Raw genomic sequence first — 121,896 nt, 5'->3', positions numbered from 1 at the left:
CTGTGTCCCCGATGTCCTCGCCGCTATTAAACAACTTAGCTTGGACGTCCTCGGGGGCTTGGAGAGGCCCCACTTTCTCCGTCTGAGCTCTCCGGATCCCTGCCCGGCGCCGGAGAGGAATGTCCCCGACCGTCCTGTCCAGGCAGGGCCAGGATGCTGTGTCTCGCTGAGGAGCCCTGAGTCCAGCCCTTTGCGACCCCACCCGGCGCCTCTTCCCGACCCCGCTACCCTGGCCCTCCTCCAGCGGACACCGGCCCTCCCCACCGCTACCGAGGCGCGCACCAGTGACTCCTGAATGGGGCGCAAAAAGAGGAACGAGCGCAGGCTAGCTCGACCCAGCCGGGCGGGAGCCCCACCCTTCCCGTGCCAGCCTCGGGGCACCCGGTGTCTAGGCCCGGGAGGTCCCGCGGGGTTGCGAGGGCAGCCAGGGGTCTCCCAGAGAAGGTGGCGAGGAGACGCAGGGTCGTGCGGTCAACCACAGCCCCAAGCCGAGGAACAGGAGAGGGGGAAGGGTCGCGCACGTGGCCGGGGGGCGGGGCTGGCCGCTTCCGCACCCCCACCCGGCCACGTGGGGAGCTGAGCCCTTCCCCATCACGAGCGGGGACGCGCCCGGGGCCGGGTGGGGGGAAGCGTCCGGGGAAGGCGCGGGATCTCGCCGGCCGCGCGCCCCGGCGTGGGGTGGGCGCGCCCGTGAGGAGGCGGGGCGCGCGCCGAGAAGGGAGGGGTGCGCCGGCAGGGGGCGGGACCGCTCCGGGGAGGGGGGTGGGGCGTGCCGGGATGGGGCGGGGCGCGCCCCATGGGGAGGGCCGTACGGGGGAGGGGGCGGAGCTCCCTGGCTTGGGGAGGGGGCGCTCCGGGAAGGCGACGGGGCCCGCGCCGCAGAGAGAGGGGCGCGCCGGGAGGGAGCGGGCTGCCCCGCCTGGCGCCCCGCGTGGGGCAGGCGCGCTCCGGGCGGCAGGGGGGCGCGCTCCGAGGCACGAGTGGGCGCGCCGGGGGGCGGCTCCTCCGGCCCGGGCCCCGCCCCAGGCGGCCGCGCGCGGCTCACAGGGAGGTGGAAGGCGCGCCGGGCGGGGGGCGTGGCCGCGCGCCCCGAGGGGGCGTCCTCCGGGCGGGGCGGGCCGCGGCCGCCCCCGCGGGCTCCGGTGCGTCAGGGCGCGTCAGGCGGGGCGGGGCGGCTGAGCGCGGGCGGCGGCGGCGGCGGCGCGCGCCGGCCTCCTCCTCCTCCTCCTCCTCCGCCTCCCGCACTCGAGCAGCCGCCGCCGGCCGGACGGGCGCCGCTCCCGCCGCCTCTGCTCCGCCCGCTCGGCCCGCGCCGCGCGCCCTTGCCCGGCATGTCGGCGGCCGTGGCGTGCGTGGATTACTTCGCCGCCGACGTGCTCATGGCCATCTCCTCCGGCGCCGTGGTGCACCGCGGGCGGCCGGGCCCCGAGGGCGCGGGCCCCGCCGCCGGCCTGGATGTGCGCGCGCCGCGCCGCGAGGCCACCCCGCCTGGGCCCCCGGGGCCGCCGCCGCCGCCCCCCGCCGCCCCCAGCCCGGGCCCGGGCGCCGCCGCCGCCGCGCCCCACCTGCTGGCCGCCAGCATCCTGGCCGACCTGCGCGGCGGGCCCGGCGCCGCCCCGGGGGGCGCCTCGCCCGCCTCCTCCTCCTCGGCCGCCTCGTCCCCGTCCTCCGGCCGCGCCCCCGGCGCCGCGCCCGCCGCCGCCGCCAAGAGCCATCGCTGTCCCTTCCCGGGTTGCGCCAAGGCGTACTACAAGTCCTCGCACCTCAAGTCGCACCTGCGGACGCACACAGGTGAGCTCGGCCCCCGTGGGGGCGGGCTCCCGCGCCCCCTCCCCCGCCGGGACCCCGAAACTGCGTGGCGCGTGGGGGGCGGGGAGGGGGGCGCGCCCGGGCCGCCGCCGCGCCGGCCGGGAGGGCGGGGCCTCGGTGGGTGGGGCGCGCGCAGGGGGCGTGGCGGCCACGCGGTCGGGCGGCGAGCGGATGGCGGGCGCCGCGGGTCCGCGGGCGGGATCCGGGCTCCCGGGCGGTCCCTCTCCCCGGTCTCGTTTCTCTTTTATTTTCCTTTGCTTTCGGATCTGGGTGGGGGGGGCGCCGTGGTGGGAGCGCGGAGCTGTGAGGTTCGCGTTTCTTCTCTGTCCCTGCCTCAGTTTCTTATTTATGGAGAGGGAGGAGGAGCCGCATCGCCGCTTCCCGGGTGGCCGGGAGGGTTCGCCCCAGAGGGCGGCTGAGCGCCTGGCGCGGGGCCAGGGTGGGGGGTGCCCGGCCAGTTTTTTCCTTTCCTTCTGTGTTTTAATAAGGCAGAGGGCGGGGCTGGGACGGTGGGTCGGGAGGAGGGGAATTGGAGAGGGCGACCCCTGTGCTGAGGGAGTCAGACCCTCACCGCGCTTCCCAGCGTGTTGGGTCCCCCACCTGCTGCGGGAGCCGGGAAGGAGCGCTGGGCCAGCGGGGGAGAGTTCGGCGCCACTGTCACTTCTCGCAGCCCAGGGCGGGGGTGGGGGGGCTGGCTAGGGGAGCCGGGCGGCAGGGGGGCGCTGGCCGCCCTTTCACTCTGAGATAGCCTTCTTGTCTTTCTGTGAGCTTTCCTACCCGTGGCTTCCCATTCTCGACCCTGAGACTCTTCTCCAAGCTGTGGGTTTGGGCTGGGGGCGGGGGAAGGTGGCGTGCCTGGGTTTGAGTGTTCCCCTCGGGGAAGGGCAGGGGAGCAGGTGGGCCCCCCGGGGCGGGGGAGGCTGGGAGGGCGCGCATCGATTTGGTGTTTTGGCTCTGCCACGCCACTTCCTAGCGCACGATCCGCTTGCTCCAGGTCCCCGTTTTTTCGGCTGTATATGGGGTGCTCAAACTCTGTTTCCCTTTGAGAGTCGCCATGCGATGCGGGTCGCGTTGGACAACAGGCTGTTTCAGCGCGGGCTCAGGCGACGTGCTCCCGTGGTGGGGGGCGTAGGAAAGGGGGCTTGGCTCAAGTGATGTGTCGTGTTGGAGACAGGGAGTGGGCAGCCCCAGGCTCACGAGGGGCCTCGAATGCCAGACGCCTGCCCGCAGCTGCACCTCTCTGCAGTTGTTCCACCTCTGGCTTGTTTTCCGGGCCTGCAGGCTCTGCCCACCAGCACACACAGCCATGGCAGGACTTGGGGTGGGGGTCTGTGTTTCCTGCCAGGAGCCACTGTCCTCTGAGTGGTCGCTGGATGTTATTTCCTCTTCAAGGCAATGGGGTTCAGGTATTTCTGTGGGAGGCACGTCTGGGGGTCTGTGAAAATGGAGAGATGCCTTTACGGCAGGGTCAGAGGGGGGTGCCTCTCTGGGCGGTGGGCGGGGGTCTAAGAGAGCCCAGGCACGTTGGGGTGAGCCTGCTCATCTGAACAGCGCCAGGCTGATGTGGGACCCCATCTTTCTCACTCATTGTTCTGCCCCCCTCTACTTGTCTCATCTCCAGCTTCAGGTGCCTGCTGGACGACGTGGCTCCTGAGAGCCTTTGGGACCCCCCAGCACACTGGTTAGGTTTGATTTCTCCCAAACCCTGTCTGATCTCCCAGGTCGGGTGAAGGGGATGGCCAGGCCACCCCCCACCGTGGCTTCCCAGAGACACCTCCCCAGGGTGTCCTGGGGTCCTTCAGAGCCTCCATAGGCCCCCGGGCAGTGGTGGCCGCCCCCCTCAGCGTGGGGGGTAGGAAGGACTCCTCGCCGCGGCCAGGACGTCAGTGTCGCCATCTGTGTTTTTCATGAGAAACTGAGGCCCGTGAGGCCGAGTCGGGGTGTCCCGGTGGTGGCTGCAGATGTTGGGGAGGGCAGGGTGCCATCCTCGCCGGATCCTGCCCCCGCGTGGGAGCTGTGGCTGTGGATGTCCTGTTCTGAAGCTCCTTCTATGATAGTGATGGAGGAACCACAAGGGGCACAGCTCCTGGACCGTGTGGCTCTTGCTGACAGTGGAAGTCCCTGGCCCAGGCACCCTTGGTTCTGTTCCCCGAGGGTCTCGGACCCCTGGGTGTTTAAAGATTGCTTGTCCGGTGTCTCTGCGACCCCCAAGACTAAGAAGCCCTGTTGGGGTCTGTCTAAAGGCCTTTGGTCTTTTTGGCCCCTAGGGGCAGTGGCTGCTGTTATGCCTGTCTTGGGGGTGGGGAAGCCATGCCTGTCCCGGGCCTCGCAAGGCCAGCTTGGTGTTGCCCATCGCCGGGGGCAGGTCTGGGGACAGATCTGAGGAGGAGCAGTAATTAGACTCAGCTGTCTGTTGAGCTGTCTCCCGAGGGCCATCGGGAGAGAGCCTTGCTGGAGGACCGTTCTCTCTGCAAAGGAAATGACACCAGTCCTGCCTTAGCCCCGTTTTACAGACGAGCAAACTGAGGCACCGAGCAGGCACCGGGCTGGAGCCGGGTGTGGTCCCCACATCACATCCCTGCTCCATTTGTCGCAGGGGCTGGGGGAGGTCAGGAGAGGCCGTGGGGTCTTCTCACAGGGCCACCGAGTCCCCGGGGAAGCAGGAGGGCCGTCCCGTCTCCCGGGTGTCTGGCCTGCAGCCCCTGGCCCAGCGCAGCGCTCTCTTGCGTGGGGCGAGGAAGGACTTTGGAAGCTGAGGGCTGCGGGAGATGTTGACGCGGTTGCCGTGGATACGGAGAATGAGGGAGCAGGGAGATGGGGCGGGGGCGGGAGCAGAGGCTGGCTGTGTACTCCCTGCTCTCCCAACCTCCTCCACCTCCGGAGGGCTCCCCGGGGCCCAGAGGGGCCCCCCTCCCGTCCCCCCCAACCCGTGCAGAGCATGCAGTGAGCCATGCACCTTCTGGGGGGCTCAGGTCTCCTCCACCCAAGAAAGAGTTCAGATCTGGAAGTGGAGCTTCCAGGCCAGCGTCTGGCCCTCTGGGCACTGTGGACACTGGGCCGGGTCATTCTTTTCTGGGGGACCGTCCTGGGCGCTGTGGGGGGTTGAGCAGCATCCCCGGCCCCCACCCACTTGATGCCAGGAGCTTCCCTTAGTTGTGATGACAACAAATGTCCCCAGGCATTGCCCAGTATCCCCTGGCGGGGGGGGGGGGGTTGCAGGATCACCCCCAGTTGAAAACCTTTGTTTTACTCTCAAACCCCGTCTTCTTAAGTCTGAGGAATATCAGCTGAGCATCTGCTGGGTGTAAGGTGCTGGGGGGACCACCCAGTCCCTGTTTCCTGGGAGCCTGGGGGGCGGTGACAGCAGCAGTGAAGGAGGAAGAGCCCTCTCAGCGGGTACCCTGAGGCAGGGAGGGCTGCACGCCAGGAGAGAGGACGGCACCCTGGCTGCAGGGGCGCTGGGGCGTGGGTTTTGAGGACCAGGCGGTGGTGTGAGGTGAGGAGCGGGCAGAGCAGGTGAAGGGTTTATTAATCCCAAGGGAAGGCTGGGGGGTGGCAGGCCTGGCTTTGCTGAGGAAAATCCTGCAGAGGAAAATCTGTTTATGGAGAAAGGATTAGGACCGGGGAGAGGAGGACGGGCTGGCGCGTGGGAGGGAGAGAGGTGGGCCGGAATGAATTGGGTGGGGGGCAGAAGGCCCAGGGTGTGGGGGGCAGGAGGCGGCTAGGGTGACCCCCAGTGTTCTGACAGAGCAGCCCCAGGGATCGTATTGGTAGTGGTGGTGTTCCTTGCTGAAGAGGGCCCCTGGAGGAGAGGCAGATGGGGGAAACTGAGGCCCAGAGGGGAAGTTGCTACCAAGCCCCCACCCCCAGGAATGTATGAGTGATCAGCAGACCCCAGCCCCCACTCCTAGGCAGAGCTGGGAGCTCCGTTAGGGTCAGGTGGGGCTTGAGAGACTGGTGGCTTATCTGGGGGGGGCCAGTGCCAGGCCCGAGGGGGTGGGGGTGGCCTGGGAGCCTCCAGCCGGTCCCCAGAGACTGCGTCCCCACCTAGTTCCCTCCAGCAGGCAGGGTGCGGAGAACAGCTGGAACTGGCTGCAGGTGCGTGTGCCCCAGCTGGGGGGGTGGGGGAGGGCCCCCCAACATTGCAGGGGGCGATAACCCGCCTCCTCCAGGCTCCCTGATAAAGGTGGCCCAGATGGCCCGGGAGCTGGCAAATGATACCAGCTCGAGGAGCCGGCCTCCCGGAGGGAGGGAGGGAGGGCGGGTGGCCGGGCTGGCTGGGCTAGTGCTGTTTCCAGAACAGCAGTGTGCAGAACACACGTGCTCAGGGGGCCTGTGGAGCTGTGCCCCCCTCACCCCCAGGCATCAAGAGCCCCCAAGCCGAGGATGCCAGCCTGGCTGGGAAAGTGAGCCCGGGGCAAGCCTGGGTCCTCGGGGAGGAAGGAGGGACAGCTGGTTGTAGATGGCCAGACTTTTAAATAAAAGGACGTAGTGACAGCTCCTGCTGGGGTGGGGGGACACGAGACGATGAGGAGGCAACAGTTAGCTGCTGTTGGAGCCGGAAGTCTGAGCTTGGTTTTCCGGCCCGTAGGCGCTTTCCACAGATGTGTGAGGCATCCACGGCACACCAGGTCTGTGTCCTGGGCTTTTCAGTCGGGCCGGTGGTGGGGGTCACGTGTCACACCCAGGAGATGCTGAGAACAGATATAGAACAGCTGAGAAAGGGGACATTGGGGTGTAAGGAGAGACTGTTGTGAGGGGTGACACTGAGCAGAGAAGGGACAGAACAGTCAAAGGAGAGGTTGCAGGCTTGGGAAATGGTGTGTGAGGAGCCATGGGCAGGTGGGAGGTGAAGGGCCACAGTGAAGCCCTTGGCATTGACTCAGTGGAGGGCCGGCTCTGGGAAAGAGCAGAGAGGCACACAGGCTGTGTGGCCCAGGCACCAGCTGATGGGCTACTGCACCAGTCCAGGCATGAGCTGGGGGCTTGAGTCAGGAGGAGCCAGGATGGAGTCTGGAGATATTTTCAAGGGGGCTCGGACTGGATTTGCTGCCAGGTACCATGTGGGGAGGTGAGGGATTGAGCTGGCCAGGGAGATGCCTGCCTAAGCTTTTGGTGGCGCCAGCAGAATAGTTGAAAGGGGAATCCTACAGAGGAGGAGTGGGGCCGGGGAGGGCAGTAAGCCTTGGGTTTGGGGGGCGTCCAGGGCCCAGGAGGTATTTGAGACCACAGAGCAGATGATCCTCCCACAGGCTGGTCTTTTTAAAGCCATGACGGTGGCCAGCCTCGGGGGGACTCTCTGCTCTCCAGGCCCTACCATCAATTTTCCATTCCTTTTGCTGCCTCTCCAAAACTGTCCTGTGGGTTCTTTGTGGCCTGCTCAGAGGCCATCTCCTCGGGGAAGCTCCCTGCCGCTCCCCCTGATCTCCTGCAGCCCCAGCCTTCCCCATCTCTCCTGGGCTGCTCCCTTACCTGGGCCTCTCCCCCAGGCAATCTGCCTGGTAGGTGGCCATTTGTTCAAGGGCCAGCTGCTGGCCACACCTCCCTCTCCACCCCTAGGGATGACTTCAGGAGGTCACGGCAGAGCTTAGCTGTCAGACCCAGGGCCCTTGAAGCCCCTGGCCCAGCCCAGGGCGGTGGGGCATTGTCCCCTGAACGCCAGGAGGCTGACCCGGACCTGGCACATGGTACGACCTCCACACTCGCCTCTGCTCCCTTTTTCTGAGTCTGCGTGGCAGCCTGTTGTCCCTAACTCACCTGTCCCAGCCCAAGTTAGAGGGTCAAGTCCACCGCGGCCCCGCCCACCGCGTCCTCCTCCAGCACCAGGCCCAGCCTGGTAGCCTGGAGCAGCGGGGTGTGCGCGCGCCTGGGCCCCTCCCGGCGCTGAGCCCCGAATGTTACCGGGCTTCCCGGCCAGGGGACTAAGAGACGGTGGCAGGGCCTGGCATTCTGCAGGCATTTGCCCAGCGTTATGGGGGCGGGAAGCCTCGCAGCGTGGTACCAGCCACCCACCCACGTGTGCACGTGCGCTCCCCAGCAACCGGGGTGGGGCGGGACCGCAGGCGTCCAGACCCGCGAGGCGACCCCCGCCCAGGCGGGAGCGAGACCACGTGAGCGGGGCCGGCTGGGGCTGCGGATGTCCCCGCCGCCGCCAAGCTACGTGCGGCAGCTGTGTCCCCGGCGGCTGCCTGCGTCCTGCCCCGGCGGCGCGCTGGCACCGCTCTTGGAACCTGCTGGTTGCAAAGTGGAACCGCGGGGCCGAGTGGAGGGTGAGAGGCTGGGGGCCAGCCCCGCCGCCCTCAATGGGGAAGTGAGGAGACTGCGGGGTGCAGCGGCAGCGGGGTGGCCCCCCTTCCTTTCGGCTTCCTCCCCACCCACCCCCGTCTGCGCCCTGCAAGATGGCGACAGGACTGCATGCCCCTCGGAGGGGCGTCCCTCCCCCAGGCCCGGGGTCTGGTCTAAAGCCGGCAGCCCCGCCCCCATAAGCAGACTCCCCATAACACCCCTAGACCGCTGCCCTCGGGAGCTGTCAGATCCGAGTGGTCGCAGTCGGGGTGGAGATGGGGGTGGGGGTCCCTTCCGGCGCTGTTTTGAGGCCCCAGTCCTTGCTGGGGCTCCCCTCTGAGCTGCTGCCATCGCTGCCTTCTCGAATGTTCCGGGGGAGGGATGGGGTGTGGAGGGGGCAGCCCCAGGGATTTCGGGTTGCCTGTGGTCTTGGGGACAGCTGCTCTTCCCCCAGCAGCACAGTAGTGGCCTGTGACCCCCTGGGGAGGTGGCACCAACCCACCTGGATTCACAGCCTCCTGGGGCCTGCCCTCCCCCAGCTGCATGACTGGCAGGAATCCCCCAAGAAACCTTGGAGGGGTCTGCTGGGCTCTGAGCCCCGCTTCTGTCGTGCTGGGGGGGGGGGGGCCGGGAGGAAGGCGTAGGGGAGGGGAAGTTTTAGTCCAGCCCCCCTGAAGTCCCCTGGTGTCCCCCCACCCCAGGAAGCCGTGAGCATTCGGAGCAGAGAGGTCACTGGGGCACCCTGGGAATCCAGGCCTTGCTCCCCCCACGGCTGCGAGTCTGTCCCATGGCTCCTCTCGCTGGGTCCCCGGTCACCTCTACACTCCCCACCCCGCCATGGGTCCTGCCTTGGGGGCGCTTCTCGACCCCTGGCCGAGAACGCCTTTCTGTCTCGCTCCATTATCCCCCATTGGTGGGCATGTCCCGTGGGTCGCCACAGTGCCTGGCAAGGGCTCCCCCCTACGCCCCGTGTGTAACCCATGGGGTGACCCCGCTGTGGCTCCCTCCACCCTGTCTGGCCGGCTCCCGTCCTACTCGGGGCTCCATCCAGTGCCACGAGGGGCGTTGCACAGGCGCGTGGGCGCCTCGGCCCCCGTGTCCATATTCTATCCACAGCCCCACAGCCCCTTCAAGACCCCTGGGCAGCGGGCGAGACAACGCCCGAAGATTCCAGGGTCCCAGGTACCCCGCGCGGCGTCCGGAAGGGTGCCGGCTCCGGGATGCGCACGGCCCCTTGGCCTGGGGCGTGGCGGGGGTCCAGGGTGGACCGAGTCTAAGGGTGGGGCCCTTGGCGGCCCGGGCCGGCTGGGGAGACGCCGACAACACACGCTGGGGGCGCGCGGCCCGGCTAGATGGGGTGGGGGGGGTGGTCGGGCGGCACCGATTGGGGCGCAGAGACCCAGACAGCCTGTGGCTGGCGACAGGCGGGCCGCGATGGCGGCCGCCGGGTGGGGGGCAGGATGGGCGAGGCCCGGCCTGGGCGGTGGGAGGGGTCTGCGGAGGAAGTTGCAGGGTGGCGGCCCGCCCCTCCCCAGCGCCACCCGTGCAGGGCGGGGCTAGTCCAGCGGCTCCGGCCTCCGGGCCCCGCCCCTTCCCGGAGCCGCTGCGCTCCTCACCCCGCCCCACCCTCTGAGCGCTAGCGCACCGCCACCGGCCTGCTGAGCTGCAGGTGGCTGGGGGTGGGGGGGGGGAGGCCCTTCACGTGTCCGTCTGCCCGCAAAAGGGCCACTAGGGTCAGCGGAGGGGTCCGGCACGGGAGTCGGCCCAGATGGAGCCCCCCCACTGTGCAGCCCGGGTGGTCATTCCCTAAAGGAGGGGGTTAACTGGGGCCACCAACCCCTGGGAGGCTCCGGAATGCCCCACAGGAGGGGTGGGAAGGAGCTGCGCAGGGGTGGGGACAGCATGGCCCGCTGGCGTAAGGAGCTCTAAAAACCCGGCGTGCACGTGTGTGTGGCAAATACACTAGGAGACCTGGTCACCGAGGTGGGGCCGTGGGGGCGGGGTGGGGCTGGTAGGACTCAGCGTGTGTAGGGTCTATTAGTAACTGACGGAAGTGCTCAAGTCGTGTTATTACTGCAAGATCCTAGCTAATAGGAGACGAGAATATTTATTAAGGGTTCGTGAAGTGAGCCGGGGGTCGCATTCTTGGCACATTTTCACGTTTTCTATTCACACCCAGAATTCAGCCTCTAGAGCGAGGTGGAGCATGAGACAAACGACCTTTGGGATCTGATGGGACTTCTCTCTCTTTCTGTCTCCCCACCCCCACCCCTCCCCACTGACCGCTGTCCGTCTGTCCTCTGCCTCCTCCATCCAGGTGAGCGCCCCTTCGCCTGCGACTGGCCGGGCTGCGACAAGAAGTTCGCGCGCTCCGACGAGCTGGCCCGCCACCACCGGACGCACACGGGCGAGAAGCGCTTCCCCTGCCCGCTCTGCTCCAAGCGCTTCACCCGCAGCGACCACCTGACCAAGCACGCGCGCCGCCACCCCGGCTTCCGCCCGGAACTGCTCCGGCGCCCGGGCGCCCGCAGCTCCTCGCCCAGCGACTCTCTGCCCTGCAGCCCCGCACCCAGCCCGGCGCCCAGCCCGGCCCCCTCCGGCCTGTAGGGCCCGGCCCGCCCGCCCTGAGCGCGCCCTCGCAGGGCCGGGCATGGAACACCAGCATCACGCCTGCTGTCTAGGGCCCGGGGCGGGGCTCGCACCCACGGGTCAGCCCAGCCCCTTCCAGCGTTCCCCTGAGGGCCCCGAAGATGCCCCTGCCCCGCCTCGAGAAACCAAGGAGGGGGAGCTGAGACTGCACGGGGTCACCCGGGCCTCAGAGGGGTGGCTGGAGCCCGCGTCTGTAAATAGCCAGGATCTTTGATTTTCTTTCCATCTGTTAAACGGAGACCCCAGGCGGGTGGCTGGCGGGCGCTCCCCCCCCTTCCCCACCTCCCTGCTTTGGCGGGGATGGGGGATGGGTCTTGGGAGGGGGGCAGAAAAGGCGCCCCCTTAACCAGCGCTCAGACTCAGCCCCCAGGCCCCTCGCTCCAGGTTGGGATGAAGTGTGCTAATAGCCATAGATGAACCAGGGGTTGTCGCGGCCCCTGCCTGTCCCCACCCCCCCAACCCCACCTGGGGCCCCTCACCCCACCGAAAGCCATTGGAAACGTTCAGGGAACGGGGTGCGGCCCTGCCGCCCCCTCTCGGGTACGCAATCTCAGGTGTCCACAGGTTCTGCCCCACTGCCCACTGTGGCGGGGGGGGGGGGGGGGGGGGGCCGCCCAGCGCCGCAGCGGCAGGGGCAGGGCGTGGTGAGGTGGTAGGGTTTCCATAGGGGTCCGCATTTTGCTTGAGATTTTGGGGGGAGGGAGGGGAACTGGGGTTCTTCCAAAGAGCATTTGACTCACTTTTGGGGAGAGGCGCATATCATGAGATGGGAACACAACGCCGGCTTATTTATTTTTTTCTGTCCATGCTGGCCTGGGGGGCCGCGGGGCCCCCTCTGGGTGGGTGTGTGAGTGCGTGAGTGAGAAAGACTGCAGGGGAAGCTGGCGCCACGCCCAGCTCCCTGCTCCTGCCGGGGTAGGGTCCCCGACTTTGGCCTTCCACAGAATCATGTGACAATCAGTCCCTCTTGTTTGGGACCACGACAGCCATTGGGAGAAGTGTGCCCCCTCCCAGCCCTGCAGGTGGGGGCTGGGCGCCCTGGCCCCTCCCCTTGTGCCGCGAGGCCCCTGGACCCGCGGTTGAGGTCCCGCCCACGGGGACTCGAGGCAGGCGGTCTGACCCCCGGACCCCCTGGGATAGCTCGTTTTTTTTGGACCGGGTAGAATATTTTTTCAGGCGCCGATCGCTTTCTTGATCCGGGCCCCCGTGGGTGGTCCGTCGTCCTCAGGGGGGTTGTGGGGGGGGGAGGGTCTCCATGAACTGAACTTAGGGTGGGGAGGGGTCAACGCCACATCGTCTCCTAGTGTCTTCCCACTGTGGCTTCGGTTGGATTCATTTTGGACTGAGGACTCCCATCCTGGAACGGGAAGGGACCCCCTGCTCCCTCCCCTGAGACCCCGACAGGGACACCCCCCCCCCCCACCGTTGGCTGCAGGAGATTCGTCTCTCCTCCGTCTGTTCCCGAAGCATTCCTGTCTCCCCAGTGGGGACTGCGGGGCTTGGATGGCGGTGACGTGGACCCGGCCCCCGGCCTGGCAGGATCCAGGGATGGGGGTCCGGGGTCCCGGGGAGGGGGGCGGGGTGGGCGGGGTCTTCCGGCTCGCCTCCCCCCCCCCCACCGCATGTCCTTGCGGGGCAGGTCCATCAGTCCGCAAACGCTCCCTTTCGGCAGCATTGGTCAGATGCCTTAGTCCGTGGGGTGGGGGGCAGGCCGGGGCCCCGTTTTCCTTTGTGTCTGCCTGGACGTCCCCTTAGTTGCCCCAGCCCTGGCCGGCGCCTGTCCCCAGGGGTAGGCCAGTGGGTCCGAGGGCCCAGGAAGCCAAGAACTCGTCCCCGGTCCCTCTCCAGTGTCCAGGGGCTTGGAGAGCCCCGCGCCCCGCCTCCCGCAAGGGGCCGGTGGTCATTGGGACCTGGTTTCAGCCATTTAGCTGTGGCCCCTCGACGGGGTGTGGGGGGAGGAGGGGAGGGCCCCAAGGGACTTATGCTTTCGGGTGGCGCCCCTCCCCCTGCCCTGCCTGGCCTCATCCTCGTATTTAATTAATTAAAACAAGCCCTTTTTTAAACCCGACTCCAGTGCCCGCGTGGTTTTTCCCATCGCCGGCCCCCAGCCGGGGCGCCCTGTGAGCTCGTCTGTCCCAACTTGCAAATGTGGACCCCAGGTCCCCAGCCTTCTCCTGGGGAAACTGAGGCAGTGGGCTAGTGAATCCGGGGACCTTGTGGGGGTCTTGGAACGGCCCCACTGGTTGGGATGCAAAATCACACTCACGCCCCCAGCCCTAAGGCCGGAGAAAGGCGCTGCCGGCAGCGTGTCACCCATGCCTCGTGCAGCTGCGCCCCCCGCCCGCCTTCCCGCCTCGTCACCCGGCAACCGAGGCGCGGTGACACGGCTCTCCGGGGGCGTCCGCCGCCCGCCCCCTTCCGGCGCCGAGGGGGGCAGGGGTGTCTGCTCGAGGCGGCTCGCGGGCGCGATAGGGCTCCTCCCTGGAGGGTCGCCTGGACCCCCGGCCGTTCCCCACCCCGCCATCCGTGCCCCCCCCCCCCCCCCCCGGCTCCTGTGCCCGGTGGTCTGGCCGCTTCTGTGCGGTCCGCCTATTCTGTGCCTGTTCCCACCTGGGAGGGCTCACCTGGTGCGTGGGAGCGCAGGAGTCCCTTGGTGAGGGGGCTTAGCGTCCCCAGGAGCATTGAGAAGCTGGTGAGAGCTTTGAACCCCTCATAGGAAAAATGCACCCCAGATTCCAGCGCTTTCCAGAGCCCCGAAGGCCGGTGGGGCTGCGGTCCAGGGGAGCGCAGACCCTCCCGGGGGCTTCCCCGCTTCTCGCCCCAAGGAAGGTGAGGTGAGGTCCCGCCATCTGGTGGCCGCCCCTGGTGCTGCACCGCCCGCGCTGGCTCCCGCTGACCTCTCCCCAGGGTCCTGGCCTTGCGGCCGCCGAGGTCGCCCCCGACTTGGGGACGCGGCCTTCGCCCTTGCTCGAGGACCCCCTCCCTGTTGCATCCCTGTCGCTCCTGCTTCACCTTGTCTGCTGGGTTCTGCCCCGCAAGCGCGCAGACGTCGCTCCCCGGACCCCTGTCCACTCCAGGTCGGCCAGCTTCTCTGCCCCTTCGTGGCAGGGCTCCTGGAATGTGGGGTCCATGCGTGCAGCCCTGCCCCTCAGTCCCTTGGACACACTCCCACAGCTCGAGGATGTCCCCTCCTGCCTGCTGGATGCAACCTTGGCATGCAGACCCCTGACCCTCCCGGATTCTTCTCCCTCCTCCCAGGCTCAGGTCCTCATCTCTGTGCTCCTGGCACACTCGCATCACCGTGTGCCGATGACACCTTCAAATCCATCGCCAGCCGGACCTCACCCTCAACTCCACACTTGGGATGTTCCCACACCTGCCTGGTCCCCTCCTTGCCCTCCCCTCCTCCCTCTCTCCCCCTTGCTCACTCTGCTCCAGCCTCCTTGCTGTTCCTCTAACACCACAGGCCTGGTCCTGCCCCAGGCCCCTTGCATGGGCTGTGCCCTCCGCCTGGCATGCCCTTCCACTTCATACCTACTTGGTTCCCTCTGCACCTTCTTCAGAACTGCTCGAATTCCACCTTTCCCTAGGACTAGGTGGACCACCCTTTTCCCAGCCCCCTACCCTGTTCTGCTTTTCCCCCCACAGCACTTTCTGGCTTGCATCGTCGTACTGTCTCATTTACTTATTTGCTGTGGTTTGTCTGTCTCCCCATCTAGAGCTCCCCTCCACCAGGGTGGGGATCTTGCCTTCTTCACCGATGTTTCTAGCACCGTAGGAGGCATTTGGTAAATATTTGTCGAATGAATGACTGAGGCCAGCGAGCATGGATGGAGCGCTCAAGGAGTGCGAGCCCGGAGGTGACCTCACTAGCATCGTCAAGACCACGCTCAGGAGCCTATTCTCCTGTTGGTGGTGAGGAGGCACTGGGAGACCCCTGAGCGAGGGGTCTCAAGCCCAAATTCCCGGTCACAGTGGGGGGAGGGGTCCTTGGCGATTGCCAGCCGGTGGACCCAGGGTGGCCAGCTCTTCCCAGAGAGGCTGGGAGTTGCAAACAGACTGACATCATTTTAAACACTAGGACTGAAACGGAGCGGGAGCTCACACACACACACACACACACACACACACGCATGTTCACAGCAGCACCATTCACAGTAGACAAAAGGCGGAAACAACCCAAATGGCCGTCATCTGATGAGTAGATAAATCCGATAAGGTTCAGCATGGCATCTCGGACAAGGCCTGGTATACAGTAGGCGATCAATACTTGGTGAACAGATAAGAGAATGAGAAGAGGACACCTCCTGGGGACCTGAGGTTTCGGTTGCTGACAAGAGCCCAGGTGGGAGAAATGAAGCACTTATTGAGAGCCAACTGTATACCAGGGCGGAGCTGAGTTTTAGAGCGTGAACGGGGTCACCGAGGCGGGTTCCTGGGTACAAGAAGCGCCCGCGGGACTCGCCTAGTCCAGCAGAGGGCGCTTTAGAGCGACATGCTAATAAGACGCAAATTAAACGCAAATGAGCCGTGACCGGGCCTTGAGGGTTGTTTTGGTCAGGCGCGCCGTGGACAGCCCAGGCGCCGCAGGGGCCTGGGGCTCAAGATGGCCGTGCTGCCGCCGCGGACGGCTGGGCGGCGGCGCCAGCGCGGCTCCCGGAGGCCGCAGCAAGGGCAGCCCGCTCCCTCCATCCCTCCTCCCGCGGCCACCTGTCCTGGCCCATGGGTCCGCAACCCGCTTCGGTCCCGCGGGAGTAGGCGTTTCTGATCAGGCGTGCTGCGGGCAGCCGCTCCCGGGGTCCCTTGCGGCGACGTCCCGGGGGCCTCCGGGGGCCTCGGAGCAAGATGGCGGCGGTGGGGTCCGTGAGGCGCGGGCGGCGGCGACCGCGGCGCCAGTGAGGGCCCGGGGGCCCGGGCGGCTCCGGGCCGGGGCCCCGCCGCGGGACGGACCATGCTACGCTCCACCGGCTTCTTCCGGGCCATCGACTGCCCTTATTGGGCCGGGGCGCCCGGGGGACCCTGCCGGCGGCCTTACTGTCACTTCCGGCACCGAGGGGCCCGGGGCCCGGGCGCGCCCGGTGGCGGCGGCGGAGCGGCGCCCCCCGCAGCAGGTAATGTCCGCCTGCCCGCCCTGGGCTCGGCTCTCCGGCCCGGGGCTGGACTGCACCGCCAGGACTTTCCCGATCCCCCGTTCCCGGCCCAGCCCCCTCCCTGCACCCTCGCGGGCGACGTCCCCGCAGCCGGGGCCCGGGTCCCCCCAACCCCGGACCCGGTGCCAGTCGCGGGGCCTCTGTGAGCCTCCGTTTCCGCGAGTGTGGAATGTAAACAACGGGAGGACATGTCCTCCCAGAGCTGTCGCGAGGGTGGAGGGTGAACGCAGGCCGAGCGCCAACGCTGGCGGCCAGGCTCGGGCCTCCCGCCCCGGCCCTCACTGGCGCCCCAGCGTCCGGGGGGACCCTTCCCGCCGCGCCCCGACCCCGAGTGTTGTGGCCGCCCGTGTTCATTTCCTCGCCGCTTCCCCGGGCCGCGCCTCTGGTCGTGGCCACCCCTGTCTCCAATGGCAGAGTCAAGAGACTCTTATTTCGGAGCCCCCCCTCTGTGTGTCAGACGCGACTGGAGGGGGAGTAAGTCAAACCCACTTGACCGGGACGGGAGGGGGCTAGGCTTCCAGCTTTGGGTTGGGCAGAGAACGCTAGTGGACTGCACGTCCATCGGAGCGGGGATGGCCAGCGTCATGGCAGGGTTTCCTGCGAGCTGCGGGGGATGAGGCAGGGCTTCTTGTCGGAGGTGTGGCATTTAAGCTGAGACTGAAGACTTGGGGGTGAAGGCGCGTTCACTGTCTGGCTCCACACCTGTGTGGGCCATTGGGCATGCAGAGCCGTTGAGGGGGGCAGACAGATGTGCCCACGGGTCCTTACTGTCGGGTCGGACCTGACCCCCAGCTCTGGGGGGGGCCGGGGAGTTGGCAGGGAAGGGCGGGCCTGCGGGATCCTCCTCGGAGGTGGTGGCACCCGCCTTGTGTGATTTGTTTTTCTTCTCTTGAAGTGAAGTTTCTTGACTCCAGTGGTTTACTCATCTGCATCGTACGTGGTGTTCTGCAAAGAGCCCCCTGACTTCTGGGGTCTTCGTCGTTGGCACAAACAGGGCAGGACCACACTCGTCGCCCTGACCTTCTGACTTGTCTTCGAGTCCATGTGTCGCCTCCTAGCTTTCCTACTTCTGGAGCATTGATCTCTCTTCTCTCCTTTCATGTCCAGTCTTTTCATTTCTTTCTACATCACAAATGGCCAGTTAGTTTTCAAACGGTCATTTCTGGGACCTTATTTGGGGATATAGTGCCGCGTGCCCTGCTTTCCCTGCCCCTCTCCCCAGGCCATCTGCATGTGCCTTTTGCACCATGTCTGGTGGTGGGAAGGTCTCTGGTTACCTTGGGGTAGCACGCTGCCTACCCTTGCAGAGAGGCAGAGGCACATCCCAGCTCAGCCTCTTTCTTGCTGTGGGGCCTCTCTGACCCTCTGTTTCCTCCTTTGTGGCATGTTCCTGGGGCCGCCCCCTGTGGAGGCCTGGGGAGAGTGTGCCCAGACCTCTTCCTCCCTTTCAGCTCCCCCTGCTCCAGATTCTGACAAGCCTGGTTTCCTGTTGGGTTGGAAGAGGCTGCAGCCATCTAGGCTTTGGCCGGGTCCATTTCTGCCCAGATGTGCACGGGCCAAGCCACGGTGCCGTGTCTGCCTGGGCTCATTTTTAAGCAGCTGGCAGGGGTGCTAAGGTTCTGGCTGGGAGCAACCTGCAGGTGGGACTTGGGGGTTTCTGTGTGGCCCAGCCCCTCCAACCTTGGGCTGCTGGCCTCTGAGCCTTCCAGCAGAGTCTGAAGCCTGGAGGAACTAGGCAGGGGTCCTGAGCCGTCCAGCTCCTTGTGAGGGCTCCAGGATGCCCGCTCCAAACTTGGCCATGGAGTGCCCAGTTATGGCCGCACACATGTGGGCAGGCTCCCTATCTGTGACCCTCAAACAGTGGCGGGGCTGATTGTCCCAGTTTTACAGATGAGGAAACTGAGACCGGTAGATGGGAAGCCACTCGCTGTGTATGCATGGCTGGTAAGTGGGGACGCGGGGTCGACTCAGGCCTTCAGGCCCCGCCCAGCTCAGCCCCTCCTGCCGGTTCCTAGTGCCCTGCACTTGTGGGGCACACGCGCCTGGGCGCAGTTGCTCTGTTGGGCTCAGTGCTCTGTCCTGGGGCTGCAGGTGACAGCGAGACCTGGGAGAGAGAGAATTATAGGACCTGAGCACTGAAACCTGAGGGCAGGCCAGAGGGGAGGCCTGGCTTATGGTGGATGGAAGCACTGGCCACAGCTGTGTGGCAGTGGCAGTGGTGGCAGCAGCTCCCTGGGTGTCCTTCCCCTGCCGGGCCTCACATGAGGCCCTCGGCTGCCCTGTGGGGTCTGGAGCCCCGAGAGGCAGGCTTGCTTCTCCAGGGAAGCTGCTCAGAGCCGCAGCAGCCGGCGAGGGAGGACGGAGTGGAGAAACGAGCGCTGCCCGCAGAGTGAGGGCTTTAGCTCCTCTGTGAGCTGACGTGGCGCAGGAGGGACAGGCGTCCCGATGTGTCCCTGCCCAGAGCAGGCCTGTGGGTGTGCGGCCCCTCAGCTGCTTCCCCAGGGGCTGGTGCCAGTGGATTTCATGTGGGGGGGCTTCCCACCGCCCTGTGACGGTTCCTTCAGACGGAACAAGGATACGCTTCCCTCAGCCCTGCGCCTTCCCAGATAAGCGACTGCCTTGTTTCCCTCCTTCCAGGGAGGGCGTTGGCGGCAGGGGAGGCCCCAGCAGACAGTGCTGCTGCCCTTGGTGTCCCTGGGCCTGGCAGGGCACTTGAGGCCCGGGGACTGTTTTCCTTAGTTGCTGGTCAGGGTGGCCTTCAGTCGGGCCAGCGGGGCCTCCCACTTTGTCGGGGTAGGAGCTTCTGAAGCTGCTTGGAGGAATAGTGGAAACTGCAGACAGCGGGGCCATCCTGGGCCTTGGGGGGGGTGGGTTGACCAGCATCCCTGGCCCCCACCCACTTGATGCCAGGAGCACCCTCAGTATGACAGCCACAGATGTCCCCAGACATCACCTGGTTTCCCCTGGGAGTAGGATCACCCCGGGTGAGACCCTTGGTCCTAGGCCGATGCTTGCTGGGGCCACTTTGTTTTCAAGCATCACCCGCTGCCCCTCCCAGAGAGCTGTGCATCAGGTGCGGCTCCGCCTCCTGGGGCCGGGTGCCAGGCTCGGGGGACTGAAGCTTGAGGAGCCTTCACGCCACCAGTGGGTGGGTGGGTGGTTCTCTTGTTCTCTTGTCGGTGACGTTTCTGTGAAGATGGGAGGAGGGGAGGTGCGGCAGATTTCCACAGCAGTCCTCTCTTTGTAGATGTCCTCAGCACGGACTTCCCCTCTTACGCACCACGGACCGCGGCTCCCGGTGTGAAAAGAACTGGCTCTCTCTTTGTGGTTCCGTCCCACATGCCCAGAAGCAGCCCTTCTCTCCGGGGGCAGTGTCCCAGCTGGTGGAAGCCCGCACACGTTGCCACTCTCCATTCAAAGCACTTTTTTCCAGGACTCAGGGTAGTGTTTATCTTAAAACATTGGAGAATACCAAAAAGTCAAAAGAAAAATGTTTTGTGAGTTGCCCCGAGTCCTGCCAGTGTGCCGTGCCTCCGCCCAGGCTTCGTGACAAAAGGCTTTGTGTCTTTTTCCTGTGGTTGTGGTCCTGCTGCGCCGATTAAGTTGGATTCTAGTTTCTGAGGCTCCACAGTCCCCAGTGAGGCGCAAGGCTGTCCCCAGCCCTGTGGTTCCCACCTCTGGTGGCCCGGCCCCTCTGGACGGCCTGGGGAGCTTTAAAAACCTGCCTTCTCGCCCGATCCAGGTCCGCGCCACTTAAATAAGGATGTGTTTGCATATAAAACTGTTTTGATACTTGAGGATTCTGTGCTTAGTGTCCATCAGTAGAGCAGTGGGTCTCCATGGGGGCGATCCTGACTCCCAGGGGACACTGGGCCATGTCTGGGGACATCTGTGGTTGTCACGACTGGGAGAGCTCCTGGCATCGAGTAGGTGGGGGCGGGGGATGCTGCTGCACACCCCACAGTGCCCGGGACGGCCGCTTCTCTCTACACGCACAGATTTATCCAGCCCCAAATGTCAGTGGTCCGAGCGAGACTGAGGAAGCTGGTCAGTGTCCCAGCACTGGGCCTGTGTGTGTCCTTGGGACGGGATGGGAAAGTGGGCCAAGCTGACAGGGGACAGACAGAAGCCCAGAAGAGCACCAGCTCCCCACAGCTCCTCAGGGCCCGGGGACAGAGGCCAGGGAGCCCCAGCTCCTGGATTGGGTCAGCCGGGGCAGTGGAGCCGTCTGGGAGGAGCTCGGGAGGCCTGTGCGGGGTGTTTGAGTGTGCCCCCCTCCCCCGAGTCCTCCAGGGGCTCCAGAGAGGAGGTGGGGGCGCCAGGGCTGGTCAGCCCCTGCAGGGGGGTGGAGCCGAAGCGGAGGCCTTTATGCAAAGAGGCGGCCCAGGAGGGGCCAGCCTGGTCTCCAGCTGGTCATTGTTGCCACCTCGGCCTCAGTTGCCTCTTCTGCAAAATGGGGTGATGGTGTGGGCCTCTTGTGTGTCACGTGGTTGCACTGCAGAAATTCTTTCTCCTGCCCTGCTGTCCTCTACCCGCCCCCGGCCCCTCAGAGGCCCCTTTACAACTGGGCTTCTAGGGGTGAGCAGAGTGGTGGGCGCACAGGCGTTCGGGCTGTTACTCTGTACCCCCCCGTGCAGGTCAGTGGACTGGTCAGTGGGATCTTTTTTTTTTTTGAGGAAGATTAGCCCTGAGCTAACTAGTACCAATCCTCCTCTTTTTGCTGAGGAAGACTGGCCCTGAGCTAACATCCATGCTCATCTTTGTCCACTTTATACGTGGGACGCTTATCACAGCATGGGTTTGCCAAGCGGTGACATGTCTGCACCCAGGATCCGAACTGGAACTGGCGAACCCTGGACCGCCGAAGCGGAATGTGCGCACTTAACCGCTGCGCCACCCGGCCGCGGGTGGGTGGGATCTGACTCGCAGCATAGAGCGGGACGCTGAGAAGGGGTGGAGGAGCAGAGGAGCTGCCGGTCACGGGAGCTGCTCAGGGCCGATGCAGGGCCAGGCAGCAGTGGGGCCTCCTGGCCGCCCGTCCTCCTTCGTGCTGGCTGGGTCTCCGGACATTCCTGCGGGGGCAGCCTGCGCCCTTTGAGGAAGCAGGCACATGTGCTAGTGATTTCAGGGCAATAAGTGTGGCGGCTTCCTCTGGGCACTGAGCTTTCTGGAAGGGTGGGGTGGAGCGCCGGTCCACAGTGGGCTGCATGGGTGGCAGGCAGGCCTGGAAGCGAGGCGTTTCTTTGGGGAGCCGCCCTCCCGCTTGCTGCTTCGTTTGCTGGAAGAGAACGGGGTGGGGGGCTGATGGGGCCACAGTCTGGGTCTGGGGCTTGGCCATTCATAAGCTGTGGCCCTGGCCGGGACACACAGGTGCCCTGGGCCTCAGGGTCGTCTGTAAACTTGGGAGCCAGCCCCGGGGCCCCGCATGGCCTCGTCTGGGACTGTCTGGCTCCAGCGCGTGTCTATGGACCGCACAGGGCCCTGGAAGCAAGAAGGGCTGCCCAGCAGCCAGAGCTGGGCTGGGTCCAGGAGAGAGAGCCATTGGCACCTGTGTCTGCAGGGGAGCTGGGCGAGGATCCCCGAGCAAGTGGGTACGTCTTGGCTTTGGAGGATGAGCAGCAGTGTGCCTGGTGCTAGAGGCGGATGGGGCACAATCCAGGACTCTGGGCAGGGAGACCGTGCAGTGAAAGGCCTGGAATGTTCTCATGTTCTGTGGTTCAGAGGGGCGTGGGAGCAGGAAGGAGAGGCTGCCCCCCAGCATCACTCCCACCCCTAGTGGGCCTGGCAAGGGTCCTTGTTGTCACACTGACTTGTAACTTGTCCTTCTCTAGCACAGGCCCAGGGAGTGCCACCGTGGTCTGGCTGGTCCACCCCAAAGACGGGGAGCCAGTTACCTTTCCATGTGGCTGCCAGGAGCTGTCTGTCCTGCAGGGGTGCCTCTTCTGATCACCACAGAGGCCCATGTCCACGGGAGTGGATGTGCTCGAGGCATCGAGGGGCCGTGGCTCTTGGGCGGTATTTCATTTATTCCTTCACTCACTCGTTCCACACACCTTTGCAGACATTCCAGCTCGGTCAAGGCCAGGGGAAGAGAAGAGCCAGTGGGTCAGCGTGCTGAGCTGCTGGACTGCAGGGGACAGGGGGAGGCAGGGCCTGGAAGGTGATGGGGAGGGCGTGTCCAAGGGGCACTGGGACTGCATTCACTCCAGGTCCCTCCTGGTGATGCTTGTCCCTGTGTGTCCAAGAGGCCAGGTCCATCCCTGCCCAGCAGACGGTCACGCGTCACAGTCGCATGTCTGGAAAGACCTGTCTCTGGCAGAGTGGCCCAGGGGACCGTCAAGGACTAGCATCATGGGCACTGTTTCAGGAGACGGGAACAGAGTCCCCGTGCACCGGGTTCCAGCACTGTGCCACCCAAACACCTCAGGCCCCTGGTTCCACCAGGAGGATGTGGGAGGGCTGCCTGGAGGAGTTGCTGAGACAGAGGCCTCGTGGCCCTCTCTCCTGCTCTGGGCGGGAAGCCAGCGTGGACATGAACGTGGAAGGGGACTGGCCCACCTGGAAGGCCAGCCCTCCGTCACCCCCTCCTCAGTGCCTGTGTGCAGGGTCAACTAATAAAAGCTACTGATGCTCACGTGTGACCTGGCGTGCAGGCTCTTTCTTAGGGGACGCGGCTGGCCCCCCCTTGCCTTGGTCCCACATCCAGAATGCTGTGAGAGACACAGCATTCATCTCCCCTGGCTGGGGCCTGCACCCCTACCTGGCTTCACTCGGAGCACCGGAAGATGCTGGGGGCCTCCCAGGAACCTCTGCTGTGGAGGAAGGTGGCCCCAGAACCACCCACTGGAAGACGGGTTTGGGGAATCGGAAGTGCCCCGGGGCCAGAAAGAGTGAGAGAACTCTCTTTTGAAGATGTCCTTATCCAGACCCGGACAGTGACTTGTGTGCCGCGGACAGTCTGCGCGGATGGAGGAGGGCAGAGGAGAGGCCGGCCCCGCAGCCCCAGGCTCCCTTGTCCGTGCCCTGTTCCCAGTGGCCGCAGTGGGCCCTGTGACCGTGGCTTCCCCGTCCTCACTCTGTGCCGCCCTGCAGTTTTGAAGTGTGATGGAGCTCCCAGCAGTCGTGATCCTGGCTGCTTGGCACCAGGCGGGGGGTGTTTCCAGGACAGTGTTGCCCTGTCCTCCTGGGATCGGGATTCGGAGGGAGGGCGTGCAGCCGGGCAGCCTTGTGGCGGAGGATGCCCAGGGTGGCGCCCAGGGGTACGGAGGGGCCGAGTTGGGTGGTGGTCCAGGTCTGCCGGGGGCCCTCCGGCTTTTCTTTCCCAGAGCCAGCTGTGTGGCGCCTCCTGCCCCCAGCCCTGGCCTGGCGCTGCTTCCCTGCTGGGGGCTTTGGAGCTGAGATGAAGCTCGAAATCCAGGGTCGCGGGAGGGGCTGGGGGGGCTCCTCTGGCCTCATCCTCCTGCCCTGGAAGTGCAGGCCCCCAGACACTGCTCCTCCAGGCACAGCCCAGCCTCAGCCGGGGACATGTCTCTGACGTCCCTTCACATGTACCCTCGAGTACCCACCCCCAGGAGCCACCTCGGTTCTCTCCCCAGGTGTTTGGGGTAACCCAGGCAGCCGCGGGGCTCTCCCCCCTGGTCCAGAATGAGTGAATGGCCGGGTGCCTTCACCCCTGGGCTTCAGGCTCCTGGCCTGTCCACTGGGGGTGGCCAGACATCCAGGAGTGGGGCTTGAGGGTGTCCTGCTTGGGGGGTGGAGGGGAGGCCCCCAGGAGCAGTGACTCTGGGCCTGGAGGAAAGGAGTGAAGGCTGGCCCCCCTGAGGACCTCAGGGGCTACTCTGCCCCCACTGGGGGGAGGCCGGCCTTCAGGGGCACTGTCTGCGAAATCCCAAGGTCGGGGGTGCTCCGACCCTGTGAGCCCGGCTGGCCTCCCGCCCTGCGTTCTGGCCGAGCCGTGACGGCCACTGGCGGCGTCTTCCAGCACCGTGGCCTCGGTTCCCTCCTCCGCCTTCTAGGCCTCTGCCCCGTAGGCAGCTCGGGGCAGGGGGTCCAGTCGTTCCACGTGACTAGACCCGGTGTCCTGCTTATCTCTGGTGCAGCAAGGACTCTCTCCCCCATTCGTGCCCACCGCCCCTGCTCAGGGTCGCAGGCTGTGACCGCCACCTGGGTTGGAGGAGTGAGTCCCCACCGGTGTCTTATCAGGGGGGCGAGACCCCCGTGCAGTCGGGTGCTTGTCATCTTTGGGCCTTGGGCCGAGGAGGAGGAGGAGAAGCAGATGGGTGACGGCCAGTCCTGCGGAGTCAGTGCCAGGTCTCCCTGTGGGTGGGGAGCACCCAGGTTTGGGGTCGGACAGACCTCTCAACAGCCACACGGGGCTTAGGAAGCTGCTAGCCCTGGCCGGGACCCGGTCTTGCCGTTGGTGAGGTGGGCTCACACGGGCAGGGCGAGTGTGAAGACCAGATCGGGGAGGCCTGGCGCGCCTCCTGGCATTCATCGTGGGGCCGGGGAGAGGGAGTCAGGCACAGCAGGGTCGCGCACCTCCCCCTCGCAGCTGTCTTGTCTTGTCGTTGTGTTCGCTTGTCGTTAATTCCCGTGCAGCTGGGGCGTGTGCAGCGGGTATGTGAGCAGTTCTGGGGCTTAGGGGGCGCGGCGGACCCAGGCCAGGGCGTTTCTGGGCAGAGGGAAGGTTCGGAGAGATTGGAGCTGGCCGCCAAGGACTCGGAAAGGACCACTGCCCCGTCTTGTTTGTCTCGCCTTCCATGGGCCCCCACGGGTTCTCAAATTCAGCGTCCCCAGCCCTGGAGCTGGGGCTTTGGCCTCCCCTTGTGGAGGCAGGGAGGCAGGCCTGCTGCTCTCTGCCTTGCTGCACGCCTGCGCCAGAAGCTGGCGGTTGGAGAGGGTGTCAGGATGGGGTCCCCAGAGAGCTGCCCGTGTTACCGGCGCTGGCTCTCTCCTGCAGCCGGAGCAGATCCTGGTGGGTGTCTGGCTGCTGCCTGCACTGAACCCAGCATGGCCGGGCCCAGGTGGGCCGTGGGGCGGGGAAGGGTCTTCCCAAGGGGAACCCCTCAAGTGACCGCCAGGCAGGCCCTTTGCCTTGTGGGTGTCCCTGGAGCCGGGCAGCAGCTGGCACCGTCCTTGCCCCGTGGCGGGGCAGAGGGGAAGTTAGCCCCTGGAAGTGTAGCCCCACAGCCGGGCCTTGGGGGGCTTTTCTAGTCATCCCTTTGCCCAAAAACAGCCCAATTAACCTTGTTTACCAAATGCATGCATGTGTACCTGGTACGCACCCCTGAAGGAGCACCCATTCGGCTCCCTCCACGTTCGCTCCCAGGAATTGGAGGACTCCGCCTCGAGGGTCCCCTGCCTGTCCACATGCTGACGCGCCCCCATGGGTGGGTGGGCAGGGCTCCTGAGGCACTAGGCAGCTGACACACAGGTTCTAGAGTGGCTTCACCAGTTGCGACAGGCCCCCAGGGACCTGGCCCCCCGCAGCAGGTGGAGCAGGAGCCAGGTGTCTCGAACGACGACCTTCTGCATTTGTCCCCTGACCCCCAGAAGCCTGAGGGAACCTCAGCGGGGGCTCCGGGACCCACCCGCTTCAGGGGCCAAGTGCCTGGCGTCTGTGTGCTCTTAGCTTCTAAAACAGTCCAGAGTCCCCCAGGCTGGTGACCTAGCCACATGTCACCATAGCACTGTGGGGAGACTGAGGTCCCCGAGGGGCAGGCTCCTGACTTTGACCTTTTCGAGCCCGCGTAGGGTGGTTTCTTTTGCTCTATGGTGCAGGGGGCCAGCCACCGCCTGGGGCTGAACATACCCCGTGTTGACAGGGCTCCTGGATGCTCAGTTGTGGGGGCTCTGTGCTCGGCTGGACACCCACCTTAGAGTCCGAGCGGCTCAGCTCCCCAAGTGCACCCACGCTTCCCACCTGACGGGGCGCCGGGTTCCTGGGCTGCCTGGGGCCGGAGGGGTGGGGCCAGTGTAACTGCCCTTAGAAAACAGCTGCCAGTGCGGGGCTCCAAGTTAGGAAACAGGACCACCTCTGACCTAGACACCTGGTCGGTCCCCAGAGCCTTTGCGGCCTGCTCGCTCCGTCCCTCCCTTGGGTCTGGGTCCCAGGGTTTCAGGCGGAGGGGGGAAGGGGAAGGCTTCGGCTGCCCTCTGCCCAGAGGTGGGTCTGCTACAGCCGTCTTTGGGCCTGTTGTGGGTCTGGGTGGGCTGGGAGCCCGGCCCTCCATCCTGCTGCTGGGGTCTCTAGCCTTCCCTCTGGGTGGTCCCTTCGCCTTGTACCTCCCCAGGGGTGGCCATGCGTCCTGATCCTGAGCTGTGAGATGGGGACCCTGAAATGCTTGCTCCCCAGCACTGCCTTGGCACTGGCCTGGTGCTGTGCAGACGCCCCACGGGGAGAGCCCCCAGCACCCCATCCCGCCGCCCCCCATCTATGCCCACAGCCCTGGTGTGTCCTCGGTGCTCCAAGCCGTAGACACACACCTCCCTTCTCTTTTCTAATGTAATCTGAAGTAGAGCCCGCAGTGTGAGCTGGCCGGTGCCCACAGTGAGCCTGGCCCTCGGCCCCGGCACCCAGGCCGGCCCGTCGGGAGGCAGTGGCCACTCTCACTACATGATGCTGCATGCGTTTCTTTGGCTGCGGGAGCCCGTTGCCACACCCGGGTGCCTTCCCACAGCGCAGATGTTCTCTGAGAGTTCTGGGCTCAGAGGTCCCCAGCGGGCCCCCTGGGCTGGACCCAGGCCCGGGCAAGGCCGTCCTCCTGGAGGCTCCAGGGCGAATGGGCTGTTCTGCTGCCGCCCGCCAGGCATCCAGTCTTGCGTGTCACTTCAGCGGTGGTACCCAACCACGCCTGACGGGCTTTCTGGGGACGGGCTCTTTGTACTCCAGGGTATCGGAACCTGCTGTGTTGGAAGGTGGTGTAGAATGCTTTTTTCGGACCTTGGGCTTTATTTGCTCACGTTTTATTTAGAATTTCTGCACCTCTGTCCGTAAGTGAGTCTCCTGTGAGTTTTTGGCCGACGTTGGTGGCCTTGGGGTCATTGGGGTTGCGCTGGTCTCGCAGAATATGCCCTAGAACCAGCTAAGTGGCACAGGAGTGACTTGTCCCCCGCCGCCCTCGGGACATTAAAGGACGCCCGCTTTGCCCTCCACACACTTCGTGTTTTCCAACCGGTGACATTCTTTGACCATACGACGCCTTTTCCCTTTGCATGCCCACGGACTCATACCACGGTTGGGGTTCTCTCGTTTTCTCTTCAAAGTGTTGTGTGGGTGTCCGTCGTCCACCCAGGGCCCCTTTGACGCACTGGACACATCAGTGGTTTCTGTCCTGTCGCTGGCACGCGCATGGCTAGGTGGACTCCCCTGTGGGTGAGAAAGCGTGTGAGACGGAGCCCAAGGCGCCCTCGCCGCAGAGCTCTGCACGCCCCCAGCCACACCCCGTCCATCGTCTCTGTGCCCTGCCTGGGGGTCAGGCCCTCTGTGGGCATCCTCCCTGCTCCCTGGCTGGAGGAAGGAGCTCGGGGTGGCTTCCGTGTGGGCCAGGTCCAGTGGGGAGCCCACTGCCACCTCACCCCAGCTCCTGGGATCCCATGGTCCTGTCTGTAGGCTCTACCCGTGCCGGTTGTCGTGCACATTCCACGAGCTGCCCCAGCAAGTCCCCAGACCGAGTGGCCTTCTCTGGGGCCCGGTGTCAGCGCCCCTCACCCCGCCATCAGCCTCTGTGGGGTGAGGCCTGCATGGAGGGGTGCTCTGGGAACCTTGACTTGCTGCAGAGCCTTGGTGGGAGTCTGCTGGAGGCCTGGCCCCCAGCAGGTTCTGGAAGGCTGGTTGTCTGCTCTTCCTCACCAGCCCCGGGGGTCGCACCCAGGCTGAGGCAATGCGGTCGCCTTAGCAGGCCTGCTCACTGCCATCTCCCCTTCTGCCTGTTTCAGGACTTGGCTATGACCCGTACAACCCCGAGCTGCCCAAGCCCCCAGTGCAGAGGGAGAATGGTGCCCTGGGCAGAGAGGACACGCCCCGCTCGGACATCCTGGAGCTGGAGCTGGTCAACCAAGCCATCGAGGCCGTGCGCTCCGAGGTGGAGCTGGAGCAGCGGCGGTACCAGGAGCTCCTGGAGACGGCCCGCGAGCACGGCTCTGCTGAGGCCCCTGCCCTGGCGCCCCGGGGCCCCGCTGCCTGCACCGCCGCCAGCCTGGACGAGGACGCCTTCTCGCTGTCCTTTGACTACAACCCCAGCGGCCGCAGCCTGCTAAGCCCCGATGCCACCTACCAGCCCACCCCTCTGGCTGCACCTGCCGAGCCGGGCAGCAAGTACTCGCTGGCTTCTCTGGACCGGGCTCAGGGCCACAGTGGAGGGGGCGGTGGCGCCTTGGAGTACGTCCCCAAGGCTGTGAGCCAGCCTCGGCGGTACAGCCGCCCCGTCCCCAGTGGCAAGTACGTGGTGGATGACTCCAAGCCGTCCACAGACCTGGAGTACGACCCGCTGTCTAACTTCTCCGCCCGCCTGCTCGGCAGGGCCGGCTCCAAGGACGACAGGGCCCCCAAGCGGCCCAGGGGTGCCCGCGCCCGCGAGCCCTACACGCCCGCACCCAAGAAGCCCTGTGACCCCTTTGGCGGCTGTGACGCCAGGTTCTCGGACTCCGACGATGACGCCGCCGTTGTTCCGAGTGACAGGCCCGCCACCTGCAGCCCCCCAAGAGCCCGAGTGGGCACCGAGAGCAAGGTCCCCGGAAAGCCGGGCTCCAGGGACGGCCAGGAGCCTGAGGAGGGTGGCCCACGGGAGACCAAGGAGATGGCCGTGCAGTATGATGTGGGGGACCTCGGGCAGCCCCCCAAGGGCCCAGGCGAGCCGCCCCCAGCCAAGCCGCCCCTGGCCAAGCCCAGCTCCCCGGCCCAGGCCTCCCAGGACCACAGTAGCCCCAAGGAGGAAAAACCCAAGAAGAAGAAGCGGGGGGCGCCGCCGGCCCCCAGCCACAGGGACGGCGTGCAGAAGACAGACCGGGGGAAGGAGGGAGAGCGCGCAAAGCCGTCAGAGAAGCCCTGTGCGGACAGGAGGGGCCCGCAGGCCGGCAGCCCCCGGCACAGGGCGCAGCGGCCCCAGGGGACCAAGAAGAAGCCATCTCCGGCCACCCCAGTGGCCAACTCAGGGAAAGACCGGCCACGGCCCAGCCCCACCGACAGGACGGGCCGGCTGAGCCCAGCGGGGAAGCTGGTGGAGCGGAAGGCCCGCTCGCTGGACGAGGGCACCTCCCGGGACGCCCCCAAGCTGCCGAGGCGGGCCCTGAGCCATGCTGACCTCTTCGGGGACGAGAGCGAGGACGAGGACCCGGGACCCGCGGGGCCTGGACTCCGGCCCCCCGCCCTCCCCAGCCTCAGCTCCACCTCGGACTCGGACTCGGACTCCAGCCTGGGCCTCTTGGCTGCTGGGGGGCCGCCCAAGCGCCTCAAGGCCTCCCCGCCCGCCTCGCCGGGCCCGTCCTCCTCGTCCTCGTCCTCCTCGTCCTCCTCCTCCTCAGGGGCGGGCTCAGACGTGGACTACGCAGCCCTGGAGAAGGAGGTCGACTTCGACTGTGACCCCATGGAGGAGTGCCTGCGCATCTTCCACGAGTCCACCAGCGTCAAGACAGAGGACAAGGGCCGGCTGGCCCGGCAGGTGAGGGTCTGGGCCCCGCCCCCGAGGCTCCCTGGGCCTGGAGACGGCGCTGGCCGGCGATGGAGGTGCTCGCTCAGTGTCAGCCTCTTGACTCGTCCAAAATTCAGGGACCCTCGTTGGCCACCTGCTGCCTCCCTACGCCCTGTCCAGAGAGGACCCTGATTTCTGGCCCACGGTGGGGTTCCTGTGGCAGCGATCCGGGTGCCCTCCAGCATAGGGGTACTGGGACCCCGCCATCCCGCTCCCTCTCTCCTCTCCTCCCCCGTCTCCTCACGTCCCTCCTCCATGCTCCCAAACCGTCGCCAGCCTGGACCTGTCTGGGTCTCCTCGTCTAGTGTCCCCACATGGGCCACCAGAGGGAGCTCGCCTTAAGCAAAGCTGGATATGCGAGGACAGCGCGGAAACCTGCACCTTCTCCTCGGGCACAGGCGGCTTGCAGGGGCAGGGTCACAGGGTCGCACCCTGGGCTCCTGGGTCCCGGAGCACGCGCCCATCGCAGCCCCTCCATTCCCACCTTTCTGAGCCCCTGGCCCCTTCGAGGTAGGGGAGCAGGAGGTGGGGGTCCCAGCATGGCGAACGCAGGGATGGGGCACGTCCGCAGAACCCACCCTCAGTGAGGCCTGGGAGGTGGGCTCAGGACTCTCAGCCTTGGGGGACCTCAGCTTGGGGGGCTGAGTCTGTTTCCTCAGCTGTGAGGGGCCAGGGGGACCCCGTGGCAGCCCCTCCCTCAAGCGAGCCTTACTGCCTTTGCTCATGCCCTCTCGGACCTGGGAGTCCCAGCCTCCCTGTGCCCAGACCAGGGGGTGGCAAGGCTGAGGGAAGCCTTGCTCAGGGATGGGCATGTGTTTCAGCCCCCCAAAGAAGAGAAGATTGAGGACAAGGGCCATTCGGGTCTGACCACTCTGTTCCCTGGGCAGAAGCGGAGAATTTCTCATCTTTCCAAGCAAGGCAAGGAGGTAAGGGTGCACTTGGGGTCCTGGGCGGAGGCTGGCAAGAGGCAGAGGGACCCCCGTCTGCAGAGATGCGGCCCCTGTGTCCCTTCGCTGACGAATTCCTTTGGTAGGTATGTTCCCGGCACTCTGGGTCCTGGCGGAGAAGTGGCCGCGGCCCACGTGGAGTCCTCACGTTGTGCTCAGTGCCGGGGAGGGAGAGGAGGGATGGCCCGGGGACAGAGCCCTCCAGCAGGGTCACACGGCCCCATGCCAGTCCCAGCTCCACGTGCACTGTGTGATCTTGGGCAAATGGCCCGACTTCTGTGAGCCCAGGTTTCCTCCCCTGTGGCCTGGAGACAGGAACAGTTGTGGGTCACTGTGGGGGCAGTCAGAGAGCTAGCACAGGGAGGCTGGGCTCCAGTTGATCCAATCACCAGACCCCTCCCAGAGGAGGGTTCTGGAAGCTGGAGTCCAGAGAAGATTGGATCAAGTGGGATGGGTTGGTGGGCCAATCTAATCAGACCCAGGGATTCCCTCCCACCCTGTGTCTATATCAGGGCTGAGAGCACGGCCTGGGTGCTCAGAAGCCAGGCCTGGGAGAGCAGGGCCCCGCAGGCTCCCTGGGACAGTGAGGCAGCATGAGTTTGAGGGCGTACACGCTGAGCTGGTTCCCAGTGCCGAGCCCATTCCCGCTGGGGCACCCGCAAGCTCAGAAGAAGGCGTGGGGGGCAGCCTGCACAGCCCCACCCCCAACCCTGGAGGCCCTGCTGCCCCGCCCGCCGCCCCACCAGCAGCCTGTAGCCCTTGGTAGCCTGCTCTGGGTGCCCCCGACATACAGCCAAGTCCTGAAATTCGTCATTGTCCAGGCAGAGCCTGTGAGGAGAGGCCCGGCACCGCCCGCCCGGCCCCTGACCGCCCAGGAGGTGTGTTACCGGCGGGCCCAGCAGGCGCAGAGGGCATCAGCCAGCTGGCTCCAGGCTGCCCAGCGGCCAGCCGAGAAGCTGTCCTCCGCCCACATCTCGGCCCCAGGGGAGAGGAAGAGGATCGCCCACATCCCCAACCCCCGCCTGGCTGCAGGTGAGTCCCGGGGCATGGGGCCAGGCCCCCTTACTCTGCCAGTCATGGCTTGGAGGGGGCCCGGCTGGGTCTCGGGGTGCTTGTCTGTAAGCTGGGGCTGAGTCTCCCCGACTGTCAGCCGGGGGCTGGCGTGGGCCTGGTGTGGTGCCCAGCGGCCCTCCGCCTCTCCTGCCTTTGGCGTCTTCTTCCCTTCCCCCCGGGTGTCCCAGACCCGGAGCCTCCTCTGTGCTGGCCGCCTGCCTGCCTCAGAGGCCCTGGCCAGAGGTCTCGCTGGGCTCTCCTGCCCCATCCCTGCCGGCCTGGGCTTGGTGTGCCTGCCTCCCCCAGGCTGCTGGGTGCTGGAGGCCGGCGGCCTGTCGGGGGCTGCTCCGTGTGTGGGCACTGGGCTGGAGGCATTGGGGATGGGGTCAGGGACAGGAGCTGGCCTTGGAACGGGCTGGGGTGCCAGGGCCCACCCAGGCGTGCGAGGTGTTCAGGGGGCAGCTGATCTGGGGAGGGGCCTGGGCTGTTCTGTCTCCTCGTCCGCCCCCAGGGGTGCTTGGCCCCACTTGTTCTTGTCTGGAAGTCCCGTGGGCAGGGCACTCAGTGGCTGAGTCTCTGCACTGGTGTGTCTGGGGCTGTGGATGTGTGACAGGCCAGGGCCACCAGCATCTCTGCGAGCACGTGTCCCTTGCACATCCGCTTCCCTGGGCTGGGGAGACCCTGCCGTCCGGCCAGCTCCCAGGGGCCGGGGCGTCCTTGCTGCCGTCCTTGAGCAGTCAGCTGTCTGGGCCCCAGGGCCTGGAGGTGGGGGTGCCTCACACAGTGGTCTTGCAAGCACAGGCATCCTCAGCCCTCCCCTGGTTTCGCTGGTACCGAGAAGCTTCTTTGGGCCAAGCTCTCCAGTTCTGGGCCCTCTGTCCCCAGGCACCTGGTGAGCACCTGCCAGGAGAGGCCGTGCGGTGGGTTTCAGCAGCGGTTCCGCCTCAGGGGGTCGCGCTCGCACCTGCTGCGCTCGGGGCGTCCTGGTCATCCGCCATGGCCTGGGACTGTGCCGGCCACAGCCCTCGCTGCACAAGCTCGGCCAAGCGGCCTGCGGGAGTCTGGCATTCTGAGATCGGCGGCTGGCACTCCTGAGCCGCAGGGTTGCCCCTCGATCCTGGCGCTGGTTTCCCTTTCAAGTCTGCGTCAGCCTAAACCTGTTCCTCTGCCCCTGGAAAGGGCACGTTCCGCCCAGCCAGCGCCTCCCGTTCCTCTTGCGAGGCCGGGGGGCCCACCCTGGTGGAGGACAGGCTGCAGCTGGCCTGCAGGCACCATGGTCCCCACCCTCCCAGGCGCCAGGGACCTGGACCCTCCACTCTTGCCTCGCTCGGTCTCCTCATCTGCTTCTGTTCCTTCGTCAGGGCCAGGCCCAGGGTCAGAGCTGGACAGAAGACCCCCTGCCCACACACATGGGTCACCTTCCCTGGCCTGCTGCCCCGCCTGGAGCCCTGGGAGGCAGCTGGCAGGTGGGCGCCCTCCTCCCGGTGGGACGGGCTGGTTTGTGATGTCATCAAAGGGGGAGGCAGAACACAGAGGTGGCAGTGGGCAGGCGGCTGGTCACAATGCCAGGGCCGGGGCCTCCCCTGCCCTCCTGTCCTCAGCCCAGGAGCCAGGCCTTTCCTCGCTCAGACGTCAGTGCCTCGGAGTCGGGGGCTGGAACATGCGGCAGAGGCTCCCCACGCCCCCCGCCACTCACCGGACCCCCCCGCGGCGGCGTTGCCTGAGCCGGTCTTCGGAGCCCCGTTTTGTGTCCCCGCCCCTCGATGGACTTGCCCGAGAGCAAATAGAGCCTAATGTCATTCCACAGCCCGAGTCCCCGACCCCGGCCCTTCCCCCTGTGCTCCAAGATGCACGTCCTGCTGACGCTGAATGATCGTGGCTGCTTGGTCCTCTGCAGCTCGGTGATGGGCGTGCTCTCCTCCTGCACTCATGTCCCCTGTGCCCCACCAGCCCCCACAGGTGCCAAGAGGACCCTCGAGGCCAGCAGCAGCCAGCCCCCCAATGGCCCCGAGCCGAGCAGCCAGCCCCTGAAGACGCGCACGTTGTCGGGCATGGCGTCCAAGACCACCACCACCGTCACCCCCAAGCGCGTGGCGCACAGCCCCTCCTTACAGGTAACTGCCTGCCCACCCCGAGGGAGCCAGGTACCCCCAGCTCGCCGACATGCCTGGCGGCACAGGCTTGCTTTTCCCTCTTCCCACTTCCTCTACTGTTTTTCCTTTAGTTAATACACTCTCAGAGCAGCTTTAGTTTATAGAAACACTGAGTAGAGAGCAGAGTTCCATGTGCCCCCCGTGCTCTCAGTTTCCCTTCTTTGTCAACACTGATGTGGTCGCCTTTTTGCACCAACAAGCCAGTGGCGACCCCTCATAGTGACTAAATTTAGCCCAGAGTTTGCAGCAGGGTCCACCCTGTGCGTGGTGCCTTCCGTGGGCTCTGAGGAATAATCAGAGGACCAGGCGGGGCGGCCACCCTCTGCGGTTCTGTGTCCCCTCTAGAGCTTAAAGAAGCCCATTATCCCCAAAGAGTTCGGGGGCAAAGTCCCCACCGTCATCCGCCAGCGGTACCTCAACCTGTTCATTGAGGAGTGTCTCAAGTTCTGCTCTTCAAACCAGGAAGCCATAGAGAAGGTGCGCGAGTCCAGGAGCTGGCAGCCGGCTGGCGGGGCGGGGGCCGGGCTGGCGCTCGGGCGGTCTCCCGGGGTGTCTCCCTGGTCCGTTGCCCCCCAGGCTGCTGTGTGGGCCCCGAGCCAGGGCTACAGGGCTGAGTGGCGTGTCTGTCCCCAGGCGCTGAACGAGGAGAAGGCGGCCTATGACCGTAGCCCCAGCAAGAACATCTACCTGAGTGTGGCCGTGAACACCCTCAAGAAGCTGCGGGGCCTGGTTCCCAGCGCCGTGCCTGGGCTCAACAGTGAGTCGGGCGGGGCCGGGCTTGCCTGGGGAGGGTTCGGGCGCGCCTGCAGCCAGGACCGGCCCTGGGCTGCGCGAGCCGGGCGGCCGCAACCCTCACGGTGGCCTTTTTGCAGCTCTGAGCGCGTGAGTCTCAGACAAAAGGCGGGGCACGTGTGGCCCGGCTGTCAGCTGCGCGCTCACAACAGCCTCGCCTCGCTGTTAGCTGCCTCCTCAGCCAGCGGGGGTCTCGAGAGCCGGGCACCTGCTAATGAGGCGGCCTCTTCAAAGCGCAAGGCTGGCTGGGGCCTGCTCTGTGCATTAAGCCCAGCGAGCGAGCGGGCCCAGGACGCCTCGCCAAGGCTCTTGAAGGGCGCATTAGGCGGCGCTGGCCGGCTCTCCCCATTCTCCTGCTCTCGCCTCGGCCCCCCGGGCTCCTCTGCCCGCCCTCGCAGAGCCCGAGGAGGCCATTAGTTAAATTCTTCCCTTTCGTCTCCGAGGGGGCAAACGCCGGCCGGGCCAAGATCTGGGGCTTCCAGGCAGCTGAAAGCCTCCTGGTCCCAAGAGTTAAGGTGGGGGCGAGGGGGCTGCCCAAGGTCGTACGAGGTCAGGCCTTTAGTCTACCCTCCCTGCCCTGCCCCCTTCCAGAAACCAGCAGCCGGAGGGTTGTGTCTCACGAGGTGGTGCTGGGGGGCAAGTTGGCTGCCAAGACCAGCTTCTCGCTTAGCCGCCTGAGCAGCCCCCGGGTGGAGGATCTGAAAGGTGAGCCTGGCTCCTCGGGGGTCCAGCCCACCCCTGCTCCTTCCCCCGCTGCTCCCCAGAGAGGAGGAGAGGCCCCCCCAGCAGCATCGGCCGTGGCTGCCCCCTGCCCGAGGCCTGTCCCCAGCTGCTGTGGGCTGACCGCCTCTCCCGGCTGTCCCCAGGGGCCGCCCTGTATGGCCGCCTCAAGGAGTACCTGCTCACCGAAGACCAGCTCAAGGAGAACGGCTTCCCCTTCCCGCACCCCGAGCGCCCAGGGGGCGCCGTCATCTTCACGGCCGAGGAGAAGAAGCCCAAGGACTGTGAGTTGCTTCCCCCCGGGGAAGGCCATCTGGATAGAGGGAACAGCATGGGTGAGCGGGTGCAGACGCAGAGAGGTGTGGGGCCCGGGACCGGCCTGACCCCCCCCTCTTCCTCCCCGCCGCCTGTCCGTCCACACAGCCTCCTGTAGAATCTGCTGCCGCTGTGGCGCCGAGTACCTCGTGGCTGCCTCGGGCCGCTGCGTGCGCGACGAGGAGTGCTACTACCACTGGGGGCGGCTCCGCCGGAACCGAGGTGAGGCCTGGCCGCTCCTGCCTTCTGCGTCCTGGGCCCCGGGCTGGGCCGGGCCGCCCCCTCCACCCGACCCCCTGAAGTTTCTCCTCATCTGTCAGTCTTCATGACAAGAGTAGTAGAAGGCCTTCCTGTCACGCTGCGCAAGGCAGATGAGAGGGAGCCCGCCCTTCCTCTGTGTCTGAGGCTCGGAGAGAGTTGGGGGTGTCCTGGCTGCGGCTGCTGCCTCACGTGATCACTGTGGTCCCGCTCCGGGAGGGCGCGGGCCGCCTGCAGACCTGTCTCTGGGCAGGGGTGCCCAGGGCCTGGCACAGCAGTGTTCTTTTCAGCGGGCCTCCCTGGGGTCCACGCCTGCATGTGTCCTCACGGCCAGGCCAGGTCAGGGTCTGCTGGCTGTCCCGGATCCTCACCCGCTCTTGGGGCCTGAGGCCCCTCCAGGAAACGGGGCTGGCCGCCCCCGCCGCCCAGGCACACCGGGTGTCAGTGACTTTCTCTGGGCGGCACAGGATCCGTGTGGCGGGGCTCCCCTGACGGCTGTCTCTTTCCAGTGGCGGGCGGCTGGGAGACTCAGTACGCGTGCTGTTCAGCTGCTGTTGGCGCCACCGGCTGCCAGGTCGCCAAGGTAGGTCTCTGGCCTGCGAGGTGCCTCCTCGTCCCGGCGAGAGCTGAGGTGGGCGCGGGCCACCCTGAGCTGCCTTTTTCCCATCCTTCGATTCGTCTGCCCTGCCCAGTGGCCTCGGAAGGGCAGGACTGTCCCCAGAAGCCTCTCAGTACCGCCCGGCCCCCAGCCACCTCACCGGCTCTCCCCAGGGTCCTCCCCGCATGGCCCGGCCCCCACCCTCACCTTCCCTTCCCTCCCCGCCAGCAACACGTGCAGGACGGCCGGAAGGAAAACCTTGAAGGCTTTGTGAAGACTTTCGACAAAGAGCTTCCAGAAGACGCGCACCCGGGAATCTACGCCCTTGACTGTGAGATGGTGAGTTGGCTTGGCTGCACTCCAGTGCCCGCGGAGACCCCTCGGGGCCCTTGCTGCTCACAGGGGCTGTCCCAGCTCCTGCCCTGAAGCTTGGAGCCAGTGGGGGTTTTAGGACAAAGAGCGGGTTAAGAGCTGGGAGCAGCCGCCTGCGCCCAGCCTTTCTCCGGGGAGTTGCATCTGCAGCCCCGAGGCGCTTCCCAGCCCTGCCAGCGGCTGCTCAGGAAGGGCTCTTCTCCCTCGACACACACCACGCCACACACGCCGAACCACACGACCCGACACACACCACACACGCCGAACCACATGGCCCGACACACACCACACACGCCGAACCACATGGCCCGACACACACCACACACGCCGAACCACATGGCCCGACACACACCACACACGCCGAACCACATGGCCCGACACACACCACACACGCCGAACCACACGGCCCGACACACCATGCAGTCTGTGTGCCATGGCCAACACACTACGCACGCCGTGCACCACAGCTGACACACCACGCACGCCAAACCACACGGCCCGACACACACCATGCATGCTGAACCACATGGCCCACTTTACTCAGGACTCGGGTGGGAGCCAGGGCCCTCTTGGCACTCGGGCTGTGTGGGCATAGGCGCAATGCCGGCTTTAGGAGAGGGTGCCCTGGTTCACGCCGCTGCGACCCCCAGAGGGCAGGCCAGCACCTCTGCCCCCAGGGCTCAGGGACGGGGCGGCCTTGTCCTGAGCTCTGGGCTGCGGCGTCGGGTCTGTGCTGTGCACAGAGGGAGGGAGCGAGGGAGGGAGGGAGGAGGCGGGCTGTGGCGACGTGTCTGAGGTGCGTCCTCCCGCCCCGCAGTCCTACACCACGTACGGTCTGGAGCTGACGCGCGTCACCGTGGTGGACACGGACATGCAGGTCGTCTACGACACGTTTGTCAAGCCAGACAATGAGATCGTCGACTACAACACCAGGTGCGGCCCGACCCTCGAGGACCTGGGCCCCCAGAGTCGCTCTGCTCCGCACACGGGCCCAGCCGTGCTAACACCCTGCTCCTCCCACCAGGTTTTCGGGCGTGACTGAGGCCGACCTCACCGACACGAGCATCTCACTGCGGGACGTCCAGGCCGTCCTGCTGAGCATGTTCAGCGCCGACACCATCCTCATTGGACACAGCCTGGAGAGCGACCTGCTGGCCCTGAAGGTACCCCGGCCCCCCGCAGGCTCGGCTCCCTGGGGTCCACAGAGGGCAGCTGGGCTGTTGTGGGCCTGGTGCCCTCGGCCAGGGTGGGAGCCGTGGGCTCAGTGCCCGGGCCCCTTCACGCGCCAGCCCCCGGGCCCTGAGCTCCTGGTGCTGTCCGCCCGCAGGTCATCCACAGCACCGTGGTGGACACGTCCGTGCTCTTCCCGCACCGCCTGGGCCTCCCCTACAAGCGCTCCCTGCGGAACCTCATGGCCGACTACCTCAGACAGATCATCCAGGACAACGGTGAGGGCCCGGGCCTGGCCGGGGTTGGGGCTGGGGCTGCAGGGTGCGGGGCAGGCCGTGAGTTCGCCCCCGTGACGCCTCTCCCGCTCTGCAGTGGACGGGCACAGCTCCAGCGAGGACGCCAGCGCCTGCATGCACCTGGTGATCTGGAAGATCCGAGAAGACGCCAAGACCAAGCGGTGACCGCCGCCCCGCCCGCCCGCGCCTCTCCCACAGCCCCGCCAGTCCTTAGCCCCAGGCCTCTTCCAGAACAGTGCAATAAATCTCGAGAGCTAACCCTGTCCCGGCGCCCGGCCGGAACACCCACCAAGAGGACCCCCGCGCCCCACCCCACACCCAAACTGTCCCCCGACCGCTGCCGACTCACGGGCTGAGGCGGCCGCTCGTGTCCCCGCGGGCCACGAGCCACCTGCTCCTGCCCCCTCTCACCAGTGGGAGCGGGAAGGTGGGTGGGCTTGTGGCCATTTGTTTGAGACAGGGGTATCTTTTGTTATTTTGTATTATTATTTTTATTATGTTTAATTTAAACCTGACCACTCGCACAGTTGTCTTCCCGACCCAGAGGAGCAGGACCCTGGTGCTGCCTGCCCTCCTGGGGTCCGGGAGCCGTCAGCCGGCGCCTCGGCAGCCACCGGGACCCAGGAGTCCAGCCGGCCTAGGCCTGGACGGGCGGGAGGGCTGCCCCCAGCCCGCCTGGGCTCCGTGACCTCGGAACCGAGCCAGCCCCCCTGCCAGCCCCCAGGCCTGCAGGTCTTCCCACCGTGGGGGCTGTCTCTGAGGGCCGCAGCCCTGAGCGCCTGAGCCTCCCCAGCCCTGGGCAGGGATGGAATAAACGTTTGTATGGATTTTAGACCTCCAGGCGTCTGCGGCTGTTCTTGGTGCCAGGCTAGGACACACTCCCCGTGACCGGGGCAGCCGTGGAGCTTGGTTCGCCTTCTTGGAAACCAGCCCCAGTGCCCAGGCTGCCCCGGTGCCCTGCCATCCTGCCCTGGGGCCACTGTTCCTGAGCAAACCCAGGGTCCCAGTGGCCTCACTTGGGGGCCTGTCACCCTTCTGGCTCCTTTGGGGTGCTGTGGGCAGCGCTGGCTTTGCTCGCTGCTGCACCCGCCCCGAGGAGCGTCCGGGGTGAGGGGCCCCAGCTGGCCACTGCACGCTGCCATCTGAGCAGCTGCCTCGAGGTGGTGGGGGGCAGCTGCCAGCCCCTTGCGCGTGCCCCGTGTTGTGCTGACTTGTGGGTGGGTGGACCAGGGCTGTTCAGGTCCCGCTTTTAATTTATTTAAAGTAAAAAGTGAAAGGCCCGTGGAGAGGGACATGCTGGGGCACCCAGGTCCAGATGCCCCAGCACAAAGGCTGGAAGGAGGGCTGCCCAGAGGAGGCCTCCACAACCCTGTCACTCGGGCTTCTGCTGAAGGCCAAGAGGATAGGGTCCCTGGCTGAGGACATGGCAGCTCTCCTCTATGGGCTTCCTGGGCCAGGGCTGCAGAGGAGAGTCGAGTCCCCTCTCTGGTCCTGGGGGGGCCCCTGCCGTCGTTTCCCTCTGGGGTTGTTCCTGTGACCCGTTGGCTTCCTCCCCCCCATTCTGTAAACAAGGAATTGTTTTCTAAATAAACGGTGCAGGCGGCTTCACAGAAGCCCTGTTTCTGAGTGGTGTCTGCCCCCTCCCCAGAGCACGAGAGGGCCGGGGAGGCCTGGGCAGTGGAGGTGGGGCTCCCCAGCTCCGGAGGAGTGCCCGCCTTCAGCTCGCCAACCCTGCAGGCTCCAGGCTGCGGGGCCTTGGCAAACCCATTTCTCCCTGCTGTCACCATCCCAGGGACGGAATCAGGTCCCCTGCCTCCCTCCTCATGGCGGCACCCAGCAAGGTCTCTCCTAAAGGCTGTGAGAATAGTTTGTTTCAGTCCCGCTCGCCAGGGTGTTTCTCATTAACCACTGGGTAGGGCTGGCTAAGAGGTTTGTTGAGTGAATGAATGAAAGGAGAGGTTTACTTGGAGACCCCCCAGAGGCCAAGCAGAGTGTGCAGACCGGCTTCCAAAGAAATGTGAGTGGGAGGTTGGTGCTCTGACAGGGGGGTCAGATCGGGTGTCTGTCCTCACCACACCCAATCATTCATTCATTCATTCATTCAGCCAACATTTGCTCAGAGTGATGCTGGTGTCAGAGGGGGCTCCAGCCCCATGCAGGGAGGGGAGGCTGGGGCACAGAGTCAGACGCAGGCGCTCCGGTCTGTTGGGTCAGGGCTGGGGACAAAGGTGGTGGGGCGGAGAAAGCACCCAGGGCCCACTCGACCCAGACCCTGCTTTACAAGGTCTCGCCCCTAAATGACGGGCCCCTTAATGCCCTGCCCCGCATTAAGATCCCTTCATCCCGCCCTACTGCTGCCCTCTGATTCATCCCAGCCCCCGCGGACCCTATCCTACGCGCTGCGGCTGCAAGACTAACCCTGGATCTTGGCCCCAGGCTAGGCTTCTGCCCCGGCCCCGCCCCTACCCTGGCCCTCTCCGTAAGGCCCCGCCCCCGGCCGCATCCCGCCCCAAGTCATGGCCCCGCCCACTGCTGTGACCCCGCCCCTCAGACCACGCCTTCCGCGCTGGCCCCGCCCCTACCCAGGCCCTCTTGGTAAGACCCTGCTCACAGTCCCGCCCACTGCTGTGACCCCGCCCCTCGCGCTACCGCTTAGGCCACGCCTTCTGCTCTGGCCCCGCCCCTACCTGGCCCCGCCCACACACCCCGCCTTCTTGTATGACCCGCCTCCTCCGCTCCACCTTCTATCCTGGCCCCACCCTTTGGCCCGCCCCCGCCCCTCCCATCGCCCACGCCCCTCCCATCGATCCCGCCTCCCGTTATGGCCACGCCCACCGCCCCCACTTTCTGTCTTGGCCCCTCCCCCAGCCCCGCCTCCCATTCTGACCCCGCCCTCGGCCCCGTCTTCTGCCCTGGCCCCGCCCCTCTGCCCCCTCCCGTTCTGACCCCGCCCTCGGCCCCGCCTTCTGCCCTGGCCCCGCCCCCGGCCCCCCGCCTCCCGTTCTGACCCCGCCCACCGGGCCCACTTTCTGTCCTGGCCCCGCCCCGCGCCCGCGCCGCCCGTTTCAGGCCGGTTTCAGGCCCGTTGGCCCCGGGCTAACAGTTCCACCACGTCCGCCGCCCTGGGCCCCCGCGGACCGCCCGCGGCAGCCCGGCCCCGCCCTCCCCGGCCGGCGCAGGTGAGCGGCGGCGCTCCAAGGCTGTGCGTCCCCGGGCGCCCGCGCACCCTCTCTGGACCCCGCCCCACCCGAGGGCGGGAGGGCACCGGGGCGACGGAAGGGGCGCCCCCATAGAGAATCGCGCAGGGCGGGGTCCCCAGGGGCGTCCTGTGGACGCAGATCTCCCGGTCGGGGCCGGGCGTCAAACCCTGAGCCGCGGCGGCCGCGGGAATACTGGGGCTCCCCGCGGGTTAATGGGGCGTTCTGGTGAGCCGAGAGGGAGTGAGTGAGCAGGAGCAGCCCTAAGGGGCGGGCTCCTGTCCCAGACAAACAGTGGGGTGGATTCTGGCCATCTCGGTGTCGCCTCCAGCCCCGTCTATGCCCGCTGGGGCTCTCCGGCTCTGGGTCCCACTGGCTGGGCCTCACTTTCCCCCATCTGGAGAGTGGGCACCGGCCCCACTCAGGCCCGGGGAGCATCAGAGCTGGCCCTGAGCTGGGCCCTCCCTCCGGGGGACACCGATGACTCACACGCCGGCCATCCCCGTCCCGGGAGGTTCCTAGTTCAGTGGGGCCACCCAGACGGGGAGAGCGGGCCATCAGAACGGGGATGGGGGACACCCCGGGCAGAGGGGGAGCCCAGAGGACGTGCCCCCACAAGCCTGGACGGTCCGAGAAGTATGAGCTGAGACCAGAAGGGTGAGGAGGCCTTGACGAGGCCTGCAGGAAGGGGGCCAACGGGGTGGGGGGGGGGCGCCCAGGGCTTGGAGGGGAGGGAGCCGCTGAGTGCTGGGCGGCCAGGCTCATTTGGGGAGCCGCTGAGGGCCCCCCATCAAATTCCTGACCCCGAAGGACCAAGAGTGACCATGAACTAGCTGGGGGAAGGTTCCGGGCTCTGTGGAAGGCGTGTCCGCCCCCATCTCTCCCACCATGCTCAGTTGAGCTCTCCAAGAGTGTCTTGGCCTTCCAGACAGAAGGCATAACCCTGGGGCCCCGTTTAGTCAGTCAACAAACATTGATCAGGCGTGTAACCCAGCTGGGCATTGCATGCCACGTGGGGTTTAGGACAGAAGGGGGCAGCAGGGGGACCCCGGGAGGCGATGGGGGCCTGGGCTGAGGGTGGCCATGGGGGTGGGGAACAGTGCCCAGATGTACAATCCTTCATCCTAAGGTTACCAGCCAGAGTCGGGGGGGAGGCGAGCAGTGTCAGGTCACTAGCTGGGGGGACTGAGGGACGTGAGGGCTGTTGCAGCTTTGGGGATCAGCCCGGGCCCCCCTGGGCCTCAGGACATTCAAGGAAGGACACACCGCCGGCGGCTGAACCTTCAGAGCCCGGGGACGGGGCAGCAGGTGGACATGAGAGGGGATGTTTCAGAGAGGGTCTCCTCTGGGCATGAGCTCCCGGATGGCAAAGTAAGGGACAACGTCCAGCGAGGGCCGGGCCACCGGTGTGACCTCGCGTCCCTCTCCTGACAGCCCCACCGTCATGGGCAGCCTCGCCTACCGAGAAGGCCTTGAAGACGAAGAGAAGAACTCGGGTGCGTGTCCTGGGGCCGAGGATGGGGCGCGGGGCCGGGCGGAGGAAACCGAGGGGCATGACAAAGTGTAGTGGCCGAAGCGGGGGCACTGGGGAACCCCCCCAAACCCATCTGACCGGTCCAGTGCGGGGGGTCCTCATTGGGTTACAAATAGTCCCAAACCCTCTGCCTGAAATGTCGACTCGAGACTCAGGGGCTGCGAGCCCAGAACTATCTGGGCTGCCCAGGCCGGGCGTGTGGCCTCAGTTTACCCCGTCTGTAGAAGGAATGGGAGTGAATGGCCTGTTCTCCGAGCCCAGGGATGGGCCCTGGGGGCGGGGCGAGGGGCCACCCCTCACACCCCTGGGCTCCCGGAGCGCCCACTGTGTGCAGGGCCGCTGGGCCCTCCCTTTTGTTTACCGGCTCCGGCAGCCCACGGGGCAGCGTCCCCAGCCCTCGGGTCCCCGGGGGCCCATTAGCCCTCCTCTGGAGTGTCGTTAGCGGTGTTTGTCCGCGGGCCCGCGCGACGCCGGCTCTCTCGGCTTCAGGGTTCACCTGGGAGGTGAAGGCCAACAGCCGGGCCTACAACAGCCGCTTCAAGGAGAAGGCCTTCCTGTGCTGGCAGAGGCCGAAGTACAAGGTGGGCCGGCCATGCCGGGTCCCTGTCACGGAGCCCGGAGTGCCCTGTTCCCACCGAGTCACCCGTTGGGTCGGTCCTGGCGTCTCCGGGGGCCCCCTCATCCCGCCCCAGTTCCCATCAAAATAAGTTAATACGAGACCTTGAAGCTACAGCTTGTCCGTCTCGGCTCTGCCTAAAATCCCCTGGCGGGGGGTCTCCTCTGGGGAAATGCCGGGGTCCCAGCTCGGGCTCAGGGAGTCTCTGCACCCAGTCAAGGACTCAAGTAATGCTAATTCAAGGCCTTGCATTCAGCAGGCGCTTAAGTAAATGCTGGCCTGAGGCCTTGCATTCAGTCGGTGCCCAATTAATGCTGGTTGGTGGTGGCCGGAGGACAGGGCAGGCGCCCACATGCCACCTCTCCCTCCAGACCAACATCATCCACACGGCCAAGTACAACTTCTTCTCCTTCCTGCCCTTGAACCTGTGTGAGCAGTTCCGCCGCATGTCGAACCTCTACTTCCTTCTCATCATCATCCTCCAGGTGGGGCGGGGCGGGGTGGGGCAGCCCCCCTGGGGGGTCCGCGCTCGGGTCACCTCCTCCGGGAAGCCCTCCCTCAGCCCCCTGGCCGGCTGGCTCTGTGGACCCCGGGGCGGTTTCTCCATGTGGTCGTCTGTGTGGTTACGGGGCCGGCGTCCGGCTCCCCACGCCCCGGAAGCACCTTCATGGCTGGGTCCCCACTGCCCAGCCAGGGGCTTGGCACACAGGAGGCGCTCAATAGATGCTGAGCAGTGAGGGAGCACGGGCGGCTCCTCCAGGTCCGAGGAGGGTGGAGTCCTCCTGCAGGACGGACGGCCCCCTTGACCCCAGCTGGCCGAGCTGACCCCAGAGGGCGAGGAGGAAAGAGGGGGCGAGGGCGGGTTCTCGGGACCTGCCGGGCAGTCCCGGCTGGGGCACCTCCCTCCCCCAGCGAGTGTGCAGTTTCCAGGACACCCGACCACCCCCGCCCTGCTTCTCCGTTCTGTTCGGAGTAAAGTGAGAGGCTCTGCTTTTATCCATCAGTCCAGTGGACGCTTATTGAACACCTACTGTATGCAGGTCCTATCTGGGCACTGGGGACCTGGCGGTGGCCCTGACACCCGTCTTCGGGTGGCTCATGGGCTGGTGGGGGTGACTGCCATTAAACCACGTGGTGGGGACCAGCGATGGGGGACCAGGCTGGTCTGGAGGGGGCCGCTGGAGGAGGTGACGATGGAACTTGGACCTGAAGGGTGATGGGCAGGAACACAGCTACAGGGAGGGAGAACAGAGAGAGCCAAGGCCCTGGGGCATAGGAGGACTTCCTGGAGGAGGTGACCTGGGAGCCGGGCGTGGGAGGGAGACGAGGCATGAGGGAGAAGTTCTGGGCAGGGAGAGGGGCTAGAGGGCAATTGTCCCGTGGTTTGTGGGGAGAGATGGCCGGGCCCTGGTGGACAGCAGGAGCGACACGATGCCAGGTTGAGGGGCCGGGCGTGCCGGTGGGGAGGGCAGGAGGCCGCGGTCGGGGGGCGCCCAGGCGGGTAGACAGGGGCCAGCGTGACCTCCTCTGTGTCAGAGCATCCCCGAGATCTCCACCCTGCCCTGGTTCACGCTCTTCGCCCCGCTCGTCTGCCTCCTCGTCATCCGGGCCACGCGAGACCTGATGGACGACATCGTGAGTGGGGTTGGGGAGCGGCCAGGACAGGGATGGGGGTCAGAACGGGGTCCCCGGAGCCCCGGGCGGGTGCGGGGAGGGTTGGCGTGGGCGGCCCCGGTGGACTGTGTCATCCACACGGTCTCGCGGCCACAAGGGACAGGTGCCTGCTGGCCCTTCGGCCGGGCTGTCTTGGCGGCCACACGGGTGTGGCTGCACTCTGCCCTCTGCTCCTGCCGACAGCGGTTGGCCCAGCCGCCCTCCCGCCCGGGTCCCCGGACAGACGCGGCGTGCTGTGGCCTCGCTGGCAGGGCCGCCGGTGTGAGCAGGGACGGCTGTCTGCCCATCGCGGGGCGGCGTGGGGCACGGTGCCGTCTCTCTGACTCCCCCTGTCGGCGCAGGGGCGACACAGGAGCGATAGGGTCGTCAACAACCGGCCCTGCCAGGTCCTGGTGGGCAAGAGGTGAGGCCACGGCGGCCGGCGGCGCAGGGGTCCATCCCGGGGCGGGGACCTCCAGCACGGCCGGCCAGACACGGCAGGGAGGGGTGCCCGGCGGAGGGTCCAGCACCTTCCATGCTCCCAGACATCCCGGCTGGGTGTGATGGGGGCCCAGGCCAGCGTTTATGGGGCGCCTGCCGTCTACCAGGCCTGGGGTGGGCCCTGCGATGGGGGCAGAGGCTGAGGACCCCGTTGTCAGCACTGGCAGGGCTGAGCTCAGCCTAAGGGGCGGGGGGGGGGGGGGGGGGGCATGGCCGAGCCCCCCTGCCAAGACCTGCGGGTGGGGACGTCCCAGAAACAAAGGCCCTGCTCTTCCAGCTGCGGGGGCGGGGCGGGGGCGAGGGGGCGAGGGGGCGGGGGGTCCCCAGGCTGGGCCTGGGGGGGGCCCCCTCTCACACCTGCGGCCCCCCTCCCTGCAGCTTCCGGTGGAAGAGATGGAAGAACCTGCGTGTGGGCGACGTGGTCTGTCTACGCAGAGACAACATTGTCCCGGTGAGCACCAGGGACACCGCTCCGGGGCGGGGGGGGGGGGGGGGGGGGGGGGGGGGGGGGCTCCTTCCGCCGCTGGCGTCGTGCCCCCAGCAACGCCGTGTGCTCACCCCACCCCCCTTCCCGCCCCAGGCCGACCTGCTCTTGCTGGCCAGCACCGAGCCCAGCAGCCTGTGCTACGTGGAGACGGCCGACATCGACGGGTGAGGCTTGGGGCATTGCTACGGGTTTGGGGGTCTGGGCGCCAGCCCTTCCGTGATGGCCTAGCCCGCTCGGGTATAATGGTCACTCACCCCAGGAGCATTTATGGGGCGCCTGCAGGCCAACAGGGCAGCGAGGTGAAACCAGACAAAGGGACCCACCTTCTTCACACCAACATTTCTGGGAGTCCTACTGTGCGCCAGGCGCCACCACCCCAAAGGCAGGAAGGCCGAAGCTCTGGCCTCAGCCCTTTTGCAAACACCCTGTGTGACCTTGAGCAAGGCCCTCTCCCTCTCTGGGCCTCAGCCTCCTGATGAGCAGCCGGCGCACAGTAGGTGCTTGGCGAAAACGTCTGAGTGACTCTGGAAGGGGACTAGGGGGGCGCCTTGCCTGGGCGCCATCTGGTCCCCACCTTCCCCTCACTCCCCTTCTCATCACCAGGGAGACCAACTTGAAGTTCAGGCAGGCGCCAATGGTCACCCACCACGAGCTGAACAATGTGAAGAAGATGGCGTCCTTCCAAGGTGAGAGGTGGTGAGCGGGGGACCACAGGCCCGTCCACCCCTCTGGCCTCCGTCCACCCCTCCATGAAGTGGGCACGAAAGCCCCCCGCCTCGCTGGGTTTGGGGTCTGTAATGGGGTGTCGGGGTGGGGGGGTGTGTCAGGCAGCATCTACCCAGACAGGTACGGTCAGTTCTGCCTGCTACTGTTGTTACAAGACCCCTTGCAGCATTTTATCAGGAGTTTACGTTTTATTTGTAAAAACATGGCCATGGGGCCGGCCCCGTGGCCGAGTGGTTAAGTTCGCACGCTCTGCTGCGGCGGCCCGGGGTTTCGCCAGTTCGGATCCTGGGCGCGGCCATGGCACCGCTCATCAGGCCTCACTGAGGTGGCGCCCCACATGTCACAGCTAGAAGGACCCACAACTGAAATACACAACTATGTACCCGGGGCGATTTGGGGAGAAAAAGCAGACAGAAAAAAAAAAAAATTGGCAACAGTTGTTAGCGCAGGTGCCAATCTTTAAAAGAAAAAAAATAAACACGACCAGATTAAAGGAAACCTTTTTGGTGGTTTGATCGAAAAGGCAGCCTGCATCCATGGGCTAAGGACTCGCAGCCGTGGTGGGAAACGCCGCCAGCGACAGGGTGCCATTCCACCCCTGGCAGTTTCTCATTTTCCGCCTGGAGACATCTCACCCCTGTGGGTACAGTTACCGTTTGCTGTGGCCCAGCAAGGGGACCCTTGGTTGTTATGATTTTTCCTGTCTTGTCGCAAAGGCAAGTCGCTCTGTGTGGTTCTGCCGCAGACTCTTTGTCTCGAAGCGCAGCACCCTGGCTCCCGACGTCCACACGCTGGTCGCATGACTGGGGAAAGGCCTCGCTGGTGTGAACGGAGGCCGTGCCCGTCCCAACAGCTCTCTCCAGGCCCTGACCTGACCCAGCCTCCCTGCAAGGCATCACCCCAGTTTTTAGAGGAGGAGTCTGAGGGTCAGAGAGGTGGTGAGAGGCGTGGGCTTGTCCCCGGGCTCCTCCGCCCCCCAATCCACCCCACCCCACAACAGCCCCTATTTCCACACTCAGGACAAACTCAGTCTCTGAGAAGGAAGGGGGCAGAGCAGGTGAGGGTTGTTCAAGAACCCCATGGCCCTCCAGGTCTCTCCCTTCTGGGGTCCCAGCCCGCATCTTGTTGTCATTTTTTTTTTTTTGTGAGGAAGACTAGCCCTGAGCTGACATCTGCTGCCAATCCTCCTCTTTTTGCTGAGGAAGACTGGCCCTGAGCTAACATCCGTGCCCATCTTCCTCTACTTTATATGTGGGACGCCTACCACAGCATGGCTTGACAAGCGGTGCTGTGTCCACATCCGGGATCCAATCTGGCGAACCCCGGGCCACTGAAGTGGAACGTGCGCACTTAACTGCTGTGCCACCGGGCCGGCCCCTACTGTTGTCATTTTAACCCTCGCCAGGCACTGCCCTTGGCCGGCCTTTGCACCCTGAGCCTGTTTTCTCAGACAGAAGGGGGGCCAGCGCTATTTTGCTGGGGAGCGTTGGTGGAGAGGCCCCAGCACCCAGTAGGAACTTCCCTGCTCCCACCACCTTCCGGAAAACTCCACCCCATGCCCTGCATTTGTCCCCTGTGGTTTCGGGGTGCTGGACGAATCTCCTGCCTGTGGGTGTCCTTCCTACTTTCCCTCCTCGCACATTTATTGAGCACCAACTGTGCATCAGGTGCTGGGGTGGGCCCCAGGGTCCCAGCTCGACCGAGACGAGGTTGGCACCTGCTGTCATGGAGGAGTAGACGTCTAGTGACATCCCTGGATCATAACCATGAGGAAGAGGCTGGCGGGGGGGAACCAGGTCAGGGAGGGCTTCCCTGAGGAGGTATGAGTCCTGGTATGGGGAACAGCATGTGCAAAGGCCCTGAGGCCAGAAGGGGCCAGCACTGGAGCAGCTAGGCCACGTGGTGGGGGTGGAGGTGCCAGCAGGGAAGTTCGGGGCTGTGCGGGGCCATGAGGGTGGCCAGAGCCAGAGGGTGATAGGAACATTTCACAAGCCCACCCTTGCCGCGTTGGAGAGGGGTGGCCCGAGCCCAGCCATGCCCGCGGCTCCCTGACCTCCCAGTTGCTCACAGGCAAGGTGGTGTGTGAGGAACCCAACAGCCGGATGCACCAGTTTGTGGGGTGCCTGGAGTGGATGGGGAGGAAATACCCCCTGGACATCGGCAACATCCTCCTACGAGGCTGCAAGATCCGGAACACGGACACCTGCTACGGGCTGGTCATCTACGCGGGTACCGCCCCTCTGGGCCCCCGGAGTGTGAGCTGTCCTGGGGGGGGGGCGGTGAGAACCCTGAAGTCATCAGCAAGAAGTCACAAAGCCAGGCCCGGCTGCCACATGCATCTGTCCCGTGATGTGGGGCTCCTGGCGTGGCCTCTCTGGACCCTGGGTTCTGAAACTGTAGAGATGGACGTGTTGAGCCAGCGTCCTTGTCTTGGCTGGAAGAAGTGGGATGCTTGTGTGTCAACAGGAGAATGGGCGGCTGGACAGGTGGATGGATGGATGGGGGTGTGGGTGGAGGGTGGGTTGACAGAGGGATGGAGGATGGGGTGAGTGGGTGGGCGGGTGGGTGGATAGAAAAACAGATGGAAGGGCCGGCCTGGTGATGCAGCAGTTAAGTTCACACGTTCTGCTTCTTGGCGGCCTGGAGTTCGCCGGTTCAGATCCCAGGGGCAGACATGGCACTGCTTGGCAAAAGCCATGCTGTGGTAGGCGTCCCACATATAAAGTAGAGGAAGATGGGCACGGATGTTAGCTCAGGGCCAGTCTTCCTCAGCAAAAAGAGGAGGATTGGCAGCAGTTAGCTCAGGGCTAATCTTCCTCAAAACAAACAAACAAACAAACAGATGGATATATGGAAGGAGGGGTGGATGGATGGAAGGATGAATGGAGGGATGGATGGATAGATGGATGGAGGAATGGATGGAAGGGATAGAGGGATGGATGGATGGATGGATGGATGGATGGATGGATGAAGGGATGGATGGATGGAAAAATGGAGGAATGAATGGAGGAATGGGTGTATGGAGGGATGGAGGGAGTGATGGATGGATGGATGGATGGATGAAGGAAGAATGGAGGGAGGGAGGGATGGATGGAAGGATGGATGGATGGAAGGATGGAGGGATGGAAGAATGGAGGGATGGAAGGATGGAGGGATGGAGAGATGGATGGATGGAAGGATGGAGGGATGGAAGAATGGAGGGATGGAAGGATGGAGGGATGGAGAGATGGATGGATGGAAGGATGGAGGGATGGATGAATGGATGGAATGATGGATGGAGGGATGGTTGGAGGGATGGATGGAGAGATGGATGGTTGGAGGGATGGATGGATGGATGGATGGATGGAAGGAAGAATGGAGGGAGGGAGGGATGGATGGAAGGATGGATGGATGGAAGGATGGCGGGATGGAGGAATGGATGGAAGGATGGATGGAAGGATGGAGGGATGGAAGAATGGAGGGATGGAAGGATGGAGGGATGGAGAGATGGATGGATGGAAGGATGGAGGGATGGATGAATGGATGGAATGATGGATGGAGGGATGGAGGGATGGAGGGATGGAGAGATGGATGGAAGGAGGGATGCAAACCCTGCAGGTTTTGACACGAAGATCATGAGGAACTGTGGCAAGATCCACCTGAAGAGAACCAAGCTAGACCTCCTGATCAACAGGCTGGTGATCATGGTAAGCGGCCCGGGGCCCCTGCCCCGGGGGGATGGCGCACCCACAGAAGCCCCGCCGCCGTCTTCCAGGCCTGTCTCCCCTCTTCAAAAGGTGCAGCCTGATCCCACAGACAGGTCTGTGGGCCAGAGAATCTTTTCTTAAAACAACGATTAAAAAAAAAAATGTTTCTGTAAGACAAATTTTGATCCTGACTTTTCCCAAAATCTCAGGAGATCATAAAACGCTCCCCTCCTCTCCTGACCTTTAACACCCCTTAACTTTCTGTGCAGTCAACTTTATCTTCTTAAAAGTTACTGTAATAATAATTTAAAAAAACAGCAGCTGGGACACCTGGCCAAACCCTGCCGTTCCCCCCTCCCCGCTCCGGGACGGCCAGCTGCCTCCCCGCCGCCCCTTCATCCTGATGGCAGAGCCCGGGGCGGGGGTCCCGTGTCTGTGTTTGTCCTTTCTCGCCGAGCGTGTCACCACCAGCGAGTCCCCGGGGTGTCTCGGGGCCGCCCGGGTGCCCCCACGCTTGGCCGTCTCCCGCCCGCCCCGCAGATCTTTGTGTCCCTGGTGCTGATCTCGGCGGCCCTGACCGTGGGCTTCTGGTACAAGGTGAAGGAGTTCAAGACCAAGCACCACTACGTGGCCGCCAAGCACGCGCGCACCGTGGCCACCGAGTCCTTCTTCATCTTCTGGGGCTTCCTCATCCTGCTGAGCGTCATGGTGCCCATGGCCATGTTCATCATGTGGGTCCCCGGGGCCCCCCTCCTACTGCCTGCCCGCCAGCCCGCTCCCCGGGGGGCACGGGGGGCCAGGGACGTGACCCGGCTGCCTTTGCAGGGCCGAGTTCATCTACCTGGGGAACAGCGTCTTCATCAACTGGGACACGCAGATGTACTACGAGCCGAAAGATATGCCCGCCAAGGCCCGCAGCACGAGCCTCAACGACCAGCTGGGCCAGGTGGAGTACATCTTCTCGGACAAGACAGGCACGCTCACCCAGAACATCATGACCTTCAAGAAATGCTGCATCAACGGCGTCCTCTACGGTGGGGCCCTGCCCGGCACCCCGCCGCGGCCGGGACACTGGCCTTGGGCTGATGGAGAGCCCCCCCCAGGGGGCTGCATGGGTCTTGTGGATGTCCCACCTGCCCCGTGCCTGGCACTCCCACCCAGATCGAGCCACAGAACCGCGGCCGCATGCCTCATGTCATTTGGGGGTTGACAGACTGAACTTGGGAGCCCCGGCCACTGTGGGCATGTGGACGCTGAATTTCGAATTTTCACGGCGTTTGTTGTGTCACGGGATAACATCCTTCTTACAATTTCCCCCAAGCCGTTTAGAAACGTGAAAACCCTTCTGAGCTCGCAGGCCACACGAAAATGGGCGGCGGGGTGGGCGTAGGTCTCCACCCCCGGTCTAGCTTCTAACAAGGGCACGTTGTCTAGACCAGGAGCTGGCAGAGGACCAGGCCGGGTCATAATCAGGGCAGGTGGGCAGCGACCAGCGCCTCTGGCAAATGCCACCTGACCCTCGGCTGGGGACTGGGAGGGGGGCGATAAGGAGCAGTGGGGTCTGTGGCGAGCAGCATCCACCCCGGGCCGGGTCCTGTGATGTTCCTAGAAGCACTGTGGACCCAGGCTTTTATGTGAAATCATCCAGTTTTTCAAAGTAAGCAGCCAAGTTTCCCAGTTTTAAAAGGACACCGTGAGGACATAAAACAAAACGTGTTTCTTAGGACCGAGTCCCCCTCCGGGCTGCCCTCCTGGGCCCCCTGGGAGATGGGGCTGCCTCTTTCCCTCCTTTGAGCAGAAGGTGAGGCTGAGGCCGGGGGTCCTTGGTTGCTGGGGGCGACAGGTCCAGAGCGCTGGGACCAGCTGGTCTGGCTGCATCTGGCGGCTCCAGGAAGCCTGAGCTTGGCGGGTGGGGGCTGCGGGATCCCCGAGTGGGGCCCGGGGAGCTGAGGCCTGAAGCGGGGTCTTTCTGCAGGCGACGAGGAAAAGAAGACCGGCCGCAAGGTGAGCGTGGGCAACCCTGCAGCGCCGGGCGGCCGGGTGGTGGGGGGGACGGGCAGCGACGCCCCCAGAGCCGGCCCATGCGCTCACCGCCCCGCAGGAGAGCCCCTACCTCTGGAACAAATTCTCCGACGGGAAGCTGCCCTTCCACAACGCGGAGCTCCTGCAGGCCGTGCGCGGCAACAAGGACAAGATGGTGCGCGAGTTCTGGCGCCTGCTGGCCATCTGCCACACGGTGATGGTGCAGGAAAGGAACAGTGAGTGCCTGGCCGGCCTGTGCCACCTCCACCCGCCCGAGAGGGCGCTCCGGCCCCCGTCCCAAGCCTCACCTCTTGTGGACCTAGAGGGCTTCCAGGCCCGGGGCTCGAGGTCTGTTATCGAGCCGGGAGGGGGAGGTCCTCAAGGCTGGGGCCCCAGCATCCAGCTTCCGTTACTGGGCTTAGAGGTTGTACCGGCCCAGGGACCCTCATCCCACAAATATCTGGTGTGCTTCCGCCCTGTGCTGGGGATGGAAGCAGAACCGGCCGCCAGGGTTGGGGTGGGGGTGGGTCCTGACCGACCGGGTTGTTCTCAGCGAACCGCTGGTCCCGCCCCGCGGCCCCCTCCCCCTCCAGACCAGCTGTTGTACCAGGCGGCGTCGCCCGATGAGGAGGCGCTGGTGACGGCCGCGCGGAATTTCGGCTACGTGTTCCTGGCGCGCACGCAGGACAGCATCACGGTGATGGAGCTGGGCGAGGAGCGGGTGTACCAGGTGCTGGCCATGATGGACTTCAACAGTGTCCGAAAGCGCATGTCGGTGCTGGGTGAGCGGCGCTAGGTGGCCGGTCCCCTGGGGCCCAGAGCCCTCGCCTCCCCCCGGGACGGGGGTGGAGGTGGGCGGGGAGGGGAGCACCTGTGGTGGGCAGCCCGGCCTCTCCCTCCGCAGTCCGAGACCCCGAGGGCTCCATCTACCTGTATACCAAAGGCGCCGACACGGTCATCTTTGAGCGCTTGCGCAAGAAAGGCGTGATGGAGTGGACCACGGAGGACATCCTGGCCGTGAGTCCTTGTGGGACGTGAGGGCAGATGGGCAGGGATCGAGGGCCCAGGGACAGGAGGAGGGGGGCAAAGGAGGACAGTGTGTAGAGAAATGGCCTCAGGTACCAAAGGTAGCCATGTACAGTTGGCCAGGTTGTGCACTGCACGAAGTCCTTTCCGCCTCCACCCCCCATCCCGCACACACATGGGCTGGGAGGGGGCTGAACTTCAAGCTGCACTTGCTCAGAGGGGGTGACTTTTTCTCAGTTACTCAAAGGCACCTTGTGGTTGGCCTTTGACCCTGGACGCTGCCCCCCTCCCGGCCAAATCTTTCCTCTCTGTGGCTGGATCCCAAACTCCTCAGCCCAGCTTTCAAGGCTGCGTCTTTCTGCCCATCTAGCCTGGTATGGCCTTGCCCCTTGAGGGGTTCCCAGGACCCCCATTTCTGGCTTGCAGTTTCCCCGTGCTCAGGTGATGCCTCAGGACCTTTGCATGCACTCTCCCTCCTGCTTGGAATGCCTTCCTCCTCTTAGTCACTCAGGATCTTTGGGGACCCAGGGCTCAGCCACAAGGTCCCCACCTCCAGGGAACCTCTCCTGCCTGGACCCTAACATGGGGCTGGCGTACGATGCCGGCACCTCTCTCTCTGTCCTATCCTTGACCCTGTGGGGCTCCCCGAGGACTTTGCTGGGTCCCCAACATCACTCCGCACAGGGGCCAGTGGTGGGAGCTGTTTGTGGAAAGAATGTCACGCATCCCTCTGCTTCGGGCCTCCCAGAGTTCCCTGCACTGCTGGGAGTGGGGAGCTGGGTGTGTGGGGAGCCGGGAGTCAGGTCTCCGACTCAGAACTAGGCAACTGCAGTCAGATCATGACCCAGAGCCCAGGAGTAAGACGGCTCGGCTCAACGGCCCCATGGAACAGATGGGTAAACTGAGGCACAAGAGGGACAAAGGCCTGTCTGAAGCTCCTGATGCCCAGGGGCCGCCCTCTAGTCAAGAGCAAAATTGAGAGACACCGGGGGCCACCGGTTGGGGCAGAAAGCAGGGGGCAGGGTGGGGGGCATAGGACGGAAGCAGGAGCCATGGCAGATGCCTTTCTCAGGGCCACCTGGTCCCCAGAGCAGCGTCCCTGGGGTGAACGAGCTCTGGGTCCCCCCCCCCGGGGGCCTCGAGACAGAGTCCCTCAGGATCCTTCCTGTTCCCTCCCCACCCCGAGGCCTCAGCCCCTTGAAAAATGAGGCCAAGTGTGGGGCTCAGACATTCCTGGGCCCCGGGGTCCGGGAGGAGCCCAGGGGGCTGCACCCAGGGTCTTGCAGGGTCATTAGAAATGGCCACACCTGGGGCCAGCCCGGTGGTGCAGCAGTTAAGTGCACATGTTCCGCTTCGGCGGCCCAGTGTTCGCTGGTTCGGATCCCGGATGCGGGCGGACATGGCACCGCTTGGCACGCCATGCTGTGGTAGGCGTCCCGCATATAAAGTAGAGGAAGATGGGCACGGATGTTAGCTCAGGGCCAGTCTTCCTCAGCAAAAAAAAAGAGGAGGATTGGCAGAGGATGTTAGCTCAGGGCTGATCCTCTTCTTCAAAAAAAAAAAAAATGGCCACGTGAAGCGGCAGGAGGGGGCTGCTGGCCAGGGGACCTCAGGTGCAGAGGTCTGGAGGCAGAATGGGGCTGGGCACCAGGGGGCCCAGGGGCCCAGACAGGGCAGGTTTGGGCCCCGGGTGGTGCACCACCCACCCCTCTCTTGGGGGAGGACGGGCTGTGGGTGGGGACGAGGTCCCAGGAGCACAGGCAGAGGGCGAGGGCCGGGGGTGGGGCTGGAGGCGTGCAAGGAGGCAAGGTGGTGACCGGGTGGTGCCCGCCCGCCGGCCCCCAGTCTTTGGCTGAGCAGACCCTGCGGACGCTGTGCCTCGCCTACAAGGAGGTGGACAAGGATGCGTATGAGCAGTGGCACCAGCGCCACCAGGAGGCCAGCCTCCTGCTGCAGAACCGGGCCCATGCCCTGCACCAGCTGTATGAGGAGATGGAGCAGAACCTCCAGGTGGGCGGAGCGGGGGGGCGGGCCCGGGACCCCCATCCCTGCCGGGAGCTGGCTCCCTGCTCAGTCTCTTCCCTGCCCCCCGCCCCGTGCCCCCTCAGCTGCTGGGAGCCACAGCCATCGAGGACAGGCTCCAGGATGGCGTCCCCGAAACCATCCAGTGTCTCAAGCAGGGGAACATCAAAGTGTGGGTGCTCACAGGGGACAAGCAAGGTGCGTTGGGGGCGGCCACCCTCAGCGTGGAGACAAGGGAGGCGGGTGGGAGAGAGTCATAACCTGCTCGGAGCGCCACCGTCCACCCCTCCCGCCTGTGTGGGTTCAGCGCTGTCCTCCACCTTGTCTCTGGGAGAAGAGAAACTGGAACAATGAAAAATGCTGGGGTCCCCAGGGCACCTCCCTCGTGTGGGCAGTGTGGTGCCAGGTGCTTCCTGTGAGGTGGGCCCCTCGGTCCTCCCTTGTCACAGATGGCCCAGTGGGGCTCAGAGAGTTTGGGGCACCTGCCGGAGGTTGCCCAGCAACTTAGGCAAAAAGCTAGCCCACCTCGGGTCCAGTGGGCCTGGAGACCTGACTGGCCACCACCCCTGCAAGTTCTCTGGGACCCCACTGGGCACGGGTGCCAGCAGGGCCACATTAGGACTTCCGTGGGCACGAGCCACACACATGCACACAGTATTGAAAATGACATCTCACAGCCGTGTCGGGATAAAGACAAATATCCAGGCTGGGTTACGGTCACTTTTGTTTTTCCTTCTGATTTGAACGGGAATTAGGTCATTTTCGTGGGTTCCTAAAAGTGCCCAGGGCCCTGGGCTTGCTGTGTCTCCCATTCCCCCTTGGCCGTGGCCTCAGACTCACCTCTTTCCAGGAGCCTGGCCCCAGCCAGCTGGAGGGGCGGTCCCTCTGCTCAGAGCTGCAGCCAAAGTCTCAGGGCTGGCTCTCATTGGCTGGCCTAGGTCACATGCCCTCCTCTGAGCCAATCACCGTGGCCGGGGGGCGGGGCGTGCTGCTGTGATGGGCGGGGCTGGGTCTCCGGGGCGGAGGGGGCGTGGCCCGGGCGGAGGCTGCCGGGTGCTGAGCCCGCCGCTTTGCAGAGACGGCGGTGAACATCGGCTTTGCCTGCCAGCTGCTCTCGGAGAACATGCTCATCCTGGAGGAGAAGGAGATCACGTGAGCAGCGGGGGCCGGGGCCCGGGCCGAGGCCGGGGCGGGGGCGGGCACCGGCACCCCCAGCCCTGGGGGTCTGCCGAGCGCGCTCCCCTCCACCCGGGGCTGGGCTCCCAGGGCGGGGAAACCGAGGCACGGCTGCGGAGGGCCTGGAGAGGGCTGAGCCCCAGCTGGGTCCCCACCCCCCCAGTCGGATCCTGGAGGCCTACTGGGAGAGCAACAACAACCTGCTGGGAAAGAACTGCCTGAAGAAGCGGTTCCTGCCACAGGTCAAGATGGCCATGGTCATCAACGGGGATTTCCTGGTCAGTGCCCGCTCAGGGAGGATGCGGGGGCGCCCTGGCGCTCGGGAGGGGGCTGGGAGGACCCGCGGGGCCGGAGGTGGGAGGCGGGAGGTGGAAGGGGCAGAGCCAGGGAGGGTCAGGTCCAGCCTGGCGGTGGCCCGGGAGGAGCGGAGTGATGCGCCCCCTGCACCCCGACCCCCTCGTCCAGGACCAGCTGCTGCTGTCCCTGCGCAAGGAGCCGCGGGCGCTGGTCCAGAGCGCGGACGCGGACGCGGAGGAGCCGTGGCAGGAGCCCGGCGAGAGGCGGACGGACTTCCTGCAGGCCCGGCGGCTGTCCCTGATGTGGCGCTCCCTCGGGACGCAGCTGAGGAGCACGGGGCTGGCGTCGCCGGACCAGAAGGCGCGCGCCCGCGAGAGCCCCGAGATGCGGCGGGAGCGCGCCTTCGTGGAGCTGGCCTCGCGGTGCCAAGCGGTCATCTGCTGCCGGGTGACGCCCAAGCAGAAGGCCTTGATCGTGGCCCTGGTCAAGAAATACCAGCACGTGGTGACCCTGGCCATCGGCGACGGCGCCAACGACGTCAACATGATCAAGAGTGGGTGGTGGGCAACAGGGCCGGGGGTGGGGGGGGCGCGCGCGGGGGGAGTGGTGGGCTCCGGGCAGGGGGAGGGGGTGGGCGAGGGACGGGCTGGGGGCGGCCGGGACGGACAAGCTGTGTGTGCCCCCCCCCGCAGCCGCGGACATCGGCGTGGGGCTGGCCGGCCAGGAGGGCATGCAGGCCACGCAGAACAGCGACTACGTGCTGGCCCAGTTCTGCTTCCTGCAGCGGCTGCTGCTGGTGCACGGGCGCTGGTCCTACCTGCGCGTCTGCAAGTTCCTGCGCTATTTCATCTATAAGACGCTGGCCAGCATGATGGCCCAGGTCTGGTTCGCCTTCTACAGCGGCTTCACCGCCCAGGTGCGCTGCAGGGAACGGCCGTGTCTCTCCCGTAGTCTTCGCAGAGAAGCCGGCGTGCTCACACTCTGGGGTCCTCACGAGGCAGGGCTGGCCTGAGGTCACAGAGCAATGCAGCCTCTTGCATGGCTGCATTCATAGAGGCATAGAGTCCAGGGAAAGGGAGGGGATTGTTTCTGCTCAGCTCTGTGCCCAACATTTTCAGGGCTGTTTGGCAAATTGGAGCTTTGCAACAAGGGCAGGGCAGATGCCCCAAATGGGTGTCCTTCTAGGGAGAGAAGGACACCCTGAACCCCAGAGAATGTGACTGTGAGGGCTGCTTCCTGACTTGAAACTACTCAATGGTATCAGGGCAGAGACTAGATGTGCTCTCTGGGGCCTTAGAAGAATCATAGGGCTGTGTGAGGGAGTGAGCTCCCCGTCACTCATACCCAGGCATTTAAGCGGGAGTTCGACAGAGGCGCCCTTGACAAATACGTATCGGTCCTTTCACTTTTTTATTTCTAGACATTTTATTCTCTTAGACGCTACTTTAGAGGGCGTTGTTTTCTTAATTCCCTTCGGGGACGGCTCGTGGCTGCTGTACAGAAACACAGATGGTTTTCTGTAGGTTGATCTGTGCCCTGAGATTTCTGAATTCCTTCGTTGGCTCTTCCTTGTCAACTGGAATTCTTCTGCAGGAAGAGTGGCTCCTTCTCCCCCATTTCTTTATTCAGTTCCTTATTCCTCTCCGTGTGGACTCACGGAGGTTTACTCTGTTCTCTATTTTGTTGTTCGGATTGTCCCCGATTTGTCCTTGGGACACGTGTCTGCTCTTCTCCGAGCGCATCCTCACTTCCTGGGGCTACAAAGGGGTTCCCTGAGCAAATCCTGGGGTCAGCGGCTCCCGTGAGGAGCTCCGCGTCTTTGCACGAGAGAAGGGCAGTTGGACACCCAGATCCCTGTGGCCACTGTGCTCATCGCTGCTGGGCGCGCAGCCGTCTCAGCAGACGGAGCCAGCGACGTGCACGTGGTAACCACGTGCCGACCCGCAGCCACGCCTGTGTCTCTCCGTCTGTCTGTCTCTGTGTCCTTTAAAGACCATGAGTTCACGCTGAGTCCGGTCCCACAGCGCAAGGCGCAGCTTAGCCTTTTCCACATCCTTGTCTGTGACTCTCTCCTCCGACAGTGAGAAATTCAAATTCTCGCAAACTTCCTGCTCGTTACCTATTTGCTCAGGCCCAGAAGGCACAGGAAGTGGTTTTTCGGAACCGAAACCCATCTCCTTTGAACTGGACTGCATTCCCGCATCAGGAAGGGAGCTGAGCTCCCTACCTGTGGGGTTTCTTCCTAATCTCTCACCCACCAGTGATTCCCTGAATCTAAAATGGTCTGAAAACGCATTCCCCAGCCGTGTTTCCTCCTGTGGCTCCTTGGGGAAGCCAGCCAGTCCCAACCCATGCAGAGGCGCTGTTTTAATAAGATTAGATTGTACTTTTTCCCTCTGCCTTTTATCTTCCAGCTTTTCTCAAGCCTCGCTTAACCCACCCCTGGTCTTAGCCCCAAACTTGATTGCAATGTGACTTTCTAGCTCACCTGGAATCCTCTCCTGGAGCGGGGGCCCAGCTAGCTTGGGTGGGTCTCCTCAGGGAAAGATGCGTTTCTGGTTCCGCTGACCGCGTTCTCCTCCCCGCCGCCGCCCCCCAGCCCCTGTACGAAGGCTGGTTCCTGGCGCTCTTCAACCTGCTGTATACCACCCTTCCCGTCCTGTACATCGGCCTGTTTGAGCAGGTGAGCAGCCCGAGGCCTGGCTTCCTCCTTCCCTGAGGATGCTCCTGTCTCTGTGCCCCCTCCTCCCGCTGGGGGCCTAGGGTGGCGTGGGGGCCATCTCCCATCCCTGAGCCGGTCCCAAGATGCTGCCGCACCCTACCCACTATGCCCCGTCGCCAGGACGTGAGTGCGGAGCAGAGCCTGAAGTTGCCAGAGCTATACATCGTGGGCCAGAAGGACGAGCTCTTTAACTACTGGGTCTTTCTCCAAGCTGTGGCCCACGGCATGGGCACCTCCCTGGTCAACTTCTTCATGACCCTGTGGGTCTGCCGTGACTCGGGCGGGCCCGTCATCTTCGACGACTATCAGTCGTTTGCCGAGGTCGTGGCCCTGTCGGGCCTGCTGTCCGTCACCATGGAGGTAAGGGGGCCTCGGACACGGGCCGCTGAGGTCTCGCCGCCGGGTGAGCCTGCCCTTTGTGGACCCCGGGGGGCTCAGCCCTCGCCCTCCTCCACGGAGCCCAGCCCCGGGGTTCCCGCCCGCCCCCGCTTACCCCTCGCTCCTCGTGCAGGTCATCCTCATCCTCAAATACTGGACCGTCCTGTTTGTGCTGGCCGTTCTCCTCAGCCTCTGTTTGTACATACTTGTGACTTGGGCCAGCCAGAGCTTCTGGCTCTTCAAACTCTCCCCCAAGACCTTCCCGTTTCTGTGTGAGCCCCCAGCAGGGGACGGGGTGGCGGGCCCCGGAGATGGGCATGCCCAGGACGGAGCGCCCGCTCTGCCCTCCCTGACCCGCTGTCTCCTTGGCCGCGCATGGGGAGGCGCGAGCGCCTTTTGGGAATTTGCACAAAGGTGTCCCTCTGGGGGGAAGAGAGGGGGTGGAGGTGGGGTGTCGGGCGGAGCGGGCAGCAAGCAGGCTCTGGGGAGGCTCCATCCTGGGCCGGGCCGTGACCCTGCCCTCTCACCAGACGCTGATCGCAACGTGCTGTCCCAGTCCCCCATCCTGCTGGTGATCCTGGTGAACGTGTCGTTGAACACGCTGCCTGTGCTGGCCTTCCGTCTCATTCACCAGACCCTCAAGAAGCCACGCCCCAAGGTGAGGGGGCCTGGGCTCCCTGCTGGGCATTCCCCTGATCCAGAGTTTGTCCCAGGGAAGGACTCTGATTGGCTGGCCCAAAGTCAAGTCCCAGGGAAGGACTCTGATTGGCTGGCCCAGAGTTAAGTCTCAGGCTAGGACTCTGACTGGCTGGCCCAAAGTCAAGTCCCAGGGAAGGACTCTGATTTGCTAGCCTGGAGTTAAGTCTCAGGGAAGGACTCTGATTGGCTGGCCCAGAGGTAAGTCCCAGGGAAGGACTCTGGTTGGCTGGCCCGGAGTTAAGTTCCAGGGAAGGACTCTGATTTGCTGGCCCAGAGTTAAGTCTCAGGGAAGGACTCTGATTGGCTGGCCTGGAGTTAAGTCTCAGGGAAGGACTCTGATTGGCTGGCCCAGAGGTAAGTCCCCAGGGAAGGACTCTGATTGGCTGGCCCAGAGTTAAGTCCCAGGGAAGGACTCTGATTTGCTGGCCCGGAGTTAAGTCTCAGGAAAGGACTCTGATTGGCTGGTCCAGAATTAAGCCCCAGGGAAGGACTCTAGTTGGGTCAACCTGGGTAAGGAAGAGCCTGGCCAGTCAATGGTGGCCAAGGGCTCTGAATGACCCCCATGAAGGAGCAGGCTACCTGAGAGCAATCAGCATGGTGTGGGAGGCTGCTGACCCTCGCCCTCCCCTTTGCTGTGCAGGAGGAGGAGGAGGCCCCAAGTGAGGAGCTCGTCACCCCGGAGCCCATGCCCTACATACACCGGGAGTCACGTGGCCGGCGCTCCAGCTATGCCTTCTCCCACCGTGAGGGCTACGCAGACCTCATCACACAGGGCACCAGTCTGCGGAAGCCACCAGGGGTCAACAGCGACATGCTGACTGAACAGAAGGTCCCATCCGATGAGGAGCTCCCCCCGAGTTTCGAAGAGCTACCCTGGTACTCCAGGAGGATGTCATTCCTGGGGAGGAAGAGACACCAGCACCGGGGTAAGGTGTCCTCCGAGGACATGCAGCCCACCACCGTGGTGAGCTCATCCTTCACTGTGGACGGGCCATCCTCTCCTCATCTGAAGAACCAACTCTCCCTCGCCAGGAGCGTGGCTGCCAGCACAGAGTGGCAATCCAGGTCTTTCCAGGAGAAGTTGCCAGTGAAGCAGGGGAGGTCACTATCGGTTGGGTACTGGTCATTTTCTCTTCCTAAGAGTCTGCCACTAGCCAGGAAGAGGCCACCCTCCCTTCAAGACATGCCACTGTCACTCAGGGAAAACCAGCTGCCGCTGTCTGGGAGTCAGCCACCGTCTTCGGGACAGCTGTCTTTGGAGAGCCAGCCAGGAGCCTGGGAAGCAAGGAAACCCCTCTGCAGTGTCTCACTGCCGTCCTTGAAGAGCTTGGAAAAGGAGCTCGAGCTCCCAGAGGAGGAGGAGCTGGGGCCACCTCCCACCGACACCTCTTCTACCCTGGTGGAAGTCACGCCACTGTCTACAGAAGAGTCATCCGCCTACGAGCTGCCCATGGAGGTGGAGCCCGGGCCGGAGGAGGGGCAGCCGGCGGTGCCCAGTGGGGACCAAGTGCCACCCAACCGAGCGGAACAGCCGCCCCTGCCTGAGAAGGACCAGTGACCGCCCAGGCTTTGTCAGCATCAACCGGCGAGCATGAGGCCGTCCCCCGAAGACAACGGCTCCACGTCCTTTTCTTTCTCTAATAAACCAGGGTCCCTCGGACCCAGGGCTCCCCGAGGCTCCCTCACTTCCTTTTACCTCTTTCTCTGGTGCCTCATGGAACCATCTTCCCTGGTTTTAAAGATGAAAACCCTGACCCCTAGTGGCCTGATGGGGGATTTGCAGGGAAAGCGTCTCTTTCCTTTGGGTTTTCTTCCGGTGGAGAAGGTGGATGGAGCTGGATGGCTCTTGCAGAGGAGGGAGGTGCCAAGCAGATTCTGCTGACCGGCCCTGGCTCCCAGACCGCTGCCTCCCGGCCCCTTCCCAGGCATCAGCTGAGGTCCACTTGCGGCACCACCCAGCCTCTTCCACCACCAGGCCGCCTTGCCTTCTGCCCCTCCACCGGGAGGAGGGGGGATGCACAACCTCCTCGTGCTTCAGGCTCCAGAGAGCAACGGGCAGCGACGCCTCCCAGACCCAGGCCCTGAGGCTCCCGCAAAGGCCCACAGCTCTGCTCTCAGATCCTTAACCGTTCCCGTGGAAGGTGGAGGCCCGCGGGGTGGGGGCTCAGGGAGGGCGGCTGCCAAGGAAGAGGGCAGGGCGGAGCGCAGAGGTGGGCTGGGAGAGGCGGCCTACCCCTCCCTCGACCCTTCCTCCCTCCCCATCCTCACGGTGGGCAGCCCTCCCCTCGCCTGCACCTGCCGCCCCCCAGCCCAACGCCTTCGGCCAACACACACACTCAGGTGAGTGACTTGAAAATAATTTATTGGAGAAAAACAAAACAACAGATCCAGCACAGCAACGGTTAACAATGATGATGATTTTTTTTATTTTTTTTAAACTTTTAAGCCTGTCGCCTGAGGGTGGGGTGGAGATGGCGTCCATTCCCTCTAGCACTGGGGGGGGGGGGGGACTTCGGATGACCCATGTAGTGTCTCCCCTTAAAGCAGCCCCAGTGTCCAGTCCCGATTAAACACTCAGGGCCAGGTGGCCTCTTGGCCTTCCCTCACCCTGGGCTGAGAGAATCCCCCCAAAGACCAGCCCCTGGGGGGTCAGCTGGGGCCACCAGGAGGAGCCCCTGGATGTGATGGGCAGAGAATGTGACTGGGCCCAAGTTCCAGCTGGCACAGGGGCTCGGCGGGAGAAGCCCGGGAGCATGACCCCTGGCCCTCATTTGGGGTGGGTTGAGCCTGCGGCCGCGGGCCCACCCTCCACGGGGGGCTTCTGTCCTCCAGGGTGTAAGGGACCCCCTCTGGCTACCACAATCCCCTGCCTGGGGCCCGGCCTGGAGAGCAGGCTCTCTCCTGTGGGGAGTGTGGGGCCTCGTGGCAGAAGTGGAGTCACAGGCAGAGAGGTTGTCCCGGGGCCCCGTTTCATGATCTTGGGGCAGCCCCTCTGTTCTCTAGGGTCCCAATGTGGGTCAGGAGGGAGGGGTCCCCAGGTGTGCATCCCCCCACCTCCCAGGCCGGACGGAAAGTTGGACCCATGCCCAGCCCAGGGCCAAGGGGGCTGAAGATGTTGGTCGAGCTCCCCTGGGTGCCTGCCCGGGGAGGGGGGCGTCTCAGGAGGGCCCCTCGGATCTCAGAAGGTTGGGTACGCCCCAGCCCCCCACCGCCCTGGGCGACAAGACTCGAATTGTCTGATTGTCTGTCTCCTCTGAACAAGACACTTGGGAATTCATGCTACCATGAAACCAACCGGGTTGGGGTCGGGGTGGGGGTCCAGGAGGGCAGTGACACCCACGGGCCCCTGAGAACAAGGAACAGGAGGCCCAGGACCCCTGCCGGGTGGCACAGGCGGGTGGCACGTGGGTGTGGGAGGTGACCAGGGTTGGGTGCTGAGGCCCTGCAGCCATCGGCTCCTTCCTGCCTCTCCACCTGCCTCTGGGCCAGCTGGCCAGACACAGATCCTGGCCACGGGGGAACCGACACAGAGCAGCGCGAAGGAGCCTGGGACACCCCCGCCGCGGGGGGACGAAACACAACGATGCGACACGGAATCGGGGGCTCTGCCCACGGCCCCGCCCACCCCCCCCTCCCCCTGCACATAGTACATTATCGTCAAGAAAGAGTACATTGGTCATGCAGCAAAGCAAATCCCATCGCCTCTTTTTTTTTTTTTCATTTTTCTTCCTTTTTTTTTTCTTAAATTACATTTGAACACAGAACACACAGAATAATAAATACTCTCATAAGACATGACTGCAAAAAACGAGAAACAGAGCTCGCCAGAATACAGAAAGGTGCACCTCTCTCCCTCTCTCTCTCTCTCTCCCCCCCCCTTTCCTCAAGGACTCGCTCCAGCAGGACATCTGTGAGCGCCCGCCGCCGTCCCCCCCCTCCGCCCGCCCGGCCTCCGCGGGGACCACCCGGCCCCGCCCAACATTCACCAGTCTCCCACGGAACTCGCCAAAGACACGACATACCATCGTCTGCAAAATTATAATTTAACGGTATAAAGCTTCAAGTCACGTATTCCAAAAACTAGCTAAGGATTTTTTTTTCGTATCACATAAACTATACATTAAATATTTTGAGGTATTTCAGAGAAAATTGTCAAAGGCTCGAAGGAGCTGTGCTGGAGGCGGCGTTCCCTGCACGGAGAGGGGTCTTTGGTGGGTGACCACCGGCTGCGGGATGGGGCAAGGCCCAGGGTGGGGTCAGAGGGTAGAGGTCAGGGCCAGGGCCTCCTGGAAGGGGCTGGCCAAGTGGGGGGGGGGGGCGGGGAGCTGGTGTGTGTGAGCGTGTGCATGAAATGAGAGTGTTTGAATCGGACCCAGGAGTCCAGGGACTCTTCCATGACCTGCGTCAATGGCGGCTTGACCCAATCTGATCACAGTTCACCGTAGAATGTTCTAGAATGTTCTACAACTAGAAGGATCCCAAGCCAACTCCTCAGTTTCCAACAGAGGACAATACCAGAGGGCCTGGCCTCTGACCCCCTGGGCATTGAACGCCAGGAACAGCAAGTGATCAACCCAGCGGAGGGTGTCGGAGAAGCCCTGTCCACTGCAAGCAGGGACTCTGGCCAGCGGGCCTGGAGGTCAGGGGAAAGTGGAAGAAAGGGGCCTCGTCCACCTGGACTCCAGCGCCCGGCGCCCAGGGAACACCACGGGAAGGACGGCAGCCGGTGTGCGTGCGTGTGTGCACACGCATATGTACGCATGTGTCTGGGGGGAGGGGTTGGTTGCTGGGCGGGAATGGGGACCCCACCCCCACCCCCAAGGGTTCTAGAAGCATCACTCAGATCCAGTTGCTTAAAAAGCTGGGAGAATAGCAAGTCGATAAGGACATGAGAACATTCCACACACATCTTTGGTTCAAGAAAAAGGCACCCATCGACCTCACTATCCTCTTTCTCCTCTGTCTCTCTCTCTCTCTCTCTCTCTCATCCTTGCTCGCTCTCCGGTGGGGGATGGGGCTGAGGGACCGTGGCCTGGAGGGCAGGCCGGAAGCCGGCCTTTGCACGACCTGGGCCGGGGGTGAGGGAATGAGGGCATCCAGCACAAGTCCTTGGGGGAAATCTTTGGTATCAAGTGTGATTTTTCCAATCACAGACACGAACGCTTGAGTGAGGTAGCCTTTACCTGGGTGGGGGGGGGGCATTTCCCTAGAAACGTCTTTTGCAATCTCAAGGGGGGGGGGTGGCCACCTCCCTGGGAGGCGGCGGAAGGGATGGGAGGCTGGGGGAGGGGAGAGGTTCCTTCTAGCCTCCAGCTCTTGAACCTCCCGGGGAGGCAGGCTCTTGGGATCCAGCTGCCGGCCAGTCTTGGAGGTCACCCGGACCTGGCTGGGACTAGACGAGCAGGGGAGGCGGGGGTGACGGGAGGTCCTCCTCTTCATCTCGGACCCTTCCTTCCCCCGGTCACTTTTTTTTGGCAAAAAAAACGGAGCGAGCAGATTCCACCTTCTTCAGCATCTTCTCTCTGCGGAGAGATAGTGGCGAGCCTGTCCCCACCTTCAGGCCCAGGCGGCACCCCCTGAGCGATGGGAGGCGGGGTGGGGGGGTGAGTTCCAGAGGGTTCCAAGCAGGAAGCAACTCCGTGACCCCAGCACGGTGGGTGGGGGGGCTCTGGATGGGCCCTGGGGTTTCCTCCGGGTCGCGCCTCCGTGGAATCTGGATGTGTCCTTCTGTGTCCTGGGGTCTGTCTCTCCCTGCGTGTCCGTCAAGGTGCCTAAAGGTGACAGGACTGACAGCGGTGTGCCGGAGACGGGGGGCGGCTGCAATTTACCCGCATACTTGAGCCGTCCCCTCGGTCTGGACCGGGTGGGAGAGGATGCTCGCCCGGGGGGGCGCTGCAGGACCCCTCCCCAGACGTTAAGGCAGGCAATTCTTGGCACAAGGAACCCTGGCCCCCGGAGGGGCGGCTGGGTTCTCGGCTGAGGGGGCAGATCCGCCGGCGGGTCGGGGTCGGTCTCGATGTGGGTGGGGGCGCTGCGAACATCCGGCTCCACGTGGGTTTTGGCGACTTTGGAGGGGTCGGAGGTCTGGGGCGGGGGAGGGTCCGTGGGAGGACCGGTGGGCAGGAAGCCTCTCCTTGCCTCCCGCTCGGGGTGGGGGCTGGGGGCTGGGGGCTGGCGAAGGAGGGGTTATTCTTAAAATTCCTTTTTTTTTTTTTAAATACCCGGATTATATTTCTAGTATGTGCTTCTTGACCAGCTTTGGGGGACGACCCGGTGAGCCCTGGTTTTCCTCGAGGCCCCCCGGGGGCGTCCTGAATAGAGAGGGAGCTGGGGGGCCCCTTTCTGTCGCCCCCTCCCCGCTGGGGAGGATGGAGGGTTTCCTGTGGCCTGGAGGGGGTTGGAGTGGAGGGAGGAGGGGGCCCTGTTTGTGCACTTGGGCTGGGGGGGTGTGCTGCGTCCCCTCCCTGGGTGTGGGGGACCCCGGACTGCAACCACTCCAGGCGCCCCCCCCCCCCGGGGGCGGGTCTCCGGGCTGGCAGGGTGGGGTGGCAGGCGTGGGAGGGCGGCGCCCCGGGCCCGTAGAGGCTGGGAGGGCGCGTGGCCGGGGGTGGGGCGGGGTCTCAGGCCTTGGAGAAGGTGGCGGCGGCGGCGCCGGCGGGGCCCCCGGGGGCCGCCCCGGGCTCCTCGGCCCAGCGGTTCATGCAGCGGCGCCGCGCGTTCATGAAGAAGTTGCTGACGGTGTTGAGCTCCAGGCCGAGCTGCTGCGAGATGGTCACCTGCATCTCCTTCGACGGCCGCTTGTTCTCCTTGAAGATGGCGATGAGCGTGCGCCGCTGCAGGTCGGTGAACACCAGGCGCTGCTTCTTGGGCTGCAGCGCGCGCTCCTTCTGCTGCTCCTGCTCTTTCCGCTTGCAGGCTGCGGGCGAGGGGCCGCGCGCGGGAAGGCGAGCCGGTCGGTGGGGGGGGACAACAGCGCCACCGCGCAGCCGGCCGGGAGAAGGCGGCCACCCGAGAAAAGACGGACACAGCCCAAAGCAGAGAGAGAGAAGAGGAGGGGGACACCAGGAAAAAGAGAAATATGGGGGACAGACGGCAGGGGGAGAGGGCCGGACAGACAAGGAGACGGAAATGTCAGCAGGAAGGGCCGCGTGCGAGAGATCAGGAGGCAGCAAGCAGGTGGTTGCGACATCCAGAAAGACAAGGAGAGGGAGGGCAGACAGCGTGTGGGGAGGCAGATGAGGCGGGGTGGGAGGGACAAAGAAGGGGAGACAGTATGAGCACATGGCCACAGGCGTGAGTCACCACCCCCTCCCATCCTCCTTCTGCAGGCTAGCCCCCTCCCCAGCCTCATATCCCCAAACCCCTCTCCAACCCAAGGGCCCGCGGAGAGGACAGCTGGTGCTGCTGGCCTCCCGACTCCCTTCTGCAGCCCACACCTGGGGGGCGTTGAGGGAAGTGACTGGAAACTCTGCGTGGGGGTTATCTGACTCAGTGTAACCTGGGTGAGAAGCGGTTAATTAACAGGCCCTTGGGGCAAGTCACAAACCCCAGTAACCTCCCCCTGGAGTGATGGCACAACTAGGTTCTCAGCAGCGAGACACTCCAGGCCTCCTTCTCTGGGCTGTCCTCTGAGGTCTCCCACCACTGGAGGGACCCTGTATCAGGCCGACGTTGGCGTCCGCAGCCCGATTCTGAAATCTGAGCTCCCACCCAAGCCGGCCCCCCAGCGGCGGGCTGAGACCCGGACACGGCTCCCCCACGAGCATCCACAGGGCCCTCTGGAGTGGGGAGGATCCAGGGCCACCTGGCACAAGGAGGGACAAACAGTAGGAGCTCCAGGTGGCGGAGCAGGGCTGGCACCCTCGGTCCGGCTCCTTCCTGCCCCAGCCCCAGATGGGACCCCATCCCTCGAGGCAGCGGAAGCCAGTGGGCAGAAAAGATGGGCCTTATCCGCTGGGGCTGGTGACCTCGGCCCAGGGGCTGGGGGAGGCTGTGTCTTCAGCGTGAATTCTACCAGCGTCTCAATTTCTCATCCACGTACCGCTCAGGGGCTGCGGGTGATGGAGAGCCCGCCCATCCCGCTCCCCGTGAGCCCCCCACGCCACGGTTGCCTCCCCAGAAGTGGTCTGTGGTACGGACTGTGCTAGCGGTCCTCGTCTGCCAGCCCTGGTGGCCTGCTGGGACCACACACCGAGCTGGCTCTTTCTGGTTCCGGAACAGTCCGAACCAGATGGCACGCCAGATCGATGCCCACGCACATCCGCAGGAATCAATGAATGTTCCCTGGGCCGTGGCTCATTTCTCAGGAACAACAGGTTCCCCCGTGTGGACGGACGCACCACTTCACTCCCCGTCTCCTCACCCGGAGCTCACCGGCTTCTAATTGGCGGCTTCAGGTTGTATGATTACATGAGGGTGACAGCTGGGGGTTACCGGTCATTTTATAAAAGCCACTAATGGGAGAGAGAGAGAACAAACGAGAAAAGTGGTAGGAGGAGAGGAGGAAGATGAACTCAGAAGAAACGGACCAGTCAGACAAAGTTGCAATTAATATCCTCGGAGGGAGAAGAGAGGACCACTGCATCCATGAAACAAGAACAGGATGCTGTTCAATAAAAAGGACAATTAACCAGCAGGACGATGCTCTAAGGATTTAAACATATAAGAGGGGGAATAAAATTTGGATCGGAACCCAAAGTGAAGCCAATCCCCCTGGAAATGGAACAAAGGAGGTGTAGAGATGGCAAGGCAGGGAAAGATGACAAAGCGAGAGGAGGAGTGAGCAGGACATCTGATCAAAAGGTCGTTCAAACTAGAGGAAGAGAGGATCAAATGAATAATGAAAAAAAAAAGATCCAAGGCTGAAGGGCACGAGAGTCCAGTTTAAAAAAGTCCATAAGGTTCAGCTCATTGAATGGAGAGAAGACATTGCCCAAGGCTCATCCTCCTGAAATTTGAGAGATTCAGAATAGAGAGGAGATCGTAAAACCTCCCAGAGAGGAGAGCCGGACGACCCACGAAGGACTAAGAAGTGGGGTGGAGAAGACAGTGCAGCAATGCCTTCAAAATTCGGAGGGAAAATTACTCTCAGCTAGAATTGTACGCCCGGCCAAACACCAAGCATGAAGGTGGAACAGAGACATAGTCAGACATTCCAGGTCTCAAAAAGTTGACTTCCGTGCACCCTTTCTCAGAAAGCTACCGGAGGACGTGTTCCATCAGAACGAGGAGGTAAATCCAAAAAGAAAGGTGTGGGAGTCAGGAAATGTAATTCAACCCAGGAGAAGGGAAAAAGGGTCCCCCGAGTGTTGAGGAGGGGAGAGCCCGGAAGACAGCGGGGACAAAGGCACCAAGGACATGGAAGGCAGCCCCATCCAGATGGACGGGAAACCAAGGGGTGGGGAATAAGTATGCAAAATCCTATTGAGCTGGTTTTGCATTTTGTTGGGGAGTGTGAGAAGAATTTGTGATTGGCAACTATTAACTCCTGGAAAAACAAAGAGTCGAGCAGGAAAGAAAATGGAACCCTAGTTACGTGGCTCAGCTGTGGACGGTATCTACTGAAACCACAATAATGTTAATATTGAATATTATTGAGGCAGGAGGCTGTGTTTGTAGCATTATTGAGAAGCTGACAGACGGAGAGGGTGTGGTATGGATGCGGAAAGCCCGGGAGGCAAAACCCAGAGGATGAAGCGTGCGCCCGGCAGCCTTTTGTGTACAAAACGGGGGAGCAAGGCCACCTGCTGGTATTTTATCCGAATAAGGAAACGGGAGGACCTGCCTTGACCTCCCACCTCCTCGGAAGTCGGCTGCCCTGATAGGGTCACGGGAGGGGACCAGATCCCCCATCCTTTCAAAGGGAAAGCTGGGTCTCAGGCCTGGAACTCAGCCCCAGGCCTTCACGTTCCAGAGGAGGCCCTTCTTGATCACCTGTTATAATCTTCAATTCATTCATTTATTCACTCACTTAGCCATTTACTCTCATTCATCAGACATTCACAGTACAAACGGGGATACAAACGCTCCTCAGAAAGCCCCAAAGAGCATCCCATGTATCCTGTCTTTTCATCCTTAGGATAATTCCATAAGGCAGGGATTTCTCTCCTTAGTTAATCAGAGAAGGTAAGCCACTTGCCCGAGGTTGCCCAGCAAGTGCCCGGCAGGCAGCACAGGACGGGAGCCGGGGTGGACTCGGGAGTCCGATGGGGAGGGAGGGAGGCTGTGGGGGTCTCCTCTTTCCCCGCCGCCTCCCCTTCTCCAATCAAGTGCCCAGTGGGGGCCCCAGAGGCCGAGTGGGGGAGGGGCCGAGCGAAGCGGAGTCGTGAAGAAACTTCGCGTTTTGTCGATCGCAGCAAAAAGCGGCTCCGTCCCCCCTTCCCGGCGTTCAATCTAATTACAGCTCCTCGCAGCCCGAATCGATCCGGCTCCAGTCGGAGCTGTTTACCGCGAGCAGCTTTTGTCATCGCTTCCATCCCCCACCGCCCCCGGCGCCCCGGCCTGGAGGCAGTATCCGCGGTGGAGGTGTGAGTGCCCGCGGGGGGCAGGCAGCCCGGTCCCCGTCGCCTGCCTCCTCCCCCCCCCCACCCCCGTCACATCAGCATCCCTCCCTGGGCCCAGGATCGCCCCTCACAGCCCTGGAGGCCACTGCGGACCGAGCGGAGGGCGACCCGGGGCGGGGCTGGGGGCGGAGCCGCACGGGGAGCCCTGCACTTACCAGCGAACGCCAGCCTCCTGTTGCGCCGCCGCTTCCAAGACGCTCCACGGGGACGCCACTGCGGCTTCCGCCTGCATCGCCTCCTCCACCGTCACCTCCACCACCTGCAGCCCTCTACACCCATCACCTTCATCATCCCCTCCTCCTCCATCTGCCTTACTTCCACTGTCACCTCCTCCACCATCACCTGCTCCACCGTCACCTCCTCCACCATCACCTCCGCCTCCATCACCTTCTCCACCGTCACCTCCTCCACCATCACCTCCTCCACCGTCACCTCCTCCACCATCACCTCCTCACCATCACCTCCGCCTCCATCACCTCATCACCTTCTCCACCGTCACCTCCTCCACCATCACCTCTGCCACCGTCACCTCATCCATCACCTCTGCCGCCATCACCTCTGCCTCCATCACCTCCTCCACCATCACCTCTGCCACTGTCACCTCCTCCATCACCTCTGCAACCTTCACCTCTGCTTCCATCACCTCCTCCACCATCACCTCCTCCACCATCATTTCCTCCACCAGCATCCCTCTACACCCATCACCTTCATCTTCACCTCCGCCTCCACCATCTGCATCACTACCACCATCACCTCCTCCCCTGTCACCTCCTCCACCATCACCTCCTCTGCCATCACCTCTGCCTCCATCACCTCCTCCACCATCACCTACACCACGTGCCTCCCTCTACATCCATCACCTTCATCATCACCTCCGCCTCCACCATCTGCATCACTTCCACTGTCACCTCCTTCACCTTCACCTCCACCACCTCCTCTACTGTCACCTCCTCAACCGTCACCGCCACCACATGCATCCTTCTACATCCATCACTTTCATCGTCAGCTCCACCTCCGCCATCTGCATCATTCTATCACTTTCACCACCTCCACCATCAGTGTCACTTCTACCTCATCATGTCCTCCACCATCACCTCCACCACCTACATCCCTTCTACATCCATCACCTTCATCATCACCTCCTCCTCCACCATCTGCATCATTCTACCACATCACCTCCTCCACCCTCAGTGTCACTTCTACCTCATCATTCTCTCCACCATCACCTCCACCACCTGCATCATCTCCACCTCCATCACCTCCTCCATCATCACCTCCTCGACCATCAATATCCCTTTTACCACCATCACCTCCATTACTCCCACCTCCACCACCTGCATCAATTCTACTGCCATCATGTCCTCCTCCATCACCTCCTCCACCCTCGGTGTCCCTTCTACCCCATCTGCTCCTCCACCATTAGCACCACCTGTAGCCGCATCGCCTCTATCAACAGCCACCCTCACTTCCCTCGCCACACCACCACCACCTCCATTTCTTCATCCCCACTGCCACCACTGCCCTCCTCACCCTGTCACCTTTCTTCGCATCGCCACCACCCCATCTATTCTGTTTCCTTCCCCTCCCCCACTGTCACCTGCACCAGCACCTCCATGATCCTCATCCACACCACCGAGCCCCATCATAGGGTCCACCTCACATGCGCCCAGCATGGGGACTCAGCCCCGGGTTCCCTCCCCAGGGCTCCTAGCCTGTTGGGGGGGGATGAGGAATGGCCACCGACCTCACCACCCACCATGGTGACCACGGCAGCTGGTGGGGGGGGGGGGCTCTGGGATCTAGGAGGAGTCACCCCCTGCAGGGCCTCAGTCTCCTTATTCGCAACATTGGGACGCTCTGCCTCCTTCAAACACTCTTCAGCACACACCAGCTGAGGGGGCCCTCCGCGTCACACTCAGCCCCTCCTGCCTCCCTCTGGGCACCTCTCTGCTCTCACCTCCTACCACTTCTCACCCGGCTCTCTCCTTCGCTGCCATGTGGGTCCCACCTCAGGGCCTTTGCACCGGCTGTCACCTCCGCCTACATCACTCTTCCCACGTGTCTTCATGGCTCCCTTGCCTCCTCCTTGTCTTTATGCAAATACTTCCTCTGTGAGGCCTACCTGGACCCCCAAATTAAGACCACCTTCCCCCCACTGTCTTTTTCCCATAGCACTTATGACATTTCGCCCACTCTATCCAGAGGCCCCGCCGGTGAGGGTTTGGGCCCAACTTTCTCTCCCATCCGCCCTCCATGACCCAGGGACTGAGACCCTAAGCCTGAGACCCGCCTACTCAGGGAGGCTCTGATCTTAGAGCCGCCGGGTGCCCCACCGCAGCCTGTCTCTCCCGCAGCTCCGTCTTTGGGAGCCAAGGGACACAGAGGGGCTGGGGCTGGCTCCTGGAGGCTCCCAAAGGCCCCGGGAGGGCATAGAGGGGATCCAGAAGAGACTGAGACCCCATTCCCCAGTTGGCCCGTCTTGCGGCCCCAGGCAAGTGCGCTAATGGGCTCTCTGCAGGGTGCGGCCCGCGGTTCCTGCTGTGACCAGCAGAGGGCAGCTGTCCCCAGCTCAGAGCGCGGCCCCAGGTGGGAGGGGTGGTCCTCTGGTCCACGTCCAGGTGGGGGCAAAGGGAGGGGACCTGGGGGGCTCTCAAGTTCCAGATGAAAAGCTTTTCATTTCAGATCCCCTGCTCATCTCTCCTCCGGCTCCCTGCCTTTCTAGAAAGTTGCTGGGGCCAGCTGGCCACCCTCTGCCACCTGGACTCCTCTGGGGGCTGGGAGGGTGAATCACGGCATCGTCTTGGTCCTCTGAGCCTCGGTTTGCTCAGCTGGAACCTGCTCTTAATCATGGTCTCTGCCTTGCGGGCTGTGGAAAGGGGTTTAGCCAGAAAAGTCCTGAATATGACTGTGGGGCTGGGACGAGGCTCCCAGCTCCCATCTCGGGGGGCCCTAGGAGGAGCTTGGCTCTGGGCCCACTTGCCACAATGCCGAGAAGTTCCTCCCCCTCCCAGGGCAGGCCTCAAGCGTCCACATCTCTCCTGGAATCTTCCTGGAGAGGGGAGGGATGGAGAAACTGAGGTCAGGAGTAAGGAGTTGGGCTGCCCCAGCCAGAGAACTCCTACACATCCCTCAAGGCCCATCAGCAGTGGCCCTTCCCCCCAGGAAGCCCTTCCCCTCACCCATAGCAGAGCCCCGGCTCCCTCCTGTGTGACCCCCCAGTCCTGACCTTATGGCACCAGGCCTGGGCCTGAGACCCCCTCTGCTGTGGGTCCACAGGAGGCTGCTGGCTGGGTGTGTTTGTCCAGTGACTGATGCCCCTGGGGGTGGTGGGGCAGTGAGGGGCGCCCTGCTGGGGGACATCCAGCCGGTCACTGCCCTGGAGGACCATGCAGGACAGTGGGACCCCAGGGAGCGCCCTCAGCAGGGAGCACCCTGTCTGAGGCAGCCAGGGAGCAGCTGGGGCCTCATCCCGGGGGGGATCAGAGGGAATCAGGTCTGCACGGAGGATGCTGGGCTCACACCAGTTCTCCCCACCATCTTCTGACAGACACCGGCTCCTTCCCCTCCCCCCCTCCTCCTTTCCCCTCCCCCTCCTTCCCGCCTGTCTGCCCCTCCCCCCTCCATCCTCCTCCTCCTTCCACCGCCCGCGTCCCCCCTCTGGCTCTTGTTCCCTTTCATCCTCTCCCCCTCCCCCTATCCCCTCTCCCAGAGGCCCCCTTGTGGTCAGGGCATGTAAGGGGGGGGCGCCCATAGGTGGTGGCCTCTGTCTCCCCACTGGGTCCCACAGGAGGTCAGTGGCTGTGCAGGTGGCCTTGGGTGCTGGGGGGTGGGGGGACGAGTGCCACGGCTGCACCTGTCCTGGACCATCCCTGGCTGGAGCGGGCTGACCACCCAGGTGTCCCTCTGTCCCCCCCTCATTGGGTGTGCTGGGGGGGAGGGGCTGCACAAGTGCCTGGCGGTGGAGGGCGCTGGATGTGGGTGTACGATGTGTGTGGTGCACCTTGCTCCAACGGGGGGAGGGGTCCACACACAGAAAAACCACATGCAGGTAACGGGGACACCTGCAGCCATGGCAAGAGCCGTCTGTGTGGCAGGCGGGCAAGGTGAGCGGCAGTGTCAGGCCTGGAGGGCGGTGGAGGGAGAGGCCCTGAGCATATGGCCAGGTCAGCGGGTGTTGGGGGAGCCCCGGGGGCCAGCAGACCTCTGTGGGCATCTGTTTGCAGCTGGCTGCGGGCAGGCAGGGGACACACAGAGTGGACATAAGACCAGAGGATGCAGCGTGAAGAACTGAGGGCGTGAGTGACCTGGCGGGGGCGGGGGGGGGGGGGTGACAGCGAGTGTGGCTGGCGCCCCAGGGAAGCCGCTGCGTCTGAGGGTGGAGGATGCAGCCATGTCCATCTGTCCCCGGGGATGGCCCCCATCTGCCTGCCTGGCCCTGGGCTGGCCACCCTCTGCCCCCTCGCTGTTCCCAGTCCACGGGGACGCTGGGGCTGGGCTCCACAGGCTGAGTGGCCTTGAGCGCACACTCTCTGGACATCAGATTCCCAGTTTATCAAGTGAACTCAGGGACTCGTGATCCTGATGACCTTGTCTGTAAGTGGGGGTGATGGTCCCACCACGCAGCGGACATGAGGACCTGTGAAGCAAGCTCCGAATGAACGCCAAAGGGGGACCCTGCAACCCCTTCATCCCTCCTTTCCTTCCTCCATACATTTATCTAGCACCTACTGTGTGCACTGTGTGCGAGGCAGTGCTGGGGACAGCCGGGAGCAAGACAGACGCAGCCCCCGCCTCCCGGAGCCACATCGATGTGGAGGACACGTTACTCTCACCGTCACACGGCTCCACGGAAGGTGACGACAACACAACTGGGCTGCTGGCTCCCCCGTCTGATCATCTGACCGTTGGGGGGGGATGGAGGTGCACATGGGTGGGTTATTTGTGGGGAAGGACATGAGCCCAGCTGGGGTCCACAAGGCCTCCACTCGGGACAGACCTGGGCGTGGAGGTGGACTGGAGACCGAGCCCGAGTGTCAGGGACAGTCGGGCAGAGTGGTGGGAGCAGCATGGGGAGGGTGAAAACCCATGAAGGCTGGGTTTGACAGGGAAGGACAACAGCTGGACGATGGCCCCAGAACTCGGCGTGGGGGCACCTGAGTGACTGTCCTCGTCCCTCTGTGTCACACTCTCTGTGCAGCTAAGCCACTCTTGTCTGTGTGCCCCCTGCACCGTGCGCCTGTACCCACCCCCTACGGTGTCTGTCCACCTGGGCATGGGGTGTGCGTGTGGGTGCGGGAGCTGGAGCCACTGTCCCCCGCTCCAGCCACCACCTGAGCTCAGCTCCGGCCTCGAGGAGCAGACAATTCAATACGCAGCCTGGCCTCCGGCTGGGATGATGAGCTGTTTCCTTGGCGACAAGTCTCGCCCCACCACCAGCTGCCCGGCCCCAGATGTGGGGAACATTGACGCCCCACCATCCCTACTGGGCTTGTCCCTACTGGGCTGAGCTGCCCTGAGCATCCCCTGATGGCCTCCCCAGCCCAGAGATGGTGACTGACTTGCCCAAGTTTGCACAGCGAGTCACTCTGAGGGGAGCCCGGAGCACACAGGTGGACTCTCTCTTTATCCACACCCTGCACCACTAAGGGAGCCGGGAAAGGGGTTCCCCGGGTGGGGGGGGGGGTGCAGAGTCATCTCCTGGGAGGACCCCCGGAGGCCAGAGCAGCCACTCCACGTGTCCCCACTTGCCTCTGACGCCTCTCCACTCGGCCCCTTCTCCCCGTCCCCTGCCCGCCCAGCCCACACCTCCCTTTCCCGCCTCCGAACCACCCTGGCTGGCGCCCAGCCTGCCAGAGAGGCCCAGCCTCCCGCCCTTCCCGGCTCCCCCTGATGGGATTTTAATGGTCGCATTTTCAAATTAGTTCTGAGCCTTTCAAAGTCTTATTAGGGAAATGAGCGTTTCCACAAGGACGCCGGCTGCCCCTCCCAGGGGCCCATCTGGAAGTCCCACCACCTGGGGTTGGGGAACCGGGGTCCAGGGGCCGCTCTCATGCCGGGTCCTTCAGTCACAGAGACGCCCCCTCATCAGGCACCTTCACATGGGGGCAAACCACATTAGCGTGCACACACACACACACGCCTGTGTGCACGCATACACAGACCTTTTATTTAAAAACAAAATGTTAAGAAGTCACAGCGGCTGGCAGTCGGAAATGGATTTGAAAAAGATGACAGGAAAGGAACCCGTGATAAGAAAAAGAGCAGAGAGGCCAGCGCAGAAAAGGGGGGAGTGACGGGGGACATCAGTGAATGGGAAATTAATCCACAGATGAACTCACGAGCAAAATGGTCCACCCCGGCCGTGTCTACTGCGGCCCGAGGGTGACTGCCCACCGTCTGAAACGGCCTCAACGTCCGCTGGGCTGGGAGGTGGTTGAAGAGAGAGGGAGGTGACCAAAAAGAAGAATACTATGCAGCCCGCAAAAATGACCCCGGGGGGAACTCTCTTTCCCGATGTGGAAGGTCCCCACGGCTTCCATCCGGCGCTCGCCATTGTGTGTGTTAGGAAAAGAACATGGACTCTGGGCCCTGCCCCGTGGCCGAGTGGTTGGGTTTGCACGCTCTGCTGCGGCGGCCCTGGGTTCGGATCCTGGGCACGGACATGGCACCGCTCGTCAGGCCATGTTGAGGTGGCGTCCCATATGCCACAACTAGAAGGACCTGCAACTAAGATATACAACTAAGTACCAGGGGGGATTTGAGGAGATAAAGCAGAAAAAAAAAAAAAAGAAGAAGAACGTGGACTCGGAGCTGCTGGATTACGCACAACCTCTCTTTAGGAGGAGAAATAGAAAGTGTGGATTGCAGAAAGGAGGAGAAGGGAGCACGCTCTCTTGTTCCAATTTGTTAAATTTGGAACCTGGCGAATGTGTCAACCGTTTACAAAATAAGACGGCATTTTTTAAGAAGCGGGAACAAAGTGTGGGGGGGGGAGAAAGCAGAGGCTTTGGCGACGCTCTGATTGCATGTAGGAGGATCTTTTCCTTTATCCACTCGGTGCTCCCCGCGGGGTGGAGATTCTGGTCTCCATTTCGGGAAACGGAGGTGCGCAGGGGGAAGCGACATGCCCAAGGTCACCAGCCTGAGCCGAGGGCCCCTTGTCCCCCTCAGTCCGTCGGGGGACCCCGCGCTCCGACGTCCGCGCTCCTGGCGCTGCGACCCCGCCGCGCGCAGCGAGCGCACCAAGACCGACGCCGCCCTGGGGCGTCCCGCCGGCAGCGGGGATGTGATTCCGCACCGGGGTGGGATGCGGCTCCCGCTGGGGGCTGCCCTCTCCTGTGGAGCACGCGCCGGGAACCCTGAGGCTCGGAGGCCGCGGGCGTGCGGTGCTGGGCTAGGGTCTCCCCAGACCCGGCCGCGCGCGCCCACGCGCCGCCAGGCCGCAGACCGCGGGTGCACGCTGGATTCATTCGGGTTTGAAGCGAGACGTGCGGAAGGCGGCGGCACCGGCCGGGCTCCGAGGCTGGCTCTCCCGGCACTGCGGGGCGGCATTCGCCTGGCGGGGGGTAAACTGAGGCACTGACATCTCCCCCAGCGCGCGAGCGGTTGCGCAACGGCGCTTGGAGACGCCCGGCGCAAGGTTCCCCATCCACCCACCCTCGTCTAGGTGGGCGGATGCGACCCTCTCCCCATCCCCCAGCGCCAGGAAGGAGGGCCGGGCAGCATCTGCCCGGATCGGAGGAAAAGTGGTCCGGCGGGCCCAGGTGGGAGCGCACGGATGACCCCAGACGCCAGAGAGGTCAGCGCAGGAGGCCGAGGTCTTCCTGATGCCCCCGCGCCCCCTGCGCCTCGAATCCGCCAGACCCGGGCCGAGGGCCGACGCGGGTCCTGCGGCGGAGTCTGCGCGCTTGTCCAAGGTGAACGTGCCCGCCTACACTGTGTCCCTGTGCCGGTATACCCCGTTGTGGACGCCTCTCCCTGCCCCACTCCCTGGCTTTGTGCCCGTGACTCGGTAGGACTGAGCCACCCTCCCCACCCCCATATCTGCCCAAAGGGAAAGAGTCCAGCCCGGGTTCCTAGCGCTACCCACGTCTCCCCTGTTTGGCAGAGGGGAAACTGAGGCCGCAGGTGTCCCGGGACTGCCTGAGGTGAGGGTATCTCCCAGGCCGCGCCTGGCTCCTGCCCAGCCCCTCCCCTCCCCCACCAGCGCTGCCTTCCTTATTGATCACGGGCCATATTTAATTAAAACCTTGATTCAAACCAGCTTGAGCTCCCGTGGTTAAGCCGGCTCGCGGCTACATCCAGAGACTGGGCTACAGCACCCGGCCGCGCTCCTGACAGCCGCTCTGGGCAGCCCCAGCTCCCAGCCTTTGTCCTCCAGGCTCCACGAGAGCCAGAGTGCTCTCCCGCGTCCACGCAGGACAGAAAGTCAGGCCATCCTATGCACCTCCTCTACATATTAAGGGTTCTGGGGAGCCATGCGGCGGGGTGCCAGGCAGAGGAGGGACCCGGTCCAAGGTGACCCTAAAAAGCCCCATCCAGCTTTGGAGGGGGGAGGACACCAGGGGTGGGAGTGGAGCCTGGAGACCCCCAAGGAGGAAGAGGCGGCCAGACTAGAGGAAGTGGGTCACTCAGACTAGAGTGCTGATGGTTGATAGGGATGAAGCACAAGAATGAGAGAGAGATCACAGAGGAGAATGGCCAGTTCTTGGTTCGTTCCAGGATTTTAGGCCAAGGGGACTTCAGGATAAGGGAGCCAAAGGCCAGCTCCAGCCTCTTGCCCTGCGAGTCAGCTGTGAAGTGGGGGTGACCATCCCTGTCGCTCAGGCAGGAAGGGATTATGGGGCTGGGCCAACAATGCTGGGTCCAGGCTCACCCTCAGGGCCGGTGTCCAGGAGGGGGCTGTTCGTCAGGAGAAGCAGGGTGAGTGGGCGATCCTGGTGGCTTGGAGTTAGACGGGAGGAAGCTGGGACCTGGTCCTCACACACCCTCCCCGAGGGTCTCTGGTGGTCCCTGGGGGGGCTCACGTGGACCCGTAAGCCTGTCGCCCCTGGAGGAGGCGGAAGGAGAAGCACGGGCTCCCAGCCTCCACTGTCCATTTGCCAGAGGGTCACCCAAGTCACCACTGTCCCAGGCTTCAATCCACTGAGTGCCCCCCTCCGCCTTTGTCCCCTCGGGGCCACCTGCCTGGAGTGTCCCCCACTGTTGCAGGAGGTGGGAACCTCAGCATCTGATTTCCTGCAGGAGAAGCCAGGGCGTCTCCTTCCAGGGGACCTGGGGCCTCGTCACCCTGGGCGTGGGGCTTTGGTGAGCGCCTGGCTTCGTTCCTGAGCCTCAGCTCGGCCGTAAAGGGGGCACCACACCGGCTTAAAAAGCCATTCTGGATGATGCCATCTCTCATCCCTGGGGGTTGATCGGAGGAGGAGAGGGCTTCTGGCACTCCAGCCGGCCACTCCTCATCTCAGACCCTGCCCCTCCCTGCCCTCCCCCTCTGCATGGGGTGCCCCCAGAATCACTGAACCTGGGCAGGGGGCGGGGGCTGCCCCAACCCGGGTCTTGTGCTCTGGAAGGAGGGGGCTGGTCACCCTGGATGCCGTGCACAGCCCCACATGGCTCTGACCCACACAGCCCCTCACACTTTCCCCCCAGTCTGTGCATCCCCATGGGGGCCTAGGGTGTCCCCTCCAGACCCCCTCCGTGGTCCCATGGAGCACAGGCTGCTGCAGCTGACCCCAGGTCCCCCCCACCCCCACCCCCACCCCCACCCCCGGGCAAGATGAGAAGATGGTGTGTGGAGGTGACCAGGCAACATGGCCTCAGGGTGCAGGTGAGTGTCTGAGGGGGGGAGCTGGGTTGATGAGGATAACTCAGCAAGCACCTGCCAGGTGGCTGGCTCTGTCCCTTTCTCAGATGGGGAAACTGAGGCTCAGACCTCGCCTAGGGTCGTCAGTGACCGACTCCCATTGAGGCCCAGGCTTCCTAGCTCCTCGCTCGAATGTCTTATCCGGGGGCGGGGCGTCTGTAAGAGGCGTGAACCTCCTGTGGTTCCAGGTAAGATTTTTCCAGAAGGCACAGAGGTCTTTGGTGGGGAGGGGCGTGTCTGGAGTGCTTGTGAGGGGATGGATGGCCGTCCCTCCAAGTGAGATGACCAGAGGGGACCCTGTGGGCTGGGTCCCTTCAGCTTCAGGATGCCCCCATGCACCCCCTGTCTGGGATGGTGGCTGCAGAGTGGGGTGAGAGGTGGGGAGGGCCTGTCTCCACGGGGGGGGGGGGGGTGGCTTGCCTTTTTTTCCCTTTCCATCATCAGCCCCAGCCGCCCGCCACTGTGCTGCCCACCCACCGCCACCCCTGCTGTCGGCCATGCCTGCGCCGCCCCCATCGGCAACTTGGTTCCAGAAATGGCCTCTCCCCCTGCCTCAGTTTCCCCCCCACCCCTCGGGGCTTCTGGGCTCAGGACTCACCAGTGGGTGATGAGGGGGAAAGGGCCCTTCTTTCCATGGCCTCCATTTGATATTTTATTTCATATATATATTTTTTCTGATCCGTTACAAAAAACTCTTTTCCTCCGGAGTTGCAATTTAAACAATATTTGAGGACGGCCAAAGCTATCGACCCGGTGGCGGTGATGAATTAGAGACGGTAATTCGAATGCATCGACCACCGCCCCCGCCGAGGAGCCCGCCGGCCCCTCCCCCAGCCCCGCTCCCATAATTACTGTTCAAGATGCAGCCCGGGAGGGCTTCAAAGAGGAGGCAGCTGGGGAGCTGCAGCCCGGGGGTGGATTGGGGCGAAGCCCCCCTGGCAGTGCAGTTGGGGGGCTGCAGGATGGCCTTGCCAGAATCTCAGAATGTCGCACCCAGAACCTGGCTCCCCCAATGCACACACATTTTACAGATGGGTAAACTGAGGCACGCAGCGCAGGCAGGTGTGGGGCCCGGGAGTGGGGAACTCTGATGTCCACCTGGCTAGATTTCTCCAGTGGTTGGAAGAAACAAAGAAATTCTCCCCTCCCGGCTGGGCCCCAGATCCTGGAAGGAGAGAGGAGGGGGGAGCTGGGAGAGACCCAGGCCGGGTAGACCCCACGAGGGGCTGCTGCAGCCCCGGAGGGATGTCTGCGTCCCCCCCTTTCTCTCTCTCTCCTTTAGTCTTTCTTTCTCCATTTCTGTTTTGCCACCCGTCTCTCCGCCGTCTCTCCATTTTCTTTCTCCGTTTTTGTCGCTGTCTCTCCCTGCCTATCTCTGTCTCTCTCCGTCTCTGCGTGTGTGTCCTCCTCTCTCGTGTCCCTTTCTCTCTCCCGGCCCCAGCGCCGGGCGGACACCCCGATGGGCCCGAGCGGGCAGCCCGCGGGCGCGCGGGATGGGGGCGCAGAGCTGGCGGGCGCGCAGGCGGCTTCGCTGGGCGCGGGCGGGGCGCGGGAGGAGGGCACGCGGCGGGTCCCCCGCGGGTTGAGCCGAGCGCCGGGCGAGCGGGTCGGGCACCTGGAGGCACCCTGGGGCCGTCGGGTGCGTGCGGGGCGGCGCGCTCGGGAGGGGGATGCGCCCCGCCGCCCCCTAACCGTCGCGATTTGCCGCCACTTAACCGCTTTTCATTTGCGCAGCGACCGGAACTAAAGGCCTCTGAGGCCGGCGCCTAATTACCCCGCGACCCTCGGCCGGCCGCCTCTCCCATCCCAGGCCAGCCCGCGGTGTGGACGCGCCCGAGCTGCGGCGGCGGCCCAGGCGGGTCGGCGGGGTCACGGCGTGGGCAGCATCCCGGCTCACCATCCCCAGGACCTCGGCGCGTGCCAAGCCCTCCGCTCACCCCTGCGCTTCCCCGGGGGAGGCACTGAGGTGGCCACTATTCCGACTCGCATTTCCCAAAGTGGGAAACCGAGGCTCCTTAGAGCCGCAGAAGTCAGGGATGTGGGGAGGGGGGACGCAAACTCGGCCTCAGTTTCCCCACCTATAATTCCACCGGCATCCAGAAGGGAAGCCCAACCACGGGAGTCCAGGCACCCTACGCAGCTGCGCTGGGATACTCACCATGGGGACCTCTTTCCTGTGGCTTGTCCTTCTGTCACACCCTGACCTATCTTTTGGGTGAGAAATGTGCGATTCAAATGCCACTGAAGGGGCACATTGGATACATAACATGACCGTGAGAGAAATGGAAAGCGGTGTGTTTTTTGGGGTACACCCATACTGGACACACTGTCCCCAGAAATATATGCACGGGGTGGGGGGAGGAGGTGGACGATGGTCAGGATGGTGAGAGGTCAAAGGCCACATGTTGCTGAGTCTGACGAATAGATGCCACTTATTACCGAAGGCCCTGCGGCCGGAGGTCCCCCACTTTGCACGCGGCAGGCCGGGGCTGTGGGCTGATAGGACCGTGTGTCCCCTCAGCACAGCCATGTCCTTGCGTGTGTCACGGGGAGCAGGACAGAGCGGGGCCTGCCCTTACACAAGACCGTCCCGGTTCCTGCTGCCATTCCTAACATGTCACAAGGGCCTCCCTCCGTGCTCGGTCACCTGCCACGTGCGGAGGAGAATTTATTTCCCTGTTCCCAAAGTGGGGAATCTAGGAAGCCCATAGGAGGCTCAGCCAGTCTCTCACTCTGCAGAAGGGGGAAACTGAGGCTTCCATGCGAGTGCAGAATCCCTCTGTTGTCCAGTATGCCTGGGGGTGGGGGGTGTGAGGAGAGGAAAGAATACAGGAGCCCTCCAGGTCCCCCAGCCGGCACCCCGTCTTCCCCAGCCCCCTGCCTGCGTCCCTGCCCCTGCTCCCCGGCGCCTGGGCTGAGCCCCAGCGCACTCCGTCCGCTCCACTCGCCCCTGTGCGCAGAGAAGCGATCGATCAGGAGCCCGCCGCAGCTATTGTCCCCGCGGCTGGGGCGGCTGCAGCCCCCTCCCCAGTTCATGAGGGAAAGACCCCCCCCACCTGAGCCACGCCTCCCACAGCAACAGCGCTGGGGGCTCTCCTGCACCCCGTACCCACCCAGAAGAGGGGGGCCTGGCCAGGCCGCCTTGCTGGGGGCAAGTGTGGACCCAGCTGTTGTCAGCTGGGAGGTAGGAGGAAGCAGGGTCCCCAGGGGGTGGGGGGTTGAGTGTCAGTGTGAGAAAGAGAGACAGAGACAGAGAGACAGAAAGAGAGAGCCACAGAAAGAGAAGAATGAGGAGGAACAGGAGAAAAACGGAAAGCAAGCGAAAAATAAATAGATGTCAGTTTGCCCCGACAGAGAGAGAAGAGGTAGAAACGAGGGAAACAACGGAGAAGCCAGGCCGCAGGGGCGCGCGCGCCCGAGCCAGGACCAAACGCGCGGGGCGGGCGGGCGGGCAGCCGGGGTGTGAAGGCCTCCGGGCCGCGCGGGCCGAGGGTCCCCCCGGGCAGCCCCGCCCCCCACCCGTTCTCGGTGACCTTTGCTGGCGGCCGGAGAGGGGGAGGGGGCTATCGATCGCGGAGGCCGAGCTACAAAGAAGCGCGCCCTGGGGCCGGGGGGGCTGAGCGCGGGCCCGGCCCTGGCTGCCACGGCGCCGGCGCCCGGTGCACGGTCCCGGCTCTCTGCCCCGGGGCTGGAGGCGCAGCGCGGGCCTGTTCGGGAGGAGGAGAGTGGCACCCCGCGCTGACAGCAGCGGCGCGTCTGGGGCGCAACACCTCCACCCCACACACACCACACACACAATGAGCGACCCTGCAGGCTGCTTCTGGGGGATCCTCCCAGCGGTCTAAAAGGACCCAGGGACTCCCTCTCCCTTCCAGAGGGACTGGGGAGGGGGGCTATGGGGGAAGGTGGTACAATTCCTTTCTCCCACTTGGCGACGTACAGATGCACAGGGACTCAGATCACGCCGTAGGCTCCTGCAAGGAGTCCTAAGCCGGCCGCCGGGGCGCGCGGCCGCGGCATGGGGAGGGGGCCGGGGCGCCCCGCTAGCACCCTGCCGGGTGTTGGGGAGCCCCAAGCCGGAGCCCCTGGGTCGGGCGGTGTGCGCCGCGCTCCTACCTGCGAGGCGCAGCGCCGACATGCGCTGGAACTCGGGCTCCTGTAGCCACTTCCACATCCTGCGGAAGGTCTCGCGGCCCGACTTGAGCTTGCTCCACGGCTTGGGGTTGCGCAGCAGGTCGGAGAGCGTGCCCTGAGAGCGGCACAGGATGCGCTGCGCGAAGATAGCCTGCGGGATGCTGTAGCGTTTCAGCTCCGCGGTGATGCGCTGCGCCACCTCCTTCGTGTTGATCTCCTCCGCCGCCGCGCCCGCCCCGGGGCCGCCGCCACCTGCGCCCGGGCCGCCGCCGCCCGCGTGCGGCCCGTGCGCCCCGGCCGCCGCCAGCCCGCCCAGCGGCGCCAGCAGCCCCGCGGTGCCCCCGCCGCCCGCGCTGCCGCCGCCGCCGCCGCCGCCTCCGGGCAGCCCGCGGGCCAGCGCGTCCTCGGCGCGCCCCAGCAGCGCGGCGTGCGGCTCGAAGGCTGCGGGCGGCAGCAGCTTGTCCCCGGCCAGGTGACCCGGCGTGCCATAGGCGGCCAGCGGCGGGGGCGGCGGCGGCGGCGGGGGCTGCGGGGCACCGTGCAGCGCGGGCGGCAGCGTGTTCGGCAGCGGCGACAGCGGCGACCCCATGGCGGGCAGCTCCTTGCCGTAGGGCCCGTAGAGGTGGCTCACGGAGGCCAGCGCTGCGCGCTCGTCGCGCATGAGGGTGAAGCTGCCGCTCACGCTGGCCGCCAAGCGCTGAGGCGGGGGCGGCGGGGGCGGCGCGGCCGCCGGATGCGGGTGCGCGTGGGGGTGGCCGCCGTGCGCCCCGGCCACGGCCGCGGCCGCCGCGTGCTGGTGGAACTTGTCGGCCACGGCGGCGAGGGGCGGCAGGTGCTGCAGGGGCGTGAGCGTCGTGTAGGTGCCTCCCAGGCCGGGCGCCTCGCAGGCCATGCCCATGGCCGGGTGCAGCGGGCCCGCCAGCTCCCCGCGGAAGTCGGCGCCGCCGGCCGCGCCGCCCGCGCTGCCCGCGCCCCCGGCGCCTCCGCCGCCGCCGCCGCCGTCCAGCAGGCTCGCCATGCCGGCCACCAGGCCCGGGCGCCCGGGCGCCACCAGGCCGCGGTGCTGCGCCGCCGCCGAGCGCGCGTGGCCCGGGCTCAGCAGCTCGCCCGCCTGCGCGTGGGCCACGCCGTGCAGACCCCCCAGGCTCTCCAGGCTGAGCTCCATGCTCGGCCGCCGCGCGCGGGCCCCTCGCCGGCTCGGCCACCCGCCCGCCGCGCGCGCTCCTCGGCGCCGGCCCGGCGCGCTCAAGGCCGCCGCATGGCCCCCGCCCGCTCCCCGGTGGCTGCGCGCGAGGCTGCCCGGCTGCGCGGCGCACGGCCCGGCCCGGCTGCGAGCGCGGCCACTAGGATGTGGCGGGGGAGCGGCCGCCGGCGCCCGGGCCCTGGTCTGACGTCAGCGCCCCCGCCCACCCGCTCCCCTCGCCGCCGCCTCTCGTCGCCTCACTCTCCGCCTTCCCCGGCCCCCTCGAGCGCCAGGCAGGCCAGAGTGGGCCAGACTCGGGGCTTCTGGGGTCCCCTGCCTCTGCGCCCGCCCGCGCCCCCCCGGGGGCCGGCAGTACCTGGGGACGATGGCCGGGGGTCCGAGGACAGATTCCCCAAGGTGGGACTGGGGGCATTGTCTCTGCGTCTCTGATTCCGTGTCTCTCCCCAGAGGGTCACCAAGGTTACTTTCCTGCCTGGCGCCCCTGAGTCCATCTCTAGGGAATGCGTGCGAGTGTGTCTGCGTGGGGACGTGTGACCTACGTGTTCCCCCCCAAGGCCCGAACACAGACCCAGGGAGGGGGGTCCTGCAAGCTCAGCTCCCTCTATGTGAGCATAGCGGGAAGTCACAGCCCCTCTCACGACCTTTCTGGGGGGAAGTGGTGCACAAAGTGGGGGGGTCCTCAACTGGGTTGGGGCCTGTTTGCCCCATGTGTCTGAGTCTACTCCCATGTGTGGGCACCAGGGCCTCAGTTTCCCCAGCAGTACAATGAAGCACTTGGCTTCAGGGGTGCCAAAGGCCCCTCCCAGTTCCAGGTCCTTCTAGTTTCCTCCATCTCCAGCTTGGGAGCAGCTTAGGGTGACCTTTAAAGAACCCCATGTCCCCCTCCAGAGCAGGCAGGCCGAGGACACATCCTCTCTGCTTCCATACACACACACTCACACACACATCTCCATTTCTCTTTTGGGTGTGGGAGCGAAGGTGCTCATTTTCCTCACCACCTGGAGACAGGCGAGGACCAGGGACCCCTGGCAACTGGGATAAATGGGGGGGCCTCCCACACTCAGAGAGACCCCTGGTCGTCCCCCCAGTGGGGTGAGATAAAGTCAAGGAGGGGGCTCTGGAGCGGCCAGGCCGGACCCCAAAGGGTGCGGCCCTTGAAAGGCCAGAGGGTGCAGTGGGGAGGGAAGCCCCAAATCAGGCCGCCCCGTCGCTCCTTCCCCATTACATGTGCCCCGGGCTAACCTTTGCCCGTTTTCCAGAACAGTAGAGAGAGTGTCGAGCTATCAAGGCCTCTGCTGGAGCCTCGGGCACCCCCATCTCAGCGGGGAGGACCCGAAAGACCCTACTGGGGAGCCATACTCCCTCCCCGCAAACCTTCTGGGCGGCTCCCTCTCCACCGCCACCCACCCAGCCCCTGTCAATGTGGCTCCATATTGGGGATTTGATTCTCCGAACTGCAACTCTGTGCCAGGGCCCTTCTGTGCCTCAGTTTCCCCTTCTCTGATGGGGAGGAGGGGGCCTTGCTGTCTGTCCAGCTGCGCGCCTGTGCTGACCCCCACAGCAGGGGCCGGAGGGCCGCAGTCTCTGAGTGTGAGGGAGGTGGGGAGCCTGGAGGACCGGACAGGAGAGCGGCCTGATCCTAGTCCTGGGGTGGGATGGGGCTAAAGGGGAGCCCTGTTAGTGCTGGTGGTTCGGACTCAGCATTTAGTAGCTGCCTACTGCACACACACACTCCTCACCCAGCCCCAGGGGAGTCCTGTCTCCCTTCTCCGTCTGCCTCAGGCCCAAGACAGAGGACAGCGGTGGCAGCTTCCCCCTTGGTTCCTACATGTTGTCCAAGTGCTAGCAGGCCGGGGCCCACAGGCTTTTCAAGTCCAGGGTTTACATCTAATTTCAGGTTATATGTCATTCCGCCCATCTTCCAGGCGGGATAACGGAGGTGGGAGAGAGGGGCAGGTCTGGACACCCTGAATGTCCCCCTCCCCACGCGGGTTCCGGATCTGGGAGGTGGGTTCTGGCTGTGCGGAGCCCCCGCCTCGGCCCCGCCATCCCACCTGCCAACAATCACGGATAATTAAAAATAATCGTGGGATCTAAAAATCAATTGATCGCATCGCAGGCCCTAGAAGGGCAGATCGGTGGCGGCTGGGGTGGGTGTCTCCGTGGGTGGGAGGACAAAGGGAAGTACCCCCAGATGTGGACCCAAGGGTGCTCTGTGGGGGTCGGGGTCACGGATTCTGTATTTCCTCCAGCTCGATCGTCATTTTCATGTTTATGACGAGCATGCACGGCTTGTCTACAGGGGAAAGCGTCCATTTTGAAGGAAAAGAGGCTGACCAGGGCTGGGAGATGAGGCAGCCCCCTCACCTCACTGCCCCAGGACACCCCAAGCCCCCTCGACTGGCAGGGGCCCCCTGGCCTGGTGCAGCCAACTTTATGCAGGGGCACGCAGCCCCCCACCCCCTTAGGCTGGCTGAGACTTGGACTCCTCCAGAATCCCGCTCGCACTGGGAAATTGAGCAAAAATTTGCCGGCATCCAGAGTGGGAGCTGGCCCCCTGGAGCCCCAGAACCAGCTCCCCCCACCAGCGGCCTTTTAGTAATTAGTAAAATAGAATTGAGCCGGCCACGGAGGCGGGCCGGTGGCTCGGGCCCTGATCGATCTTGGGTTATTAGGCAAATTGCAGACGGGGGAAGGGTGGGCTGGATGAGGGGCAGGGCGCCCCCATCCTCGTCCCTGCTGACACCTTGGCTGCATGGCAGAAGCTCTCTGGCCTCAGTATCCCCTCCAGGAAAATTGGAGTTTGCCCCCCCCCCCCCACCCCGAGCCAGACGTCTGCACCTTGGGATGCTTTGGGAGGCGCTGGGCTGCCTCAGGCCGATGCCCACCCTCTCTGTGCCCAGCTCGGGCCTGGGAGAAGCCAAGAAGCAGCCTTGGGCCCCACTAACCCCAGGGCTTGAAGCATCCAGCTGGGGGCGGGGAGGACCCACTGGGGCTCCGGCCTCCTCCTCGCCCTGGGGGCCCAGCCAGTTCCACTGCTTCTGCAGCCATCACCCCACCACTACCCCCACCTCAAACTCGAATCTCCCCCTTTCAGCAATCCCCTCCACCTCCCCTCTTCTTGGACAGGTCGCCTTCCCTATTCTGGCTCCCACATGCAGCTAAAAATATCGGGGTCGGGGGAATATACCCAAAGGTTTCCCTGTCGGGGCCTCCCAGGGGCCCCTGCACTGCCAGTGGCTGATTCTGTGATTTGATTTGTCCCCCAAGGAAAAGAAAGTCACCTGTCGCTGGGCACCCCTCCTTTTATTGGAGAGAGGTTTTAATAAGTGGTGGAGATTCATGTTCCCCTCCAGCCCCCCGAAAACCCACAGATCCCCGCTGGCCCCGGCTCCAGCCCCCAAACCCGCGGACACCCCAGATCCTGGCCCCGCACACCTGGCGGGCAGAACCCTCCCGCCCCACTCCTGCGCCTTCGTTCGGGCGGGGTCCGAGGACTTTATTTAGAATTTGGGGGGCCGGTGCTAGGCTTTTCCGGCCCAGCGAGGGGCCCCCGGCGGGGCTGTGCGCGCGGCGCCCGAAGCTTTCACTCTCGGACACTGGGCGCGCGCGGACACTCCGAGCGCCTAACCTGGGGCGCCGCGACGTTGGGGTTTCGCCCCTGGTGGACCGGACGTGCCGGGTTTCCTGCCCGCGGTCGGGGGGCGCCCGGTCGCGCTGACCCGCGGGGTGGATGCTCCCGCGGGCGTGTTGGCGACAGCTGCGCCCGATCGATCCCCGCGCCCGCCCGGGCTCCGTCGCCCCCGCCGCGGCGCGCGGCTCCATCGAGGCCTCACCGCTCCCGGGCCGCGCCGCCCGCCGCGCTCTCGGCAAACACGGCGAATGTTTGCGCGGGGCACCGGGGCTGGGCGTCTGCGGCGGGCGCTGGCGGTGTCCCTGGGGCCCCGCGTCCTCGTCCCCCACTCCCGCCCCCGCAGCTCGGCCTCCGCGGGCCCGAGGAATTCGAGGGACCCAGTGGAGGGAATTCCACCCCCCCACACACTCCCCCAGTACTACTCAGGGGTGGGTGGTCGCGGCCGGTCTGGGGCAGGCTTGCAGGGCGCCCAGACTGCGGGGCTTCAGCCTGCTCAGCACTACCCGCGCCTCAGTTTCCCCCTCTGGAGAGGGGCACGCAGCGGCTGGGGGATCCCAGGGCGCCCGAGGTCGCTTGCGCTCCTCTCGCCCCATCCGCCCGCTTTAGCCTTCTCCCCGCGCCAACGGTCCGGTGTGGGTCTGGGAGCCGGGCTGCCGGCTGGAGCCCCGGACGCCGAGGTTGCAAATATGGTGAGGCCTGGATGGAGGCGCTGCCAGAAGGGGCTGGGGACACGAATGCGCCCCCTTCCCTCCACCCCGGACCCCTCCTCTCTCGGCTTTGTGGAGATCACCTCCCGTTCCCGCCGCTACGAGTCTGTCCCGCAGTTTGCAGCCGGGGAAACTGAGGCCAGGCGAGGCAGGGCGCGGGCTGCCGCCTCCTGGAGGATGGGAGAGGGGGACAAGGCGGGCTGGGAGCTCGAAGGCGCCCCACTACCCAACTTCGCTGACCGCGCGGGGCCGGGCCACTGCAGGCCGCGGACTTCCCCGGCGCAACGAAACCCGCGTCGGGCGCCGCGCTCCGGAGGGGCCCACGCGCCGCCCCCGCCGCGAAGCCGCGGCCCCCCGGCGGCCGAGAGAGACCCCCGCCCGCTCGCGCCCCGAGCGCCCTCTGGCCCTTCCCGGAACGGAGGCTCCTTTGACAATTAAAAATGTAAATTCTATATATTTAATGCACAATGCTCTTTTCCTTGCGGAAAGGCGGCTCGCGGATCCTGGAGCCGGCGGCACGCGGGGCGCTGGCGGGGCGCTGTGCGGAGGCTCCAGGCTGGGGGATCCCCGCGAGGCTGCTCTCGGGGCGCCTCCAGGAGCCGCCCTGGCCGGGTCGCGGCCACCGCACGCCGGCTGTGACACCCCGGAGTGTCCGGCCCTGGACCCGGAGAACCCAGGACGCGGCGACAGGGGCGAGGGGGACAGGCCTGGGGGAGCGCCCACTTTCCCGACGCGGAGACCCAGGCCCCAGCCGGGAGCAAGGACCCACCCCTCCTGCTGCTCCGGTGAGGGTACGGCCCCCCCCCCCCACAGCCACCTCCCCGCCCCAGGTGGGTTCCCCCGGGCGGCATCCGGCTGGGGAGCCTCGCCCTGGCCTGGCGCCCCATTAACGCGCCATTTATCTGAACACACCCACGCCCTTTCCGCTCGCCCAGGAAGGAGGGAGGGGCCGCAGGGGAGGCTCGTCCCTCCATCCCCGCGGGGCTACCCTCCACCCCCTTGCTGCCTTCTGTATCTGTCTCTGGGTCTGTACCCCCGGGAGGGAGGGGGAGCTCGTCCAGGGGACCTCTCTCGAAGAAGTTGAGACTGGGGCAAGGGGTGGACGCCCCACCAGGTGGAATCTACAAGTCGAGGATGGAGGAAGGGAGAGAGGCCACTCACTTATTTAACAAACCCGCAGAGCTGGGGTCTCAGTGCTGACCGGCCAGTGTAGCCCCTGTGCTTGGGGAGGGGGAGACCAGGGACACAGTCACTCACCCCAAGCGTCAGGACTGGAAGGGGGAGAGCGGACTTGCTGAGGAGAAGCCCTTGAGGCCGGGTTTTGTAGGGTGCGTAGGAGTTGGAGTCAGGTGGGTGAGTCAAGGCATGAGAAGACCCCTTATAATTTGGGGAAGCAGCTGGTGGAGCAGGTGCGGGAGGCCGGCCTTAGCCGAGGCCCGGGAAGCTCGCGGGCCTTCAGTAAGGAAATATTTGTTGAAGGCGTCAATGAGATAAAGCTGGGAATGGACCCGAGGGGGAGGTGTCAGACCAGGCCCTGAACACCAGGCTGAGAGGGGTGGGGCTGTCTCTCCTTGGTTGGGAGGCCAGCAGGAGAGGGCCCTGGGGGCCTTTAGAATAACTCCCTCCAACCTCGGTATGCACAAAGGGGGTCATCTTAGACACGATGGGGGGAGAATGACTGCCTCCCCAGACCAGGGCGGTGGAGGGGCAGTATTTGTTCCTGAGCCCGGCTGGTGAGTCACTCTGTGCAGGAAGCAAACTCTTTTCTCCTTCCTTCAATTAACAGCTGCCCCCTCCCTCCCTTCCCAGGGTTAGGGGTCCCCAATTCCCCAGGGGTGATGCACCCAGCAGAACCCCGCTTCCACCTTTCCCCTATGCCCAGCCTGCCTGCTGTGAGCTTGGGGAGGTGAGAATGTGGGGGAACGACTCAAATTATCCCCATTTTTCAAATGAGGAAACTGAGGCACGAGGAAGTCCCGGGATTTGCCCGAGGCCCCCAGCTGGTGAGTTGGCCCCAGCTCTGCGGGACTGGGTGGCCTCGAGCTGAGTTCCAGCCTGGGTCTGATTTGCGTGTGCTGTGTAGACGCGTGCATGTGGGTGCCCACCGGCCAGTGAGTGAGAGGGATGGTCTCGGGTGGCAGTGCTGAAGCCCCAGGGGAATTTGTGGGGCGTGGGTTCCAGCCACATGGAACATCCCTGCCTGGGGCCCTTCCCTTCCACCCGGCCCCTCGGACAATCCCCGGGGACCCAGGGAACCCCCTAACCCTGGCATTTGGGGGAAGACAGTCCCGCCTGCCCTGGAGGGGGGTCCCCTAAGCTGGGGCCTGTGAACGGCAGCCGGGCGGTGGGCATGAAAGTGGGGGGGCATCTGGGCACCCACTCCTGCGTCCCCCTCCGGGGTTGCCACCCACCCGGCCAGGAGTCACTAAAGGAAGCCGGGAGGGGGAGGGGCAGCCGGGCTCCTCCTGGAAAGGGGCCACTGCCCCCCGCACCCCAAACTCCTGAACCTGACCCTCGGGGAGCCCCCAGCTGGTGGGGATGGGGGGAAGCAGCGCCTGGCACAGACACCCCCACACTGTGGGGCCCGCAGGGGCTGAGAGCAGCCTCAGTTTCTCCCGCTGGGAAGGGGGGGGGGTCTTGAAGCTCCCCTCCCCCATTCTCCCCCCGCCCCGCGCTGTGAACAGCTGTAACCGCTGGTTAGCCTCACTCCCTAACAAGCACCCAGGCCGCGAGCGGTCCCCAGGGCTCCCTCTGTAATTGCCTCGCAATAAATCCCGCACTTGGGCTGGAGGAGCCGCCGGGCATCCCTCTCTCCCTCCTCCTTAAACAAATGTGTTTGTGTTAATTCTGACCTCCCCAGTGTCGGCGGGGCGGGGAGGGGGGAGACGGCCCCAGGAATTGGGGGCAGCACCGCCCCCGGCCCCCTGCTCACCCCGCTCCACCTGGAGGGGAGAGACGGGAGGGTGGGGGCCGGGAGGAGTGAGAAACAGGAGCTCGTCCGTCCATCACAGGCCCCGAAGGAGGGTCCCCGCTGGGCTACCAAGCCTGGGGGCCAGGGGATCCTGGGGGTCGCAGCCTGCAGGAGGGGGACTGGGGAGGGCTGAGGGGCATCTGGCCCACCCCTGCTTGTCTCCCGGGTGAGGAAAGCTCCCCGAGCCGGCGCCTGTTAGCTGCCTGGGAAAATGAGACTTCAGATCCCAGAAGCAGGAGGTCAGGAGCCCTGGCTCGGCCACCGTGGCCGATTCAGCCCCCCTGAGGGGCGGCCTCCTTCTGTCGCCCATCTCCTGGTGGGGGAGACTGAGCCCCTTGTTGCAGAAGGACAGAGGGGAGCGTCCCCCAGGCGCCTCCTTGATGCCATGGGCTTTGCCCCCACCTGATCAAGGGTGGTTCTGGATTCGAAGCCCGCTGCCTCTTACTCACATTGTGGATGCTTTCAGAGGCTCGGTTTGCTCATCTGTGGAATGGGCGGAAAACACACACACTGCAGACTCCAGGGCACCTGGAGGATGCTCAGAAAATGCTGGTGACAGGTGCAGCCACCGAGCCTTGTCCACAGTGTGGACTGGCATGAGGGCTGCTGAGCCAGGACCCAGAAGATTGACCATCATGGGGGTCCTGGGGGAGCCGGAGGCGGAAGGAGGCTGGAGAGAAGGGCGAGGGGTGGGCAGGACAGAGGGAGGGTCCCCTTTCCCCTCAGGGCCCCGCCACAGCCCGCAGGACCCCTCTGAGCTGGACAGTGCAGACCCCACTCCACAGGAGCTTCCGGGACGAGGCGGCCGGGGCTGGGGCGGGTGGACTTAGGCGGCCTTGGGTTCACCAGCCTGGGTCTCGTGGGTTTACTCTGTGCACCAGGCTGCTGAGTTTCTGTTCCTCGACCTTTCCAGGCCTGGGGCTTTTTGTGGTTCCTCTCCATGGGCCAGAAATGAGGGAGCTGGGGCCTGGGTCGGGGGGCCTGCATTCAGCATCCTGAGGCATCCTCAGAGCGTTGGCCTCAGTTTACCTCCCCGGTCCCAACCTGGCAGGTGGGCAAGGCCCTGGCGATCACCCCCATTTTCCAGGGGAGCACACTGGGGCTCCAGCTCCCTGGTTACCTTGACGATTACAGAACTGGGGTGTGGACTCGGGCCCCCCACAGATGGACTCTGGGTAACACACCCAATCTGCTGTGCCTCAGTTTCCCCATCTGTAAAATGGACAGCCCATCCATTGTGAATTGATGCAAGTCACGGGCTTGGCCCATTCTAATGTGGGGTGGCTGGCTGTAGCCTCGGGTCTGTGTCTGGAACCTGGAGCTGAGCAAAGCCACAGAGAGGTGGCTGGGTACGGAGGGTGGCCCAGTGGGGGATGGGGATTCAGAGGAGGGCACCCCCCAGGGTCCTACCGTGGTCCCGCCTTGTCCTGTGGGATCTTCTCTGCTCCCAGCACCCCGGCTGCCCTGCCTGTTGACTGTCGTCTCTCTCCCCGGCCTGGAAGGCACAAACAGGGTTTGGGGTGCCCTGGGGTCCCCATCACCCGGCTCAGGCCAGGGGACCCACAGGACAGACACGTGCCCGAGAGGTCTGGTCAGTGGCATGTGAAGCATCAGGGCGGGGCCCGTTCAGGTCAGGATGACAGCTAAATAGTGCGAGGGAGCGCCCACCTGGGCCCCGGGCCCTCGGCTTCCCTTCCGGGGCTCTAGGAGGGCTGCAGCCAGTGGCTGGAGGGGCGTCCCGGGCAGCCCCGAGTTCCAACTCAGGGTTCAAGATCGGGGAGGAGGTCGCTGCCATGCAGTCTCTGTGCTGGCGGGCCCAGCCGCTTGGAGGCCACACTGCCGGTTGTCCCTTTGTGTGTGTTTTCATTTAAGGCAGACGGCGCATGTACCCCAAGCTCTCAACCCCGACTGCCCAGAATCAAGCCCGGCTTTGATCCAGATTCTCCAATCCATTTGTTCGTTGGTGTTCTCCGGCTGGTTCTCACAACCTCTCTGTGCCACATTTCCCTCATCCGTGAGAAGAGGAGGCTTGCGAGGAGAAAATGAGAGAATTCACGGAAAGCCCAGTGCTGACCAGACGGGAGCTGCTGTCCTTATGAGCCCATTCAGGGTCCAGAAGGTTGGAGTGGAAGGGGTCAGAGAGAGGCGAGGCAGCCAGAGGAAATAGAAATGATGTTGACAGAAGCTGTCGCTGGAAGAGAAGCTGCCCACAAAACCCACATCAGGTGGTTCTACACCCTTGCCACAGGTGGGCCACAGTTTTGGCTCTGAGCTCCCCAGCAGGCAATGCAAAAAGAGAAACTCTTTTGAGTATGTCCATATCTATAGTTGTGCACACTTTTGTGGCCATGGAAAGGCCCGGTCGTGGGCCTGTGTGCATGCATGTATGTGTCCGATGGGGTGTGGTCAGCAGAATTCTAAAATGGCCCCATGGTCTCCACCCACTGGTGTGGCCTCCTGTCTAACCCCTTCCCTTGAGTCTGGCCTGCTTAAAGCCAATGAAATGGCAAAGATGATGGGCATCCCTCCCATGATTCCTTGGTGTTATTTAAGGCCCTCTCCTAGCAGAGATGCTTCTGCTGGCCTCGAAGAAGGGAACCGCCCTGCTGTTAGGGGTCCCTGGAGGGGCCGCCTGTGGGGAAACAGCTGGCATGTTCTAGTTCCTGAGCGTGGCCCCCAGCTGACAGCCAGAAAGGAAACGGGGACGTCAGTCTTGCAGACACGAGGATATGAATTCTGCCAACAACCACATGGACTTGGAAAAGGACCTTGAACCTGGAGAGGAACCCGGCCTGGCTGACGCCTGACTGCACCCTGGTGGGACCCGCGTGGAGGACCCGGTGAAGCTGTGCCCAGACTCCTGGCCCACGGAAACCGAGTGATAATAGACGGGTGTTGTTTGAGGCCGGTAGATTTGGGATGATTTGTTATGCAGTCATAGCTGACGGATGCATGGGGCCACACGCCCTTGCTCTCCACATATGCGTCTGCCCCCGACTCGGGAAAGGCTACCTGCTCTTCAGTCAGTCACGCACACGGTCATCATCAGCGCCTGCGTTTATTGAGCACCTGCTGTGTGCCAGGCTCCGTGCTGAGCATTTGCCCTGGGTCGTCTGGGTGCATCCCTTCTCCAGTTGTAGGAAACTGGGGTGCTTATCATGCCCTTTCTCCAGATGGGGAAACTGAGGCCCGGAGGCTTAAGGGAGCTCTCCCAGAGCACAGAGAGGGTGAGTGGGGGCTCTTGTCTGGCTCCAGCGCCCCCCTTTCCCTGCCCCCAGCTTTGGCCCACGTCTTCATCTCACAAAGGTACTGGCTCTTCCACTGGCTCAGTGGCTGTCAGCGTGAGGGCCCCACTGCTGAATCGGTGTCCCCAGATGTGGGGGGGCCTCTGGATGTGGGGGTCTGGCTGCCTGGGCTTCTGTGAGCCTTCCGGGGTATCTGGACACACGCTTCCGTTTGAGAACCACAGAGAGCAGATTCTGCTCGTTCGTGCCTCTGGGCCTTTGCACGGTGGCTCCCTCCACAGGAAGGCTGAGCTCCTCATTGTCCCTCGTTGCAGAGGCCACTCCTCTTGCTCAGGTCAGGCGTCACCACCTCAAGGAAGGCCCCCCGTCCCCCAGTCTCCATCAGCCCCTCGCTGTTTCCCATCTCACGCTCTGCGTCTCTCTTACAGGGGTCTCCTCTCGACTTGTCGTGATGGATCTTTTTCCTGGAAGTTTTTGCTCAGTCCCCTTCGCTCCCACCAGACCATGAGCTCCGGGGTCGGCCCCGTGGTCCCAGCACCCAGCCTGGCGCATAGGAGGGACGTAGTAACTGGGTGAACGGATGGATGGATGGACGGATGGATGGACGGACAGACCTCCCTACCTTTCTTCTTCTTGTCGCCAGGAGAGAAAGGAAGGAAATTTCAAACAACTCTGAGCCGTAGCTCAGCCTGGAGCCGCGGTGACCCCAGCCTCCCTGGCGGGGAGCATCGACCCATGGCGGGCGGGCGGGTGCGGCTGCTTTGTGGAGGCGGAGGGCACTGGGGGACCTGCGCCAAGCTGCTCCGCGGCGTCCAGACCCCCCTCCACCTCCACCCCGCTCCCGGCAGCTCTGCAGAGCCCGGGTGTCAGCAGCCAGTGGGGGGCTGCGCAGGGAAGGGGTTGGGGGTGGGGGGAGCTGTGCAGCCTCTGCAGCAGCCGGCACGGAGAGGCCCTCTTGACGCACAAAAGCAGGAAAGGCACATTAAGCCCATTATCAATATTTTGCCTGGAAAAAATACAAAAAGCATTTTCGCCTCTGAAAAATTAATAACCTGGAAGGGGGGGAGGCTGGGGGTGATGTCTGGCAAGTGGGGGGCGGGGGAGGCTCCTCTGCCCCCAGTGGGTGCCTGGGTCCCTCTGAGAAAGCCGCCCCAGCCCACCTGACTCGCTTCGCGCCTCCGCTCCTCCTCCAGGCCGAGCCCCCAGCAGGCCTCCAGCTGCAGGCCTGGCCCCCCAGTCTACCTCCATCCTCTCCTCTGGAGGGTGCATCCTCCCCAGCTGAGCCCCTCCCAGCTCCCCCAAATGGGCCATGTCCTTCTACACCCTGCCTGTGCTTCTGCTGTTCCCTTCTCCCTCTGCTCTCCCTAGGAAACTCCTACTTTACCTGCAAAGCCCAGCTCCAATGGCCCCTCCTCTATACAATTTTCCCTCCCCCTGAGACAGAACCCCCACTACCCTTCCCTGACCTCCCACCCCAGCACCCTCATCCCCACCCCAGAGGGACTCCTCAGCCCTGAGTCTCTCCCTCTGGCCCATCTGGTGTCCCCTCTGTCTTCCCCCCCACCCCCAGCCTGGGGGCTTCCTGGAACCTGAGCCAGAGCTGGTCCCCCCGGGACCTCGGCCTCGCCCTACATGGTGGATCAGTATTTGGACAATGAACAAGGCTCATTTTTTGTGGCCGAGTCTCCCCCCACCCCACCCCCACCCTACGGGGTCCCTCTTCCTTCCTCACCTCCTCCTGCCCATTAGGCCCTTGGGCCTGGAGAGAAGATTCCAGAATCTGGCTGGGAGGAGGGGCAAAGCCATATCCATCTCAGGTCTGCTTCCTCTGTCGTAACAGGTTTAGATTTTGGAATCATTCCTTTCCCCACTCGTGACCCCCGACACTTCCCGGGCCCCCTCTGGGGGAGACCCCACGATGTTCTAGATGCTGAGAAGGGCCCGGGACCCATGGTCTGCAAACGGCGCTGACGTCCGCAGCCCCCAGCCTCCGCCGCCGCCAGGGCAAGGCACTGTCATTTTATTGAGGACACCGAGGCCCCTGGAGGTCCCGGGGGGCCTGCAGGGTCCCACCAGGAGGCCTCTGGGTCCCGGGGGGTCACCTGTCGTGGGCCCTGGCTCTCCATGTTCTAACCAGTGGGGACTCCTCGCCTTCCGGAGGGCGGGGAGCTGTTCTTGGTGCTGAAGCCAGAACTGGAGCCTCTGGTCTGGGCAGGGGGCTTCCCCCCAAGGGGCCATCGGAGTCCCCTCCCCTGCCACAAGGCTCAGACCCCGTATCCCCCTCCCCTGGGGACTGTCCGCCCTCCTGTGCCACCGTCGCATCCTCAGGGGCCTCGCTCCAGCCCTGCACGCGGTCTCGTCCCTCCTTGGCCCTCCATCTCCTGTGCCCCCACCCCGTCCTGCTCGTGTCGTCCCCACGGGGCTGGGAGCACCAGGGCCCCGCTCTGCCTCTCTCCCGACCCCCCGGCTGCACGAACGGACCGATGCGAATCTCGACATCTGGACACAGCTCAGTGACCCCACCTGGGCCAGTCCCTCCACGCACCCAGTCTTCCCGCTCCACAGCAGGAGCCATCAGGGCTGCAGGAATCCGGAGGGGTCTGGGAGGGCTTCCTGGGGGAGGCGACCCCATCAGTTCCTGGACAGGTGAGAAGCGGGCATGGTTCTCCTTCCACCACCGCCCCAATCCTGAATCTCAGAGGCGAGCTGGAAAGGCTGGTGCGGGGCGGGGGGGCGGGGGGCGGCATCTCACCCGCCTGGATGGGAGACCCGCGCTCATTAGGGGAGGGGAGCAGACACGCAGCTCGCGGGGGTGGGGAGGCGCTGACAAGAAGGAATATTTTATGGAGGCGGCCGCGATCGCCGTCTTCCAAGGCCAGCGGCCCCTCAGATATTGAGTACCCTGTCGATGCGTGAGCTGTAAGTGGAGGAAAAAAATCGCTTAATGGGCTGCTTGAGGCTCACTCAGGTGGGGGTGGGGGGTGCCCAGCCGGCCGAGAAAAGAAGGTGGCGATGGATCCTTAAAGGGTCCTCCATGTACCCCCCCGGGCTTGGGGGGCTCAGGAAAGTGGGGGCTCCAGACAGCTGCTAATGACCCTTTCAGCGTGATCCCATTTGCTGAGTTCCCGCTGCAGGCGGCTGCAGAGTCCCCGTTCCTTTCTATCTTCCGGGCCGGGCCTCATTTGTGCAATCGCTCCTGGCATCTTTCTGGCACCTACTGTGTGCCGGGCCTCGAGCTTGGGGCGGGGGGCGGGGGAGCTCCCAGTCCCTGGGGTGGCAGACCTTAAAGCATGACCCAGACTAAGGGGGGCTGGGTGGTCAGCCTGGTGGGCCTCCCCGAGAAGGAGACATTTGCCCTGGAAGCTGTAGGTGGGGCAGGCGTTAATTAAGAGAAGTGGGAACAGCCTTCCAGGCAGTGGGAACAGCGTATGCAAAGGCTTGGTGGTCAGAGGGGTGGATCAGGTAGGGCCTGTGGGGAGGGGCTGAAGTAGGGGTGGGACATGATTGGAATATTGTTATTTTTAAAAATGAAAACAAGCACTGTGTTCAGGATAAGCTGGTGATGTTATTTTCATTTTGTAGGAGGGGCACTGAGTTACGTAGACAGGAGCCACCCCACCTCCTTCCCGCCGAGAGCTGGTGACCTGGGAGGCCATGGGCAGGGGTCCCAGGAGGAGAGAGAGGATGTGGGACAGGGTCGTCTGACGAGGAGACGGGCAGGAGGGCGAAGGGTCCCCAGCCACATCAGCTTCAGAAAAGCTGTTACCAAGTAGAGCTTTCCGCCTGTCTCTGAGCAAGTCATGTCTGCCAGGGGACAGACTTAAGAAACAACAAGACATCAATTATGCCGAGAAAAATGACCCCCCACGCCCTCCCCCCACCCCGCCCGCCCCGTCTGCACAGCCCCTCTGTTCTGGGGTCTCTGTGTTTCTTGACTCAAACGGGAGCATTCTCGATTTGCCGTGGGCACCTCACTTTTTTTTTTTTTTTAAATAATAGCCTCTGCTTTCCAGAATAGTTTTAGATTTACAGAAAAATCAAGCAGCATATAGAGAGTTCCTGTAGACAGCAGCCCCCCCCCGCCCACACACCGTTTCTTCTGTTATCAACGTCAGTAGGGGGCACTTGTTATAATCAATGAGCCAGTGTGAACACGTTATTATTCGGTGTTATGGGTTGAACTGTGTCCCCCCCAAAGGATGCCGAGGTCCCTTCCTCCAGGCCCTGTGAGTGGGACCTTGCATGGAAGCAGGGTCTTTGCAGATGATCAGGTGAAGATGAGGTCATCGGAGTGGGTCGTAATCTAATGTGTCTGGTGTCCTTATGGAAAGGGGACATTTGGACACAGACGTGCGGGGAGAGAAGCCCACGTGAACACGGAGGTGGAGACGGGGCGATGTTTCTACAAGCTGCGGGACGCCAAGGATGGCCAGCGACCCCAGAAGCTGGGAGAAACGTGAGACAGAAGGAACGGGCCCTGCTGACACCTTCTTCTCGGACTCTTTGCCTCTGCAACCGGGGGGACAATCAATTTCCGTTCTTTAAGCTGCTCGGTTTGAGGATCTTGGTTGTGGCCGCGCCAGGCCGCTCACGCACGAGCTGCAGCCCGTGACTCAGGCTAAGATTCACTCTCTGCTCCACATCTGTGGGCTTGGATGGTATCATGTCATGTAGCCACCGTCACCGTGTCACACGGAGCAGTGTCACTGCCCTAAAAACGCCCCTGTGCCCCACGGTTCATCCCCCCTCAACCCTCGGCAAGCACGGATCTTTTTAGTGTCTCCATAGTTTTGCCTTTTCCAGAGGGTCCTGTGGTTGGAATCGTGCATATCTAACCTTCTCGGACTGGCTCCCTTCGCTGCCTCATGTGCGTTTAAGGCTCCTCCGTGTCTTCCCGTGGCTTTAGGCTCTTTTCTCTTTGGCGCTGAATGACGTTCTGTGGTTGGGACAGACCGCAGTCTGTTTATCTGTCTCCCGCCGCAGGGCATCTCGGCTGCTCCCAGGTTGGGCGGTTTCGAGTGAAGCCGCCCGACACGTCTGTGTGTGGGTTCGTGTGTGGACGAGGGCTGCAAACTCCTTTGGGGCCGCCAGCCCTTCCACCGGATGTCTTAGGAATATTCGGTGCCGCTAACTGGAGAGCGCCATCCTTTCATCAGCTGTGTGTGCTCTGGTAATGCCGGCCTCGTCCAGCCAGCACCTGACTGTTGGACAATTTCTTTGTTTCCAGATGCCCCTGGAACAGCAAGTCTGCTGAGAACACACCCCCATGAATGCTGCCACAGTGTTGCGCCCCTGGGAGACAGCTCTGGGGAACAGAGGGGCCACTTGAATCCATCTACCGTTTTTTGAGCATCTACTTTGCACTGGGCACAGATTTAAGAGGCTTAGGACCCAGGGGGGAAGGTGACAGACAAAAGTTCTTGTCCTCACCAATCTCGCATTTTAAATTTGCCTTTTTGATTTTGTTCAATGTTGGCACACCGCCTTCCGGAAAGATCCACTCAAATGGGTCCAGTCACTAGAGGTGTATAATTGTGAGTATTTGTGAGTGAGTGTGTGTGAGATGAGGCTGTGAGGGGGTCCTGGTGTCCCCTCTCCTCCTGGGCCGATGGAGACGGAGGCAGGGGCCCGGGTCCCTGGAGAGGCAGGAGAGCTGATAGGCAAACATGTCAATCACTTGATCCATCGAATCGGGTCCATAAAGCTGCCGGATGGCGAGCCAGCTTCGGAAATCCATGCACCCGGCCGCGGCCACCGGGGCCAGCGTTCCAGGACAGTGGCACCCCTCAGGGCCGGTGCTCAGATGGGTCGGGGGCACATCCTGGGACGGGGGAACCTGGTGTCTTGGCCTCAGCTTCTCTGTCTTTAAAGGGGTCTTCCATGCTCACAGTGCTGCCAGTGTGCTGGGCACGGACAGCCAGGGCTGTACACCTCCGGTTGTCACACTCTCATCCAGTCATTGTCCTGGGCTCTGAGGACAGAGCAAAGCTCGAGCTGCAGGCCGCTGCCCTCAGACGGTGCCCAAGGGAGACCGACACTTAGGAAATGAATGCACAAGTAGAGATGGCGGCAAATCCTCCCCAGCGAGGCACCTGGGGCTGGCAGACCCGAGAGGGCTCCCAGAAGGTGGCATTGGAAGGGAGACCCAAGAGGAGCAGGGTCAGCAGGGGAGCCGGACGAACCAGAGGCCCTGAGGGGGACCAGCAGGAGTGACGGCAGGCGGACCAGGCGGGGCCAGAGAGAGGAAGGCCGGAGCGGGGTGCAGACACCTCATGCACACGCCCATGCACATGCATGACACACGCAACAGCCATATGGACCCTTACACATGCGCCAAACACGTACAATGCTCACACGCACAAATATACATATGCATGCACCCACACACACCCTTACACACTAATGCACAGTTACATGCGTGTGCAGACACCAAAAACACACACAGTCCCGTACAGCAGCCACTTCCCACCCTCCCCCGCCCCCTCACACAATGTGTACGTGCCCACACTCTCACTTGCACACTCATATGCTAAAATGCGCAGAGTCACACGCTCGCCCACGCTCACACGCTCTCTTCCGAGGCTGCCGCTGAACCACTCAGACCTGACAGACCCAAGCAGCCATTTTCAGAAGAGCCCACCCTTTGATAAAATCCGGCTTTTTCATCTTACACACGAATGGGCCAACCTCCGCCTCCCTCCCCCTCCGCACTCAATAACCAGGTTAAAATAAAAATTGAATTCCAGCATCTGCTTTCAAAAATAACCCCCACACAGGCCACCGGTCAATGCAACCTTCCTCAGCTGTTCAGAATTGGAAATGCAAAGGTGGAAGGAGACTGCGGATTCTGAGGTACAGCATTATACGAAAAATAAAATAAAGGCACACTTTCGGGGGGCGGCTTGCAGACCGCAGGTCCCTCAGCATGTCTGCGCAGGGCACAGAGGCAAAAGGAGACCTGGGCAAAAGGACCACGGCTGATTTTAGGCGGGTGCGCCTGTGGCCGATGAATTTGTCCTTTTCTGTAGAATTGCCTTGAGAGTTTCCTCCTCAGTAAGACCTCACCGATTTGGGGGTGTGAGCAGGGGAGAGTAATTGAGATCATTTAAATAAATCTCTTAGCACTGGACTCGGCACGCCATGCATATGAAAACTATCATGTACACTGAATTTTTTTTTAATCACGCATTTGCATCAAATAGTTCAATCTTGGTTTTCAGCCTCAAAGAAGGAATATTTTTTGCCCCACATGGGAAACCCTACCATTTTATCATAAACAGCATCTTTATTTTTACAATAAACCTTCCTTTGACAAAATCCAGTTGTTCATTCTAATAAACCCCTTTGCTTCTTGGGGCTGTTGGGATTTTGCGGGTTTTTTAAATAAGCTGGAAGGTTCAGGGCACTACACACCCCCTTCAAAATAACCAGTGTCTTTTCTGAAGCCTTGGCCAGGACTTCCGTGAGAGAGCAGTGTTGTTTAGGCCCAAAGATGTCACAGCATCCCTGAGCCCTTCACTTCAACATTACGTTTCAGTTTAAATCATTGTTTCTCCTTACAGGGTTGTGGGCTATAGGCAGCGAGTGGTGAGACCCAGTGGGCATCAGCTAAATGTCTTGGCCTCCTTTGGGGGGTATAGTGGTCACCCTGGTGTGGCAGAGAGAACCCGCAGCCGCTGGACCACACTTTCTGGGTACCAGGCCCACTTCCACCCTATAAATCTGTGACTCGGGCAAGCCACTGAGCCCTTGCCAGCCCATCGAGGGAATGGGGCCAGCCAGTCCAGGGAGGTGGCCAGGTAGAGCTCACAGATGCGCCCCATATGTGCATATCGGGGACGGGAAGAGCTGGGAGAGGGGCTCGCCCCCTCCTCACTCCCACCCCGGCCATTCAATCGCCCCCACCGCAGGAAGCCGTGCGTCCCCGAGATAAGAAACGGGTCAATAAACTTTTTTCCAAGACGGACCGGGTTGCTCCCCCCTCCCCGGCCCCCTTCCCGCCCGCAGCCCCCTCCTTGCACCAGGAAAGGTCAGATGGGAGGCGGCATCGACCCGCGCCCGGAGCCAGGCCCCCGGCCACGCCGCGGCCGCGCTGACCAACTGACCACGCGCCGCCCGGGAGCCCGGCCCGCCGCCGGCCAATGGGAGCGCGCCGAGCTGCGGTTGCCAGGCAACGCGGGCCGGGGAGGAGGGGCGGGGCCGGCGCAGCGATGGATCGGAGATGCTGCGATCAATCCCGCGCATGCGCGGCCCGCGGCCTGGAGGGATGCTGTAGCTGGCGCCCAGTGGCCATCGATCGCCGCGGCCCGAGGCGCTTAATAAGCTCGAAGAAGAGCTTAAGGGAGGGGCCGGGGTGCCCCGCCACCCGCCACCTCCTCCCCTCCTGCTCCTTTTAATAATAATAATAATAACAACATCAACGACAGCATCAACGGCAGCTCACATTCACCCAGAGCTTTCTGCTGGCTTCACCATCCGCTTAAAATCTCCCAACAGCCCAGCCGAGGGAGTCACTTAGTTTCTGGCTTCATCTCGGAGACGGACGCAGGGGCCAAATTCCTCGATTTCCATCCTGTGCTCACCACCCACCAGCTGAGTGGCCTCAGGCATGTGGGCTAACCTCTCTGGGCCTTAGGCTTCCCTCCTGTGATGTGGGGTGGAGATGGTACATGCCCTGTGGGGGGCTTTTGTGGAGATTCAATGAGGAGTCACACGTCTCAGTCGGCATCAGCCATGTTCGGTCTCAGATGGGGATCCCGAGGCCCAGAGGAGGGAAGTCACTGGCTCAGAGACCGCAGCTGTTAGGGAAACAGGGCGGTCCCCTCTGTTCCTGCTCCTTCCCGCTTTGCTCTGCCTGCGATCCACTGTCTTCATCATATTTATTGAGCATATACAGTAGTGAGGCCCTCTGCTAAATTGTTTAACACATTGGTTCTTCAAAATCCTGTGCATTGGGTAAACCGTCCCCATTTTCCAGATGAGGACGCAGGAGAAACGAGGCCAGCATGTCCGGCACGAGAGAGGCCGTCTCTTCTTCCTCTTCTCCTCCTCCTCTGCTCTCTCCTGTTTTCTTCTGGGTCTCTTCCCTCCTCACTGTTTCTCCTACTTTCTCCCTCCTTCTTCCATCCCCTCTTTCTTTCTGCTCATTCCTCTGACTTGTCTGGTTTTAAAGCCAAGAGGTTTTCCAGAGACTGGCATAAAAAAGGAGATCTTTGAGCCCTGGGCCAGACCCTGGTCGGCCTCAGATGGGTGGGCGCTGGGGCGGGGCAGGATGAGGGTAACCCTACCTCGCATGGGGCGGGGGGAGATGCGGGGTCTGCTGGTGCTCCGTTGGACCTTGATTGCCCTGGAGGTCCCAGATCCCTGCCCCACCCCCACCACAAAGATCCTCCAACCCTGCCCCCAGCCTGCTGTGTGGCTTGGAGCTGCTAACCTTCCCTGTCTGCGTCACCATTTGCCCCCCATCTTTAAAAACAGGGACAGGGGCTGGCCCGGTGGTGCAGCGGTTAAGTTTGCATGTTCCACTTCGGTGGCCCGGGGTTCACAGGTTCGGATCCTGGGTGTGGACATGGCACCGCTTGGCAAGCTATGCTGTGGTAGGCATCCCACATATAAAGTAGAGGAAGATGGGCACGGATGTGAGCTCAGGGCCAGTCTTCCTCAGCAAAAAGGGGAGGATTGGCAGCAGATGTCAGTTCAGGGCTAATCTTCCTCAAAAAAACAAAACAAAACAAAACAAAACAAAACAAAAAAACAGGGGCAATGACTGTTGGATGAAGTGTCCTTGGGAGTCAAGAACACAGTGGGAAATGTAAGGGCCCAGCCCAGCGCCCATAGCACTTTCCCTGCATTTCTCTTCCTTTTTATGAGGCTGGTGGTGCATGAGTGTCCTGGGGCCGCCGTAACAAAGTGCCACAAACTGCAGATTTATTCTCTCATGTTCTGGAGGCCAGACGTCTGAGATGGAGGCGTGGGCAGGGCCGTGCTCCCTGCGGAGGCTCCAGGGGAGAGTCCTTCCTGCCTCTCCCAGCTTCTGAGAGCTGCTGGCAATCCTCGGCAGCCTTGGATTTACAGAGGCATCGCCCAGTCGCGACCTCCGTTGTCCCGTGGCCGTCTTCTCTCTCTGTGTCTGTGTGTCCTCTTCTCCTCTTGTAAGGACACCCGCCACTGGATGGAGGGGGCACCCTGATGCAGGATGACCACAGCTTAACTTGATTCCATCTGCAAAGACTGTATTTCCAAGTACGTCCACACCCTGAGGTTCCAGGTGGCCGTGGTTTCTGGGGGACATTATTCAATTCACTACAAGCTGGCAGAGAGGGAGGAGGATATGAGGATGGTCTTCTCCAGGGTCCCAGGAACTGCTGGGTATAACAGGCTCTGGGCTAGGACCCCGGGAACATGCTGAAAGAGGCCTGGGGCTTTACCAAGATGGGCTCATGGGACCTCCGGCTGTCACGTGGTCTGTGTGTCTCGCTGTGTCACATGGGCTTCCTTCTCTGTCATTTCTCCTTCTCCATCGTCTTAGCAGTCACCCAGCATTCCATCCACGGAAGAGACATCCATGTTTATAAGTCCCCCTCGCTTGGGCAGCAAGGCTAGTCCCAGCACATTTTGTTCTGGCAAACAGCAAAATAGCATAGGGTAAGTGACACAGGTTGAAACCACCAGCTGTGGGGGAGAACACGGGTAATAAGGACCCCCACCCTCGCATGTCTAAAACTGGACAAGAAGCATTTAAAGCTTGTTACCCCACCTTGTGGGGAGCCAGCATCACCCAAACACAGACAGATGCTCAGAGATGGGGAGGGGAGGTCCTCATTGTATGTTTTTCTTTTTAATTGAGGTGAAATTCATATAACATAAAATTCGCCATTCCAAAGTGTGCAATTCAGCGGTATTTTAATAATTCACAGGGTTGTGAAATCATGACCATTATCTAGTTCCAAAACACTTTCACCACCCCAAGATAAAACCCCATCCCCATCAGCATCACCCCCACCCCCACCCCCAGCCCCTGGCCCCCACGAGCCCACTCTCTGTCTGTGGATCTGCCTGTTCTGGACGTTTCATGTCAATGGGGTCACACGCCGTGTGTCCTTCTGTGTCTGCTTCCCTCCCTGAGCGTCATGTGTTCAAGGTCCATCCACGTGCGGCTGTGTCAGGGCCTCACTCCTTTTCATGGCTGAGTAATATTCCAGTGTGTGGGTGGACACGTTGTGTTTATCCACTTGTTTGTGGATGCACATTTGGGGCATTTCCACCCTTTGGCGTCTGTGAGTTGTGCTTCTACGAACAGGGGCACACATCTGTGACTTCTGACCTTGTCAGTTTCCACGGAGCAGATCCTGGGCCACAAACAGAGCTTGTGTGGGGTCAAACATCCCCCCTCCCCCCCCACATGGGACTTCCCTATTGAAGGGAAGATGCCAGCAGGTGTCCTGGACAAAGTCCCAAGTGTGGGATGGGACCCACCTGAGTTTGAATTCCTGCTCTGTGACTTTGGGCAAGTCATTGCCCCCGACTTGTGCCTCAGTTTCCTCATCTGTAAAGCGGATGCGGAGAGGTAGACGACTCCAGAAGCCTGAGCAAGTGCCGCTGAGAGGCGGAGCATGTCCTCAGAAAGTGAATCTTGCTGCTGCTGTGACTTTGAAATGATTCTTTAGTACGATCGTGGCTGCCAGACCCTCAGAAGGCCATGCCCGCCACCCCCCCGCCGCCCGCCGCCCAGAGCTCTCCCTTCCTCACCGTGTCCTCAGCCCTCCGTTTCTGATTTATCCGGGGCCCCCCGAAGAAATACATTTTCTTCAATTATTAATCATCGAGGTGTGAGAGATACACAGGAATGAAATTAGCTCCCTGACCTTTGGGGAGAAAGACGTGAGGGGTGGGAGGGGGCAGCCCCTGCTCGAGCAGAGGTCAGATGGCGGTCCCGGGGTGGGAGCTGAGACTCCAGGGCGCGTGAGGGGAGGAGTCTGACGGAAGAGTCCAGAACGCAGGGTCCTGGTGAGAGGAGTAGGGGGGAGAAGCCACTGGTCTCACTTAGCTTTTCACTCTCCCTCTCAGGAACCCATAGCGGGGTGGGTCACACTGGGTGGGTGGGCTGGGGGCTGGGCCTCAAAGGCAAGAGAGAGCTGAGGGGGGCAGGACCCTCCTAGCTGGGCCTCAGTTTCCCCAGCTGTGTCCGCCCAGGACCTCCCTCCCATCTCTACTACAAACGACTCTTTCTCCCACCTCCTCGTCTATCCTGACCCCCCACATGCCCAACCCCACGGAGGTAGATGCCAGCTGCCCAGAGAGCCCCCTAGTTGCAGGTTGGGGGCACAGAAAGAGACACAGCCCAGAGGAGGTCCCAAGGCCGGGGTGTCTGGGACACTCTGCCCAGGAGGATGAGGAGGGGTGTGGCAGGCCTGCTGGGTGGGGACAGAACTCGGGCAGGTGGACAAAGGCCCGGTGGGGTGAGAACACGAGTGGTAACAGCTGGGCTGTGCTAGCGTGTGAGGCCAAGCAGGGCAGGCTGGCTGGCGTGTGGCTAGACGTGCAGTGGGACAGGTCATGGGCTGTGCAGAGCCTCAGGCCAAGCTGCCTGGACTGGTGATAGGGAGCTGTGGGAGGGCTCAGAGCAGGGGAGGGGTGAGTTCCGATCTGGGCTTGGAAGGACCTGGGGAGCCAGTGTGGGGTCAGCCAGGGGGAAGGGCAGGAAGTGGTGACCACTGGGCCCCGGGGGTGGGGCAGACGAGGCAGGGCTCCCGCCAGGACCCAGGTGTAGCGACGGGAGAAGAAACTAATCCACTCAGGTCATCCGGATCCTGCCCAGGCTCCCTATTACCCCCCGGATTAAAACCCAAGCTGTGCCTGACGCCACATGCCAATCTTGCGCCTCCTCACTCATCGTCCTTTCAAACACAGGTGGCAGCCTGAATGCCCCACGTGTGTCCAGCCTCCAAGCCTTTGCACCTACTGTTCCCTCTGCCCAAAACCCTTTCCCCCAGCTGAGAAGGAAAGAATAGGCTTCCAAAAGACGGAAGGAAATGCAAAACGCAGAGACGCCAAGGAGGCCAAGAATCCCCAACTTGGTCCCCTGTGTTAGATACCCATCGGACAGAGAAGACAGCAGAGGCCCAGAGACGTTAAGAAAGGCACTCCGGGTCACACAGCCTGGCAGTAGATGAGCCCCGTTTTCCAAAGTCGGATTTTCTGTCTTGATTCCATGTCACCCAAAACAGCTGGGGAAGGATTCTGAAGTCGGAGCGCATCTCAGCAAACCGGGAGGACCCCGGGGGCGGGTTTGGAGGTGGGCTGCGGCAGAGAAGGAGGCGGCAGGTCCGCAGCGCGCAGGGCCCGGGGGCTGGAGCCCGGTGGGGAGGGGCAGGGGCGCGGCCGGGTCCCGCGTGGGGCCGTGCGGGGCGCGGGGGGTGGGGGGGGCCGGCCCTTCCTCCCAGCCCGCTGCGGCGCCGCGCCGATCAGCAGAGAGCGATCGATGGCGTATTGAGCACTTTTCAAGCTTCGGTGATTTTCGTGGATTCAGTGTAAACCGCAGCCTGGGCCCCTGCTCCCATCGACCTCAGCGGAGGCGCCCCTCCCCGTGGTCCGCCGCTGACAGCTCCTGCTGCCCGGCTCTGCACCCCAGCGTCCCCGCGCAGGGAGGGACTGGGGGGCGGGGAGGGGGTGGGCAGAGGCCTCCGGAGGCCTGGAAGGTGGGAGCCAGCTCCAGGTGTTAGGGGGGCTGGAAGGGAGGCCCGGCTGGGTCCCGGGGTCTTCCTACCCATCCGTGCCCAGAATCCTCCTCTTAGTCCCCGAGGCCTGGGCCACGTCCAGCGGCTCCTTCTACTTCTCCTCTCGTAGGTCCCCCTTCCTCCCGCCCCGTGTGCCTCCTCTGCAGAGAACGCTGGTCCTCCTGAGCCAGCCCGAGGTTTCCTCCCCCGGGGCCTGTGTGGCTGCAATAAGTACTTGGGCGTTGCAGAAAGCTTAGGGGCTGCACAGGTAACCTGTGCAAAATAATCCCCCTTAAGCCCTTTTGTTTAGCCACCTATATGCCCACTCATCCACCCAGTCACCAACACCTCCGTCCACGTATTCGTCCATCCAGCTACCCACTGATTCGCTCACCAACCCACCCAGCCATCTCCCTTTTCACCAAGACACTTGTCTGTTTAGCCAACGCCGCATTGCCCACACAGTCAACAAGCCATACATTCACCAACTTACCCAAAGACTCCTTCATTCATCCATCCGTCCATCCATCCACCCACTCATTGATTCATCCATCCATCCATCCATCCACCTTCCATCCACTCACTTACCCATCCATCCATCCATCCACCCATCCATCCATCCACCCATCCATCCATCCATCCACCATCCATCCACCCATCCATCCATCCATCCACCATCCATCCACCCATCCATCCATCCATCCATCCATCCACTCACTTACCCATCCATCCATCCACCCATCCATCCATCCATCCACCATCCATCCACCCATCCATCCATCCATCCATCCATCCACCTTCCATCCACTCACTTACCCATCCATCCATCCATCCATCCATCCATCCACCCATCCATCCATCCATCCATCCACCCATCCATCCATCTACTCACTCATTGATTCATCCACCCATCCATCCATCCATCCACCTTCCATCCACTCACTTACCCATCCATCCATCCACCCATCCATCCACCCATCCATGCATCCATCCATCCATTCATCTATCCATCTACTCACTCATTGATTCACCCATCCATCCTCCTACCCATTCACCTATCCATCCACCCACCCAGTCACCCATTTGTCCATCACATTACATACCTATTCATTCGTCTACCTCTCTACTCATCCATCTCATCATCCATTCACTAAACCGTTCACCTGTCTACTCGTGCATTCACCAACTCATCCATCCATACGTGCATCCATTTATCTATCCTTTTAGCCATCCACTCATCCTCCCTCCCACCCATCCACACATTCGTATGCCTACTTATCCACTCATCCATTCACACATCCATCCATTCATCAGCCCTTCTACTCACCCACCCATCCAACCACCCCCCCACCCTTTCACTGATTCATTCACCCTTCCATCCCCCCGCTTCCATCCACTTACCCATCCACCCTGCCATCCACCCATCTACCCACCTGCTCATCTATTTATCAATTCATGCATCCATTTGAGTCCACCACAAGCCTGTTCTGTGGTCACCTCTGGGCTATCCTGATGCCATGCTGTGGGGATAAAGGTGCATCTGACCTGGCCCCTTCCCCATGAGTTCCCAGATGGAGGACGTTTTACTTTCCTATAGACAACCAAGTTCAGCCCAGACAAGGGTTGATGTGAGGGATCGCCTCATCTGCAGGAGGTGCCATTTTACAGATAAGTGAACTGAAGCCCGAACAATTAGGGAGGGGGGACGCCAGCCCTGCTGGAGCCAAAGCCAGCGGGCCCTCCCATGGTGGCCTCAGCAAGGCTTCCATGGGCCAACCCACGAGTATTTACCACGATCAGAGCTTGCTCTCTGCCCCTACTCCTCGTCGATGCCCTCCCCCGGGCTGCCCTCTCCCTCCTGTCTCCACCTGCTCGGTCGCTCAGCAAATCTTTATTGGGCATGTGTGCTGGGCATGAGAAACACATCAGGGAAACAGCAGGCGAGGTCCCGCATGGAGCTTAAGTTCTAGTGAAGGAGACAGGGAAAAAAAAAAAAAAAAAAAAAACAGCAGAGGAGCAAAGAAATAGAAAAATTTGCTGTGAGGCCAATCGGAAGCTCTCTGCTCCTGGTGGACCAGCAGGTGGGGGCAGGTGCCGCCTCCCCCCTCTCCTTGCAGGCCTGGGGTATGCTGAGCCCCGGGTACCACGGCCCCGGGCCTGGGGAGGCAGCGGAGGGGGGATGCAGCCGCGGGAAGCAGGGATGGGGGAAGCCGCCATGTCACAGTGAAAGAAGGAGACGGCAGCTCTGAAATCCCCCTTCATAATTAATAAATGAAGAATATGGTTGTTAATCGATGGAGCTGTGAAGAGAATATTGATTCCAACCTCACGCTATTTTTTTTGTGCCGCTTAGATTTTTACACCTCATTTAGAACAAGGCTTCCCCGGGGAACTCTTAAAACCAAAAGATATTTTCAAGACTCCGGTGGGGCGGGGGGCGACATCGAGGCTGGGCTGCAAAGGGGCAGGGGGGGGGGCGGCGCTGGGGAAGCAAGGAGCAGCCGAGGGGCAGGGGGCGAGGGAGGCAAGGAAATATTATTTATCGCCAAAGTTGCCGAATCACTCTGTCTTTCCTCGAAGCCCCCATTTGAATATCTGATTAACGATCAATTATTGCTGGTATCGGGAAAGGTCATCAGGCAAATTCGCACGAGGCCATGGGAGAAGTTTCGGGGATAGAAAAATAAATCCTGTTTTTTTTTTTTTAATTACGCAAACACTGCACATCTATCTTGGCAAAACTGTAGTAAAATGAGGAATCAACCAGCACAACAGAAAACATTTGTCTCACCGGACCAGACAGAAACCCTCTGAGATTTCTCGCATGCAAACATGTACATTCGTGTAAAATCATTGCACATAAATATTAAAGAAATTTGCAAAAAACGCCTTCCTACGTTGTCTGCAACCCGCACTAAAAGGCTAGCGGTTCCATCTGGTTAAAAAAGTAGTTGTCACCAGGGTCGGAATTAATTGGAAAATACTGAAAAGTGTCATGGAGAAAATGTAATTATCGGTGATTTCATTTCTTGGAAATGAAAGAGCAGTTTTCTCCCTTTAAAAAAAATTAACTTATTTTGGAATAATTTTGGACGTACAGACAAGTCGCAGAGATGGCGCAGCCCTCGCCCGGCTTCTCCCGTGAACGCGGCGCTGCTGTTTATTGCGGCCGGGAAATCAACACGGGCGCCCGCCGTTCCCGCTCACAGGCTTCGACTGGGCTTTGCCAGGTTTTGCACGACGTCCTTTTCCCGCTCCAGGATCCCACGTCGCGTTTAGACGTCTCTTGTTCTGATCCGTGAGAGTTCAGGCTCTTCTCCTGCAGACACGCTCGGGGATGAGGATAAAGCCACTTTACAAACAGGGAGTCGAAATGCCCTGTGTGACCTTTGTTTCACTCAAAGGCATATTGCGAACCTTTTAAAACCAGTAGGTATCCATCTTTTTCACGATTTTTCGTCGCTTTTGTGTCTGCCAGTATAACCAAGTCTATTTATTTTTCTTTTCTTTCCTTTTTTTAAAGGTGAAATTCATATACCATAAAATTAAACATTTTGATTCAGTGTACAAGTCAATGGTTTTTAGCATATTCGCAGAGTCTTGCAACCATTTCCACCGTCAAATTCAGAGCAGAAGCCCCGTCCCCATCAGCATCCCCCCACCCCCTCCCCAGCCCCTGGCCCCACGAGCCCGCTCTCTGTCTGTGGATCGGCCTGTTCTGGATGTTTCCCATCAATGGGATCACACGCCGTGTGTCCTTCTGTGTCTGCTTCTCTCCCTGAGCGTCATGTGTGCAGGTCCGTCCACGTGCGGCTGTGTCAGGGCCTCGCTCCTCTTCACGGGTGCGTAATATTCCAGCACGTGTGTGGACCATATTGTGTTTATCCATCACCCGTCGATGGACGTTTGGGCTGCTTCCAGCTTTTGACGATTGTGAATTGTGCTGCTGTGAACAGATGGGGATGCATAGTCTTTTGAACACCTGTTTTCAATTCTTCGGGGCGTAGGCCCAGGAGTGGGATTGCGAGGTCGTGATAATTCTGTGGTTAACTTTGTGATCATCCAAGTTTATCGTGTCAGCCGCCCATCAATTAGGTCTTTACACTTTTCTCTTGTTAAGAGCAAAACTGCGAGGAACATCCTTGTACTAAATCTCCTCTGACGGCTTTGTGACTTAAAGGACAGTCACCTGAAAAGGAGTCTTCCAAGACTTAGCACCGAATTGCTTTACACTCTCACCCAAGGACAGAGATATCTACATCCATTCCAGCGGTGGGGACTGTTATTTCTTTTAGTTTCGCTGGTCTAACATGTAGAACATAGTGCCTCATTTTTGGCATCTCATCCCATTTGGGTCATTTGTCATTGCTTTGGTGAATTGCTTGTTCTGAGGTTTTGCTCATTTTTAATTTGAGGTGGCTATGCTTGTTTCTTAACAATCTATAAGATCTCTTATAATCTATAAGACCTCTTTATACTGAGGGTATTAACTTTGCCATTCACGTTTCAATATTTTTCTAGATTTAGCATTTGCTTTTTATTTTATTAATTAATTAATTTTATTATTACTTTTTTTTTTTTTTTTTTTGCTGAGGAAGATTAGCCCTGGGCTAACATCTGTGCCAATCTTCCTCCACTTTATATGTGGGTCGCTGCCACAGCGTGGCTGACGAGTGGTGTAGGTCTGAGCCTGGGATCTGAATTTGTGAACCCTGGGCTGCCAAAGCAGAGTGCACTGAACTTAGCCACTGCACCCTGGGGCCGGCACCTGCGTTTTACTGTTGCTCGTGACATTTTAGTCGTCATGTAGCCCAGTTTATCCACCTTCCCCTCACACTTTCTGCCTTCGGTTTCTTGGTGAGAAAGTCTTCCTCACCCCCAAATTATATACATTTGTCTGCTCTCAGATTATCATTTGTCCTTCCAATGCATCTGTGCTTTCATTACTTATGTTTAAAACTGTGGTCCACCTGGGATGTATTCCTCTCCATTGTCGTCCTTTGCGTGCCTGACGAAGGAGAATTCAAACAACACAGAAGTGTGTTCGGTAAGAATTAAACACCCGTCCTTACTGAGTGCCCACCGGAAGCCAGGTGCCATGCTACGTGCTTTCCTCGTAGTATCTCATTTAATCCCCAGAGCAACCCTGTGGTGTGGGTTCACTCTTTTACAGACGTGGAGGCACAGAGAGGTCAAGCCACCTGCTCAAGCTCACAGAGCTGGTCCGTGGTGAACGAGGCTTCGATTGCCAGTGGCCTGTGCCTTGCTGCCCTCAGTCCACGTCTACTCTCACTCCCCGGACAGTGAGAGGCTGTGGACGTGTGTGTGACTGGACACAAATGGGAGCCTGGGACACATCCTGCTGCACATCTTGCCTTGTTCCCTTAGCAACAGATGCCGGGAATTCTCCACGTCCGTCCATGTGTAAGGCAGCTTCTTCTTTTTAGTGGCTGCATAATATTCCACATATGTGGACATTCTGGTGAGCATGTACCCATTCTTATATTGACAAACACCATGCTGGATAAATTCTGTCCCCCCCCCCATACACCCGCTGCCCTTTGCCACCCTGTGTTGTGCCCCCAGTGCTGACCCACATGACTTCTTGCTCCCTGGCTCCCATGTGAGTTTGGCCAACGAGGAGCTCCTGCAGGAGCCTGGAGGGCAGGAGGAGAGGTTCAAGGATGCGCCATCCCTTGTGGTTTCTCACGGTGTCCAAACCTTTGTTTTCTAAAAAAATGTCTTTATGCAACTTGCCTCAATTTCTCAGGGCGCTCGCACCGTCTCTTTCCAGGAGACTCATCAGTGCTGATGCACCAGCCGTCGGCTGCCGCCGTGACGCTTCGTAACAAATGCCTGCAACACCTCAGCAGCCTGAGCAGTGTGTGTATTATACACACCGTGTAACAGTGTGCTGCAACAACACTACGTTACAAGATGTAACAGTGTGTAAATAATGGTATGTTGCAATATGCAACAGCATATATAACAGTGTGTTGCAATATATCAGTCTGTATATGACAGCGTGTTGCAATATGTAACAGTACACATGTCACAGTACATTGCTCACATGGTTGGGCGGGGCTGTCCATTTGCCGATCTTGTCTGGGGTCGGCTAGCTGTCGGCTGATGGAGGTGGGAAGGTCTGGACAACTCAGGTGACTCAGTTCCCTCTTCCCACTCCTGAGACCGGAGGTTAGCCGGGTGAGGCAGACACATCCCAGGTTGGCCCCCTGTGAGTCACCCTCTTGTATAGTCCGCTCCCCTTAAACGCGGTCATTACCTGCAACTTGCTTCTAATACACAGAATATGGCAAAGGCGGAGCGACTCTGCAGATACAATGAAGATCCCTACTCAGTCGACTTGAGTTAATCAAAAGGGAGACTACCCTGGGTGGGCCTGACCTAATCAGGTGAGGGCCCAGGCCTTCCTTAAATCGAAGACTCCGAATAGCTGAGATTCCCTCTTTTCTCTTTGCCGCTGGCTTTAAAGAGGCCAGCTGCTGTGGATCCTACAGCTACGAGGACCTGAGTTCTACCACGAGCTTGGAAGAGGTCGCCAGGCTGCAGAAAGCCACCCCGCCCAGCTCGCAACCCGACTGCAGCTTGGTGAGACCCTGTGCAGAGAGCCCGGTTACGCTGTGCCCCAAATGCTGGCCTGTGGAAACTGCGAGATGATAACGGGGTGGTGTTCGAAGCTGCTGGGTTTGTGGTCGTTGGTTACACAGTGAAGGATAACGCGTCCATCCGAGCATGGTGGGGGCGTGGGGCCCCGCGTGGTGGAAGGGGGACTCTGCTCTCTGCTTGGATTGAATATGTGCCCCATGGGCCACAGCAAGTCACACGGCTGATCCCAGGGGCGGGATATTACCCGTCCCCCATCCCTGTGAAGTTCCCTGGGAGAAAAGACTGAAGATTTGGGGTCTGTTTTACAACCTATTTACTGCGGTGGATGCTCCGATTGATACAGATATTTAGTTATTTCCAATTTTAACAAACCAGCCAAAAAAAAATGCCGCATCTTACAACTACGTCTGTGTGGCTGTGAGAGATTTTAGCCCCCCGGGAATGGACTGTCTTCCGTGTAATGAAGGAAACAGACGACGCACTTCATTCTCTCTGTGACAGCATCCAGCTGGGCCAACAGCAGCCTCCCCACCAAAAACGAAAGGACACCCCAGTTATGCTCAGAGTTTGTATATACTCTGGTTAGCCTTTAGGCCAACGATAGTGTCACTTTATAGTTATTGTAATTTCACAATACATTTCATTTTTTTTTTTTTTTTGAGGAAGATTAGCCCTGAGCTAACATCTGCCAATCCTCCTCATTTTTGCTGAGGAAGACTGGCCCTGAGCTCACATCTGTGCCCATCTTCCTCTACTTTATATGTGGGACGCCTACCACAGCATGGTGTGCCAAGCGGTGCCATGTCCGCACCCGGGATCTGAACCGGCGAACCCCGGGCCGCCGAGAAGCGGAACATGCAGACTTAACCGCTGCGCCACTGGGCCAGCCCCCATTTCAATTTTCTGCAAAAACCAGTGCCACTCCTCAACTCCGCCACTTAAAATCCCAGCAACTCCCAAATGTGTTTTCTGCCACTTGAACTTCAGAATCATTTCATTCAGCTCTCCTTCATCCTGTGCAAAAAAAATCTGATTGGAATTTTGATTGGTATTTAAACAGATATGGATTAATTTAGAGGAAATAGACATTTTTACATTATTGGGTCTTTTCACCCAGCAACTGAGATCTCTCCATTTATTCCATGTTTGGCCTTTTTTTTAAAAAAAAAAATCCTTCAATAGTTTTGTATTTTTTTAAGTCCTACATGTCTCTTTTGGTTTTTTTTTTTTTTTTCCTCTGAAGCCTTTTGGGTTTCTGTTCTGATTGCTACTGCGAATGAATTTTATTTTCCCTCATATACGTTCTCGCTGGTTATTGCCAGTCTGAGGAAAGATACTGTTGGTTTTGTATATTTACATTGTAACTATCTCGAATATGCTGACCGGTCTTCATAAATTCTCTTGGGGTTTCAGTGATACAATGACACCATCTGAAAATAGTGTGTGTGGCTACATTTCCTACTGAGGCTGCAACAAATTGTTACTGAGCAGGGGCTCGCTCCCCGATGCCCAAAGAAGCTGATATTATGGCATCGGCATTTGCAGAAAGAAAGAGCTTTGGGGCCGGCCCGGTGGTGCAGCGGTTCAGATCCCAGGTGTGGACATGGCACCGCTTGGCAAAAGCCATGCTGTGGTAGGCATCCCACATATAAAGTAGAGGAAGATGGGCACGGATGTTAGCTCAGGGCCAGTCTTTCTCAGCAAAAAGAGGAGGATTGGCAGCAGTTAGCTCAGGGCCAATCTTCCTCAAAAAAGAAAGAAAGAAAGAGCCTCGCTGACAGGTCGACCTGCAAGGAGACAGGAGGCAACGCTCTCAGATCTGTCTCTGAGATCCCCGCCCGGCACACGGCCAGCGCTTGTCGCCGCTGTTGGAGACCAGGTTTGAGTAACCGACGGCTTGTTTGAAGGGCGCAAAAAACGGTTTTAAGCTGCTCAGGGTTTTCGGTTCTGTTTCAAAATTGCACCGACCATACAGCTCCGACGGGAGACCGACCCGAGCGTCCCCTCCTCTTCGGCTATGAACCCAGACCGTTGTGTCACCCGGCCTGATCGGGTCGCCCGCTTCTTCGTCACGTCGAGGGTGCAGCCTCCCGTTCCCTCCTCACCCAGAATTCCTGGCAAATGATTTTCGCCTCTACGGGCGGAGCATGTGGCTGGTCCCCTCTGATCGTTAGGATGGCGGAGTGGACGGACAGACTCTGCCTTCGGCCGTCCTGGAACCAGCCCTACTTGATGTCGGTGGTTTTTTCTTCAAACGTCTCCGGATTCACCCGAAGGAGAGTTTGTTTTGTGCTTTGACGTGACGGGCCGGAGGCCTGCGGGTGTCTTTGTCATTTTCCCTTCGTCAGGTCTGGTGTTGCGATCCGCTGGCAGAGGAAGATGACTGGGGGCTCCCCTGACAAAGTACCACAAACCGGGGGCTCAAAACAGCGGAAATTGACTCCTTCACAGTCCTGGGGGCTGGAAGGCCGAGATCAAGGGGGTGGCAGGGCTGGGTCCTTCCGGAAGCTCCAAGGGAGAATCCTTGGTGTCCCTTGGGTTGGGGCAGCGTATCTCTGGTCTCTGTCGTCACATGGCCATCCACTCGTGTGTCTCTCTGGGTCTTTACATGACTTTCCTCCTCTTCTTTTTTTTTTTTTTTTTTTGCTGAGGAAGATTTGCCCTGAGCTAACATCTGTTGTCAATCTTCCTCTATTTTGTATGTGGGTCTCCGCCACAGCATGGCCACTGACGAGTGGTGTAGGTCCACGCCCAGGATCAGAACCCATGAACCCAGGCCACCAAAGTGGAGCTCACCTAACCACTGCATCGTGGGGCCGGGCCTTCACGTGGCCTTCTTATTGGGACGCCAGTCATTGGTCTTGGGGCCCACCCTGATCCAGTACAACTTCATCTTAACTAATTACATCTGCAAAGACATTTCCAAATAAGGTCACGTTCTGAGGTTCCAGGTGGACGTGAATTCAGGGGACAGGACACTGGTGATCCCACTACGGGGCGTTTCTCATTGTTCCATGGTTTGGGATGGTTGAATGAAATCAAGTTCACTTCTCCTTTCTTTAACCTTGAAGGGTGTAACCTGTGAAACCACCTGGGTCTGGCATCATCTCTCTCTCTCTCTGTCTCTCTCTCTCTCTTTTTTTTTTTTTTTTTTGCTGAGGAAGACTGGCCCTGAGCTAATATCTGTGCCCATCTTCCTCTACTTTATATGTAGGATGTCTGCTACAGCATGGCTTGATGAGCGGTGTGTAGGTCTGCGCCCAGGATGCAAACCAGTGAACCCTGGGCCACCAAAGCAGAATGTGTGAACTTAATCACTGCGCCACCAGTCTGGCCCCTCTTTTTTTTTCCCCCATATTTTTCAAAAATTGAGATGAAATTCACAGACCACAAATAGCCACTGTAAAGCATACACCTTGGTGGCATTTAGCGCATTCACAATGCTGTGCAACCCCACCTCTCTGTCGTTTCAGAAATTTTCTTATAACCTGTAAAGGAAAAACGCTCCTGGGTTTCTTCTTTCTACTATGCTGCTCTCAGAATTCTTCACTTCTGATCACCAAATGTGGAGGGTTTTGCCCCACCTCAAGCAGTTCTTTGCAACACCAGCCGGCTGTCCTAAATTTAACTGGATTCTGACACCATCTACCTGGAGACGGGGTCAGATCCCCCAGGTGGGGGCTCAGTCCTCCAAGACTGGCCCCCACCTCGGTCACCAATTGAAAGTCCAGGTTGTCACCTGTGCTTCTGTCCAACCGGCTGTAAATCAGAGGTCCCCACCAGCCCGTCCTCGGGCTCAGTTAATTTGCTAGAGCGGCTCACAGAACTCAGGAAACCAGTTTACTTACTGGAAAACTTTATCATAAAAAGATCCAACTCGGGAACAGCCAGGAAGAGACACTCAGGGCAAAGTACCGAAGGGGAAGGTAGAGAGAGGTACTTATACTCAAGCGCGGTCGAAAGGGGCGGGTTACGAATATCGAAAGACACCTTTGTCACCTCGGGCATTCCAAGGGTCTTAGGAGCTCTGTGCCAAGACCAGGGCTGAAGACTAAATATACATTTCTTATTAGAAGTCACAAGATCATGTCACCCTGTCCCCATCAGCATCACCCCCACCCCCTCCCCAGCCCCTGGCCCCCACGAGCCCGCTCCCTGTCTGTGGATCTGCCCGTTCTGGACGTTTCCTGTCAATGGGGTCACACGCTGTGTGTCCTTCCGTCTCTGCTTCTCTCCCT

General features: G+C 62.5%; 4 protein-coding genes across 6 annotated transcripts; 3 read left to right on the top strand and 1 right to left on the bottom strand.

Moving 5' to 3' along the window:
* Window positions 1-916: 916 nt before the first annotated feature.
* KLF16 (KLF transcription factor 16) lies at window positions 917-10,955 on the top strand. Its single transcript, XM_044753697.2, has 2 exons — window positions 917-1,791; window positions 10,412-10,955. The coding sequence occupies exons 1-2, from the start codon at window positions 1,332-1,334 to the stop codon at window positions 10,699-10,701; spliced, it is 750 nt and encodes a 249-aa protein (XP_044609632.2). The 5' UTR covers window positions 917-1,331; the 3' UTR covers window positions 10,702-10,955.
* Window positions 10,956-15,556: 4,601 nt separating this feature from the next.
* On the top strand, window positions 15,557-39,868 carry REXO1 (RNA exonuclease 1 homolog). Of its 2 annotated transcripts, XM_070491650.1 has the most exons (17): window positions 15,557-15,854; window positions 27,831-29,551; window positions 30,403-30,507; window positions 31,350-31,560; window positions 32,943-33,047; window positions 33,532-33,695; window positions 34,080-34,211; window positions 34,368-34,491; window positions 35,118-35,231; window positions 35,393-35,530; window positions 35,670-35,783; window positions 36,329-36,402; window positions 36,646-36,756; window positions 37,607-37,722; window positions 37,814-37,952; window positions 38,117-38,237; window positions 38,332-39,868. In XM_070491650.1, exons 1-17 carry the CDS (start codon window positions 15,695-15,697, stop codon window positions 38,418-38,420), a joined length of 3,738 nt encoding a protein of 1,245 aa, XP_070347751.1. In that variant the 5' UTR covers window positions 15,557-15,694; the 3' UTR covers window positions 38,421-39,868. The 2 variants fall into 2 exon arrangements, with proteins under 2 accessions (XP_070347751.1, XP_070347752.1); XM_070491651.1 differs by lacking the exon at window positions 32,943-33,047.
* A 2,146-nt stretch (window positions 39,869-42,014) lies between these two features.
* ATP8B3 (ATPase phospholipid transporting 8B3) lies at window positions 42,015-62,663 on the top strand. Of its 2 annotated transcripts, XM_070491473.1 has the most exons (28): window positions 42,021-42,109; window positions 42,887-42,948; window positions 43,476-43,567; window positions 43,974-44,087; window positions 45,139-45,237; window positions 45,618-45,679; window positions 46,135-46,207; window positions 46,337-46,407; window positions 46,847-46,929; window positions 49,040-49,198; window positions 49,456-49,473; window positions 50,567-50,655; window positions 51,196-51,386; window positions 51,481-51,694; window positions 52,730-52,908; window positions 53,248-53,459; window positions 53,582-53,694; window positions 55,549-55,713; window positions 55,812-55,923; window positions 56,802-56,877; window positions 57,065-57,179; window positions 57,367-57,751; window positions 57,891-58,114; window positions 59,798-59,881; window positions 60,041-60,280; window positions 60,432-60,570; window positions 60,829-60,956; window positions 61,638-62,663. In XM_070491473.1, exons 1-28 carry the CDS (start codon window positions 42,021-42,023, stop codon window positions 62,553-62,555), a joined length of 4,506 nt encoding a protein of 1,501 aa, XP_070347574.1. In that variant the 3' UTR covers window positions 62,556-62,663. The 2 variants fall into 2 exon arrangements, with proteins under 2 accessions (XP_070347575.1, XP_070347574.1); XM_070491474.1 differs by lacking the exon at window positions 49,456-49,473 and having other exon boundaries at window positions 42,015-42,109; window positions 55,549-55,679; window positions 55,808-55,923.
* A 3,574-nt stretch (window positions 62,664-66,237) lies between these two features.
* Window positions 66,238-86,838, bottom strand: ONECUT3 (one cut homeobox 3). Its single transcript, XM_044752200.2, has 2 exons — window positions 85,538-86,838; window positions 66,238-67,913 (listed from the first exon to the last, which is right to left on the bottom strand). The coding sequence occupies exons 1-2, from the start codon at window positions 86,718-86,720 to the stop codon at window positions 67,618-67,620; spliced, it is 1,479 nt and encodes a 492-aa protein (XP_044608135.2). The 5' UTR covers window positions 86,721-86,838; the 3' UTR covers window positions 66,238-67,617.
* Between the last annotated feature and the right edge of the window lie 35,058 nt (window positions 86,839-121,896).

This window comes from Equus asinus, chromosome 20 (genome assembly GCF_041296235.1).
Source record: "Equus asinus isolate D_3611 breed Donkey chromosome 20, EquAss-T2T_v2, whole genome shotgun sequence".
Lineage (NCBI taxonomy): Eukaryota > Metazoa > Chordata > Mammalia > Perissodactyla > Equidae > Equus > Equus asinus.
The sequence above is the reverse complement of the archived record's forward strand: the minus strand, read 5'-3'. Positions and strand labels throughout refer to the sequence as shown.

Coding starts and splice junctions, on each gene's coding strand:
- KLF16 (XM_044753697.2), top strand. CDS start 1,332: ATGTCGGCGGCCGTGGCGTGCGTGGATTACTTCGCCGCCGACGTGCTC. Junction 1,792..10,411: donor GCACCTGCGGACGCACACAG/GTGAGCTCGGCC, acceptor TCCTCCATCCAG/GTGAGCGCCCCTTCGCCTGC.
- ONECUT3 (XM_044752200.2), bottom strand. CDS start 86,720: ATGGAGCTCAGCCTGGAGAGCCTGGGGGGTCTGCACGGCGTGGCCCAC. Junction 67,914..85,537: donor GTCGGCGCTGCGCCTCGCAG/GTAGGAGCGCGG, acceptor CCTCGCCCGCAG/CCTGCAAGCGGAAAGAGCAG.
- ATP8B3 (XM_070491473.1), top strand. CDS start 42,021: ATGGGGGACACCCCGGGCAGAGGGGGAGCCCAGAGGACGTGCCCCCAC. Junction 46,208..46,336: donor GCAGAGACAACATTGTCCCG/GTGAGCACCAGG, acceptor TTCCCGCCCCAG/GCCGACCTGCTCTTGCTGGC. Junction 46,408..46,846: donor GAGACGGCCGACATCGACGG/GTGAGGCTTGGG, acceptor TCTCATCACCAG/GGAGACCAACTTGAAGTTCA.
- REXO1 (XM_070491650.1), top strand. CDS start 15,695: ATGCTACGCTCCACCGGCTTCTTCCGGGCCATCGACTGCCCTTATTGG. Junction 34,212..34,367: donor ACCAGGAAGCCATAGAGAAG/GTGCGCGAGTCC, acceptor GTCTGTCCCCAG/GCGCTGAACGAGGAGAAGGC. Junction 37,723..37,813: donor ATCGTCGACTACAACACCAG/GTGCGGCCCGAC, acceptor TCCTCCCACCAG/GTTTTCGGGCGTGACTGAGG.